The sequence below is a fragment of the Vidua macroura genome, chromosome 34, assembly GCF_024509145.1.
Source record: "Vidua macroura isolate BioBank_ID:100142 chromosome 34, ASM2450914v1, whole genome shotgun sequence".
In the NCBI taxonomy this organism is placed as follows: Eukaryota; Metazoa; Chordata; class Aves; order Passeriformes; family Viduidae; genus Vidua; species Vidua macroura.
In genome coordinates this window covers 157,654-279,549 of record NC_071604.1, presented here as the reverse complement: position 1 = coordinate 279,549, position 121,896 = coordinate 157,654, and the positions used below count along the sequence as shown (strand labels likewise).

The 121,896-nt window shown below is 54.6% G+C and overlaps 9 protein-coding genes across 23 annotated transcripts in view; 6 read left to right on the top strand and 3 right to left on the bottom strand.

Moving 5' to 3' along the window:
- The first annotated feature begins 1,255 nt into the window (after nucleotides 1–1,255).
- LIMA1 (LIM domain and actin binding 1) lies at nucleotides 1,256–24,961 on the top strand. 6 transcript variants are annotated; one of them, XM_054001999.1, is made up of 11 exons: nucleotides 1,256–1,327; nucleotides 4,472–4,607; nucleotides 6,536–6,581; nucleotides 8,501–8,899; nucleotides 13,203–13,311; nucleotides 14,132–14,292; nucleotides 16,599–16,703; nucleotides 18,492–18,549; nucleotides 18,827–18,939; nucleotides 22,246–22,379; nucleotides 22,757–24,961. In XM_054001999.1, the coding sequence occupies exons 2-11, from the start codon at nucleotides 4,489–4,491 to the stop codon at nucleotides 23,760–23,762; spliced, it is 2,250 nt and encodes a 749-aa protein (XP_053857974.1). In that variant the 5' UTR covers nucleotides 1,256–1,327; nucleotides 4,472–4,488; the 3' UTR covers nucleotides 23,763–24,961. The 6 variants fall into 6 exon arrangements, with proteins under 6 accessions (XP_053857974.1, XP_053857972.1, XP_053857975.1 ...); XM_054001997.1 differs by having other exon boundaries at nucleotides 13,200–13,311; XM_054002001.1 differs by having other exon boundaries at nucleotides 1,258–1,327; nucleotides 8,501–8,623; nucleotides 13,200–13,311.
- Nucleotides 24,962–26,969: 2,008 nt separating this feature from the next.
- Nucleotides 26,970–31,481, bottom strand: LOC128821129 (zinc finger protein 787-like). 2 transcript variants are annotated; one of them, XM_054002045.1, is made up of 3 exons: nucleotides 30,935–31,481; nucleotides 28,950–29,042; nucleotides 26,970–28,232 (listed from the first exon to the last, which is right to left on the bottom strand). In XM_054002045.1, the coding sequence occupies exons 1-3, from the start codon at nucleotides 31,092–31,094 to the stop codon at nucleotides 27,517–27,519; spliced, it is 969 nt and encodes a 322-aa protein (XP_053858020.1). In that variant the 5' UTR covers nucleotides 31,095–31,481; the 3' UTR covers nucleotides 26,970–27,516. The 2 variants fall into 2 exon arrangements, with proteins under 2 accessions (XP_053858020.1, XP_053858021.1); XM_054002046.1 differs by having other exon boundaries at nucleotides 28,950–29,033; nucleotides 30,935–31,479.
- Nucleotides 31,482–31,491: 10 nt separating this feature from the next.
- On the top strand, nucleotides 31,492–36,206 carry RNF212B (ring finger protein 212B). Its single transcript, XM_054002044.1, has 12 exons — nucleotides 31,492–31,887; nucleotides 33,258–33,401; nucleotides 33,783–33,838; nucleotides 33,940–34,014; nucleotides 34,109–34,224; nucleotides 34,522–34,570; nucleotides 34,667–34,730; nucleotides 34,839–34,881; nucleotides 34,975–35,026; nucleotides 35,100–35,148; nucleotides 35,429–35,460; nucleotides 36,022–36,206. The coding sequence occupies exons 1-12, from the start codon at nucleotides 31,593–31,595 to the stop codon at nucleotides 36,082–36,084; spliced, it is 1,038 nt and encodes a 345-aa protein (XP_053858019.1). The 5' UTR covers nucleotides 31,492–31,592; the 3' UTR covers nucleotides 36,085–36,206.
- Nucleotides 36,207–36,572: 366 nt separating this feature from the next.
- On the top strand, nucleotides 36,573–39,456 carry ASB8 (ankyrin repeat and SOCS box containing 8). 2 transcript variants are annotated; one of them, XM_054002035.1, is made up of 3 exons: nucleotides 36,573–36,943; nucleotides 37,732–37,836; nucleotides 38,505–39,456. In XM_054002035.1, exons 1-3 carry the CDS (start codon nucleotides 36,827–36,829, stop codon nucleotides 39,135–39,137), a joined length of 855 nt encoding a protein of 284 aa, XP_053858010.1. In that variant the 5' UTR covers nucleotides 36,573–36,826; the 3' UTR covers nucleotides 39,138–39,456. The 2 variants fall into 2 exon arrangements, with proteins under 2 accessions (XP_053858010.1, XP_053858011.1); XM_054002036.1 differs by having other exon boundaries at nucleotides 37,682–37,836.
- A 615-nt stretch (nucleotides 39,457–40,071) lies between these two features.
- Nucleotides 40,072–50,428, bottom strand: PFKM (phosphofructokinase, muscle). Of its 4 annotated transcripts, none has more exons than XM_054002030.1 (23): nucleotides 50,202–50,428; nucleotides 48,917–49,015; nucleotides 48,057–48,130; nucleotides 47,886–47,963; nucleotides 47,364–47,553; nucleotides 46,543–46,708; nucleotides 46,418–46,462; nucleotides 46,222–46,330; nucleotides 45,740–45,835; nucleotides 45,558–45,650; nucleotides 45,338–45,463; nucleotides 44,962–45,026; nucleotides 44,814–44,877; nucleotides 44,548–44,694; nucleotides 43,466–43,536; nucleotides 43,290–43,377; nucleotides 42,935–43,087; nucleotides 41,966–42,130; nucleotides 41,804–41,865; nucleotides 41,491–41,602; nucleotides 41,300–41,399; nucleotides 40,534–40,639; nucleotides 40,072–40,431 (listed from the first exon to the last, which is right to left on the bottom strand). In XM_054002030.1, the coding sequence occupies exons 1-23, from the start codon at nucleotides 50,341–50,343 to the stop codon at nucleotides 40,284–40,286; spliced, it is 2,499 nt and encodes an 832-aa protein (XP_053858005.1). In that variant the 5' UTR covers nucleotides 50,344–50,428; the 3' UTR covers nucleotides 40,072–40,283. The 4 variants fall into 4 exon arrangements, with proteins under 4 accessions (XP_053858005.1, XP_053858008.1, XP_053858007.1 ...); XM_054002033.1 differs by lacking the exon at nucleotides 50,202–50,428 and adding an exon at nucleotides 49,999–50,171; XM_054002032.1 differs by lacking the exon at nucleotides 50,202–50,428 and adding an exon at nucleotides 49,833–49,973.
- A 1,897-nt stretch (nucleotides 50,429–52,325) lies between these two features.
- On the top strand, nucleotides 52,326–67,490 carry SENP1 (SUMO specific peptidase 1). Its single transcript, XM_054002042.1, is given in 18 exon segments — nucleotides 52,326–52,380; nucleotides 52,811–53,294; nucleotides 54,313–54,385; nucleotides 54,505–54,601; nucleotides 56,233–56,326; nucleotides 56,328–56,369; nucleotides 57,470–57,575; nucleotides 58,350–58,583; nucleotides 58,909–58,963; nucleotides 59,117–59,155; nucleotides 59,273–59,357; nucleotides 60,778–60,921; nucleotides 62,765–62,896; nucleotides 63,587–63,790; nucleotides 65,036–65,115; nucleotides 66,211–66,295; nucleotides 66,584–66,679; nucleotides 67,286–67,490. Coding segments are annotated over 18 exon segments (2,145 nt in total). The 5' UTR covers nucleotides 52,326–52,348; the 3' UTR covers nucleotides 67,349–67,490.
- Nucleotides 67,491–80,987: 13,497 nt separating this feature from the next.
- On the top strand, nucleotides 80,988–98,376 carry LOC128821123 (collagen alpha-1(II) chain-like). Its single transcript, XM_054002029.1, is given in 47 exon segments — nucleotides 80,988–81,041; nucleotides 81,242–81,344; nucleotides 81,716–81,793; nucleotides 82,082–82,114; nucleotides 82,669–82,725; nucleotides 83,035–83,088; nucleotides 83,236–83,280; nucleotides 83,380–83,433; nucleotides 83,540–83,584; nucleotides 83,704–83,757; nucleotides 83,841–83,939; nucleotides 84,089–84,133; nucleotides 84,508–84,606; nucleotides 84,998–85,051; nucleotides 86,277–86,301; nucleotides 86,304–86,383; nucleotides 86,535–86,588; nucleotides 86,680–86,778; nucleotides 87,432–87,485; nucleotides 87,876–87,974; nucleotides 88,057–88,110; nucleotides 88,259–88,312; nucleotides 88,519–88,572; nucleotides 88,714–88,767; nucleotides 88,856–88,900; nucleotides 89,194–89,292; nucleotides 89,375–89,482; nucleotides 89,571–89,624; nucleotides 89,951–90,004; nucleotides 90,509–90,562; nucleotides 90,645–90,698; nucleotides 90,769–90,876; nucleotides 90,995–91,048; nucleotides 91,137–91,190; nucleotides 91,596–91,757; nucleotides 91,838–91,945; nucleotides 92,320–92,427; nucleotides 92,607–92,660; nucleotides 92,771–92,878; nucleotides 93,188–93,241; nucleotides 93,348–93,455; nucleotides 93,887–93,940; nucleotides 94,060–94,167; nucleotides 94,518–94,806; nucleotides 96,082–96,269; nucleotides 97,014–97,256; nucleotides 98,122–98,376. Coding segments are annotated over 46 exon segments (3,837 nt in total). The 5' UTR covers nucleotides 80,988–81,041; nucleotides 81,242–81,266; the 3' UTR covers nucleotides 98,269–98,376.
- A 137-nt stretch (nucleotides 98,377–98,513) lies between these two features.
- On the bottom strand, nucleotides 98,514–104,064 carry TMEM106C (transmembrane protein 106C). Of its 5 annotated transcripts, none has more exons than XM_054002039.1 (9): nucleotides 103,983–104,064; nucleotides 103,292–103,514; nucleotides 103,099–103,162; nucleotides 102,575–102,734; nucleotides 102,352–102,492; nucleotides 102,166–102,215; nucleotides 101,870–101,923; nucleotides 101,409–101,535; nucleotides 98,514–98,609 (listed from the first exon to the last, which is right to left on the bottom strand). In XM_054002039.1, exons 2-8 carry the CDS (start codon nucleotides 103,482–103,484, stop codon nucleotides 101,442–101,444), a joined length of 756 nt encoding a protein of 251 aa, XP_053858014.1. In that variant the 5' UTR covers nucleotides 103,485–103,514; nucleotides 103,983–104,064; the 3' UTR covers nucleotides 98,514–98,609; nucleotides 101,409–101,441. The 5 variants fall into 5 exon arrangements, with proteins under 5 accessions (XP_053858014.1, XP_053858016.1, XP_053858015.1 ...); XM_054002041.1 differs by lacking the exon at nucleotides 98,514–98,609 and adding an exon at nucleotides 99,320–99,338; XM_054002040.1 differs by lacking the exon at nucleotides 98,514–98,609 and adding an exon at nucleotides 100,594–101,152.
- A 5,865-nt stretch (nucleotides 104,065–109,929) lies between these two features.
- The window catches only part of VDR (vitamin D receptor), a 16,243-nt gene continuing 4,276 nt past the window's right edge, over nucleotides 109,930–121,896 (top strand). Inside the window, exons 1-4 of the mRNA XM_054001994.1 lie at nucleotides 109,930–109,980; nucleotides 114,745–114,895; nucleotides 117,770–117,900; nucleotides 121,836–121,896. The exon at nucleotides 121,836–121,896 is cut by the window's right edge and continues 124 nt beyond it. Coding sequence (XP_053857969.1) covers nucleotides 114,747–114,895; nucleotides 117,770–117,900; nucleotides 121,836–121,896 — 341 coding nt within the window. The 5' untranslated portion in view covers nucleotides 109,930–109,980; nucleotides 114,745–114,746. The remainder of the gene's footprint in view (nucleotides 109,981–114,744; nucleotides 114,896–117,769; nucleotides 117,901–121,835) is intronic.

Sequence of the window (121,896 nt, the reverse complement as noted above, 5' to 3'; positions counted from 1 at the left end):
GAAGACTAATAAGGAAAGAAACACCTAAAGAAACACAATGAATTGTTCAGACAAATCCCTCGAGGAACTGCAGGACGGGCCAGGAGCAGCACTGGTGTCCTGCTAAGGAGCACAGGGATGTTCTAAATCTCAGGAATGCCGGGTGACTCATTTGGCTGCTGAAGCCAATTTCTCTTGTTTCCAAACAAATGAAGGCTGCAGGAGACCCAAACACCAGGCACGGGCACAGCTTCCCCCAGCACAGCCCCTCCTGAGCCCTCGGGAGCCACGGCGGGGTCGAACCCCAGCTCTGAGACCCCTCATTCCACTGAGACCCCTCATTCCTCTGAGACCCCTCATTCCACTGAGACCCCTCATTCCTCTGAGACCCCTCATTCCTCTGAGACCCCTCAATCTACTGAGACCCCTCATTCCACTGAGACCCCTCATTCCTCTGAGACCCCTCAATCTACTGAGACCCCTCATTCCACTGAGACCCCTCATTCCACTCCCACTTTACCACGTTTGGGGAGCACCTGCGGCCAAAGGCGAGCGGGGGGACAAAGCCAAGCCAGGGGGACAGAGCCAGGTGAGGGGGACAGAACCAAACCCGAGGGGATAGAACCAAACCCGGGGGGATAGAACCAAGCCAGGGGGAGACAGAACCAAGCCAGGGGGACAGAACCAGGTGAGGGGGACAGAACTAGGCAAAGGGGACAGAACCAAACCAGGGGGACAGAACCAGACGAGGGGGATAGAACCAAACCAGGGGGAAACAGAACCAAGCCCGGGGGATGGAACCAAACCAGGGAGAAACAGAACCAAGCCCAGGGGGAAACAGAACCAAGCCTGGGGGATGGAACCAAGCCGGGGGAGACAGAACCAAGCCCGGGGGACAGAGCCAAGCCCAGGGGAGACAGAACCAAGCCAGGGGAACAGAGCCAGGCGAGGGGGACAGAACCAAACCCAGGGGGAACAGAGCCAAGCCAGGGGGACAGAACCAGGTGAGGGGGACAGAACCAGGTGAGGGGGACAGAACCAAACCCGGGGGGAACAGAACCAAGCCTGGGGGACGGAACCAAGCCCGGGGGGAACAGAACCAAGCCCGAGGGACAGAACCAAACCAGGGGCGTGTCCCGAGGGCCCGGGGCGTGGCCGGGGGCGTGGCCGCGCGGTCGGGGCCAGGGCCAGTGGGGCCGGGGGCGTGGCCGGGGCGTGGCCGGAGCCGCTGCCCGTTGTGCGGCGGGCGCGGAGGTGCAGTCGCCGCCTCGGCCGGGACAGGTGTGTTGGGACCCGTTGTTTCTGCTGCGACAGGTGCGGCGGGATCTCCCTGGTTGCGGCGGGACAGGTACGTGGGGCGCGGCGGGAACACGACACGCAGGTGCGCTAGGATCTGCCGGCTGGGCCGGGACAGGTGTGCCGGGACCCGCCGGCTGGGCCGGGACAGGTGCGGTGGGACTTCCTTCCCCCCGGTTCGACCGGGATAAAAGCGCGGGGAGGGGTCAGGACCCCCGGGACCTCCCTCCCGACAGCAGAACCGCCCGGGGCTGGCCCCACCGCGGGGCTGGGCCGGGCCGCGGGTGAGTTCGGGCCCCGCTCCGGTCATCCCTCCCCGTGCCCGGCAGGGGCACCGGGGCTCGGCCTCAGCGGCAGAGCTGACCGGGGGCTCGAGGGGCCGCAGCCTCCGGCTCCCGGCGGGTTCGTGCCCGGGGCTGCAGCGGTGCCCGCGGGTGGCGCGTTCCTGTGGCCACTTGTAATGAATAGGCCACTTCCACTTTGGGCGAGTGCTAGTCAGTTTTCCTTTCGGGATCTTTCCACATCGAGGGATTTATAGTCTGCTGTTAGACTCGTGGGTAAAGCTATTAGAGATAGATTTGATGAGCTGTGCTAGATTGTGGCTCAGTCACAGTCCTTCCCTTCCCTAACATCTGGCACACCTCTGGCATCCCTGTCCCCATCTCCTCTGGACTCTGTGCCACCTTCCACAGACCCTGCTTCCATTGCAGCAGGCAGAACATTCATAGTCTTGTTTAAATCTTAATATGTGTTTTCTGAAACTTCTCTGAATAAACCATTCAGGAGGAGCAGTAAAGAAAGCCCAGAGATACTTGAACATGCCAAAACTGTAAATGAATGAGAAAGTGCTAAGAATGTGGAATGGCATAAAAATGTGGGAGCACGAGTTTCAAGGAATGTCAGAGTTCTGTTTCATGTCATTTATAGCAACTGAGATTCCAGATAGGCTGCTTCTCTTTCCAGCTGAATGTCCCAGCAGCAGGTGCTGACTTTATAAAGAGATTTTTGCTTAAACAGGCCAGATTAACTCAATGTGGCTTTGCTGGAGAATGACAGGGAAGCTGAAGACTGCAACAGGGAGAAGATGCAGCCCTGGACAGGGCTGGTTGGAGATGCAGTGGGATGCTCAGGCATCCAAACCAGGGTTATTTTCTGAACAATTAGATTCAGTTTTGTTTCTCAGTGTTTTACTGAACTGTTCCTCCGTGTGTCAATGAGCACCTGTTCCTTGTGCCAGGGGAGCTCTGATGAATGCCCCGCTCCTGTTTCCTGGGCACAGCTGACTCTGCTCTGTGAAAGGCCATTTAAACTGCAGCGGGGCCTCAGGTGAGCTCCCTTTGGCTCAGGATTAGTCATAAAACAAAGTTCAAACTGTGGCATGACACGGCTCATTCAGCGTTGCTCTTTAACACGGACAGAATTCTTTCTGTGGGATTTTCCAGCAGTAAATTCTATCTGTGATCTCTCTGTGTGTATTCTCAGGCTCCTGGGCATTGAGACTGGGGGCTGCATTCTGCATCACAGAAATACTGGGTTTATTTGTGTATGCAGTATGATTTTTAAAAAGGGAGAAAGTGGAAATGAGATCCTTTGTCTTTGTGGATGGTGATTTGTGCTGTTGTCAAATGCAGAGCACTCTCAGTGCAGCCTGGATGGAGGTTTGCAGGGGACTTGGTGATGCAGAAAGTGTTCAAAAAGGCAGAAATTTCAGAAAGTGACCCCAGTTTGGGTTTCTCTTGCTGGTTGGAAGGAGCTCTGTGTGCCTTTCAGAGGCTGAGGCTGCAGGTAGCTGCACCTGGAAAGGCAACACTGATAAGTGGTTTCAGTGTGTTTCAACATCCCCTCAAAACCAGCGTCACTTGTTTGCAGCGATAGTTCAACCTGCGTGCCTGAAAACTCCACCAAAATCTCTGTTCTGATAAAACCTGTCCTGTCACGGCGTGCTGTTCTCTCCGGGACATCAGAGGAATTATGGAATGTGAGAGAAAGGCCCATTCTTCCTGACTGCATCTCCCAGGATGGAGATGTGTTCACCTGCCACCTGTTCCAGGCAGGGAACAGCACTGGAGAGGCTTTTCTGTTCCCAGGGCTCCCATTCCAGCACTGGGAGCTGCCAGACTCTGCCTGTGCCCCTGGATTCTCCTGGACTGAGGTGTTGCAGAATCCCACACCTCTCATTTCTGAGCAGGTGCATTCTGTACCTGTGAGGATTTCAGAAACGTCATCTTTCCTCCCTTTGACTGGCTGTTTATGCCACCTTGTCTGAAGGTGTTTCTGTTTGTGTGTGGCCAGTTTGCAGGCAGACCTGGACTCGCACTGGATCCAGAGTTCCGTGACTGTGCAAATCCGTTAAAGGAATTAATGGAAAATGCAAGGAAGAGCTCAGCCTGCCTGGAGCTGGCATTGCAGGGTCAGTTCACGCCCTTGCCACAGGCATTGTGTGACATGGGGCTAGGGATAAAATAAAAAAGGAAAGGCGTTGCCCTACAGGCTTTATTTTTGTCTTATCAGAGAACTCTTTAAATTAATCTCCCCTCCTTTCCTCCTCCACGAAAGAAAACTATGTAAAAAATAAATCTGATATAGTCTTGTTGGCTTCTGTGGTGAAAAGCTGGACAAAATCTCTTCCCATTTCCAGGAGGATGGGATGGTTGGAGCTGTTTTTTAGGTAATTAATACTGTTTAAGAGATATTATGGTAACTGCTGCGACAGGAGGGGCACAGCTGCCTCCATGAACACGAGACTTGTTTGAGCTCACAGAGGAAACGCTGCTGTGCTGAGAGTGAACACAAGAGTGAATGAAAAATGTTTGTATAGTAATTACATCCTCTTAGTTTCGTAACTCAAGCCCTCTTACATAAATGCCAGCACATTTGGTTTGAAACCGGAACAAGCGAGGGCACTTTGGGGCTTCCTGGAGCTCCTCTGTGTGTGTGACACAGGACTGTCACTCTGGCATCCTCTGGCCACAGCTCTGTGTCCACAGCTCCCCATTGTGCCTATGGCTTTATCAGGGCACCATCTCAGTGGCATCTGCAGAGGAAATTATAACTGTTATCTGCTGCCTTTTTAAAGTCACTTGATGGATGAGATCCTGAGGGGTCGGGATTGGTGGCGCTGGGGGCAAATCACTCGGTGGAACTTCTTTTCTGCCCACAGTTCCTATTGCTGACACTGTTCCTTCCTCCTGAGCAGGGATTTGGGGAGATAAGATGGAGCCTTCCCCGTTCAATAGGAGGCAATGGACCTCCCAGTCCCTGAAAATCACTGCAAAAGAGCTTTCCCTGGTCAACAAGAACAAGTCCTCGGCCCTCGCAGAGAGGTTCTCCAAGTAAGTGCAGTGGGGCTGGGGAGCACCAGCTGTGTGTGTAGGTGACAGCTGGCACCTTGAGCAGGGACTGCTGCTCTCACAGTTGCTGCACAGACACCCCAACGATCCCCCCCTGTGCCTGAGAGTGTTGCCCAAATGCTCCTGGAGCTCTGGCAGCCTTGGGACCGTGACCATTCCCTGAGGAGCCTTTTCAGGGCCTGAGCACTCTCTGGGGGAAGAACCTTTTCCTGATACCCAGTTTAAACCTGTCCTGACTTAGGTAGAAAAGGAATATTAAGCTTCCCTTTTCTCTGAGAGATGGCTAAAAGGTTAAACTCAAACCATAAATATTGTACACCCCGAAAACGCTGAGTGGTAGTAACCAATGCATTCCCTGGAAAAGCTTTTATTTCCTTAAGGAATTATATAGGCTTTAGCTGGGGTTTTCAGTGTGATTTGGGGAACTGAGTCTCTGAGGCTCTTGCTTTAATAATGTAACAAAGTTTTGGAGTATTTGGATCTTGAGTGGGGCAAACTTTATGGACTCTGCAGGAGAGGGATAGTTACACCCCCACAGCTCCAGAGTTCCTCTGTGGATCTCTGGCCCGGGGAGAAGCTGTTTGCTGTCACCACCTTGTTAAGGTAATTTATTCACTCGCTGAAGCTTGATTACAGGACCTGGTCATCTTGCTAAATGTTGATAATCCCTTGAAAAAGGCTTACTGGAAGTAATCCAAACTGCTATTCCTTAATCAAGTAGTGTCCCTCTACATAGGTGGGGTCATTGCCTTGGAAAAACACAGTCCTGCTCTCTGGCTCTGCCACCCTGATGCCCACAGGGAGGAGTGTGACGTTTAAGTGCTGTTAATTAAATATTTGTATGTGAAAACGTTTTTCTCCATCCCACATAATCAGTGTTGTCAGGTCAGAGGCACAAAAGGCAACAGCAGAGATTAAAAAAGTGCCCCTTGCTGGGCTGACTCACAGATTGAGGGCTGGGACTCCTCAGTCATCCTCTTGTTTTCCAGGTGCTACTTGACTTTCATCTGTGTTCCTCTTTGTTTCTTCTTCCAGTATTGATCCCTCTTCCTCCAGCATCACTTTCTCAGCACGTTGTGTTCAAATTTGGACCCTTTATAGTGCAGAGATGTGGGTTAGTGTGTTTGCACAGATTAAAGAGGAGCAACAGCCTGTGACACACTCACTGCTGTGTCACAAGCAGAATTCCACAGATAAGGGAAACAGAAACACCCTTTGCCCAGGCAGACGCTGGGTTCCTTCTCCCAGAAAGGCAGAACTCTCCTTGAAACGGCAAAATTTGTCATTTTCACTAATTTTCATATTTCAAAGGCCAAGTGCAATCACCTTGTGCAGCGTGATAACCAGCGAGGACTGTGCAGGGACTTGCCCCCAGAGGGGTGCAGATTGCTGGGAGTTTCCTACAGCTCCTTAAAGGACTTTGATTCATGATCCAGGGTGGCTTATCTCCAGAGGGCTCTGATGGCTCAGCTGCCCAGGAGGCAAATGCTGAATGGGGGCAGTTCCCAGCCCACAGAGTAAAATCCTCTGGCACTTAGGGAGATTTTCGGCATGTGCCAAGCTGGAATTTGTTCTGGTTCAGCAGCTGCTGTATAAAGAGCTGAATTATTCCTGCGAGGGGGCACAGCAGACAGCTGGGTGGCGGAAACAATACAGCTATTCCAAGGTAAACGGTCTCTATTTGGGAATCGGAGTGCTTAGGGAATGAAAAGTATTAATGGGTGTTATTATTGTAAACTGGATGACTGAAAATGTGTCTGTCACTTGGCTTTGTGTTATCTGCTGCTGTTTGTCCAGCCTCTAGTTTTAGTTGATCCAGGAGGTGGGGAAGAAAAATCTCAGCTGTCTTCAGGAGCATTCAGTATTCTGGTTAAAACTTGGGTTTTGTTTGTTTTTTCACTCTCTCAAAGGTATCAGAAAGCTGCAGAAGAAGCCGCTGCTGAGAAGAAGAGAAGTGTAAGTGTTTTGTACAAGTGTTTGTTTCCTTGGGAATAAGCACAGCCTGCAGTCAGGATGGATCACCTGCACAAATGTTGCTGTGACAGTTGATTTTTGGAATATCAAAATTGCTGCTGTGTATCCTACAGAAAACCTGGCTTAGACATAGGCTTTGCTTTTGCTCCATGCTTTTTCCCAGTGTGGTGGAAAGGAAAGGAAATGAAGTTTCTTGCCCAGAGCTGTGTTGAATCACCAATTCTCTCCTAAGCAAAAGGTAAAATGAGTTAACCACAAGCCAGGAATACCCACCTCCTGTTCTTAGCTCTTCCTTTCTTAACTAAATTTAAAAGTGCTTAAAAGGAGCCTCCAAGCCACCCCAAAATCCAACATGTGTCTTTGAGAGCTGTAGGATCTTCTCTGAAATGACTTCCAGGGCTGCAAATGCCCCTGGATGAGGCAGCACCAACCTTTTTGGCTCTGTTACAGCCCCACGTTCCCTCCTGTAACCTCCACTGCACTCAGGTGTTCAGGGGTCAGGGAACCTTGGATGAAAAGGGTTGCAGGGCTTTGTCCTGGTCCTCAGGGTAATTTGTATTTTAAAGCACTGCCAGTATTTTCAGGATCTATGGGAAAGTTGCTGCCTTGATTTCCCTAATGCTTGGGGAGCCTCTGTTTGGGATATAAGTGGGATAAGATAAGTATTCTAAAAATTACTTTCCAGTCTTAAATTTTCTTCATTGCTGTGCTTGTCAGTCAGTCTTCCTGTGATCAGGGAGCAGGCAAGTCTCAAGCAGGAGGGACTTGTGTTAGGAAGCATGCTGGGACTCCGGAGGTGTTCCTGCAGAAACCTGCCACACATTTATCAATATTTCTGTTCCATTACAATTTTAATACTTTCTTTTCAATACAGTCAGCAAACAAACTGATGGTTTGGGGGTTTTTTTGTTTTTTTTTTTTTTTTTTTGACGTGTAAGTGGATTCAAGTCAATTTGCAAAGCAGCGTTCAAAATGTGACCAGAAGAGTAATAGGGTGAGAGACTTAAATCCCAATATAGCTGCTAATGCTGGTTAATTCCTGTAAGCCCGGCAGCCCTGCTCCACTTGCAATGAGTTTGGAGTGGTCTCTGTGAGGGAGAGGCAGGAAACATGCAGTGGTGGCAGGTATTGGGTTGGAATGGCTCAAACATGGGCTGGGCTGTTGCTCTGGGGACAGGGAACTGCTCGGGGCAGGAGTGGGCTGGGAAGCAGCTGGATGGGAGGTGATGCTGCTCCAGGTGTTCCCTTGGGGTGAGGCAGTGCCAGTGACTCCTGTGTGTGTCCCCAGCAGTGCTGAGTGAAATACAACAAAAATTCTGGCAAGTTGCTGGTTATTTTTAAACTGGGGCAGAAGGATGTTTGTTGTGGGTGCTTGGTTTAAGCTTTGGCTGTGTGGTGTAAAATCCTGGGCAGGTCTCTGGGAACTGAAGCGTTGCACAAACAGGTAACTCCAAGGATTTTTGTGGTTTCTGAGAGCTAGTTTGAAGCTTTTGGAAGGCCTGATAGCTGCTGTCTTCTGAAGACACTGCAGCGTTTGGCACACCAGGCATCTCCTGTGGCCGCTTGTGCTCCTGTTTCCTTGATCTGGGACTGGAGACCCTCCTAGTGAGGATTTGAGTCCCATTTCCTTCATATGTGGATTCAGGTCTTTTGTGTGGCATTTAACTCCTGGGGTTTGGCTCCCTTTTGCCTTATAAGGCCATTCCTGTTTGCTCACTTCCTGCCTTACTCCTGACTTTTCTCTTCTCCCCCCTCCTTCCTTCCCTGTCCTGGATGCTTTCTCCATGTGGCACAGCTGTAACTATTCACAGCTGGCCGGGAGCGGGGATCGGTGCTGAGCTTCCTCCTGCATGGAAAGGAAGTGCTTCGGAGAGCTGCAATTAACTCCTCGCTCTTTGCAGAACACAGAAAACCTGCCCGCTCACTTCACGAGGGGGAATCTGAGCGTGCTGAAGAAGAAGTGGGAGAATCCGGCGCTGGGAGCGGAGTCTGGCAAGGACACGGTCCGGAGCAGCTGCGCTGAGGTGAGGCACAAGGTCGGGAGCGGCCGCGCCCCTTCGCCATCCCCGGGGGCTGGAGCTGCCCCTGGCCAGCCGCAGGGTCCCGCTGGTGACAGCGCAGAGCCCCGCAGCCGCTCCCGGGAGGGTGGCGGCATGGAGAACTGCGTGAGAGAGCCGCGCCAAATGGAAAAGCCCGAAGCCAGCGAGAGGTCGGAGTCTCCGGGCAGGATCGAGAAGTACAACGTGCCCCTGAGCAAGCTCAAGATGATGTTCGAGAAGGGTGAAGCCCCTCAGCCCAAGGTAAGGATCTGTCCCTCCCAGTCTCGGAGGAATTAAAGCTGCTGCCTCCGCGGCATCAGGAAAATCCCGGGAGAGGGAGTGGCTCCAGCTATTGACTCTGCAAATATTGTGTTCATTGTTTCAGTGGAAACAACATCGTGGTGTTAGTAACTTACTCGGGCCACGCAAGTATGTGTGGGGTGCTCGAAGTTGTGGCAGCTCGTGATTGCTCGTTGGAGTAAAGTGAATTTGCTTTTGGTAGGGTTCAGTGGAAGAGGGGAAAATAAGCGTGGAACTTACTAAGTTTTGTAAAGTAAGTTGGGATTGTTTGTGTCTCCTGTGAAGATTACAATGAGGTATGCAAATGTGAATTGTATAAAATTAATGTGTAGGTGTTTATGTATTTTCTAATATACGAAAAGTAAGGAAGTTTTGTGTGAGCTCAGCAATCAGGACTGTTGCAGTCGAGATGAAGCACTAAGAAGTGAGAGTTTTTGATATCTGTATCACTATGAGTCGCACAAACTCACACACACACATACAGTGAAATACTCCAATCCTTTCCTTGCTCTTCCCTCATCTTTGTGTCTTACAAAATGTTTCGTATCGGAAAAAAAAAAAAAAACCTCACTGAGGGGAAACGAAGCCGAGATGGCCGGAGCAGCTCCTGCCCTCACTAGTTTTGACTTGCAAATGCTCAGGGCTCGCATTTTTCTTCCAACTGCTCATGAAATCTGATCCCGCATGTGGACTGCAGCCGGCGTGTCCCGGGGGGAATTGCTTAACTCCGAAATGAGTTGCATATGCTGGGGGCTTGCAACACAGTCCCGAGGCCTCGATGCTGGTGGATTTTCCAGTTTTCTCATAGTTTCCTCTCCTCCTGGCTTTGTTTTACTGCGACTGGTTTTCTTGAAGTATTGACTAAAACAAACACATTTTGGAGAAGAGTTGTTTCAATATGTAATAATTTAGGGCTCAGAGGAGCAACTCGGTGTTAAAGGGAATCTTGGGTGTGTGTGAAGTCATTTCACAACTTGAATTTTTGGAGGCTTTTGTCATGATCTGAGAGCTGCCCATGACAGACCTTCCCTGAACTCTTGCTGTAGGATTAATCACTCAGAATTCCCCAGGAATTCTGCAGATGGGCTTCGAGTAACTTTATCTCAGCCTGGGGAATAAATTGTTTTGGAGCTGAGTGAATCTGAAACTGATCGTTTGTCAAGTTTAGCAATTCAAACACCGTTGAAAACCAACTAGACCCAGTAAACACCATCCAGGAGGCACAAAACTGGTCGGATTTGGTTCAAAATCCCTACTCCAGGTTACTCTGGTACGGTAGAAGGGAAGAGGAGTGATCTGAAGTTCAGATGGGTGGGGAGAGGGGGCGTGTTTGGAATTCCATTCCTCATTCTGGGAATTGATCTGTGATGGGAGGATTGGGTCGGTCGGGGCACAGAAGGGAGCTGTGGTGACCCAGGTGTGGCTCAGTGAGGTGGGAGCCACGACAGCACTGCAGCTCTGCAGTTGCCTCTCCCATTTATTTCCTGTGCTTTTTCCTGAGCGAGGCTTCATGGAACCGTTTCGGTGGAAAATTCCTTTCTGTCATTGAGTCCAACTGTAAATTCAGCTGAGAGATGGCAGTTTTCCTTGGACTTCACTGAAGACTTGATGCGTTGGTGTTGTCAGAGCTTTGCTGGCAAAACCTGTGTGTGAACTGAGCAGCACCACGGCTGGAGGCTCGTGGCAGTGCTGATAAATCAACTTCCATGGTTGCTGGGGCAGGGATCCAGGTCAGAGCCTGGACTTCCTGATTCCATCTCCCCCTTTAAACAAACCTACTCTCATTTTCAGGATTATAAGTTAAACCTCGTCATTTATTCGCTCAGTCTCCTGCAATGGATAGGAGGCAGATCTTTTATTGCATTTTCATGGAAACAAACTGCTCTAATCCCATCAGGGGCAGGCACGGCAGCCTGGATTGGTTCAGCACTAAGCAAAGACTGGGACTGATAAAAGACCTGATGTTCAAAGGATTCTTCCTGTAAGTGATAGTGAAAGCACACCCAGGGAGAGAAGGATCAGATCTGCAACATTTCTGAAAAAGTTGTCTCGGGGCTGGTTTGTGTTTTTCCTTTAAGGCAAAACCTGGCTGTGGTGTGAGGTGACCTCGTGGCAGGGTCGTGTCTGACACAGGTGGTTTGTAATGAAATAGGTGTAACCTTGATTTGGGTTTTTGCCCAACTCTGTGCCCCAGGCGAAGCTTTACCTGTGCTCACGGTGCTTCTGCACTTGCCCACGTCGGAGAACTTGGGGCTTTCCACACACCAGGAATATTTTGTCTGCTTTCCAAAGCAGCAGCAGCATCTGTGCCCTGGGAATTGTGGCCCAGCCAGAGTGACAAATGCCTAAGGGGGCTTTCTCCATGTGAGAGGAGTTACCTTCCATGAGCCATGATCCTGCTGATTCCCTGCATTGGTCAGTCCAGCAGTTGTGATGTGGAAAGTCCCTCATCTTCTGTTAAACGCTTTTCCTTTTACTTTCTTTTTTTTTTTTTTTTTTTTTTTTTTTTTTTCCCCAAGATAAAGCTGTTGATAGAAAACCTACACGTATTTGTAGGATATTTGTAGCTCTACTGAATATTTGTAGGTTTACTGAAATCTCCCTGACCTCTAAAGCTTTTGCATTCTGGTTCTTGGGATTCCTACTCTTTGTAGATCTATTGAATATTTGTAGGTTTTCTGAAATATCCCTGACCTCTAAAGCTTTTGCATTCTGGTTCTTGGGATTTCTACTCTGTGTTCTGCAGCTCACCCACAGAAAAGCTCTTCAGGTGAAGTTGTAACACCTGCAGATGGCAAAGGTGAGGTGGCAAAGGGCAGGAGGAGGAGCTGGCAGGGCTCTGCTGGTGCCTTGGAGCACTCTGGCTGCTTCTGCTGATTGAACTTTTCCTGATGGACCCTTTGGACCCCAAATTTCTGAGCTGCAAGAACCCCAGACTCGTGGGCTCGGGGTGATGTTGAAGGGGACGTTGATTGAATAATCATCTAAGAATAGTTTTCATGCAATGAGGGACCTGCAAGTCTTTACAAGTGTGCAGGCACTCCCAGACCTGAGCCTATTGGTCAGCACAGGACTTGTCAGAGTTAAAGCTCTTTTCCAGTAAGAAAAGTTACCAAAGTCTTAAACCACAGAAATAGAAACTATTTCCCGTGCTAATGGAAAATGAGGTTTTCCAGCTGCATTTTCCTTTCCTGGTAAAGTTGCTGTTTGTATGGAAAGCAGCCTGATTTTTCACAGTGATTATCTTACACTGCAGTTCTGCAAAAATAAAACTTTGGAATTTCCTTCAGTTTGGTGACCAGCAAATAAAGTCTTTGGAACTGAGGGAGACTGTGTGGTTGGAGCATCTTGCCAAACCTGCCTTTTTCTCTACAATAGCCTCAATCTGAATTCCCAAATGTGATTTAACTCTTCCTAGAGAGAGAACAGAGGGTCCAGCACCTTCTAGGATTTTATAGGCTGACTTTCAGCCCTGAATACATCCTACCTTGGTCGAGTCCAGTTTAACTCTGTGCTCAACAACTTTTATCAAAGCTGCAGAAATTTATTTTTGTGCTTTCTTTTGTTGAGATTCAGATTCTGGGGAGTTGGTCTCAACAAATAAGAATAAAATCTGATTGAGGCAGCCAGAGCATCTGTGTGGTGCTACCAGGACACCCTGTCCAGCTCTGCAGCAGAGAGTGATTATCCTGGAGATCTGAGAATATTTATCTCTAACACTCCTGCTTAAGCTTCAGCCTTATCAGATCTAATTAGGGAATTATTTGGTACCAAATGCATGAACTATCCAAATCAAAACAAATAACTCTAGATAACTTTTATTACAACACTATTAATTCCTTTTTCCGTGGCTGAAAATGAATGCAGATTTTGGATAAGTGGTTCCTTGCATCCTTTTTCTGATTTTAAATTTTCACACAACGACCGTGACTATTGGCTTCAACAGAAATTGCATGAAATGCAAAAATCTAGACTGAAGTTTTGTATATGTAATGGGAACGACCTAAAAATCTGATCTTTGTGGTCCTTTTAAACCAAGAGAACTTCCAAAGGGCACCCACTGACCTCTTCAAGAAAGTGTCTCCCAGGTGACAGAGGGTCAGGTACTCTGTGATCAAACTTTATATTGGTTAAATAAGATGTTACCTGCTAGACTTGTTTATTCCAGTAAAGCAGATTTGCTAGTGACACCTGTGCCTCTTAAGGGATTACCCAGAGCAATCCCTGTGGCCAGGCAGCTGATGGGAGGGTCTGTCCCCAGCAGGGCCCCCGGGAGCCGCGGAGGGCGGCCGTGGGCAGGAGGATTTCGGAGAACAGCCTCTCCTTGGAGGACTTCGATGCTGCCCAGGGAGAGAGGAGCCACAGCACAGCAGGTCAGGAAACCTCCGGGCTGGGGTTTGGGTGGGTTGGTTTGGGTTTTGTTTAACAGATAAATCTGTACAATACATGAGGAGGTGTCCAGGGAATGGCTGGACGTGGTGCTCAGTGCTCTGCTCTGGGTGACAAGGTGGGGATCAGTCAGAGGCTGGACTTGCTGGTCTTGGAGGGCTTTTCCAATCTCAAGGATTCTGTGAAATAACTTTTGCCTTTCCAAAGTGGAAGGAAGTCCATCAGCATCCCATTTAATTAGTGAAACCTTGCTGGGAGTTTTAAATCATTCCACTTCTCAGCATGGGAAAAAACCAAGGCACAGGGAATAACCAACAAGATAAGGAACACAGCCCATTCTTTCCTGTGTCTCAATCCTAGAACTAGTTTTAATAGTCAAGGTAACTTAGGAAGCAGTGAACACACAGTCAATGTTCCTTCTGCCTCCTTGCTTCAAATTCAGTCTTCATCCCTCCTGTCCTGGCCAGACACAGGGAGCTCCTGTGAGCTTTGACTTAAACCAAACGATGTGTTTTTATCTGTTTGGAGACCTTTTTCTAGCAAACCATTTGCAATCTTTTGGGGTTTCCACCAATGGCTGGCACAGCTGCAGCTGTTCCCTCGGGTCTCCCTCCTCAGTGAAACACATTGCGTCCTCGCTGGCGTGATCCTGGAGGGAAGGGCAATGTGTTTATTCTCCCCAAAAAGGATCTTAGTGAGTGTTCTGAGAGTTATCTGTTATTCATGTTTGGTTTTGTTTTGGTTTTTTGTTTTGTTTGGGTTTTTTTATTTTTGTTTTTTTTTTGTGTGTTTTTTTTTTACCAGGGTATCTTGTAGAGAGCAGTGCAGGACTCAGCCCAGACAAGGCAGAGAGCAGGAAGAACCTGGACATGCCCCGTTTATCAGAGACATCAATAAAGGACAGGCTGGCCAAGTACCAGGCAGCTGTGTCCAAGCAGGGCAGTTCCTCAGGCATCATTCCCATGGTAAGTCTTGGTTTGTGTGGAAGTGAATTTCTGTCCCAGCCTGAGACTGGAAAGGAGATCTTATGGAAACCAGGCTGCTTGAGGGTAATGCCATTCTCTTTGGAAAAGAACTCTCTGCCCATAGGAGTAATTTCTGATGAAGAGTTGCCTTTACACACTGCAGGAAGAAATAAGTATATTTGCATCTTCCTGGAATAATGTTGAAAATTTTCCAAGGAATTAATTACTGGCACCCTGACCGAGGTCCTTCTGAAGCATAGTTGACATTCTTTTTCTTTCTGAGTGTCTGTAGCTCTCTACATGTTTGTTGTTTTTATTTAAAAAAGAAAACTCAATTCCGTGTTGTCCAGCAGCTCTAAGCTGTGGGAAACTGAGGCACAGTGAGATGAAGTGACTTGGTGTCACACAGTGCTCAGAACCTGGATCTCTTGGCCTGCAGCTTTGGGATCTCCAGTCAATTTTCCTTACTTTTGCTGTTCACCTCCTTTCAGGATTTCTCAGCACTCTCTGAATCCAATTAGACTCTTGCAGTGAATGAACTTCTGCCTGTTTTGCAAATATTTGACCAGGAGCTGAACAATTAATGAAGTGTTAACAGCTGCAGAGGTTTCAGGAATCTCAGCTTTTGTTAAAAACTGCTTAGGTACATTTGCTGGAAGTTTCTGATACTTTTGCTGAATGATGGGAACTTACATTGCTCAAGTATTACTTTTATTAACCAGAGTAATAGATTTGAAGAGAAAAGACCCTTTTAAGTTGGGAAACCTGCCCTGGAAATGAGAGCCCGAAGTGCTGGTTCTCCCTCAGAGGAGAGCCTGCTTTCCAGGAGTCTCTGTGCAGAGCCAAGGGCTTCTTCTGAGCTCAAAAGATTCCTGAATTTCATCTGCACGTGGGTCCAATTCCCCAGCTGTGGGAGAAGGGTCAGTAAAGCCTTCCCTGCCTGAATGGAAAGTCCTTGCAGCCACTGCAACAAATCTGATTAACCTAATTGCCCATTTCTGCCTCCTGTGCCTCGCCCGGTCTTGTTTCCTGATGCCTTTTCCAGTTTGGGGCTCAGAGTGGTGGCTGAGTAACCAAATTCTGTCCTGATGGTAAGAAATTTGCCATTTCTCCAGAGGCTCCTGTTAGCAGCCCCCCAGTGCTCCTGGTTTAGTGTCAGTCCAGCCTGATGCCCTCAGGATGCCCCATTTGGGCACAGTCTCTTCCCATTTTGACCTGGCACGTGGATGAGGGCAGTGTGAGGTGGAGCAGACAGGGGTTCCTGAGGCCAGTGTTTGCAGTGCCACTGTCCCAACAGCAGCCCTAACCTTGGGACCTTCTCCTTCCCTGCTGGCAAAGCAGCCAGGGCTTTTTTGCTGTGGAAATGCAGGGTTTGTGCTGCCCTTCTCACACCTGGGCTACAAAGGAAAGCCAGAATCTCTCTTGGGAAGAACAATTTTAGGGCATTGTGGTGTAATAAGGCCTGGATTAAACCTGATGGACACTTGGTTCCAGTAGGGATGAGGAACAATCAGTTCTGTGTGTTGGAAGGGGAGGGAAAGGTGCTGGACAGCAGATCCAGAGATCTAAGCATTAAAATTCCAACATTTGGTACAAACCCCTTGGATGTGGTTGGTTTTGTGGAGATTTGTTTCCAAGTGCAGGAAGATGCTGGTGCTGGCATGTGGCTCTTTCTCTTTCATGTCACAGAAGATGCCTTGTGAAAAGCATGAGGCTTCCAATGATCTTGTGTCCTGTGGCAATGAAAGAAACACGAGGTTTCACTGGATTTTATTGGTTTTAAAGTCTGAAAGATCCTTCTGTGCAAGTCTTCAGTCAAGCAGTCTTCAGTTCTATCAAGAACAAAAATCTCAGGAAAATAGAGTCAGGGTTTGGACTAGAATTGAAGCAAAAGTGGGATTTGCTTTTATGTCATATTGTATTTAGCAATTACACTGTCCTTTAGGCAGTGCTTGTCTGGAAATACTTGTCATTCCAAGTGAAAAGTTAACTTTTCTCAAAAAGGAAGATGTGGATTGAGCAGGGAATACTTAGGAGTTGATTTTAAACAGGAATTTGGAAGAAAAGGGTTGCTCAGGAAAACACTGGCATTACCACCTTAGACCACAGTAAAATTCTACAGCCCAATCCTGTTCCCTCACTAGAATATGTCACTTAACAAGTGGCTGTGCATTCTTATGGCCCTTCCTTCAATTATCACTCCACGTACTAGAAAAACAGTTTTTAAAACATTTCAAGAAAAATCGAAAGCAAGTGTTTTCTTAGGGGAAAAGAACCTGTCACCTTTCCAGTGCTTTGTCCTATAGAGTGAGATTCAAGCCAGTGAGAGTGAACTCAAGAATTACAAATCTGGGCAGAAGGAGAATATGGCACCAATTGAGGACTCCAGTTCCTGTCAGGATGGGGAGAAGGTAAGATGTCTGTGCTGGTGGAGATCAAGGGCTTCATTTTAAGTGGAACTGGCTGTGGAAGCACAGCTGACACACTGGCTCCATGTTCCACATGCCATCTGGGAGCTGAACGTGAGCAGCTGATGCAGATTAGTTACATGCTGCAAAGTTCCTGGTTTTTAAAAATTGTTCTTTTTAGAACAATTTAAATTGTCTCTGAATTATAAAGACAGCAAATGTCTGTGGAAGAGAATGTCTACAGAGATAAGTTTTCTGAGAGAGTTTTTCTGTCTTGGTAGGTTTTTTTTATGGTGGGCTTTTATATACAAAAAATCCACACCAATTTAAAAAACCCCATGAGCAGCTTTGTATGACCCAAGTCAAAGGAGTTTGTCACTGTTTCTTCTGCATTTAGTGGCTAAATTTTAGGGTAACTGAGAATGGCACTTTGGGTTTGTTCCTGGTTTTGAGCTCCAGCTATAAATTGAGACTCTGTAAACTGGACTCGAGCATTTGTTCCCTGAACTGGGGACGGCAGACGGGATAAAAGTAGCTGAATAATAATTGGGGTACTGTGTATTCCATCCAGGCTGAACACGTGGCAGCTTAATGCCAGGAGGGCTTTTAGAGCTTTTCAGCCTTCCTTGGGCAAGGGGCCAAATCTTTGCTTTCAGCTGTTCCTCAGAGACAGCTGAGCAGCTTCATGTCTGACTGGTGGAGGCTGCTTCCTGCTCCAAGGTGAGTTAATTAAAAGAGCACCTGTTAAATCAGAATGTCTCCCTGTCCTGAATGGAAGATTTGAATAAAATTTCTTGTGTTCAGCTGTAATTGCAGAGTTACTTGTTGAGGTGTGCAGGTGCAATGAGAACCTGAATAGAGCATTGTTTGGGAGCCAGGATTGTCCTTTGGAAGGGACGTGGTGAACTTGGAAATGAGCCTAATTAAAACTGCTTGTCGTTAGTGTCAGAAATGGGAATCCTCTGGCAAAAAGGAAACAAAAGACACTTCACTCTGTCATTTTTCACACTGCACCCGTGGCACATTCAGTAGCCAGGCATGTGTGACTTCAGCAGCCTCAGAACACGTTCGTGCTCTGCCCAGGACGCTGGGGTCCAGTTCTGGTTTCAGCAGAGCACAGGATGTTAATACATGTGACTTGCCTCCTCATTACCTCATTAATTTACAAATTTCAGTTGCTTGCAATGGACTTCTCAATCACTGAGGTGAATTAGTGATGATTTGCAGTTAATCTTGTTACAGTACTTTAGTTCCTGAGTGTAGCTACTTAAAACTATTTGATTTAATAGCAATAGTGCCAAGTGTAATAAAGAGTTATACATCAAAGGCTTTATCCTGTAGCAGGTTTTGTTATTTTGTTCTTTTTTTTTTTTTTTTCCCCAAGAGCAGAGTCTCTGCTGAAATGTGTGAATGTCAGAGATTGGTCAAATGTTGGAGGGAGCCACGAGATTTCCAGTAAATGTGCTGCTTGGGGTCAGGGGATTTGTCAGTGAGAAAACCTGGGAGGAACCTCAGCAAATCAACAAGAATTTCTGAGGGTTAATAAAGGTGTCCAAGGAAACAGAAATCTGATGTTTGTATGTGTGAAGCCTGTGAGGGTGTCTGCCTTGTAGCAAGGACTCTCTTGACACTCAGCTGGACCCTTTTGTGCCTCAAAAACAGCTCCTTTCCTGAGCCACCCAGGTCTCTCCCTGTCTCCCTGCTCAAACTGCCTGGTGCCTTCCTGGAGCTGTGACTGTTCAGATCTCAGAAGGTCAGAGGTTCTCATGGTCTCATTTTTTTCTCTTGCAGGTTTCTGTAGGTGAGAACAGCTTGTCTTTGCACTCTGGTCTGCTGGAGGATGGCCATGGTGAGCCCTATCAAATGATTAATTAATTAATGAAAACTGTCTTGTACTAAAAATCTGTCCTGTGCCTAACACACACTTGTTAAGAATTTCTTTCATGTTTAGAAGTTCATTTGCAGCTGTAATTTTAAGGCATTTGTAACTCCTTTTGCCCTGCTTGAACACTTTTAAGTGTAGCTCCTTCACCATTGAACTGAGATTCTGATGGGACTGGTGAGCATAAGCTGCCCACAGTTTAAAGCCATTGTAATTGCCTTTTCTCCCTCCCCTGCTCCCTCAGCTGGACAGTCGGAGAGCGAGGCAGAAGCTCAGAAACCTGTCAGCTCCAAGCAGCAGAACCTTGGTGCTAAAGCAGCTGGGCAGACAGAGGCCTCCCCACCGAAAGCCGTGAAGGTAACGCAGCTCTTTAGTCTCAAACCCTGGTTGTGGCAAGCACATTTCTCTCTCTCTCAGGATTTTTTATTGAGGTGCACAGAGAGAAATGAAAGAGAAAACAATTTCTATTTCTACTCCTTGTTTTTCTCTTGTGGAATGTATTTAGAGAATTGTTTACCCAGAGTGAGTGCTTGGTTGGATCATGGTGGATTGTTTGGTCCTGACAGCCAGTCGGATCCACCTGTGTCTGGGCTCTGGAGAACAGAGTCACGAGTTGTGAGTTAGTTAGATATGATAGTTAGAGAAAGTAGCATGTAGTATTTAGTATCCTCTTTTATATAGCATATTAATGTATTATAACATAATTATAATAAAGAAATCATTCAGCCTTCTAAAATAGAGCTAAACATCATCATTCTTCCCATTGGGTTCACCAACATCTACAACACCTGGTGAAGGTTAAAACCAACTGGTTAATACTGAAACCCTAAATGTGCTTAAGCATAAAAGTCTGGGCAGTAACTGCATCAATACCTGCTCCGTCCTCATCAGAGTGTGATTGTGAGGGCACTTTAATTCAGGGTGGAGAAGCACTTCCAAGCAGCCAGTTTTTTTCCCGAGACTGGCTGGGAGTTGCTTGTCTCTGTTACACCCCTGTGACAGAGGCTGCTTCCCTTCAGTGTGGCAGAGGGGCTCGAGCAGGGGATGGTCTCAGGGCTTGTCTGTGCTCCTGGAGATGGGCCCTGAGGTCCTGGCACTGATCTTCAGAGCCTTAGCAAGCTGGGATTTGGCTTTGCACCTCTTCCAGCTGCTCCCAAGGTAACTGCAACTGGTAGTAACTTCATAGTGAGGACACCGTGGTGCCTGACTCTATAAAAATCAGGTTTGGCTTTCTGAGTATTGAGTCTTTGATGTTACAGTTTCTTTAGGGAGCGATAAAGCAGATGGAGAACTTTGGGACAAGGATGTATTTGCTAATCTGATTAGATAAGAAATGGCAGCACTGGACATTTTGGTCAGGCTGTACTTGCTCGTCACATGTGTTGTCTGGGGTCGGGATGCTGATTCCCTAGGCTGCCACACACTTCCTGGCTCACTCCTAAGGAAACAACTGGGCTTTTGTTGTTTTCCCCATCTTTGGGAGGAACAGCCCTGGGCTCAGAGACTGGGGAGATCTGGCTTCCCAATGTGCAAGGGAGAAATGCCAGGATGGGAAATCTGAGCTGCCAGTGAGAGTTGTGAGATCCTGGTCTGTGACACAAAACCTGCATGTCCTGGTGCTCTCTCTTGATATTATCAAAACCATTTTAGCCTTTTGCCCAGTTACTGCTTTGGATGCTGCACTGTGTGAGATGGAAGCTTCTGTTTATTCATGCAAGGTTCCTATTTGTCTCTTCCAGCTTCTGTCTCCTGTTCTTGGTTCCTAACCTCTCCTCCTGCCTTCTGCTTCCCTCCTAACGTGAGCTCAACTCTCAGCTTTCTCTCGAGTCCTTTTTGTCATTATTGGGCCTCATCTTCCTCCTGTAGCTCCTATTTGTAGTACCCTGGAAAGGAATTTCTGTCTCTTCACAGCCCAAAACGCCTCTCCACAGACATAGGGCTCATTGTGTACAAGTAAGTCCCTCTCCTTGGATGGGGATGTGATTGCAGAAGCACGTGCCAGCGCTGTTGTGTCACCGTGCAAAACCAATGTCCTTGTGCAAAACTGAGCTCTCAGGGAGAAAACTTCTCGATGGGCAAGCAAATTCTTGCTGCCTTGCTCTGTGTGGCAAGCAGGGGTGATTAGATTTTTGTTTGCATCAGTAAATCTCTTTTTTTTTGGTTTTTTTTTGAGGTTTCGTTTAGTGACTCAAGCCGCAGAGTTTTGGCAGCACCTAGAAACTGTGGATTCTTTTTCAAAAGAAATTCTGAATTTTGTTAGTGAAGCTATTATCACAGAACTTTAATCTACTGTAACTTCAAGCAATGCCTGGAAACCCTGAAATGCATATTAAAATGGAATTAAATTGGCAGCAAACTTTATGGTTGTGACAAAGTGACTTGAGCTGGCTCCATCTTCAGCAATCTGCCCTTCCATGCTGGAACTTTCATTCCTAACCATTGTTTCTAGACTGTTAGAAACAAATTTCTGTGATTATGTCTTCCTGTGCCCTTCCTGCTTTTTCTTTAGCCATCAGAGTTTTCCATAAAGCTTTTTGTAAGTTTGTAGCAGGTAATTCTTTGCCAAGGAAAAGCCACACTTATGTCTGAGCACACCCTGGAGTGGAGGCTGGGCTGATAAATCACTTGTAATCAACATGCAGCCTCCAAATGCCAATGCTGGGTTATTTAATTTATCCTGTAAAGTGTCCTCCCCATTGGCCAGTGTTAATAATTTCAAGAAGTAAATGGCACCCACTGACCTTTTCTCATGGACAATGTTCTTGCTTCCTCGATGCTGCCTGAAAACAAAGCTGTGCTCACTGCTGTGCAGCAGGGACACTCAGCTCCTCAGTGCTCAAGTTTGTCCTTGCTCTAAACCCTCAGGAAATTCAACAAGCACGTAAGAATTGTAGCTGTTTAACCTCAAAGCTCTGCTCACTTTGAATCTTGAGCAAGTCTGGGGGGCTATGAGTCCTGAAACCTGAGTGGAGTTTCTTTGGGATAGAGCTGGAATTGTTTACAAGTGAAGCCAGGAGTGTTTCCTGCTGTTGTATTGGTGCTGAGACCATTTCCTCCTCTTTGAGAGAAAAGATTTAACAAAAATGGAACATTTCAAACCATTGGGCAGCCTGTTTCCCTCCTTTCCTCTCCCACCCTGTATCTTTTGAGGCTATTTCAACTCTTCTGGTGGACAGTGTCCCTGACTGTGGCAGGGGATTGGAACTAGATGATTTTCAAGGTCCTTTCCAACCCAAACCATGTCAAGATTCTCTTTTTCTGCACTATTTTTATTATTTTGGTAAGTCTCACACTGATTGTAATCAACTGGAATGCTTCATCATTCTCCTATCAATAAAAACAGGTTGCAGGAAAGGATGAGACAGCTTTGGGGGGACAGGCTCAGTTTTAGTGCTCTCATTGTTCTTTCCCAACCATTGCTCAGCGTGTGATGATTCGAGCTGTGGGATTCACTGGGGTGAAATCTTGGCTCCCTGTCGAGCCACAGCAATCCCGTGGGCCTGTCATAGCTTCTAACTGCCCACCAGACCCCCCCTGCACCATAATTAGAGAAAATGAACTCTCTGCAGTTCTTGAGAGTTCAGGAAGCCGTGCATGAACCCACGCCAAGTCCCCAGCAGCTGATGCATTTTCCAGTTAACAAACTTTCTCTTCCCCCTGTAGAAATTCCAGTTGCCAATGAAGGAAACCTGTGTTGGGTGTCAGAAGACCGTGTACCCCATGGAAAGGCTCTTTGCCAACCAGCAGGTGTTTCACATCAGCTGCTTCCGCTGCTCCTATTGCAACAGCAAACTCAGGTATGTGCACTGCTCCCTTGGCTGCCCTCTGGGAAGTGAATTTTCCTGTCCCAGCTGAGGGAAGTCAGGCCTAGCTGAGCTGCAAGTCACCATAATCCAGCGATTTGTGTAGGAGAGGTAACACAGGCCTCCTTCTGCCAGTGCCTGGTGCACTTGATGCCATTTTTAAACTCTTAATGTGATTTTACGTGGGGAAAAATAGAATGTCCAGCTTTGTAAAGAATTCCTAGAAAGAGCCATACAAACCCTGAGGGCTGTAAGCTTGTTTTTCTGAACACGTGGAAGACTGAAGTTGAATTTCTTCTGTAGCACAACTGAAACAGACGCTGGTGTTGGTGGCCCTGAGCTCTAATGTTTGCTCTGTGTTTCCTGAACAGCCTCGGGACGTACGCGTCTCTGCGTGGGAACATCTACTGCAAGCCTCACTTCAATCAGCTCTTCAAGTCCAAAGGCAATTACGACGAGGGCTTTGGACACAAGCAGCATAAGGAATTGTGGGCAGGTAAAACTGAATGCGAAGAATCCCCGGAGAAAACCGTCCATGGTGTGAATTCACCAGAAACTCCACAGAGCCCAGGAGTAGAGGATGCTCCGATTGCAAAAGTGGGAGTTCTGGCAGCAAGTATGGAAGCAAAAGCTTCAGCTGTGCCTGAAAGGGAAGAAAGACCAGCAGAAACAAAAAAGCTCAGGATTGCCTGGCCACCTCCGTCTGACCAAAGCATCCAAGGAAGTGCCTTAGATGAGGGCATCAAAGTACTCAAACCCAAGTGGCCTCCAGAAGAAGAGATTTCCAAGCCCGATGTGCAAGAGGATGTGGATCTAGATCTCAAAAAGTTAAGAAGATCCTCCTCGCTGAAGGAGCGAAGTCGCCCCTTTACAGTCGCAGCCTCATTTAGAACAATATCTGTTAAAGGGCATAAAAGAGAGAATTCACCATCTCCTTCCAAGGAAGAGAGAGACACGTTGAAAAGGAGTGAGGAACTGGAGAGAGAGGTTGTCGTAGAGAAAAAGCAAAAGGAAAAGAAGGTTGAGCATAGGAACATCCAGAACGCCGGGGAGGAAAATGTGGAGGAAGAACGGGAATTGTCTGGTATCAAAACAGCAGAGCACAACGTTGTCGAGAATGGCCAGATGAATGCAGACACAGATGAGGAAGAACACGCTACAGAGGAGCCAGAAATTCCAAAGGAAGAACTCCTTGAACCAAATTCTCCTAAACATTCCAGCTTAGCCAATGTTGTGACCGCTAAGGAATCATCTCCAAACCAGAATCGCAAATCCCAAGACGTTGGTTTTTGGGAGGGTGAAGACATGGAAGATCTATCCGTGGAAGAACAGATCAAAAGGAATCGCTACTATGAAGATGATGATGATGATGAGTAAATTGGCCTTTTACTAGAAAACTTGCTGCAAGGTGCTGGGCCTTTTGAAATGGGTATTTTTAGCTTTAACAAACAGCTCTCCTGGATGAAGTGATGCTGCACTGCACATCAGCATTAAGGGAATCTACCTACAAATTATCTCAGCTAGAAAACTCTGGAAGCCTGCAAATTCTTTAGGTGCATGGAACAAGTGTCTGGCTGTGGGACGGCTTCAGCAGGTAGTGTCTGTCCCCAGCATGAGAACAGAGCTGTTCTCTGTCTTACCCCTTGGAGCTTCAATAGGTATTTCACTAACAATTTATGGAATTCCATTGTACTTGCCGTGCTGGTGTGGGACAGGGCCTCTGGAACACACCACCCGTACCACTACAAATGCTACTGCAGTGCTTAGGGACCAACTTCAAAGGGACTTTCTGGCCTGCTTTAAAATGGTCACTTAATGCACTTTAATACATGGAAAGGGCATAACTGGGCTTTTTTTTTTTTTTTTTTAATAATGAAAGCCTTTCTGTGTGTAGTGTCCAACAACTGAAGCATCCTAAATTGAGTGCAATGTGAATTTTTGTCTCAAACCTGCCTGTGATCAGTTGAGGAGTCCCTGCACAACTGGAATGGTGCCCGTTGCTGGACCAGGTGTATTTCAGTGCTATCCCAGGAGCTGTGCTGGCTGCCAGGTCTCTGCAAAAGACAAGTGAACACTTTGGAGCAGCCTGCAGGGCATTACTTCTGCATTTCACACGCATTTGAAGTGGAGTTTTTTGTTTGTTTTGTTGTCTTTTTTTTTTTTTTTTTTTTTACTTGGGAGTTCTTTGTCATCATTTTAAACTGCAGATAAGATTTTTAAGGCCTTTTGACCACTTTGAAATCCTACTTATATCAAGCTGCCATAAATTTTTTCCTTACAGCTGTGAAATTGTGCTGCATTGCAAAAATCTCTGGAATCAGTGACACTTTCCGATTACCAGTGTTGAAGATCAGAACATTTTTTAACTTGACTTCATTTATTTTACAAATAATAAAATCTTGAATGGGGGGAGGAGGAGGCCCTTTTTTTTTTTTTTTTTTTTATTAGCTTTTATTTGTACTGTATTCTCAAGAGAATTAGATCTTAATGATTCTTGAGGTGTAAAATATTCTGCTTTCTTAACAGTTCTGCTAATGACAAAACCTTCAATAAAGTTTGGGTCATTTCCATTATAACTGAAGTCTGGATTCATCTTGTTTCACAAAGAGGCAGTGTTTAAAGGGTCATAGAACTGTCATGGAATCACGGTTGGGGTTGGAGGGGAACTTAAACCTCACCACATTGCACCCCCTGCCATGGCAGGGACAGCTCCCACTATCCCAGGTTGCTCTAAGCCCCGACCAACCTGGCCTTGGGCGCTTCCAGGGATGAGGCATCCTCTGGGAAATCCATTCCAGTGACCTACCACCTGTGGCCCTGAGTGTGCAGCCGCCTCCTGAAATTCCGAACGATCGAAGATGTGTCGCAGACCCAAGCTGCCCCCACCTCAAACCTGTGCTGCCCTGACAGTCCCAAGGGAACCCTACAAACTGACATCAGGAACCTGGGCTGGCCACTTTTCTTTCCCAGGGAAAAGGGCCGGTCTTTGTTTCCAGGGACCTGTGGCCCTGACTGGCCAGCCACCTCCAAAAATCTGAATGAACAAGGATGTCTCCCAGACCCAAGCTGCCCCCACCTCAAACCTGTGCTGCCCTGACAGTCCCAAGGGAACCCTACAAACTGACATCAGGAACCTGGGCTGGCCACTTTTCTTTCCCAGGGAAAAAGGCTGATTTTTGTCTCCAGGGGCCTGTGGCCCTGAGTGGCCGGACACCTCCAAAAATCCAAACGATCGAAGATGTGTCGCAGACCCAAGCTGCCCCCACCTCAAACCTCTGCTGCCCTGACAGTCCCAAGGGAACCCTACAAACTGACATCAGGAACCTGGGCTGGCCACTTTTCTTTCCCAGGGAAAAAGGCTGATCTTTGTCTCCAGGGGTCCAAGGCCCTGCATGGCCAGCCGCCTCCAAAAATCCAAACGATCGAAGATGTGTCCTTTTCCCTGTGAAACAAAACTCACCAGCCCAGGTTCCTGATGTCAGTTTGTAGGGTTCCCTTGGGACTGTCAGGGCAGCACAGGTTTGAGGTGGGGGCAGGTTGGGTCTGGGACACATCCTGCACCGTTCTGAATTCCTGGTGGCGCTGGCCCAGTCAGGACACCGGTGCCGGCCCTTGTCCGTGTGAACAAAACTCACCTCCCGCAGTGGCTTGATGTCAGTTCCGAGGAGGCGTCTGGCACTCCATGGGCAAACTGAGTCCAAGTTGCTGGCAGCTTTGGTCTGGGAGAAATCCTGCGCCATTCGCAATTTTAGGAGGGTCCCCTCTGAGTCCCCATCCATGTCCCCTCATGCTGCCCTCACTCCTCCCCACTTTGCAGCCCCCTTACCCCCCATGTTTCCCCCTAGCCACGATGGAGATGATGACACAGAAGCTGCAGCCACTGATGGCACCTCAGGGCTCCCAGGTTGTGCCAAGGCATAGCCCCCAACCCCAAAAACCTTGTTGGGGGATTGGGGGTGCAGCCCCCCGAAATCCCAACACTCCCTTCCCCGTTTTGTACCAGTCCCTGGAATAAAGGAGAGATGGCTCCGAGTGGGATCTGGGGGTTTTTGAGGGGTCTTGAGAGGAAGAACTTGGGGTATGGGGGGGGTCTGCCACAGCTGCACCCACAGAAATTGGTGTCCCCCAATCCCCCTCCCCACTTATATGGGAGCCCTTCCTGGTTTTGGGGTCTCCCCGACCTCCTTACAATTTGGGACCTCCTTGCAATCCCTTCCAAGTTTTGAGACCCCTTTTTTGACCCCCAAATTTCCTCTGTCACTCCCCCCATCCTTTAAGGCTTTGCAGGGACTGACCCGGGACCCTCCAAACCCCTGAGACCCCAAACTCCCCCCCACGGGGGCTTTTTGCCCTCCCCCAGGGGTTTCTAGTCTCTCTCCCGGGGTTGTCCCCACCCTCTGCTTGGAGAACTTCCCCCGCCCCCCATTTTTGTCACCCCCTAAAACCAACGCCCAGGTCCCCCAAAACACAACTTTATTCACAGCCCGGCCCCGTCCATGCCCCCACCCCCCCCCCCACGGGGGGTCCTGGTGTCACCTTCCCCCCGCCCCACCCCGAGGGTCCCACCCTCGTGTCCCTCCCCCCTTCCCCTATTTACAGCTCTGGGATGTGGCACCGACAGTGAACAGCGAGGGGCACCGAGGGTGACCCTGGGCACGGGGGTGGGCTTGGGGACATCAGTTCTGTGTCACTCTGTCCTGAGTGTCACCGTGCCCCGCACTGCCTCCCAGCCTGGTGTCACCATGTCCCCTCGCCTGCGGCATAACTCGTGTGATGCCAGCTCTGTCACCACGTCCTGCCCATGAAACACTCCCCGCGTCTCCTCGCATGGTGGCACCACGCCTCCTGCCTGTGGCACAGTCCCTGTGTCCTCCACCAGGGTGGCCCACTGTGTGTCCCCGCAGGTCACCAACAGCGGGCGCTGCCAGCACATTGTCCAACTGTCCTCGCGTCCCCACCGCGGTGTCCCCTCAGGGCACAAAGAGCGGGCGGTGCCGAACTATCGTGTCCCCACGTCCCGGTGCCACTGTCCTCCTGCCCCTCAGGGCACAAAGAGCGGGCGGTGCCCCCAGCGGGGCGAGGACAGCGCCCCGCTGTCCCTGCGCCCTCTCCGCCGCGTTCCCGGGTTCCCTCAGGGCACGAAGAGCGGGCGGTGGCCCCGGCGGTGCCTCCTGAGCGCGGCGCTCCGGGCGAAGCTCTCCCCGCACTCCACGCAGATCAGCGGCTCCTGCCCGCAGCCGCCCGAGGCCCCCGCGGGCCCCTCGCCCTCGCCCCCCGCCCGAGGCCCCTTCAGCGCCCTCGGGGCACCCGCGGGGTGGGCGCAGCGCCGCGGCCGCGCTGCCCCCGGCCCGGCGTGGGTGCGCTGGTGCTTGATGAGGTTCTTGCTCTGCGTGAAGCTCTTGCCGCACTCGGCGCAGCCGTACGGGCGCTCCCCGGTGTGAATGCGCTGGTGCTGGATGAGGTTGGAGCTCCAGGAGAAGCTCTTGCCGCAGTGGCCGCACCTGTACGGCTTCTCCCCGGTGTGGGTGCGGCGGTGCTGCACCAGGTGCGAGTTCTGCGAGAAGCTCTTGCCACACTCGCCGCAGGTGCTGGGCCGCTCGCCCGTGTGCGTGCGCTGGTGCCGCAGCAGCTTGGACCAGTGGCTGAAGCTCTTGCCGCACTCGTTGCAGATGAAGGGGCGCTGGCGGCCCCCGCCCCGCCGCCCCCCGCCCTCCTCGGAGCCCCCCGGGGCCGGGGCGGGGGTCCCGCGGGGCGGCGGGGGGCGCAGGGGGCTGTGCGGGATCACCGTGCGGATGATCTCGTGCGGCAGCACCTCGGCCTCACCGTCGCTCACGATGCCGTCATCGGCTGGGGGGGCACGGGGAGGGGGTGAGAGCACAGAAGGGGCTGGACCTCCGAACCAAATGTTTGCTGCGACCCTAAAAGGGGCTGGGACCCTGACACAAATGTTTATGGTATTCCTAAAACGGGCTGGGCCCTCTCCCCGAATGCTCATTGTGTGCTAAAAGGGTGCCTGGAGCCTCCCCAATTTGCCTGGAGCCTCCTCAAAATGTTTGTTGAGACCCAAAAAGGGGCTGGGCCTTCTCCTCAAATATTTCTTGAGCTCCTGACCCAAATGTTCATTGTGACCCAAAAAGGGACTGGATCCCCTCCCCAGATGCTGGCTGTGCCCCAAAAAGAGGCTGTGCCCGCTCCTGGAGTGTCTGGAGCCCCCCAAAAGTACCTGAAGGCCCCCAGATTTCCCCATACCCCCTTCTTGGGGGGTCTGGAACCCCCTCAACAGTGTTTTAAGGCCCCCTCAAATGCCTCTGCCCCCCTCCAATGGTGTCTGGAGACCCCCAGAAGTGCCTTGAACCCCATCCCAAACACCTCTACCCCCTTCTAGGTGCATCTGGAGCCCCCCAAATTTGCCTGCATCCCCTTCTTGGGGTGCCTGGAGCCCCCCAAATTTGCCTACAGCGCCCTCCAAAAGTGTCTGTATCCCCCCCAAAATTTCCTGTACTGCCTTTCTGGGTTACCTGGAGCCCCCCAACCCCCTCATCCACTTTTGGGGTCCCCCCTCACCTATGAAGACCCTCCGGACCACGTCCCCCTCGTCCGAGTCCTGCAGCTCCACCACGTCTGGCTCGTCCTGCTCCATGGAGGCTCCTGCGGGGACTGCAGCGTCAAGGGGGGCCCTGAGCACCCCAAAACGCCCCAGGACCCCTCTGTGCAGCAGAAACCCACAAGCTCCCCCTCCCCCCGCCCCCATTCCAAAGGATTGTTTGCATCTTGGCTCCTGCTGTACCCCCCAAATTGCTCAGTGTGACTCTAAAATCCTCCCTGCGACCCCCGTAATTTCCATGTACCCCGCCCAAATTCTTCTGTGTTACCCCCCAAAATCCTTCAGGGTGATCCCAAATCCCCTCATGACCTCCTAAGTCTCATCCCCCCGAAAACCTCTCTGCTCCCCAGCCCACCTGTTCCCCCCAAATCTCTCTGTGTCACCCCAAATCTCTTCATGTCCCCTCAAATCCCTCAGTGTAACCTCAAACTCCTCCATGTGATCCCAAATCCTTCTGTGCCCTCTCAAATATAACCCTGTTCCCCCCAAAAAATCCCTTTGTGTCCCCCCAAATCCCACAGTATAACCTTAAACTCTTCCATGTGATCCCAAATCCTTCTGTGCCCTCTCAAATATCCCTGTTCCCCCAAAAAATCCCTTTGTGTCCCCCCAAATCCTTCTGTGTGACCCCGAATCCCTCTGTGTCTCCCCAAACCACCCTGTACTCCCCAATTCCCCCCGATCTGTTCTTTGAGGGTCTCAGGGGATCCCGCAGCTGCTCCAGACTCAGCCCCCAAAATCTAGGGGGGGAGAATGGAGGGATGCAGACTGGGGGGGGGTCACCCAGTGCCCCCCAAAATCACCCGGGACCCCCCAAATCACCCAGGGTGCCTCCAAATTACTCCCAATCCCCCCAGGTTTGCTCCCCTCCCTTTAATTTTGGGAAGGGGGCACAAAAGAACAACGGAGCCCCAGGAACCTCCCCCAAAATTCACCCCCCACCCCAAATCAAATACTGGGGAGGGACTCCCAGGTTTTTTTTGAGGGGTCCCCACTCTCTTGCCCCTCCTTTCAAAATGGTTTATCCACAGTCTCCCCCCGCTTCAAATCCAACATGGAGGTAACCCAAATTTTTGGGGGGAGTCTCACAAAATTTTTGGAGGGAGTCCCCACTCTCATTCCTCCCCTTTCTGCCCCCCAAACCAGCGCCTAATCCCTCCTCCCAGGACCAAATCCATCTCCCCTCCCACCCCAAATCCAAGACGTTATCCACAACTGCAGGAGGGGTCTCCCAGATTTTTGTGGGGGGTCCCTACTCTCTTTTTCCCCTCTTTTCCAAACCTCAAAACAGCACCTCCCCCCTCCCCTTCCATTGTCCCCCCTTGCCATCGCCTCCCCCTTCCCAAATCCAAGACCGGGGCTATCCCCAATCGGGGAGGGATCTCCTAAATTGGGGGGGCAGGAGTGCTCCTCACTCTCCTTTTCCCATCTTTTCCAACCCTACAAACGGCGCCTCATTTCCACCGCCCCACCCCCCCGGCTCCAATCCATCGTTCTCCTCAATCCCCTGGAATTCCCAGTTGGACGGGGGGGCATCTCCCAGATTTTTTTTTTGGGGGGGGTCCCCGCTCTCTTCCCTCCCCTTTCCACCCCCGAAATCCGCCGTTCATCCACATCGCCCCCGCCCCAAATCTTTTGCCACCCCTCCACCACAGCCTCCCCATCCCAAATCCAAGCCTGGGTGTATCTCCAATTGGGGGGGACAGGGTTTTTTTTTTTTGTGGGAGGGTTCCCACTCTGCTTTTTCCCTCATTTCCAGCCCCCCAACGGCGCCCCTCCGCCATTGCCTCCCTCACCCCAAATCCAACATCGGGGTATCTCAAATTGGAGGGAGGCGATCTCCCAAATTTTTTTTTTTTTTTTTGGGGGGGGGGTGTCTCCGCTCTTTCCCCTCACCTCCCCCCCCAAAAACGGCGTTTCCCTCTCCCCGCGCCCCCCGACTCACCTCGGCGGCTCCGCGGCGGGGGAGGGGCCGGGGGCGTTCCGGAGGGCTCCGGGGGTGGCTCCGGGGGTCCCGTCGGGCTCGGGGGTGCGGGGGGGTCGTGGCGGGGGTGTCCCCCGGGCGCGAGGCGGGCGCGGGGCCGGGAACAGGAAGGTCCCGTCATCCCATTCCCCGCCGGATGCGCCACTGGGAAAAAAGCGGGGGAAAAAACGCTGGGAAAAGTGGGGGGGAAACCTTGGAAAAACGGGAATTTGGGCGAGGGGAACCTCTAGGGGGAGAAAAAAAAAAAGGGCGAGCCCCAGCAGGGACACCCCCGAACCGCCCGGTTTTGAGTGCGGGGGAATTGTGCGAATTGCCCGAATCGTTGGGGTTTTGTTATTTTTGGAAGGGGGGGTATTTTCCAAGCGGGAGATGGATCTGGGGGGGGGGGGGATGGACAGGGTGGGTTTGGGGGGGGACTAAGGACAGGACACCCCCCCAGACTTCTCCCTCCCCCCTTCCTGCTTTGTGTAACGGCAGCGACGCGTTTCCTGTCCCCCCGGGAATTAAAAATGGTTGGAATTACGCAACGAGGGCGGAGGGCTCGGCAGCGGCATCCAGGGATTCCGGGAACAGCGGGATCGGGGCTTTGGGGTGTCCCTTGCGCACCCCAAATCCCTGAATGACCCCCCTCTCCCCCCAGAGGGTTTTACTGGGGCGTTTCCTGCCCCCGACCCAGGAATCAAAAAATCGTTGGAATTACACAATGACGGATCACGGGATCCCGAGACAGCGGGACTGGGGGGTAGCGGGATCGGGGTTTTGGGGTGGCCCTTGTGTCCCCCAGATTCTCCCTCACGAGGGCCTGGGAATGCATTTCTGCCTGCCCCCCCCCGCATCCCTAGAATTAAAAATGGCTGGAATTGCACAGCGAGGCCAGAGGGTTCAACAGGGACATGGAGGAATTTTGGGATCAGGTAGTGGTAGGATTGCGGTTCTGGGGTGCCTCCTGCACCCTCCAAACCCCGAGGCCCTCCCCCGATATTCTGGGGGTGCTTTTCCTACCCCCCAGGTAAAAATTGTTGGAATTATGCAACACAGCCAAAGATTTAGCAGGATTTAGTGATTCTGCGAGCATGGAATAGTGAGATCAGGGTTTTGGGGTTCTCCCCCTGCACCACCTCAAATCTCTGATCCCGCCAATGTCTCCATCTTGGTGTCCTTATCCCCATCCCCATCTGCCCCCATAGGTCCAGATGTTGCTGTCCCCATCCTGATGTCCCAGTCCTGGTTTCCCTGTCCCCATCCAGATGGCCCTTTTCCCGCTCACATTTCCCACTTTTTTCATCTCTCCCCTTTCTTGGTATTTTTCTCTTCTTTTCCCCCATCATCCCCCCCCCCCCCCCCGCTCCCCCTCGGCCCTTTTCCCGGCCTTTTCCCCCTCACATTTCCCCCCCTTTTTTCTCTCATGTTTCCCACTCTTTTTCCCCTCCCTTTTCCCACCCTTTTCCCCCTCACCTTTCCTGCTGTTTTTTCCCCTCACTTTTCCCCTCACGTTTCCCGCCCTTTTTCTCTCTTTTACTGCCCTTCCCCCCACCTCAACTTTCCTGCCCTTTCATCCTTCACAGTTCCAGCCCTTTTTCACCTCACGCTTCCCAGCCCTTTTCCCCCTCACATTTCGACCCTTTCCCCCTCACATTTCCATCCCTTTTTTCTTTCACCTTTCCTGCTGTTTTTTCCCCTCACGTTTCCCGCCCTTTTTCTCTCTTTTACTGCCCTTGCCCCGCCTCAACTTTCCCGCCCTTTTTCACCTCACACTTCCCAGCCCTTTTTCCCTCACATTTCCAACCCTTTCCCCCTCACATTTTCAATCCTTTTCCCCTCACATTTCTGTCCCTTTTTTCTCTCACCTTTCCTGCTGTTTTTTCCCCTCACTTTTCCCCTCATATTTCCCGCCCTTTTTCTCTTACTGCCCTTCCCCCCACCTCAACTTTCCTGCCCTTTCATCCTTCACATTTCCAGCCCTTTTTCACCTCACGCTTCCCAGCCCTTTTTCCCCTCACATTTTGACCCTTTCCCCCTCACATTTCCATCCCTTTTTTCTCTCACCTTTCCTGCTGTTTTTCCCCCTCACTTTTCCCCTCACATTTCCCGCCCTTTTTCTCTCTTTTACTGCCCTTGCCCCCACCTCAACTTTCCCGCCCTTTTTCACCTCACGCTTCCCAGCCCTTTTCCCCTCACACTTCTGACCCTTTCCCCCCTCACATTTTCGATCCCTTTCTTCTCTCACCTTTTTTCCCACCCTTTCACCTTTTCCCTTCACTTTTCCCCCCTCATTCCCTCCCAGGCTCTGACGTGTGGAGGGCTCAGAGGCGGCTCCTCACCCCAGCCATGGACTGGTTCCACTGCAGCCGCTGCTTCCGCCAGGATGGCGCCCGGTTCGCCATCACCAACTGCGGCCACATCCTGTGTGAGGGCTGTGGGGGCACAGGTAAAATTGAGGAAAACCCTCAATTTAAACCCTTAAATTGCTGAGAAAGAGGGAGTATTCCTTCAATTTAGCCCCTTAAAATGAGATGGAAAGGAGGGGTCACCTCAACTCAAGCAAATAAATGAGGGCTCTGCCCTCAATTTAAACCCCTAAAATGTCGGGAAAAGATGATTTCCCCTCAGTTTCTATCTTTCAAATGATGGGAAAAGGACGATTTTCCCTCAATTTACACCCTTAGCATTGTGGAAATGGAGGATCCTGCCTCAATTTAAAACCCTAAAATGAGGGGAAACAGTCCATTTCCCTCAAGGAACAACATTTTGGAGACTTTTAGACATATTTTCCCCTCACTTTTCTCACTTTTTTCTCCCCCTCCTACAGGTCCCTGCCCAGTCTGTGGCACCGCCGCCTGCCGCTACCTGCCCCTGTCTGAACAGGCCAGTGTCTGCCATGTTGTGCCCCAGATCCCCTTCCCACCCTTTTCCCGTCCCGTTTCCCAGCCTTCTTCCCATCCTTTTGACGCCCCCATGCCCAACAGATGCGCCCACAGGAGAAGGTTTTCTTCAGGAACCCGGTGGACATCGCCCTCAAGCACCTTGCCCACATCACGCAGGTGAGGAGGACACAGGTGGCGGGGTATGAGGTTCCACCACTGTCCCCAACCCCACACGCTGAGGGGGCACAACGGGGTGACCCACGTCCCCCAGGTGTGGCGGTTCCAGACGTCACAGGCGCAGCTTCAGCTGGACTTGCACCGGGACAAAACTCGGCGGATGCAGGCAGAGCTGGAGAAGGCCAGAGATGAGCTGGGGGAGAGGACGAGGTGAGGGGGATGCCATGGTAGGGGGTTCACAGCTCCATCTTGGGCTCCTCTGGGCACGTGGCTGAGGCAGCACGCCTTGGTGAACATCTTGATGAGAGTCCTCATCCTTCTGGCCGCTTTCTTGGGAGAGTCTTACCTCCCCTTGGCTGCCACGCTGGTGACAGCATGTTCTGCCATTCGCTGCCATCTTGGTGAGCTTCCACCCCTTTACTCTGCCACCCTCAGCTGCCCTATGGAGGGACCCCCACCCCAAATGAGGGGAATTCCCACCCTCCATTAAATCCTCCCCCTTCTCAGGGAGCTGGAGTCACTTCGCCGGGAGAATGAGGAGCTGCGCCGCATGCAGGTGGCCCCCAAAGCCCCCCCTGCCCCTTCCCTGCCCCCCAAAACTGTTCCCCTAAACTTCCCCCCCACCAAAACTGCCCTCCAAATCTCCTCACAGCTCTCCCCAGCCTGGCGCTGGAGCAGCCGCAGCAGCACCCCCCGTCCCTCCCCCACACAGTCAGGTAAGTGCCCCCCAAATTTTTAAGGGGGTCTTCCACACCCTAAAACACCTCGCCATCCTCTTCTCCTTGCTCATTGGGGTCCTCCCAAATTTTTCATCTCCTTTCCAGTGACCCCCCAGCCCCGCTGGCAGTTCAGCAGTCGAGTGGTCAGGTAAGGGGAGGGGGGAGGGCATCCAAAATTGGGGTGGGGGGTCCCTCAGTTGTACAGGGGGGGTCCCCCAAGCCTCCCACCTCTCTTTTGCAGCCGCTTGGCCCCACTGGAGCCCCCTCAGTCCCGCAGCACCCTAGGATGGCAGGTGACACCTCACCCCAAAGGGGGGCCACCACAAAACAGGGGGGGTTGCCATAATGGTTGCTCTCCCCCCACAGGTTGGCACAGCCTACAGAAATTCTGGGACTCCTCTGGCCTCCAGCATGGGTGAGAGACCCCAGATCCTACAGGATTTACCCCAAAATAATGCCCCGAGCCCCGCCCTTCAGCTCCAAGCCCCACTCCCTTTCCTCATCCCCGAGGAGGGACCCTAAAAGCTCATATAGGGCCTCAAAGCCCCATGGTGTGACCCCAAACCCGCACGGAAGGAGCCCAGAGCTCCCCAAACCCCCTGCAGGACCCCAAGCCCTCCCAGAGAAGCCCCTCAGTGCTGACCCCGATCCATGGGGCGACCTCAAAAACCCCTAACGCCCCTTTCCCCTCTTAGGGGACACCCTGGCTGGGACAAGCGAGGGACAGGTACTGGGGGCACTGGGAGGAACTGGCAGGGGACTGGGATAAACCGGGAGACGCGGAGAGGGGAATCTGGGGGGACTGGGATAAACTGGGAGGGACTGGGAGGGGACTGGGATAAACCGGGAGACGCGGAGAGGGGAATCTGGGGGGACTGGGATAAACTGGGAGGGACTGGGAGGGGATATAGGGAGCCCCAGGAGGGACGTGGGGGCACTGGGAGGGGGTTACTGGGCAGGACTGGAAGGGGCTATTGGTTAGTGGGAGAGAATTTGGGTTCCGGGGAGCACTGGGAGGGGGTGTTTGGGTTACTGGGAGGGGGGCTTGGTGATACTGGGAGCACTGGGAGGACCCCAGCTCCATCCCCTCCTCCTTGCCCCTCCTTTATCCCATCCCTTTTCCTCCTAAATCGAAATAAAACCTCCAAATGCAGTAGCTATTCCCGAAATTCAGAGACCACCCCCCAACAAATTCTGTAACCACGCCCCCCCAGCATTCAGTAGCCACTCCCCAAAATGCGGTAGCCACCCCGAAATTCGGTAGCCAGGACCATTCTCCTTTACTTAGGGCTCTGCTCTGCGGCAGGCGAGGGGCGGGCGCTCCGACTGGGCTCTCAACCCGCGGCCATAAAGGACAAACAGGGACCTCCGACGGGATCCGAGGCTCCTGGACAGGAGCTCTGGCGCTTCCCTGGAGGTGGCCGCGGGCAGAAGTTGTTAAAAAGGAATTAAAAAATGCCAATTTTGGGGCCATTTTGGGTCCGTTTTTGTGGCTGGAGGGGAGGGGGAGGCGTGGCCTCCACCGCGCCGCCCCGCCCCCGTGTTGCCTGTGCTGCGTTCCTATTGGTTGGTGGTTTGGTGTGGGCGTGTCCTAAGGTGAAAGCGGGATATGGGGGAAATTGGGGGAAAAGCGGGGGGGGGTTACGAGGGCGCTAAGAAGGAGGGGGAGGGGCTTCGTGGGCTTAGGAAAGCGCGGATTGGTGGAAATCTCTAAGGGGGCGGGGCTTAAGGGCGGCCGGTGCTGAGGATTGGAGGAAAGACGCAGAGGGGGCGGGACCAGCGCGGACGCCGCAGCCGGATTTGTGGCGAGGAAGTCGGGGCGGGGCACTTGGTGTGACGTCACTTCTGGTTAGCGGCATTTCCGCGTCCTGCTGGGCCGGCCGTCGCCGCTGATCCCGGAGCGCTCCGGGAGCGGCTCGGGCCCCCCGGAACCGCCCCGCGACCGCTCCGGAGCCACTCCGGATTCCTCCGGAACAGCCGCGGCTCCACCTCCGGACTCTCCTGCGGCTCGGCCCGGCCCGGCCCGGGCCGCTCCCTCCCCGCCCCGGGTCCGGTGCGGGACCGGCCGGGGATGCCGCGGCGCGGCCCGCGCCATGTGGTACATCATGCAGAGCATTCAGAGCAAGTACTCGCTGTCCGAACGCCTTATCCGCACCATCGCCGCCATCCGCTCCTTCCCTCGGGACAACGTGGAGGATCTCATCGGCCGGGTGAGGCCCCGCGGCCGGCACATCCCACCCCCTCCGCGGCCGGGCCGGCCGGCTTGAGTCCCCCCGGGGCTCCGGGTCCCTCCGACGGGCACTGCCGAGCTGTCCCCGGCTTGAGTCCCCCCGGGGCTCCGGGTCCCTCCGACGGGCACTGCCGAGCTGTCCCCGGCTTGAGTCCCCCCGGGGCTCCGGGTCCCTCTGACGGGCACTGCCGAGCTGTCCCCGGCTTGAGTCCCCCCGGGGCTCCGGGTCCCTCTGACGGGCACTGCCGAGCTGTCCCCGGCTTGAGTCCCCCCGGGGCTCCGGGTCCCTCTGACGGGCACTGCCGAGCTGTCCCCGGCTTGAGTCCCCCCGGGGCTCCGGGTCCCTCCGACGGGCACTGCCGAGCTGTCCCCGGCTGTCCCGCTCCCTGCGGAGCCTCCGCGGGGACTCTGGAAGGGTTTTCGGGTCCCGAGAGGGGAAGATCAGGGCATCTCCGGTTGGTTTAGAGACTCGAGGCTTTTCCTTCCACCCTCTGGACCCCCGGGGCCGGGGGGGTCTCCGGGCGCCGTTCGGTGACAGTGAATTGGTGAAACACAAGCGGGAGCCGGGATTAAGACCGATTACAAACGAACCCACGGGATTTCTCTTAATTAAGCCTTCCTTGAAGGGATGGGAAGCGCAGGGAAAGGGTGGGATTTGCTGACCCTGAGGCGGTTCCTGCAAACCCCCGGGATTTGTGTGAATTAACCCTTTCTGAAGGGATGGAAAGGGGGGAGTTCCTGACCGGGGGGGGTTCCTGTGCTCCCCAGGGCGCCGATGTGAACTGCCTGCACGGCACCCTCAAACCCCTGCACTGTGCCTGCATGGTGGCTGATGCTGACTGCGTGGAGCTGCTGCTGCAAAAAGGAGCTGAGGTAAAGCTTTGGAAAAACTGGAAACGGGTGGAAAATAAGAGGCAGGGAAGACAGGAAGACAGCTGGGGTTAGAGCTGATGTGTTTGAGTTGGATTTTGGGAAAAAAATTCTTCCCCCAGAGGGTCATGGGGCAGAAACTCCAGGGACTGGGGTTTGGACAACACTCCCAGCATAGCGGGAGGATTTTTTTTTGAGTGTCCTGTGCAGGGCCAGGGCTTGGATTTGATGATCTTTGTAGGTCTTTTCCAGCTCAGGATATTCCATGGGCTCGTATCCCCTCACTAAGTGGCACCAGGGGGAGGTTCCGTGTCCCAACAGGGAGGGAATTCTTGGGCTGAGATTTTGGGAGAGGAGGAAGAATTGAAACCTAAATTTTTGTGTGAGCTGTTGGGGAGGGTGAGGAGGGAGAACTAAAACCTAAATGTTTGCACTGAGATTTTGGGAAGGAGAGGGGGTAGGATTGAAACCTAAATTTTCGCACTGCGATTTCAGGAGGCTGGGAAGGAAGAATTAAACCCTAAATTTGCTGGATTTTTACCCCCACTTTCCCCTGGCTACTGGGCTAAACCCTTCCTCATTTTTCCCTACATCTGGGATTTGGGACCTTTGGCTCTTCCCTTGCTGTGGGATCCAGCTGACCCCCAAACCGTTTTTTTTTTCTCCCCCAGGTGAACGCCCTGGACGGCTACAACCGGACAGCCCTTCACTACGCAGCAGAAAAAGATGAAACCTGCGTGGAGATTTTATTGGAGTACGGAGCCAACCCCAACGCCCTGGACGGCAACAAGGACACACCGCTGCACTGGGCGGCCTTCAAGAACAACGCCGAGTGCGTGCGGGCCCTGCTGGCCAACGGCGCCCTGGTCAACGCCTTGGACTACAACAACGACACCCCCCTGAGCTGGGCGGCCATGAAGGGCAACCTGGAGAGCGTCAGCGTCCTGCTGGACTTCGGCGCCGAGGTGCGCGTGGTCAACCTGAAGGGCCAGAGCCCCATCTCGCGCCTGGTGGCGCTGCTGGTGCGGGGCCTGGGCACGGAGCGGGAGGATTCCTGCCTGGATCTGCTGCACAGAGCCACGGGACACTTTGAGCTGCGCAAGAACGGGAGCCTGCCCTGGGAGGTGGCCCGGGACCCGCAGCTGTGCCAGCGGCTGACGCTGCTGTGCTCGGCGCCGGGCACGCTGCAGGCGCTGTCGCGCTACGCCGTGCGCCGCTCGCTCGGCCTGCGCTTCCTGCCCCAGGCCGTGCAGCAGCTGCCGCTGCCTGCCTGCCTCAAGGACTACCTGCTGCTGCTCACCTGAGGGAGGGACACCTGCCCTTCCCCTGCATCGCCCCCCCTGCCCCGGGGAGAGGCTCCCCGCTTGCTTTGTGACTTCACAGGTTCCTCTCCGTGGTTTTTGTTCCCCTCGGCCACCCCGGACCCTGCTGGCCGCTCACGCTGCCTCCCTTTTGTCCCCTTGTCCCTTCCATTTTGTCCCCTCTGTTTCTCCCCGTCCTCTCACACTCCCTCCATTTCCTCCTCTCTGTTCCCTCTGCTTCTCTCCCTGTCCCCCCCCTTTCACTCTCCTGCGATGAACAATATCCCTCTGATGGCAAATTATATCCCAGCTGTTGGATTAATCTGGTTTTCCCCCTTTTTTTTTGTTTTTTTTGCCTTGCGAAAGGAAGGTTTTAAAGGAAAAAGTCTCCTTTGAGGAAAGACCCAAGGCAGGAAATTGTGGGTTGGGATGCAGAGTAATCCTCTGGGATGTGTTGGCTGAAAGTCAAAGATCCAGGTGTTTCTCCAGCATGGAGAGTGAAGTTCTCCCTGTTTATCCATAATTTTTATGCTGCATCAAGAGTGAAACCACCTCAAAAACCAAAATTTTGCAGGGCTGGAATTCTTGTGGGCCAAAGAAATCTTCTCCAGAGAGCTCCATGTGGAGCTGAGGGCTTCCCTCCCATCTCTTCAATCTCTTCCTGAGGTTTCCCACCAGGAATTCACCCTTTGGTGTTGGTTTGGGGGTTTTTTTGGGATCTATTCCAGGATCCAATGGAAGAGCAGCTCTCCAAGGTGAAACCAAGCAGCTAAAAACTGCTATTGTTATTTTGTGGGATGAACCTGGGGGTGAAAGCTCAAATTCTACCTCTTTTATCCCTCTCTGTTATGCTGTGCAGGGAAATCCTGAGGATCAGGAGGGATTTGGTGTCAGTGGGATCTAGGTTTGCCTTTCCATGGATTCAGAGAGACCTGGAGCACTTGGACAAGCACTGAATTTATTGAAACATCTCCATTTTGTGACTTTTAACCCTAAAAACCTCAACCTCCACCATCCCTCCTCAATTTATCACAACATCGCTTGGGGACCACTTCCCAAAATCCCATAAAATCCCCAAAAAAGCCCCAGGACGCTGTGGGAAAAGGGGATTTTTGGGGTTCCTCAGGCTGGCAGTGGCCACCGTGGCTGTCACAGGGTGGCCTCGGGGACCAGGACCTTGCGGGTCAGGTGCTCCAGGTGCGCCGTCTCCGACGTGTCCAGCTCGATGTTGTACTTGGCCAGGATTTTGAGGATGGGCCGCAGCTTCAGCCACCACTGCTCCTTGGGGATGCGGTGCCTGAGGGGACAGGGACAGGCTGGGGACATCCCTGGGGAGGGATCCCCGGCTTTATCCCACTTTCCCAGGGTGGGGAAGGGAGGGACGGGGGGGGACACGCACTCGAAATCCGTCTGCTGGCGCAGCTCAGCGATGGGCTGGAACACCAGGCTGCGCTTGCGCATCCCCAGCAGGCACGCAGAGTCAGCCGTGTTGGCAAAGATCCGGCCTGGGGGGAACACGGGAATGGTTGGGAACCTCCTGGAGGCGAGTTGGGAATGTTTGGGATCCTCCAGGGACGTGGCAGGGAAGGGTGGGAATGTTTGGGAATCTTCAGGGGTGGGAGAACACCTGGGAGGGGAAGTTGGGAATGTTTGGGATGCTCCAGGAGGTGAAAACCTATGGGAGGGTAGGTTGGGAATATTTGGACCTTCCAGAAACATGGGAGGGGAGGTTAGGAATGTTTGGGATGCTCCAGGAGGTGAAAACCTGTGGGAGGGTAGGTTGGGAATATTTGGACCTTCCAGAAACATGGGAGGGAAGGTAAGGAATGTTTGGGATGCTCCAGGAGGTGAAAACCTGTGGGAGGGTAGGGTTGGGAATATTTGGACCTTCCAGAAACATGGGAGGGGAGGTTAGGAATGTTTGGGATGCTCATGGAGCAGGGGTTGGGAATGTTTGGGATGCTCCAGGAGGTGAAAACCTATGGGAGGGTACGTTGGGAATATTTGGACCTTCCAGAAAGATGGGAGGGGAGGTTAGGAATGTTTGGGATCATCCAGGAGTGGGGAACATCCCCCAGAATCCGCTGGAGGGCCTTTTGGGAATGGTTTGGGAATGTAGGGTGACTCTGGGGTCTCTTTGGGGTCCCCCATCCAGCAGCACCCACCATGCCGGGAGCACTCCTTGATCTTCCCGGTGATCCAGGCCACGGCCTTGGCGCCCATCTTGGTGCCGAAATTACGGTCAAAGGGGGTGGGGCTGCCTCCCTGCCCCAGGAGAATCCAGGATGAGCCAGTGAAATCCCCCAAATCCCGATCCCATTCCCGGGGAAATCCCAAACCCTCACCCCGGTCCCACCTGCTGCATGTGCCCCAGGACGTTTTTCCGGCAGTCAAAAACCCCTTTGCCCTCCTCGGAGTAGAGGTTGTAGATGAAATCTGTGGTGTAGTTCTCATTGCAGCGCTCGTTCCTACAGCAGGGACAGGATCAGGCCCAAATCCCACAGTTCACCCCATCCCAAACAACTCCACTGATCCCAAACAGCAGCACCATGGTGAGACCCCAAATCTTCCACTCCTAACCCATCACCACAGTGAGAGCCCAGTTCCCCTGATCCCAAACCCAGTCCCCACGGCGGTCACGTGAGGTCCCTCCCAAAGCCGGGGCCCACCTGAGCACAAGCCCCCTCTTCACCGTGGTCTTCATCTTCTCCGTCAGGTGGTCCACGTTGGCCTGCGGGGTCGGGAATGGGGGTGGGAGCGGGGTCAGGAGCGGAAACCTCATTCCACACCACCCTGGTGACGCCGGGCACAGGGGACAGGGCTGTCCCCACCTGCAGGTCACGGCTGCTGAAGGGCTCCTCGAAGATGTAGGCGGCGTCGGCGCCGGCCGCCAGCCCAGCCATGGTGGCCAGGTAGCCACAGAAGCCGCCCATGGTCTCGATGATGAACACGCGGCGCTTGGTGCCTGCGGCCGACTGCTTGATCAGGTCACACGTCTGCAGCGGGGACAGGATTTGGGGTCAGGAAAAGGGATTTAGGACCAGGGGATTTGAGGTTGTCATTTAGGGTCAGGGGATTTGGGGCGCCCGCTGCAGACTGCTTGATCAGGTCACACGTCTGCAGCGGGGACAGGATTTGGGGTCAGGAGAAGGGATTTAGGGCCAGGTTGTCATTTAGGGTCAGGGGATTTGGGGCGCCCGTTGCAAACTGCTTGATCAGGTCACATGAAATGGGGGATTTGGGGTCAGGAAAAGTGGTTTAAAGTCAGGGGAGTTGGGGGATTTTCCATCAGCGTCTCAGAGTGGTGATAGTGGTGGGAGAAGTGCTTTGGGATCAGGGGAATTTGGGACTTCCACTGGGATCTCACTGTGGTGATGGTGTTTGGGATCAGAGGCTACAGGATTGGGGACTGTGGTGATGGTGTTGGGGATTTGGGGTCTGACTGTGGTGATGGTGTTGGGGATTTGGGGTCTGACCGTGGTGATGGTGTTTGGGACGAGGGGGATTTTGGGGGGTATCTGGGGTCTCACGGTGGTGATGGTGTTTGGGACGAGGGGGATTTTGGGGAGGTATCTGGGGTCTCACGGTGGTGATGGTGTTTGGGACGAGGGGGATTTTGGGGGTATCTGGGGTCTCACGGTGGTGATGGTGTTTGGGACGAGGGGGATTTTGGGGGGTATCTGGGGTCTCACGGTGGTGATGGTGTTTGGGACGAGGGGGATTTTGGGGGGTATCTGGGGTCTCACGGTGGTGATGGTGTTTGGGACGAGGGGGATTTTGGGGGGTATCTGGGGTCTCACGGTGGTGATGGTGTTGAGGGCGGTGTCGGCGCCGATGCTGAAGTCGGAGCCGGGGACGTTGTTGGAGACGGTGGCGGGCACGATGCACAGGGGGATGCAGAGCTCATCGAAGCGCCCCCGGCCCTCCACCATCTCCAGGCCACCCGTGAACGCCTGAGGGACAATGGGGACATCAGAGAGGAGAGGAGCAGTGGGAACACTGACCACACCCTGACCAGACCTGGCCTCCACCAGCTCCAGGCTGCCTGCTGGCTGGGGGATAGCAGGGGGACACTGACCCCACCCTGACCACGCCCCTCTGACCACACCCTGCTGACCACGCCCCACTGACCACACCTGCCCACACCCCACTGACCTCAAAGCCGCCGATGATGATAAGACCATGAATCCCAAATTTGCTGATGTTGGCGCTGATCTCCTCAAAATATTTCTTGGGCAGAGTCCTGGGAAGGGGAAACTCCTCTGGATGAGCCTGACCAGAGGGGGACCCCAGAGAGACCCCAAATGACCCCACACGGAGGGGGGAGTCACCTCTTGGTGCCCAGTTTGGATCCTCCCAGCCCTGTCCAGCTGCCCACGGTATTCCAGCCGATCTCCTCCACCTGGGGGGGGTGAAACAGGGGTTTAATGGGGTGGGAGAAGGATCTGGGGTCACACTGGCCCCCCTCGGCCCTATCAGAGTGACACTGGGGTCACACGATGTCCCCTGGCTCGGGGACAGCAGCAGATCAGACTCACAGCAGGGCTGGGGTTTGGACAGGGGTTAAACACCCCCATCCTGAGGAATTCCTGAGGAATCTCCATCCCTGCAGTGCCACAACTGCCCCTTCCCAGGCCCTTTTCTTGCACCCTTTTCCCACAGGGATCTCCCCATCCCAAAACCCAACCCCTCAAATCCATCCTGCACTTCCCAAACTCTTTTCCCAGACTCTTTTTCCACTGAGATCTCCCCATTCCAAAACCCAACCCTTTAAAACCGTCTCCAGTCCCTCAAACCCATCCCACACTTCTCACTCCCTTTTTCCACCCCCTTTTTCCTCTGGGATCTCCCCCTCCCAAAATCCAACCCTTCAAACCCATGCTGCACTTCCCACCCCTTTTCCCTGTAGGAATCTCACCATTTCAAAAATGCAGCCCTTCAAATCCATCATGCCCTTTATCCCATAGGGATCTCCCCATCCCAACTCCTTTCCCCCATAGGACCCTCACCATCCCAGCCCCTCAAATCCATCCCAAACCCCATTCCCTGTAGGAATCCCACCATCCCAAACCCCATTCCCTGTAGGAATCCCACCATCCCAAGCCCCATTCCCTGTAGGAATCCCTCCATCCCAAACCCCATTCCCCGTAGGAATCCCACCATCCCAAGCCCCATTCCCTGTAGGAATCCCACCATCCCAAACCCCATTCCTTGTAGGAATCACACCATCCCAAGCCCCATTCCCTGTAGGAATCCCTCCATCCCAAACCCCATTCCCTGTAGGAATCCCACCATCCCAAACCCCATTCCCTATAGGAATCCCACCATCCCAAACCCTTTCCCCTCTGGAATCTCCGCATCCCAGACCCTTTCCTCAACCCTTTCCCCACGCCATTCCCCCCTGGACCCTCACCATCCCAAAGGCCAGCCCCTCGAAGCCGTCGTGCACTGCGAGCATCCGGTGGCCGTGGATGAGGCCGATCCTCACGGTCGCCCGCACGGCCGCGTTCATCCCGGCGGCCGGAGCGCCCACGTTCATCACGGCCACCGTGTACCCGCTCTGGGGACAGGGACGTGGGGACTGGGGTAACCTGGGGTGGCTTTGGGGCATCCTAGGTGGGATGGGGGTGGTACCCTGTTGGGGTGTCCCCTCCCCGTGCCCTCCCCAGTGCCCCCTACCTTGGTGGCAGGCGGGCGGATGTGAGCCAGCAGCTTGTAGACATTCCAGTTGTTCTGAAAGCTCCTAAAGGTTGGGGAAGTTGAGGTTTTTGAGACATTTTGAGGACGTTGAGGTTGCAGGGACAGGGACAATGGAGGTGCCACCCACCGGCCCCGCAGCTTCACCGCGTCCTCGAAGCGTCCCTCGTTCATGGCTGTGGTGACGTCCTTGGTCTGGGGGCACAGAGGGGGATTGGGGTGGGATCTGTCCCTGGGGTGGGATTGAGGTGTCCTGGGGTGGGACTGGGGGGGGGATTGGGGTGTCCTGGGTGGGATCAAGGTGTCCTGGAATGGGATCGGGGTGTCCTGGGTAGGACTGGAGTGTTTTGGATGGGATTAGGGTGGAATGGGGTGTCCTGGGGTGGGATCCATCCCTGGGGCAGGCTTGGGGACACTCCCTGGAGGGTTTGGGGACATCTCAGGTGTGGGAACCATCCCTGGACTGGGTCTGGGGCCACTCCCAGTGTCCCCCCATCCCCACTCACCACCTGGACACACTCCATGAGGGGCAGGCGCACGGCCTGGTTGCCGGACAGACTGACCACGCAGGCCGGTGTGTCCGGCGTCCCCTCCAGCAGCGCCATCACGGCCTCCACGCCCATCCTGCTGGCCTGAGGGGACACAGGGGTGTCACCTCCCACGGGGGGCTGTCAGTCACCTCCAGGTCCCCTCGTTTGGGACTGGGGTGAGGGAGGAGGTGCCCACCAGGATGCGGTCGAAGGCTGAGGGAGTCCCCCCACGCTGGACGTGGCCCAGGATGGTCACCCTGGTGTCGTACCCCAGACGTTTCACCACCAGCTGCGGGGACACGGGAGAGTTCTGGGACTGGCCCCAAAAAGGGAGGGGGCAAAGGGGGTTGTCCCCAGTGTCCCCCTGTCCCCACTCACGGCTTTGATGTCATCTGAGGTGATGGCTTTGCCATGCTTGTCGATGGCGCCCTCGGCCACGATGATGATGTTGAGCCTGGAGCCGCCGTCACGGGTCTGGGGGGATCACGGGGTGGCAACAGAGATGGGGGGAGATCATCCCCATCCATCCATCCATCCATCCATCCATCCATCCATCCATCCATCCCTGTGTCCATCCATCCATCCATCCATCCATCCATCCATCCATCCATCATCCATCCATCCATCCATCCATCCATCCATCCATCCATCCATCCATCCCTGTGTCCCTCCATCCGTCATCCATCATCCATCCATCCATCCATTCATCCATCCATCCATCCATCCCTGTATCCATCCATCCATCCATCCATCCATCCATCCATCATCCATCCATCCATCCATCCCTCCATCCCTGTGTCCATCCATCCCTCCCTCCCTCCCTGTCTGTGTCCACCCCCGTGTCCATCCCTCCCTCCCACCTCAGCCAGCCTCCTGCACAGGTGCTCCTCCCAGTCATCCTCAGGAGGTGACTCGGGGATGAAAACCCAATCGGCGCCGCAGGCCAGGGCCGTGATCAGCGCCAGGTACCTGAAATGGGGCCAAAACCTGCTTTTGAGCCACTTCCCCCAATTTTTGGGGCGACAAGAACCCCTGCCAGGTGCCACCAGGACGTACCCGCAGTGCCGCCCCATCACCTCCAGCACAAAGGTCCTCTGGTGGCTGCGGGGACAAGAAAGCGTCACCCACCCGAAACGGGAACACCGGGGGGGGTTGGGAACAACAAAGGGTGTCCTTGTCACCTCTGCGCCGTGGTGGTGATGGCGTCCACGATCTCCATGATGCGGTGCAGCGCCGAGTCGGTGCCGATGGTCATGTCGGTGCCGCAGAAGTCGTTGTCGATGGAGCCCACCATGCCCACGATGTTCAGGTGGCTCGAGCGCTGCGCCTCCTCTGCCGTGATGCCACCTGGGGAGGGGGTGGGCAGGAGGGGGACGTCATCCTCGGGGGGTAGAGGTGTCAAAGGGAATGTTTGGGGGGGAAAACGCTCAGCTTTGGGTGACAAACCCCCGTGTTTTTTGTGTAGGACACCTTGATTTTGGAAAAAAAACTCTTTTGGAATCACAAACCTTCCCACGCCCTCCTTTCCTGATGTGGGACCCCCCCCCTCCCCCAAAATGTCCCCTTAGGGGAAAGCAGTGCCGCAAATATCTGTTTTGGGAGAAATTCCCAAATTTTTGAGTGCTGCACCCTGATTTTTTTAACCACACCCTCTTTTCCCTCTGTGTCCCGCCTTAAAGCATCTTCAACAGTGCCCCAAACCTCCATAATCAGGGAAAAAAACCCCAATTTTTGAGTTTCACATCCTGATTCAAAACCAAACCTTTGCACACCCCCTGTTCTCTCTGTCTCCCCCCTCCAAAATGTCCCCTTGCGGAGCAAAGGTGTCCTAAACCCCCACAATTAGGGAAGAACCCCACATTTCTGTGTGCGAAAACCCAAACTTTTGTGTGCTTTTGAATCCCAACCCTTTCTCTTTTGACCCCAACCCTTTCCCTCCGCCCCTCTCCCTCGCCCCAGGGTGGTTTCGGGGTTCCCCCGGTGTCCCCCCCCCGCCCGGTACCGGTTTTGAGCAGCTCTGCCAGGAGCCCGCCCCACTCGGCGCGGAAGGTGTTGGCGCCGGTGAGGCTGCCGTCGCCGCCGATCACGCACAGGTTGGTGATGCCACGCTTGACCAAGTTCCGCGCGGCGCGCAGCCGCCCCTCGCGCGTGCGGAAATCCTGGCAGCGCGCGCTGCCGATCACCGTGCCACCCTGGGGACAGCGGGGCGTGGGTGGCCTTGGGGCTGCCTGTCCGTCCCTCTGTCCGTCCGCCCGTCCCATCCCCACGTCCATCCCCATGTCCACCCCTCGCTCCATTCCCCCCATCTCAGCTCTGGTTTTGGGTCATTTTCTGCTGAGCCCAGGCTCAGACTGGAACCAGTGAGGGACAAACTGGGAGCGGTGAGGACCGCACCCAGTGCTCCCCCAGCTCAGGAGGGGATCCCCCCTGTCCGTGTCCCCCTGTCCCTGTCCGTGTCCCCCTGTCCCTGTCCGTATCCCCCTGTCCCTGTCCGTGTCCCCCTGTCCCCGTCCGTGTCCCTCACCAGCTGCAACATCATGGACACGCTCTCCCACGTGGCCTCCCTGATGTGGTCGCCACCGTCCACCAGCCCCTGGTAGCCCTGGAGGGGACAGGGTGGGCAGTGGTTAAATGACACCTTTTCCCAAATTTTGGACTGGGGCTGTGGGATTTTGGGACTGGGGCTGACACTGACCTCACACACGAAGAACACCCTGGCCCCGGTGTAGATCCCCACGCGCACCACGGCACGCACGGCCGCGTTCATCCCTGCGGGACACCGCGGTCATCCTGTCACCCCCCCCCCCGGTGACATCCCCAAAGCCAGGCCCCTGTCACCTCCCTGCGGCTGCCACCCACCAGCGGACACCCCCAATCCGTCCCCCCCGTGCCCCCCCGTCTCCCCCCCCCCCCCACAGCTGCCACCGCCTGGGTTATTTTTGCCCCGGTGACCTTTGGTGGCAGCGCCTGACACGGGTGACAAACACGGGGGAGGGGGGAGGGGACACTCCGGGGGGGCCCCCGTGGCCTAGCACCCCCCCCCCCCATGTCTGTCCGCCCCCCCCCCATCCTTGAGACCCCCGGAAAAATCCCAAATTTGGGGATGAATCCTTGGGAATTTTGGGCAAGCCCGATTATTTTGGCTCGATACCAAAGTGCCACCGGTGTCCGCTTGGAGTCCCCTGCCCGAATTTTGTCACCAGTGTTCCCCCCCCCCCGCCATTGCAAAACTCCCCCCGAGCTCCACCCCACCCCAAAATCCAAGGTCATTCCCAGAACCTCAATCCAGGGAAAACCCCGACTGTTGTGGGATCAAAATCCTGATTTTTACCTCAACAGGAGCAGTTTTGGGGACTTGGGGGGGATTTTTAGGGATTTGGTGGGAATTTCAGGAGGGATTTGGGGCGGAGGTTTTGGGATCCCAGGGATTTCGGGATCCCAGGGGATTTGGGGAGTTTTGGGGGGACAGGAGGAAAATTCAGGGGGATTTGGGGGGGGGATTTCTAGGGATTTCAGGCGGGGTTTTGGATCCCGGGGGCTTTGGGGTCCTCTTACCCTGCGCGTCCCCCCCGGAGGTGAGGACGGCGATGGCTTTGCCGGCCCCCAGGGTCTCGGCGTGCTGGGCTCCCGCGGGGCTCGGGGACATTTTCCTGCCTGGAAAAAATCGGGAAATTCGGGCAAACCCCAAGGCGGGAAGGGCGGCTCTGTCCCTCCGGGTGGCGCTGCCAGCGCAGAGTGGCACCGCTGGGGGAGGAACACGGGGACGGGGACACTGGGACAGCCCCGCTGCCACCGCCGGGACACTCCCGCCCGGGGGGGCGCTGGGGGACTCCTTACTGGGAGCCCTCCTTACTGGTCCCAGTCTCTATTCCCTGCTGGCGCCACGCTGTCCTTAGTGGTCCCGGTCTCTCCTTACTGGTCCCAGTTTGTCTTTACTGGACCCAGTACATATTCTCTCTGGTAGCTGCTCCGTCCTTCTTACTGGTCCCAGTCTCTGTTCCTTACTGGTGGCAGTCTGTCCTTAGTGGTCCCAGTCTGTCCTCACTGGTCCCAGTCTCTGTTCCCAGTGGGAGCTGCTGTGTCCTCCTTACTGGTTCCAGTTTGTCTTTACTGGTCCCAGTCTGCATTCCCTGTGGTTACTGAGCAGCCCTCCTTACTGGTGCCAGTTTATCCTCCTTACTGGTGCCAGTCTGTCCTTACCAGTCCCTGTCTGTGTTCCCTGTGGGATTTGCTCTGCACTCCTCACTGGTTCCAGACTGCTTTCCTTACTGGTCCCAGTCCCCATTCCCTGCCTCTCCCAGTTCTGGCTAACTGGTGGCCCCAGTGCGGGGGCGTTACTGGTGCCAGTCCGGGGCTGTTACCGGTGCCAGTCCCGGTTCCCTGCCGGTGCCTCTCCCGGTTCCAATTCCCTGCTGATCCCAGTCTGGGGGCGTTACTGGTGCCAGTTCCCATTCCCTGCTGATTCCAGTACCTCCCCCTGACCGGTTCCAGTTCATCGCCGGTCCCGGTGCGGGGCCGTCACTGGTCCCGGTGCGGGGCCGTTACTGGTCCCGGTGTGGGGCCGTTACTGGTCCCAGTGCGGGGCCGTTACTGGTCTGGGTCGCTGTTCCCGGTGGGATCTGCCCTGCTTTCCTTACTGGTCCCAGTCCCCGTTCCCTGCCGCTGCCTCTCCCGGCTCCAGTTCAGCGCCGGTCCCGGTCCGCGGGCGTTACTGGTGCCGGTCCGCGGGCGTTACCGGTCCCCTCCCGGGGCCGTTACCGGCGCCGGTCCGCGGGCGTTACCGGTCCCCTCCCGGGGCCGTTACCGGCGCCGGTCCCCTCTGCCCACCGGGAGCACTGACCTGCGGAGCGCCGCCGGCTCGGGCCGGGCGGGAGGAAGGACAGCAGGAGGAGGAGGAGGAGCGCGCCCAAGGAGAGCGCGGCCGGGGCCAGGAACCGGCCCAGCCCCGGGGACGGCCCCGGGGCCACCGGGACCGCCACCATGGCCCGGGGACAGCGCGGGGACACGGGCTGGGACCTGGGATTGGCCGCGAGGAGCGGTGAAACGGGATCGGGGTAACGGGATCGGGGTAACGGGATCGGCTGCAATGGGATCTGCTCTAATGGGATCAGCTGTGACGGGATCGGCCGTAATGGGATCGGGGTAACGGGATCGGCCGTAATGGGATCGGCTGCAATGGGACCTGCTGTAACGGGATCAGCTGTGACGGGATCGGCTGTAATGGGATCGGGGTAACGGGATCGGCTGTGACGGGATTGGCTGTAACGGGATCGGGGTAACGGGATCGGCCGTAATGGGATCGGGGTAACGGATCAGCTGTAATGGGATCTGCTCTAACGGGATCAGCTGTGACGGGATCGGCCGTAATGGGATCGGGGTAATGGGATCGGCTGTAATGGGATCTGCTATTATAGGATCGGGGTAACGGGATCGGCCATAATGGGATCGGCTGTGACGGGATCAGCTGTAACGGGATCAGGGTAACGGGATCGGGGTAACGGGATCGGCTGTGACAGGATTGGCCGTAACGGGATCGGGATAACGGGATCGGCCATAATGGGATTGGAGTAACGGGATCGGGGTAATGGGATCGGGGTAATGGGATCGGCTGTGACGGGATTGGGGTAACGGATCAGCTGTAATGGGATCGGGGTAATGGGATCGGGGTAATGGGATCGGGGTAATGGGATCGGCTGTAATGGGATCTGCTATTATAGGATCGGGGTAACGGGATCGGCTGTGAGGGGATCGGCTGTGACGGGATCAGCTGTTATGGGATCAGCTGCAGGGACTGGCTATTATGGGATGGACTGGAGTGACTTGAGCTGTAATGGGATCAGCTGCAATGGGATCTGCTGTTATAGGATCAGGGTAATGGGATCTGCTGTGACGGGGTTGGGGTAGCGGGATCGGCTGTGATGGGATCAGCTGTTATGGGATCAGCTGCAGGGACTGGCTATTATGGGATGGACTGGAGTGACTTGAGCTGTAATGGGATCAGCTGCAATGGGATCTGCTGTTATAGGATCAGGGTAATGGGATCTGCTGTGACGGGGTTGGGGTAGCGGGATCACCTGTGATGGGATCGGCTGTGATGGGATCAGCGGTAATGGGATTGGTTGTAGGGTCCAGCTCTGTGGGATTGGCTGTGATGGGCTCAGTTCTAATGGGATCGGCTGTTATGGGATCAGGGTAATGGGATCGGCTGTTGTGGGATCGGCTGTAGATTTTGGATGTAGGGACGAGCTGTGGCAGGACTGACCACAGGGAGAAACTGGAATGGGATGGGCTCTGGGGACCGGCTGTAATGGGATACACACAGAGTGACCCCCCATAGCGTGACACCCTCACGGGGTGATGCCCTATGGGGTACCCCCCCCCTCGCAGGGGTGACCCCCTGTAGGGTCACACCCCCCCAGAGTGACCACCCACCACAGAGTGACCCCCTATAGGGTCACAGTCCCACAGAGTGACCCCCCTATAGGGTCACACCCATCACAGAGTGACGCCCTATAGGGTCACAGCCCCACAGAATTACCACCCACCACAGAGTGACCCCCTATAGGGCCACAGCCCCACAGAGTGGCCCCCTGTAGGGTCACAGCCCCACAGAGTGACCCTCTATAGGGCCACAGCCCCCACCGAGTGACCCCCCATAGGGTCATATCCCCCACAGAGTGACCCCCCATAGGGTCACATCCCCCACAGAGTGACCTCCTATAGGGTCACAGTCCCACAGAATGACCACCCCCCCACCGAGTGACTCCCCTATAGGGTCACAGCCCCACAGAGTGACCCCCTGTAGGGTCACACCCATCACAGAATGACCCCCCATAGGGTCACCCCCCCACAGAATGACCACCCCCTCACAGGGGTACCCCCCTATAGGGTCACCCCCCCCACAGAGTGGCCCCCTGTAGGGTCACAGCCCCACAGAATGACCACCCCCCCACAGAATGACCCCCCATAGGGTCACAGCCCCACAGAATGACCACCCACCACAGAGTGACCCCCCATAGGTTCACAGCTCCACAGAGTGACCCCCTATAGGGTCACCCCCCCCACAGAGTGACCCCCTGTAGGGTCACACCCCCCCAGAGTGACCACCCCCCACAGAGTGACCCCCTATAGGGGCACAGCCCCCACCGAGTGCCCCCCTATAGGGCCACAGCCCCACAGAGTGATCCCCTATAGGGCCACAGCCCCACAGAATGACCACCCCCCCACCGAGTGACCCCCCATAGGTTCACAGCTCCACAGAGTGACCCCCAATAGGGTCACAGCCCCACAGAGTGACCCCCTATAGGGTCACAGCCCCACAGAGTGACCCCCTATAGGGTCACAGCCCCACAGAGTGACCCCCTGTAGGGTCACAGCCCCACAGAATGACCACCCCCCCACAGAATGACCCCCCATAGGGTCACAGCCCCACAGAGTGACCCCCCATAGGGTCCCCCCCCCCCTCCCCGTCCAGGGGGTCCCGTCCTCCCTGCGTTGCCGCCCTGGACCTCCGAGCCGCCAGGGGGCGCTCTCTTCTGCCAGCAAGGCAGAAGAGCCCTGCTCTTGCGCCACTTCCGGCGGCGGCTCACTTCCGGCGTTCGCTTCCGCTTCCGCCACCTCCTCCTCGCTGCCGCCGCGGAGCCCGGGAGAGCCGCGCGCGCTCGGGCCGCTTCCGGTTCCATTTCCGCTTCCGGCCGGGCCGGCTGAGGGGAGCGGAGCGGCGGCGGCCGCGGGCCCTGCTCGGCTCCCGGAGCCCGCTCCTCTGGCGCTGCCCTCACACCGCATCCCGCCGCCGCCGGGCCTCTTCCCGCGCCCGCTTCTGCCGCTGCCCGGGGCCGAGGCGGCGGCGCTGCCCCCCATGAGGATGGAGGCCCGGGAGGCGGCGCGGGCCCGGCCCGGCCCGGCCTTCAAAGGCTTCGGCCCCGAGAGCAAGGTGAGGAGCGGGGGCCGCGGCGTTCCCGGGCCCCTTTTCCATCGGGCCGGAGCCGCCCCGGCTCCTTCCCTCACGGAATTCCCGCGGGGTTTGGGAATTTCGGGATTTTCGGGAATATCTGGGACGATTCCCCCGTGCCAGGGCGCTCCTAGGACACTTCCGCGGTTTCTCTGGGAAAACTCAGCCTGGAAACCCCAAAAATCAAACCTGGAAACCCCAAAAATCGAACCTGGAAACCCCAAAAATCGAACTTGGAAATCCCAAAACTCAAACCTGGAAATCCCAAAACTCAAACGTGGAAACCCCAAAACTCAGCCTGGAAACCCCAAAACTCAAACCTGGAAACCCCAAAAATCAAACTTGGAAATCCCAAAACTCAAACCTGGAAATCCCAAAACTCAAACGTGGAAACCCCAAAACTCAGCCTGGAAACCCCAAAACTCAAACCTGGAAACCCCAAAAATCGAACCTGGAAACCCCAAAACTCAAACCTGGAAAACCCAAAAATCAAACCTGGAAACCCCAAAAATCAAACCTGGAAACCCCAAAAATCAAACCCCAAGCCGGTTTTTGGGGTTTTTTTTGGGTTTTCCCCGGTTCCCGAGGTGGGAATTCCGCCTGGAATCTGCCGGGAATGCGGAGCCCGAGTTGGGACCCAGAGCTGCGAAATTCAGGATTTTTCCAGCGGATTTTGGGTTCTTCCCGCTCCGTAAATTCTCCCCATAAAATCGGGGAGTTGTGACCTTTGGAAACCGGGAATTTTGGGAGTTTTTTTGGTTTTTTTGGGGGGAGTTTTGAGAGCTGGAATCGTGAATTTGGGGAATTGCTGCTTTTAGGAATTGCGGATTTTGGGACTCGTGAACTTTGGGAGCTGTGAAATCCTTCCCCCATTCCCAACCAACGCCTTTCCCTTTTCCCTCTCATTTTTCCTGGGCTCTCCCCTGACATTTTCCCACCTCCAAGCAAAACACTGGAATTTTTCCCTTTTTTTTTTTTTTTTTGTCTTTCTCCCCTTTAGTTTTTCCTCCCCAAACTCAGCAACTTCTCCTGCCCTGCTGGGAACTCCTCCTGCTCCCTCAGCTACGCCCCAGGTGAGTTTTCCCTTTGAAATTTGGGATTTTGGGGGTGTTGTTCCCTAAAAACAACCCCCGGAGAAGACGAAGTTGGGTTTTTTTTTTTGGGAATTCCCATTTTTTTTTTTTTCTTTTAGAAATTCCAGAAAGATTCCCGGGAGCCAACGGGCAGTGGAGGAGCTCCAAGCCCCGGGGCAGCCGAGGCTCCTTCCTGGAGACGCGGAAAAATTCCAGGTGGGAGCAGCAGACCCTGGATGGTCAGGGTTGAACTGGAATTTTTGGGTTTTATTGGGGATTTTGGAGTTTTGGGACTTGATTTTTCTGCGGGGGGTTTTATTTTAAAGGGTTTTTTTTGGAGGGTTTTTTTCTTTTTTAGGGGGATTTTATTTTTAGGATTTTTTGGAATGTAGGGGTTTTGGGGGATTTTAATTTCTTTTTTAGGGGGATTTTATTTTTAAGATTTTTTGGAATGTTGGGGATTTTGGGGGATTTTAATTTCTTTTTTAGGGGGATTTTATTTTTAAGATTTTTTGGAATGTTGGGGTTTTGGGGGATTTTAATTTCTTTTTTTTAGGGGGATTTTATTTTTAGGATTTTTTGGATTGTTGGGGTTTTGGGGGATTTTAATTTCTTTTTTAGGGGGATTTTATTTTTAGGCTTTTAATTTCTTTTTTAGGGGGATTTTATTTTTAAGATTTTTTGGAATGTTGGGGTTTTGGGGGCTTTTCTTTTTGGGGGGCATTTTATTTTTAGGATATTTTGGAGAGTCTTGGGATTTTGGAGGGTTTTAATTTCTTCTTTTTTAGGGGGATTTTATTTTTAAGATTTTTTGGATTGTTGGGGTTTTGGGGGATTTTAATTTCTTTTTTTTAGGGGGATTTTATTTTTAGGATTTTCTGGAATGTCGGGGATTTTGGGGGGTTTTAATTTCTTTTTTTAGGGGGATTTTATTTTTAGGCTTTTAATTTCTTTTTTAGGGGGATTTTTATTTTTAGGATTTTTTTTGTAGAGTCTTGGCATTTTTGGAGGGTTTTAATTTCTTTTTTTTGGGGGGATTTTATTTTTAGGATTTTTTGGAAAGTTGGGATTTTGGGGGGGTTTTAATTTGTTTTTTTAGGGGGATTTTATTTCTAGGCTTTTAATTTCTTTTTTAGGGGGATTTTATTTTTAGGATTTTCTGGAATGTAGGGGATTTTGGGGGGTTTAATTTCTTTTTTAGGGGGATTTTATTTTTAAGATTTTTTGGAATGTTGGGATTTTGGGGGGTTTTAATTTGTTTTTTAGGGGGATTTTATTTTTAGGCTTTTAATTTCTTTTTTAGGGGGATTTTAATTTTAGGCTTTTTTAATTTCTTTTTTAGGGGGATTTTAATTTTAAGATTTTTTGGAATGTTGGGGATTTGGGGGGGTTTAATTTCTTTTTTAAGGGGGATTTTGTTTTTAGGATTTTTTTGGAGAGTCTTGGGATTTTTGGAGGGTTTTAATTTGGGGGGGTTTAATTTCTTTTTTGGAGGGATTTTATTTTTAGGATTTTTTTTGGAGAGTCTTGGGATTTGGGGGGGTTTAATTTCTTTTTTTGGGGGGGAATTTTTTTGGTGGCTTTAACTTGGGATTTTGATTATTCGGGGCGAGTTTTTGAAGATTTTTCAGCGGGGTTTGGGATTCTTGCTGGGTTCTTTTAAATTTTATTTGGGATTTTTGAAGGGGGGGGTTGGGGGTTATTTTTTTGGGAGAGGTTGGATTTTTTTTTTAGCGTTTTATTTGGAATCTGATGCGTTTCATGTTCTCTTTCTGCGGTTTTATTTGGGGTTTTGAGCCAATTTGCAGGACTCAGGGCAAACCTGGGGTGTTTTTCCTTCCTTCCAGTGGCAATTCCAGCACTTTTGGGGGAAAGGCCGCCCTCCACGGAGCCTCTTTCCCCCTGAAGCCGGCCCCGAGCCCCTCCTGGAGCCGCCGCAGCCCCCAAGAAAGCCCCGCGGCGCTTCCTGAGCGCGGCCGAGGAGGTGACGGGGCTGGGAATGAATCCCGGGAATGCTGGGGAATAAATCCCGGGAATGCTGGGGAATAAATCCCAGGAATGCTGGGGAATGAATCCCGGGAATGCTGGGGAATAAATCCCGGGAATGCTGGGGAATGAATCCCGGGAATGCTGGGGAATAAATCCCGGGAATGCTGGGGAATAAATGCTGGGGAATAAATGCTGGGAATGCTGGGGAATAAATCCCGGGAATGCTGGGGAATAAATGCTGGGAATGCTGGGGAATAAATGCTGGGAAATGCTGGGAACTGCTGGGGAATAAATGCTGGGGAATAAATGCTGGGGAATAAATGCTGGGAAATGCTGGGAATGCTGGGGAATAAATGCTGGGGAATAAATGCTGGGAATGCTGGGGAATAAATGCTGGGGAATGCTGGGAAATCCTGAGAGATCCTGGGAACTGCTGGGAAATAAATGCTGGGAACTGCTGGGAGATCGTGGGGAATGCTGAGAGATCCTGGGAAATGCTGGGAAATGCTGGGAACTGGATCCTGGGAAATGCTGGGAGATCCTGGGAAATGCTGGGAGATCCTGGGAAATAATGGGGAATCCTGGGAAATGCTGGGAACTCCTGGGAAATGCTGGGAACTGCTGGGAAATCCTGAGAAATCTTGGGAAATGCTGGGAAATCGTGGGAAATCCTGAGAAATCATAGGAAATCCTGAGAAATCTTGGGAAATCCCAGGAAATGCTGGGAAATCCTGAGAAATTGTGGGAAATCCTGGCAAATCTTGGGAAATCCTGGGAAATGCTGAGAAATGCTGGGAAATCCTGAGAAATCCCAGTAAATCTTGAGAAATCGTGAGAAATCTTGGGAAATCCCAGTAAATCTTGAGAAATCCTGAGAAATCCCGGGGGTTTTGTGGGGGTTTTGTGGGATCGGGACATTCGGGCACAGCTGGGAGGGCTCAAACGCGAAACTGCCGTGGTTTTCCAGCCCTAAATCCCAATTTTTCAGGGCTTTTTCTTGGTGGGATTCCAGCAGAGGCCTGAGTTTGGGGGGAATCCCTCGGGATCAGTGGATTCCGGGGTTTTGATGGGATTTTTTTCCTGCTCTCCCCACAGACGGTGCGGGAGGAGGAGCGGGAGATTTACCGGCAGCTGCTGCAGATGGTGACCGGGAAGAGATTCTCCAGCTGCAAACCCTCCCCGCTGCTCCCCTTCCACCTGTGAGTCCCAAAATCCCTGCTCGGATCCCAAAGAACCCCAAAATCCCTGCTTGGATCCCAAAGAACCTAAAAAAAAACCTGCCCCAAATCCCAAAGAAACCCAAAATCCCTGCTCAAATCCCAAAGAACCCCAAAATCCCTGCTCAGATCCCAAAGAACCCCAAAAAACCTGCCCCAAATCCCAAAGAACCCCAAAATCCCTGCTCGGATCTCAAAGAAACCCAAAATTCCTGCTTGAATCCCAAAGAACCCCAAAATCCTTGCTCAAATCCCAAAGAACCCCAAAAAAACTCCTGACAAATCCCAAAGAACCCCAAAAAACCTGCCCCAAATCCCAAAGAACCCCAAAAAACTCTTTCCAAATCCCAAAGAACCCCAAAATCCCTGCTTGGATCCCAAAGAACCCCAAAAAACTCTTTCCAAATCCCAAAGAACCCCAAAATCCCTGCTCGGATCCCAAAGAAACCCAAAATCCCTGCCCTGAATCCCAGAGAACCCCAAAATCCCTGCTCGGATCCCAAAGAACCCCAAAAAACTCTTTCCAAATCCCAAAGAACCCCAAAATCCCTGCTTGGATCCCAAAGACCCCCAAAAAAACCCTCTCCAAATCCCTGACAAACCACCAAAGACCCTGCCCAAATCCCAAACCTCTCCAAAAACTCTTTCCTAATCCCAAAAAAAAATCCCAAAACCTCTCCCCATATCCCAGATTTCCAATCTTTTCCCAGAAATTTCCCTAATTGTTGTTTTTTTGGTTTTTTTTTTTTTTGCAGCTCCCACTGTCCCCCGTTCCGGCCCCTCCCTGCCCCAGGAGGCTCCCAGGGATGATCCCGAGGCACTGGAAATTCACAAAATTCCGGGTCCTGTTCCACATTCCCCGGAGCTGCCCCAGAATTCCCAAAATCCCCCCCTGGGCTCCTCCCCGGGGTTTCCTGGGGGGTTCCAGCCCCGGAATTCCGCGGCCCCGCAGCAGCGGGAGGAGGAGCCGGGAGCTGAGGCGCAGAGCGAAGGTGAAGATTCCTGAGAATCCCAGGAAAATAACCCCCAAAATGGCAAAAAAAACCCCCAAAAAATACCAACATTTCAAAGAAAACCAAACAGCAAATAAAACCCACCCCCCAAAAAAAAAAAAAAATCTGAAATTAATAAAAAAAAAAAAAATCCCAAAGAAAAAAACCCCAAAAAATCCCAAACAAACCAAAATCCCATAGAATCCCAAACCCTGGGAAAGGGATTTAAATTCTGTGGCCAGTCCAGGGTTTTTATTTGGGATTGGGAATTATTTGGGGTAGGAACGGAAGGGAACAGAAATCCAGGAATTTTCCCCATTTTTAGGGTCAGATTCCGTCATTTTGCTCAAGGTCAAGGATTCCAGGACTCCGGCTCCGAGGTGAGGGCTGGGAAATGAGGGAATTTTGGGGATTTTTAGGGACACGGGGAGGTGACAGTGAAGAGGGACAATGAGAATTTGGGAAATGAGGGAATTCTGGGGAAATTCTGGGATTTTTGGTCACTTCCAACCCTCCTTTCTCCCTCTTTGCAGCCCCCCCTTTTTCCATGCCGAGCTATGGATCAAAGAGCTGTGAGTTAATATTCCCTGCTGGCTTTTCCTGGGATTTTTGGGGTGGAAAATTGAAAAAACCCTGGCTTTTTTTTTTGTTTTTAATCCATTTCTCCATTAAAATTCTGTTTTTTCTAGGACCAGTGTCTATGATTCCCGAGCCAGAGAGAGGTGGAGGCAAATAGAGGAGCAGAAAGCTCTGGCCCTGCAGCTCCAGAGCCAGGTGAGAATTACATGGAAAAACACCCTGGACTGGGAAAATCAGGGGAAAAAAAAGTTGAAAAAGAGGAGAAATCAACTTTTTTTTTAGGCTTTTGTTCTTCCCATAAAGATAAACAGCAAGGAAAAGAAGGAATGTTGTCCCAGATTGGAAATTACAGGAAGCACCGGGAGGGCGCTCAGGGCTTGGAAAATGAGTCAGAATCCATGGAAATGGGGGAAAAACGTGGCATTGGGGACAGGGTGGCTTTGGAAGGGTTAAATTCCACGACCCCAAAAGGTTTTTTTCCCAGTTTTACTGGTCCTGAATCCTCTTTTTTTTTTCCCCAATGGGTGGCTTTGGAAGGGTTAAATTCCACGACCCCAAAAGGTTTTTTTCCCAGTTTTACTGGTCCTGAATCCTCTTTTTTTTTTCCCCAATGGGTGGCTTTGGAAGGGTTAAATTCCACGACCCCAAAAGGTTTTTTTCCCAGTTTTACTGGTCCTGAATCCTCTTTTTTTTTTCCCCAATGGGTGGCTTTGGAAGGGTTAAATTCCACGACCCCAAAAGGTTTTTTTCCCAGTTTTACTGGTCCTGAATCCTCTTTTTTTTTCCCCAATGGGTGGCTTTGGAAGGGTTAAATTCCACGACCCCAAAAGGTTTTTTTCCCAGTTTTACTGGTCCTGAATCCTCTTTTTTTTTCCCCAATGGGTGGCTTTGGAAGGGTTAAATTCCACGACCCCAAAAGGATTTTTTCCCAGTTTTACTGGTCCTGAATCCTCTTTTTTTTTCCCCAATGGGTGGCTTTGGAAGGGTTAAATTCCACGACCCCAAAAGGTTTTTTTTCCCAGTTTTACTGGTCCTGAATCCTCTTTTTTTTTCCCCAATGGGTGGCTTTGGAAGGGTTAAATTCCACGACCCCAAAAGGTTTTTTTCCCAGTTTTACTGGTCCTGAATCCTCTTTTTTTTTCCCCAATGGGTGGCTTTGGAAGGGTTAAATTCCACGACCCCAAAAGGTTTTTTTCCCAGTTTTACTGGTCCTGAATCCTCTTTTTTTTTCCCCCAATGGGTGGCTTTGGAAGGGTTAAATTCCACGACCCCAAAAGGTTTTTTTCCCAGTTTTACTGGTCCTGAATCCTCTTTTTCCCCAATGGGTGGCTTTGGAAGGGTTAAATTCCACGACCCCAAAAGGTTTTTTTCCCAGTTTTACTGGTCCTGAATCCTCTTTTTTTTTCCCCAATGGGTGGCTTTGGAAGGGTTAAATTCCACGACCCCAAAAGGTTTTTTTCCCAGTTTTACTGGTCCTGAATCCTCTTTTTTTTTTCCCCAATGGGTGGCTTTGGAAGGGTTAAATTCCACGACCCCAAAAGGTTTTTTTCCCAGTTTTACTGGTCCTGAATCCTCTTTTTTTTTTCCCCCAATCCCTGATCCCCGAATGCCGCAGCGGCTCCAGGAGCGCGAGCGCTCCGGGCAGGAGCTGGTGGATCTGCACCTGCGCGTGCCCCTGGAGAAGGAGATCCCGGTGGCCCTGGGGCCGCAGGGCCCGGAGCGCGCCCGGCACGACGAGGAATTCCCGGAGATCACCGAGGTGGGGATGGATTGCTGGGGTTTGGGATTCCAGAGTTGGCGGGATTCCTGGGAAATGCTGGGAAACCCCGGGAGATGCTGGGAAATGCTGAGAGATCTTGGGAAATGCTGGGAAATTCTGAGAGATCCTGGGAAATCTTGGGAAATTCTGAGAAATTTTGGGAAATGCTGGGAAATTCTGAGAAATCCTGGGAAATGCTGAGAAATCTTGGGAAATCCTGGGAAATGCTGAGAAATCTTGGGAAATGCTGAGAAATCTTGGGACATCCTGGGAAATGCTGAGAAATCCTGGGAAATCTTGGGAAATCCTGAGAAATCTTGGGAAATCCCAAGAAATCCTGAGAAATCCCAGGAAATCCTTAGAAATCTTGGGAAATCCTGGGAAATGCTGGGAAATCTTGGGAAATGCTGGGAAATCTTGGGAAATCCTGGGAAATGCTGGGAAATCCTGGCAAATCCTGAGAAATCCTGAGAAATCTTGGGAAATCCTGGGAAATACTGAGAGATCTTGGGAAATCCTGAGAAATCCTGGGAAATGCTGGGAAATGCTGAGAGATCTTAGGAAATCCTGAGAAATCTTGGGAAATGCTGGGAAATCCTGAGAAATCCTGGGAAATCCTGAGAAATCCTGGGAAATCTTGGGAAATCCTGAGAGATCTTGGGAAATCTTGGGAAATCTTTGGAAATGCTGGGAAATCCTGAGAAATCCTGGGAAATCTTGGGAAATCATAGGGAAATCCTGAGAAATTTTGGGAAATCCTGGGAAATTCTGAGAAATACTGGGAAATCTTGGGAAATGCTGAGAAATCTTGGGAAATCTTGGGAAATCCTGGGAAATCCTGAGAAATCTTGGGAAATCCTGAGAAATCTTGGGAAATCCTGGGAAATGCTGGGAAATACTGAGAAATGCTGGGAAATCTTGGGAAATCCTGAGAAATCTTGGGAAATCCTGGGAAATGCTGGGAAATCTTGGGAAATCCTGGGAAATGCTGGGAAATCCTGAGAAATCTTGGGAAATTCTGAGAAATCCTGGGAAATCCTGAGAAATCTTGGGAAATCCTGAGAAATCTTGGGAAATCCTGGGAAATCTTGGGAAATCCTGAGACATTTTGGGAAATACTGAGAAATCTTGGGAAATCTTGGGAAATTCTGAGAAATCTTGGGAAATCTTGGGAAATTCTGAGAAATCTTGGGAAATCCCAAGAAATCCTGAGAAATCTTGGGAAATCCTGGGAAATCTTGGGAAATCCTGAGACATTTTGGGAAATACTGAGAAATCTTGGGAAATCCTGGGAAATTCTGAGAAATCCTGAGAAATCTTGGGAAATCCTGGGAAATTCTGAGAAATCCTGAGAAATCTTGGGAAATCCTGAGAAATCTTGGGAAATCTTGGGAAATGCTGAGAAATCTTGGGAAATCATAGGGAAATCCTGAGAAATTTTGGGAAATCCTGGGAAATTCTGAGAAATACTGGGAAATCTTGGGAAATCCTGAGAAATCTTGGGAAATCCCAAGAAATCCTGAGAAATCTTGGGAAATCCTGGGAAATCTTGGGAAATCCTGAGACATTTTTGGAAATACTGAGAAATCTTGGGAAATCCTGGGAAATTCTGAGAAATCTTGGGAAATCCTGGGAAATCCTGGGAAATTCTGAGAAATCCTGGGAAATGCTGGAAAATCCCGGGAAATGCTGGGAAATGCTGGGCAATGCTGGGAAATGCTGGGATATCATCCCCGTGCCCTCCTCCCGTGGGGTCTGCGGCGTGGGGCCGATCCGTGTGGGGTGGAATCCCGGGGGATTTGGGGCTGGGAAAAGCAGGAGCTGTGCCTCTCCCTCGGCCCAGGAAATGGAGAAGGAAATCAAGAGCCTGTTCCGAGGAGGGAACCAGGACGAGGTGCTGAGCGAGGCTTTCCGCCTCACCATCACCAGGAAGGACATCCAGACCCTCAACAACCTCAACTGGCTCAACGACGAGGTGAAAACCCAACCACTGCCAAAAAAAAACCCAAAAAAAACTGCCCCAAATCCCCAAAAACCACCAGAGACCCCTGCCCAAATCCCAAACCTCGCTCCAAAAACTCCTCGGCAAAAAATGAGAGAGGGGAAAAATGGACGGGTTGGGTGCTGGGAGGGGATTTGTGGGTTGGGATTGCACCCTGGAGTAAAAAATCCATGGGGGAAACTCAGTTATAAATATAAATTATATATCATATAAATTCTAAAAAGGATTTAATTGGTGTGGGGAATGATTTAATTTGGGGAATAATTTAATTTGTGTGGGGAATAATTTAATTTCTGTGGGGAATAATTTAATTTCTGTGGGGAATAATTTAATTTGGGAAATAATTTAATTTGTGTGGGGAATTAATGGCAGCAGGAGGATGGGATTGATGTGAACAGGGGAAACGAGTAAATCTTAAATACAGACTTAAATAAAGGCAAATTCCTAAAAATCCTTGGGGTTTTTTTTTTTTTTTTTTCTGGAATGTTTTACTACTGTGGAGCTACTGCAAACCCCACCTTGGGTTTTTTTAAAGGTTTTAATACAAATCCTCCTTTTGGGGGGTTTATTCCCTAACTTTACACAGGGGACATAAATCCAAATGCCACAATAAATTAAAATCTATTTTAAAAAATCCTGTTTGCTCTCCCTTTCTTTTCCCAGATCATCAATTTCTACATGAATTTGCTGATGGAGAGGAGCAAGGACAAGGATTTGCCCGCAGTCCACGCCTTCAACACCTTTTTCTTCACCAAATTAAAGACTGCAGGGTACCAAGCTGTGAAAAGGTGGACAAAAAAAGTGGATATTTTCTCTGTGGATCTGCTCCTGGTGCCCATCCACCTGGGAGTGCACTGGTGCCTGGCTGTGAGTGCCTCAATTATCCCAAAAAATCCTCACCTTGGCATTTAGGGCCCGGATTTCCTTTGCTTTTGGGTGATGCTGATGGGGAAAAAATTTGTCTTTGTGATTCAGATCCGAGTTTAAAGGGGAACACAAAGGCAGGAGCAGCTTTTTGTGGGGTTTTTAGTCCTCAAATTCAGCCTGGAGGTCATTTTAGGGAATTTATTCCCTTGGGAAGATCTGATTTCCCCGTTCCCAGCAGCTCCTGGTGCCACAGGTTCTGCTTAAAGAGATTTAGGCCACTGATATTTCACTTTTCCCCTCCTTTGTCCCATCCCCTCCCCTGGGATCCTGCAGGGATTTTCAGCTCCCTTTTAGCAAAAACCTCCTCAATTTATTAATTCCTGCTTGAATTGTTCATCAATTCCATGGTAAAGAGAGAATTTCCAGCACAAATGGGGAGGGAATGGGGCAAAGTTATTGTGAGCCCAATATTATTATTATTATCATTATTATTATTATTATTATTATTATTATTATTATTATTATTATTATTATTATTATTATTATTATTGTTGTTGTTGTTGTTATTATTATTATAAATATTAATGTCAATGTTAATATTAATATCAATATTAATATTATAATGTCAATGTTAATATTAATATTATAATATAATTATTATTAATTATCCTATATATAATTATATATAATATTTATATATTATTTCTATATTGATATTATATATAATAGTATATAATATACATAATATATTATATATAATTGTTATAATGGTTAATAATTATATATAATTATTAATAATTAATTAATATAAAATTAATATACAAGTATATAATTACATATAATATTTATATATTATTTATATATTAATATTATACTATATATAATAGTATATAATATACATAATATATAATATATAATTATTATAATGGCTAATAATTATATATAATTATTAATAATTAATATAGAAATTAATATATAAATATATAATTATATAAAATATATAATTATATAAAATATATGCTCTATTAATAGTTAATATATATAAAATACATGATAATAATAATAATAATAATATTAATAATAATAATAATAATAATAGAGGCTAATTTAGACATTCAGGGATTAAAAACACAGCAGGAAATGGGGATTCTTGGGGGGGGAAATCCTTCTCTGGTGTGAAATATCCTGGATTTTTTTGGTTTTTTTTTTTTTTTGGCCCATTTTAAGGAATTTTTCTCTGTGCAGGTTGTGGATTTCAGGAAAAAAACCATCACCTACTACGACTCCATGGGGGGGATCAACAGTGAGGCCTGCAGGATCCTGCTGTGAGTAAAATCCCTTCCCTGGGAGAATCCCAGCCTTGGAAACGCCAACTTTGCCCATCTGGGGTCATTTTGGGCTCTTTTGGGGTCATTTTGGGCTCTTTTGGGGTCATTTTGGGCTCTTTTGGGGTCATTTTTGGGCTCTTTTGGGGTCATTTCTGGGCTCTTTTGGGGTCATTTCTGGGCTCTTTTGGGGTCATTTTGGGCTCTTTTCGGTCATTTTTGGGCTCTTTTGGGGTCATTTTTGGGCTCTTTTGGGGTCATTTCTGGGCTCTTTTGGGGTCATTTTGGGCTCTTTTGGGGTCATTTTGGGCTCTTTCAGGGTCATTTTGGGCTCTTTTGGGGTCATTTTTGGGGTCATTTTGGGCTCTTTTGGGGTCATTTTTGGGGTCATTTTGGGCTCTTCTGGGGTCATTTCTGGGCTCTTTTGGGGTCATTTCTGGGCTCTTTTGGGGTCATTTTGGGCTCTTTTGGGGTCATTTTTGGGCTCTTCTGGGGTCATTTCTGGGCTCTTTTGGGGTCATTTTTTGGCTCTTTTGGGGTCATTTTGGGTTCTTTTGGGGTCAGTTTTGGGGTCATTTTGGGGTCATTTTGGGCTCTTTTGGGGTCATTTCTGGGCTCTTTTGGGGTCATTTTTGGGCTCTTTTGGGGTCATTTTTGGGCTCTTTTGGGGTCATTTTGGGCTCTTTTGGGGTCATTTTTGGGCTCTTTTGGGGTCATTTTTGGGCTGTTTTGGGGTCATTTCTGGGCTCTTTCAGGGTCATTTTTGGGCCTTTTTAGGATCATTCTTAGGTCCCTTTAGGGTCATTTTTTGTGCTCCTTTAGGGTCATTTTTTGCTCCCTTTTCAGGCTCATTCTCCCCTTCCAGGATGTGAAAAATTCCTTTTTTTTCCCTGGAATTCCCTCCCTGTTTTTTCCCCCATGAGATTCGGCCTCTCCTAATCCAATTTCAGATTTTTTTTGGGGGGGGGGTGGGGGATTGATTTGTAATTCCCAACCCTTGAATCCCTTTGGGAACATCCAGACAGAGAAAAAAACTCAGAATTACCATTTTTTTTCCCCCATGAATTCCAGCTTTTCCCACTCCTTTTCCCACAGGCAGTACCTGAAACAGGAAAGTTTGGACAAGAAAAGGAAGGAATTCGACACCAACGGATGGACCCTGCTGAGCAAGAAGAGCCAGGTTTGGACACCCCAGAATTCCCAAAGAATTCAGGATTTCCTTGGATTCCCAGCCCTTTTGGGGCATTTTTCCCCCCCTCAGGGATTCCTGGGAAGAAAAGGAAGGAACAAATCCCAAATTTGAGGAAATTTTCCCACAGGGATGAGGTCAAGGAAGGGTTTCGGTGGGAACGCAAGAAATTCTGGAATTTTGGTTTTTTTTCCAAACCTCCCCCAAGATTTCAGTGGGGTTTTTCCTGGGGATTTGGGGGGGTTTGGGAATGCTGATTCCTGGTTTTTTTTTTCCCAGGAGATCCCGCAGCAGATGAACGGCAGCGACTGCGGGATGTTCGCCTGCCGCTACGCCGAGTGCATCTCCAAGGACAAACCCATCAACTTCACCCAGGTACCCATTCCAGAGGCAGGAAAAACCCCCCAAAATCCCATGGAATCTGGGGGAAATCCCCGTGTTTCTCACCCAATCCCAAGGAATTCCCACCTTGTTTCCCACTCCCAGCCCCACCACGGGGAATTGTCCCCAAATCCGTCTCACGAGTCTCTGGGAAAAGCTCCCAAGCCCCCAGTGCCAGGGAAAATCCCAAATATTTCCCCCTCAAAATGTGGGAGAAATTCCCCCATTCCTCCCCAAAATCCCAAGGAATTCCCCATTCCCAACCTCCAGGGATATCCCACTTCCCTCCTCCAGCATTTCCAGATCCCAACACGCCCAAATTGCCCCAGACCCCCAGGGGAAAACCCCAAATTCCCCAAAATCCCAGCATGGGATAAATCCCACCATTTTTTGCCTGAATCCCAAGAAATTCCCATTTTTTTCCTCCCATTCCCACAACCCCAAAGCCCCAAATTTCCCCCTTTTCCATTATTTTCCATGGAGAAAAAAAAAAAAAAATTGTGAATCTGTCCCCGGACAAGCAAACCCTGACCAAAATTCCCATTTTTTTTTTTTTTTTTTTCCCCTTTTCTCCCCCCAAATTTCCCAAAATTCCCAAAGCAACACATGCCCTATTTCCGGAAGAGGATGGCCTGGGAAATCCTGCACAGGAAGCTCCTCTGATGCCAGAAAAATCCTGAAATTCCACGGATTTGGATCAGAAGAATCCCAGGATTCTCCTGGGGACGCAGCCAAGGAACTCCGGGTCCTGCTCTTCCCAAAAACCCCCCCAGATTTGGGGGGAATAGAAAAGTTTGGAAGCACAGTTGGGATTTTTTGGAGTTTCTTTCCCTCTTTTTTGAGATTCCAGGATGGATTTTCCTGCTTTTCCATCTGCTGGGATGGGGAAATTTGGGAATTTTGGGCTTTTTGGAGCTGGGTTTTCGGGAAAAGGGAGGAGCCTCCGTGGATTTGGGTTGGAGAAATCCGGATTTGGGAAAAGCAGGGGAAGGGTTTGGTTCTGGAGGGAATTTTTTGGGGATCATTCCCATTTTTTTCCACCTCATTCCCAAAATTTGGGGATTTTATCCGTGGGGGAAACCTGGATTGGGATCCCTGGGAATAATTCCTGCTTAAATCCCTTTTCTTCTCCCCAAATTCCCACTTTTGGGCGGATTTCCCAGGATTAAGCTCTGGAATGCCAGAATTCCTCTGGATTTATACCCAAACTTTGCTTTTCTGAGGGATAAATCCCAAAAATCTGAGCAAAATCTGGGATTTCTTGAGAATTTTTAGGAATTTTCCCCTCCCTTTCAGGCTGCTTCATCCCAGCAGCTCCTGTTGCTTTTCCCAGTTGCTTTTCCCACTTTTTTTCCAGGAAAAAAAAAATCCTCCCAAATCCCAGGAGCTGCAGAACCACGGGAAAAGCCCCAAAATCCTGGAATTCCTTCAATTTTTCCCAAAAAAGGCCAGGATTTATTTGGAGAGCTTTGCCAACCCCTTTCCCTGGATTAATTTATTCCCAATTTTTTTTTTTTTTTTTGAGCTTCCCAAGCCTCTGGATTTGCTCTTCCTGGTGGAAAAGAAGATTTTTAAGAAGAAAAGTGTAGGGGGGGAAATCCCAACTTTTTGTATTTTCCCTCTCCTGCAGGAGCTGGGAATTTTTTCTATTTTTCCCAAGCTGGGAGCTGAAGTTTTGTACCAAATTCCTGAATTTTTGGAGCCCTTTTTCCTGTTTTTCCCCAGCCCTTTGTGTCCCTTTGGATCCCAAATTCCCTCCCCTGTTTTATACCAGATTAATTTCCTACTTTTTTTATCTTTTATTGAAATAAAAGATCTGAAAAAAAAAAAAAAAACCAACCAAACCTGGAATTGTGGAATTTTCCTGCTTTTTGTGCTAGATAAGAATGTGCTTTAATTATGAACAGGTTATAAATGTGCAGGAGATTTAAATTTGGTTTTACCAACTCTTCACATTCTATGGAAAATTGTTCAGGTTCTGTGGGAATCCCAGGAAAAGGATTTGGGGTTGTTCATCCTCAGCTGAAGAAATCAGGGAAAGTGCCCCAAAAATCTGGGAAAAATGCCCCAAAATCCAGGGAAAGTCACTCAAAACCCAGGGAAAATGCCCCAAAATCCAGGGAAAATGCCCCAAAATCTGGGAAAATGCCCCAAAATCCGGGGAAAATCACTCAAAATCTGGGAAAATGCCCCAAAATCTGGGAAAATGCCCCAAAACTCCAGGGAAAATCACTCAAAATCTGGGAAAATGCCCCAAAATCTGGGAAAAACCACTCAAAACCCAGGGAAAATGCAACAAAATCTGGGGGAATGCCCCAAAATCCAAGGAAAATCACTCAAAATCTGGGAAAAATGCCCCAAAATCCAAGGAAAATCACTCAAAATCTGGGAAAAATGCCCCAAAATCCAGGGACAATCACACAAAACCCAGGGAAAATGCCCCAAAATCTGGGGAAAATGCCCCAAAATCCAGGGAATATGCCTCAAAATCCGGGAGGATGCCCCAAAATGTGGGAAAAATGCCCCAAAATCCAGGGAAAGTCACTCAAAACCCAGGGAAAATGCCCCAAAATCTGGGAAAAAAGCCCCAAAATCCAGGGATAGTCACTCAAAACCCAGGGAAAATGCCCCAAAATTTGGGAAAAGTGCCCCAAAATCTGGGGAAAATGCCCCAAAATCCAGGGAAAATGCCCCAAAATCTGGGGAAAACCACTCAAAACCCAAGGAAAATGCCCCAAAATCTGGGAAAAATGCCCCAAAATCCAGGGAAAATCATTCAAAACCCAGGGGAAATGCCCCAAAATCTGGGAAAAATCACTCAAAACCCAGGGAAAATCACTCAAAACCCAGGGAAAATGCCCCAAAATCCAGGGAAAATAATTCAAAATTCGGGGGAATGCCCCAAAATCCGGGGAAAATGCTACAAAATCCGGGAGGATGCCCCAAAATCTGGGAAAAATGCCCCAAAATCCAGGGACAATCACTCAAAACCCAGGGGAAACGCCCCAAAATCTGGGAAAAATCACTCAAAACCCAGGGAAAATGCCCCAAAATCTGGGAAAAAAGCCCCAAAATCCAAGGAAGATGCCTCAAAATCCGGGAGGATGCCCCAAAATCTGGGAAAAATGCCCCAAAATCCAGGGAAAATCATTCAAAACCCAGGGGAAATGCCCCAAAATCTGGGAAAAATCACTCAAAACCCAGGGAAAATCACTCAAAACCCAGGGAAAATGCCCCAAAATCTGGGAAAAAAGCCCCAAAATCCAGGGAAGATGCCTCAAAATCCGGGAGGATGCCCCAAAATGTGGGAAAATGCCCCAAAATCCAGGGAAAATCACACAAAACCCAGGGAAAATGCCCCAAAATCCAGGGACAATCACTCAAAACCCAGGGAAAATGCCCCAAAATCTGGGAAAAAAGCCCCAAAATCCAGGGAAGATGCCTCAAAATCCGGGAGGATGCCCCAAATCTGAGGCAGCTGCCCAGAAATCCATCAGAAAATGACCCCAAATTCCCCGGGATCCCCCTCAAATCCCACCAGGAATTCCCTCCCCCCCTCCAGGTGACAAAGGTCCCTTCACGCCCCTCCCCCCCCGTTGGATCCGTCGCTATTTTTACAAAAATTCCCAGAAAAAGCCGGGATTTGGGATAAAAGCGCCCTTTGTGGGGCCGCGGTTGGGGCTGGCAGCGGCGGGGCCGGGCAGGGCTCGGCTCTCCCGGGGATCCCGGGATTCCAAAATCCCAAAAAAACTCCGGGACACGGAGCCCCCTGTGCTGCCCGGGGGAGGCGGCGGCGCCCTGAAAACCGGGAAATGCCCCAAAATCCCGAGAAAATGCCCCAAAATCTCGGGATAATGCCCCAAAATCCTGAGAAAATGCCCCAAAATCCCGAGAAAATGTCCCAAAATCTCGGGAAAATGCCCCAAAATCCTGAGAAAATGCCCCAAAATCCTGAGAAAATGCCCCAAAATCTCGGGAAAATACCCCAATATCCTGAGAAAATGCCCCAGAATTCGGAGAAAATGCCCCAAAATCTCGGCAAAATGCCCCAAAATCTTGGAAAACGCCCCAATATCCCGGAAAATGCCCCAAAATCTCGGGAAAATACCCAATATCCTGAGAAATTGCCCAAAATCAAAAAAAAAATGCCCCAAAATCTCGGGAAAATGCCCCAAAATCCCGGAAAATGCCCTAAAATCCTCAGAAAATGCCCCAAAATCTCGGGAAAATGCCCCAAAATCCCGGAAAATGCCCTAAAATCCTCAGAAAATGCCCCAAAATCTCGGGAAAATGCCCCAAAATCCCGGAAAATGCCCCAAAATCCTCAGAAAATGCCCCAAAATCTCGGGAAAATGCCCCAAAATGCTGGAAAACGCACCAAAATATCAGAAAATGCCCCAAAATCTCGGCAAAATGCCCCAAAATCCCAAGAAAATGCCCCAGAATCTCGGCAAAATGCCCCAAAATCTTGGAAAACGCCCCAATATCCCGGAAAATGCCCCAAAATCCCGAGAAAATGCCCCAAAATCTCGAGAAAATACCCAATATCCTGAGAAATTGCCCAAAATCCAAAAAAATTGCCCCAAAATCTCGGGAAAATGCCCCAAAATCTTGGAAAACGCCCCAATATCCCTGAAAATGCCCCAATATCCTGAGAAAATGCCCCAAAATCTCGGGAAAATGCCCCAAAATCCCAGAAAAACGCCTCAAAGCACAAGTGCCCCCAAAACAGGGATGCCAGTCCCAAAATCCGACACAAATGCCCCAAATGCAGGAAAAATGCCCCAAAATCCGGGAAAGATTCCCCAGGATTCAGGGTCGGGACCCCAAATTCTGACCCCAGAGTTCAGAGCTGCCCCTCCAAGGCCCCGATTTTGGGGCATTTTGGGGCATTTTGGGTCATTTTGGGTCATTTTTAACCCCAAATCCAGCCAGGTCTGAGCTACCCCCCCCTCAAACCCCAATTTGGGTCATTTTGGGGTCATTTTTGGGTCATTTTGGGGCATTTTAACCCTTCAAACCCCAATTTTGGGGTCATTTTTGGGGCATTTTGGGGCATTTTAACCCTCCAAACCCCAATTTTGGGGTCATTTTTGGGTCATTTTGGGGCATTTTTGGGTCATTTTGGGGCATTTTAACCCTTCAAACCCCAATTTTGGGGTCATTTTTGGGGCATTTTGGGGCATTTTAACCCTCCAAACCCCAATTTTGGGGTCATTTTTGGGTCATTTTGGGGCATCTTTGGGTCATTTTGGGGCATTTTAACCCTCCAAACCCCAATTTTGGGGTCATTTTTGGGTCATTTTGGGGCATTTTAACCCTCCAAACCCCAATTTTGGGGTCATTTTCGAGTAATTTTGGGGGGAATTTCGGGGTAATTTGGGGTAATTTTTCACCCCAAAGCCTCCAGGTCAGCGCTGCTCCCCCAAAACCCCAATTTTGGGACGATTTGGGGGAATTTTGGGCCATTTTTAACCCCAAGCAGGAGCAGGGTCCTCACACTCCAGGAGCCTCCTGATCCTAATTGCTCCTAACGACCCCGACCCCATTAATCCCCCACAGGCCTGAGCCCTCATTAATTAATTAATTAACCCACAGCCCCGCTGGGCTTTTTTTCTGCTTTTGCCCAAAAGCAACAACAACAAAAAAAATCCAAAAAAACCCCAAAAAATCCCCGAACCCGATCTCCCTTCAAACCTTGGGACCCTCAGCCCAGCCCCCATCAAAAAATCTCTTTTAGGGTCGGGTTTTTTTTTGGGATTTTGGGTGTTTTTGGTGGTTTTTTCTTAATTTTTTTTTTTTTTCCCTGGATTTATTTATTTTTTGGGATTTTTTCCGGTTCTGGGCCACAGGGGCGGCTTTGTCCCCGTGGCTTTTGGGGCTCTGGCACGGTGCCACCCCAAATAGGGTTTTTTTTTTTTGGGGGGATGGGGGGATGGGAGAATTCACCATCAAAGCATCCAAAATCCCGGTTTTTTTTTTTTTTTTTTTCGCCTCTTCCTCGCTCCAGACTGGGGAAAAAAAAAAAAAAAAAAAAAAAAAAGGAAACTTTTAAGGTTTGGAGTTGGATAAAAATCCTGAATTTCAAGCATTTAGGGGGTAAAAAAAAATCCCAAGTTTTGGGGTGGGGATCATAAAAATTTAAAGGGTGAAGTGACTCCCCCGTGACCCCGAGGGGGAAAAATCTGGGAATTCCAGGGGAAAAATCAGCTTTGGGAATGGGAAAAATCCCTTAAGAGACATCCAAAAAAATCCCAAAGTGTCCCTCAAACCCGTTCATTCAATTGCCAGCGTTTCACCCCAAAATACCCCAAAAGATAAAAACCGCACTGAAAATACCCCCAAAATAGTTGAAAAATATTTTTTAAAATGCACAAAAATATTTTTAAATGCACCAAATTTTTTAAAAAAATTTAAACCCCCAAAAATATAAAAAATACACAAAAAATACCCCAAAAATATACAAATATTCACAAAAATACCCCAAAATATATAAATATTCACAAAAATACCCCCAAAATATATAAATATTCACAAAAATATAAAAAAAATCCAAACAATACTTGAAAAATATGCAAGCAATATAAAAAAAATATTCAATAAATACAAACTACAAACTACAAAAGCCTCAAGAAAAAATAAAAACAATACACAATAATACCCTAAAAATGTACAGCAAATAAACCCCCCCAAAAAAAATAATCTAAAAAAATATTAAAAAGCTGCAAAAAAAAAAAACAAAAAAAAACACAACAACAAAGAAAAACCATTTAAAAAAATATAAAAAAATAAAATCAAAATAAACCGAAATAAATCAAAATAGCCCCCAAAAAAATCCCCGGTGGGGCTCTGAGCCCTCCCCCCCCTGCTCCCTGAAAGGATCCCTTTGTACCTTTCCCAAAAAATCGCCTTTTCATCCCAAAAAAGGGGGAGGAGGGAAAGGAGAAGGAGGAGGAGGAGGAGGAGGAAGAGGCCGCGTGAGGGGGGGAAGGCTTTGACCTCATCCCACAAAAATTCCCGGATTTTTCCCCCATTTCGGGCCCCTTCCCACCTTTCCAGGGGGAAAAGGGACAAAGGGGCTCTGTGTGACAAAACCCCCCAAAAATGGGAGGAAAAAGGAAATTTGGGGGATTTTTCCCACCCAGAAAAGGAGGGGAAGACCCTGAGTGGGAAAAAAAAAAGAATTTGGGATTTTTGGGGTTTTTTTTAGGGTTGAAAAGCAAATTTTGTGTCCTTACAATTCGTTTTTTAGGGGGTAAATTCGCCCCAAAATTGAGTTTTCTGTGAGGCTTGGGGTCTTTGAAATTGCTTTTTTTTTATCGCACAAATCCGCCGCAAAATTGGGGATTTTGGGGGTTTTGAGTCCCCCTAAAAAAATCAATTAGAGGCTCCAAAAATTATATCGTTTTTCTATTATTAGATATTAATTTTTTAAATAGGAAATGTTATGGGATAATTAAAAATATGGAGTGAAATGGCTGCGAAATGAGGAGGAAAAAGTAAAAATTGAGGGTTTTAGGGGGGACAAAGATCGTTTTTCTGCTCCTCAATCCCAAAAGGATCCAAGGAAATATTTGGGACCAGATCTGAGGTAATTGCAAGGTGCCAGAGGGGAAAAAAAAATGGAATTTGGGGAGTTTTTGTGTTGAAAAAAAAAGCCCTTTTAGAAGGGAAAAATAAATTCCTGGCTCACACCCCCCCTGTGAAAGAAATCCCTCTCTGTTTTTGGGGTTTCCATGGGATTGGGGGGTTTGGGAAAGTGGGAAAAATCGGGAGGGCAGGGAGGAAATGGGGGGGAAAAGTGGGGGGGAATTTGGGGGAAAATGGGGCAGAAATTGGGGAGAAACGGGGGAAAATGAGGCAGAAATGGGGGAAATTTGGGTAAAAATGGGAGGGAAAAGGAGCAGAAATGAGGGGAAATGGGGGAAAATGGGATTAAAATAGGGCAAAATGGGGTAAAAATGGGGTAGAAATGAGGTTTAAATGAGGTGAAAACGGGGGGAAATTTGGGTTAAAATGGGACCAAAATGGAGCAAAACGGGGCAGAAATGGAGGAAAAATTGAGCCAAAATAAGAAAAAAAAAAAAAAAAAGAGGGCAAAATTGGAGTAAAAATGGGGGAAATTCGGGGTAAAAATGGGGAGAAATGGGATAAAAATGGGGGGAAATGGTAAAACCTGAATTCCCCCTCCGCTCCCAGAGCAATTTTGAGCCTGAACTGGGGGATTTGGGGCGTTTGGGGAATTTGGGGTGGGAAAATTTCCTCCCAGATCCACCGGGACGGGGCCGGGCGGTGGCACCGGGGTGGGGACAGCCAGGATCCCTTGGGGACAATGGGGCGGTGCCACCCCCGGCTCCCAAACCACGCCCCCGCCACCCCCAGCGAGTGTCCCCTCGTGTCCCCTCGTGTCCCTTCCTGTCCCCTCGTGTCCCCTCGTGTCCCCAGGCCCTGGAGAGGCCAGCAGGGACCGGGGCCAAGGGACAGCACCGGGGGAGGGGGAGAACCGGGGGGGGACGGCCTTACCTGTGCCACCGCCACTGTCACCCGTGCCAGCAGTGCCACCGCTGTGTGTCACCTCTGTCACCAGTGTCTGTCACCTCTGTCACCGGTGTCACCTCTGTCATCGGTGCCAGCAGTGCCGCCAGTGCCACCGCTGTGTGTCACCTCTGTTACCGGTGTCACCGCCACTGTCACCCGTGCCAGCAGTGCCACCAGTGCCACTGGTGTGTGTCACCTCTGTCACCGGTGCTACCTGTGCCAGTGGTGCCACCAGTGTCTGTCACCTCTGTCATCGGTGTCTGTCACCTCTGTCATCGGTGCCAGCAGTGCCACCAGTGTCACCGGTGTCTGTCACCTCTGTCATTGGTGCCAGCGGTGCCAGCGGTGTCAGCAGTGCCACCAGTGTCTGTCACCTCTGTCACCGGTGCTACCTGTGCCAGCAGTGCCACCGGTGTCTGTCACCTCTGTCACCAGTGTCTGTCACCTCTGTCATCGGTTCCAGCAGTGCCACCAGTGCCACCGGTGTCTGTCACCTCTGTCACCAGTGTCTGTCACCTCTGTCATCGGTTCCAGCAGTGCCACCAGTGCCACCGGTGTCTGTCACCTCTGTCATTGGTGTCAGCGGTGTCAGCAGTGCCACCGGTGTCTGTCACCTCTGTCATTGGTGTCAGCGGTGTCAGCAGTGCCACCGGTGTCTGTCACCTCTGTCATTGGTGCCAGCGGTGTCAGCAGTGCCACCAGTGTCTGTCACCTCTGTCACCGGTGCTACCTGTGCCAGCAGTGCCACCGGTGTCTGTCACCTCTGTCACCTCTGTCACCGGTGCCAGCAGTGCCACCGGTGTCTGTCACCTCTGTCACCGGTGCCACCTGCGTGTCCGCGCTCCGGGAACGGGCAGCGATGTCCCCCCCCCACGTGCGGCTGTGCCCACCCGCGGTCCCCGCCCCGGTTTTGAGGCAGTTTTTTTGGGGGGGGGGGGGGGCAGGGGGGATTTGAGCCGCCCCCGGCCCCGTCCCGGCTCTGTCACCCTGGGGAAACTGAGGCAATTGTCACCGTCCCCGAAGCTGGGGAGGGGTCGGGCAGCGCCTCCCTGCCCGTTTGATTTATTCCCAAATTTTCTGTTCCATCGGAAAGCGGCGGCCGGAGCCAAGGCCTGGCCCCGGGCCCGGCCAGATCCGGCCACGCCGAGCGCTCTTCCACCTGCCGGGGCTGGGATCTCTGAAATCCCCCAAATCGCCCCCAAGCCCCCCCAAAACTCCTCCCAAACCCCTCAAAATCCCGCCAAACAAATCCCCCCAACCTCCCCCAAATCTCCCCCAAAACCCCTTTAAATTCCCCTCAAAAGCCCCTCAAATCCTCCCCAGATCCCCCTCAAATCCAGCCCTAACTCCCAAAAAATTTCGGGGAGTTTTATGGAGGGGTTTTGGGGGAGGGGATGGTCCCGGGCCCTGATCCAGGCGGGGCAGTTTTGGGGGAGGACTGCGCTGGGTTTGGGGTCGGGGGGGTTTTCCCCGTGCCCCCCGCGTTGATCCCACAGTTGCTGCCGGGAATTCCGCCGGGAATGGGGACAAGGAAAAGGGGGAGGGGTCGGGCCCGAGGGGGCCGCAGGGGGGGGCGGGGATTCGGGGACACCTCCAGGGAGGTGGGGGGAGGACGGGGTTGGGGGGGGGGTCCCATCCCGGGGCGGGGTCGGGGGTATCCCGATTTTCCCAGGACCCGGGTACGGGATGGGGATGGGGATGGGGTAGGATGGGGTGGGATGGAGTAAAAATGGGATGGGAAAAATGGGATGGGAAAAATGGGATGGGATGGGATGGGATGGGATGGGATGGGATGGGATGGGATGGGATGGGCTGCACCACCTCACCCCCCGCATCCCCCCAAAGCCCACATCCCCCCCAAACCCCACATCCCCCAAACCCCACATCCCCCCCAAACCCCTCATCCCCCAAACCCCTCATCCCCCAAACCCCACATCCCCCAAACCCGGGTCCCTCCGCCCGCTCTGGCCCCGGTGGTGGCCGGGGGAGGGCCCGGGGGGCCCGAGGAGGGCTCGGGAGGGCCGGCCCTGCTCGGGGGCCGGGGGAGGGTCCGGGGCCACCGGGGGAAGGTCCGGGGGGCCCGGCGGGGCCGTCCCGGCTCGGGTTACAGCTCCGGGGGGCGGCGGGGCCGGGACTTAAACGGGGCCGCGGGGCCGAGCGGGCACTGCCGGCCCCGGGCGCGGATCGGGCGCAGCCGCCTCGCCATGCCCGGACACCGCCCGGCCCCCGGCGGCCACCGCCCGGCCCGCAGCGGCCACCGCACGGAGCCCGCGGCCACCGGCGCGGCCCCCGGAGCCGCCCCCCGGCCCGGGCTCCTGCTCCTCCTCCTCCTCTGCCTCGCCGCCGCCGCCGCCGCGCAGGACCGAGACCTCCGTGAGTGGCGGGGATGGGGACGGAGAGGGGACACAGAGGGGACACAGAGGGGACACGCGGGGCTGAGGGACGGGAAAGGTTTGGGGCATCGCCGGGGGGGGTGAGGGGGACACGTTGAGGGAAAGTTGGAGAAGGGGAGGGGGGGACAGCGCGGGGACCGCGGGGAACAATGGGGACAGAGGGGACACGGAGCCGAAAGAGGATGGGGGACAGCAGGAGACGGCGCGAGAGCGAGGGACGGCGAGGGGACATCGGGGGACACTTAGGGGACGTTTTGGGATGGACAGGGAAAGTCTCAGAGTGGCGGGGCGGGGGGGGACGGCTCGGACACTGGGGGCAGCACGGGGACATCGGGGGACAGCGGGACACGGACGGGGAAAGTTTCAATGCGGCGGGGAGGGGGCAGAGCGGGGTGTGGGGACACCGGGGGCTGCGTGGGGACACTGCCTGGAGGCACGGGGCACGGGACAAAGGGGGACAGTTTCGAGGCAGTCCTGGGGACAGCAGCGCGAGGAGCGGGGGGGACACCGGGGGACAGCGGGGAAAGTGTCAGGGAAATGTGGGACAACCTTGGTGGCGCGGAGGGGCAGTGGGGGACAGGGAGGGAGACGGGGGGACCGCACAAGGGGACTTGGGGACATCGGGGGACAGTGGGAAAGGAAGTGGAACAGGGAGGGACAGCGTGGGGGACACCCGGGGCAGCCTGGGGGACAGCGCGGGGACGAGGTGGGGCAGGGAGCGACAGCGTGGGAAACTGGAGGATGGCACAAGGTGTGCGGAGGACACGGTGGGGACACTGGGGGACAGGCTGGGATCCAGGTGTGTGGCGTGGACGGAGTTTAGGGACAGTAGAGGGACGGACAGGGACAGCCTGGGACAGGAAGGGGACAGTTTGAGATGGCCGGAGGAGGCACAGGTGGGACATGGGGGCAGCAGGTGACAGTGAGGGGGCACAGGGACAGCCGGGGGCGTGGGCGGTGGGCTGGAGCAGGGGCGTGCTGGGGACAGGCTGGGGACAGCGAGGTCCGGCTGGGGTCACAGGGTCCGGCTGGGGACAGGGGCTCCACTGAGGGCCAGCCCTGGGCTGTGCCCTGGGGACATCCCTGGGGACCCTGGGGACATTCCAGGGACCCTGGGGACACCTGGGAGCCCCGGTGTGCAGCCTGGGGGACCCCGAGGCTCTTCCTGGGGACCCCGAGGAACCTTCTGGGGACCCTGGGGGACCCCCGGGACCCTCCAGGAGCACCCGGGTACCTCTGGGTCACCCGTGAGTTCAGCCTGGGGACATCAACGCCCCTTCTCCGCTGTCCCCCTTCTCTGGGGACATCAATCGCCCCGTGGGGACACTGGTGCCACCGGAGCTGCGGGGACACTCGGGGGGGCCGGGGGAGGGGCGGGGGGATGTCGCTACTCGGGGCTGTGTCCCCTTCGGGGGCTCAGAGGGGGGCTGGCAGTGCCACCTCCCCCCTGCTGGCTGTCCCCGCGCTGTCCCATCGCTCCCCCCTCACTGAGGGGTGCCGGGCCCCTTTGGCGTCGCCTTCCTCCTCCTCCTCCTCCTCCTCGCGCTCGGGACGAGGCTGGCAGTGCCATCCCCCTTTACCCGCGTGTCCCCTCGCTGTCCCCTCGCTGTCCCCTCGCTGTCCCCGCAGCCGAGGCTGGCAGCTGCCTGCAGGACGGGGCTGGCGGTGCCGCCACCCCCCTCCTGGCTGTCCCCGCGCTGTCCCCGCGCTGTCCCCGAGCTGTCCCCCCTCACTGGGAGCTGCGGGGCCCCTTTGGCGTCCCCCTCCTCCTCCTCCTCCTCCTCCTCCTCGTCCCCGCCGCGCTCTGAGCGAGGCTGGCAGTGCCACCACCTCCCCCCGCGCTGTCCCCGCGCTGTCCCCGCGCTGTCCCCACGCTGTCCCCGCGCTGTCCCCGCAGCCGAGGCTGGCAGCTGCCTGCAGGACGGGCACCGCTACAGCGACAAGGACGTGTGGAAGCCGGAGCCGTGCCGGATCTGCGTGTGCGACACGGGGACGGTGCTGTGCGACGAGATCATGTGCGAGGAGCTGCGGGACTGCCCCAGCCCCGAGATCCCCTTCGGAGAGTGCTGCCCCATTTGCCCCACCGAGCAGCCCAGCGGTTGTAATTTATTTATTTCCCTCAATTAGCGAATTAATAAATAAATTACCCGGCCATGGATGGCGCCATCCATGCGGCAGCGCGGGGAAAAGGCAACTTCACCCCGGAACAACGGGGGGAAAATCGGCCCCAGGGGAAAAAAAAATCATCCAGTTTTTTTAGCCCTGGTTGAAAATTTGGAGGTTTTGGGGAGTTTTAGGCAGAAAAAATGAGGGAAAGGGTGGTGGGAGGGGATTTTGCACCCGAGCAGAAGGGCTTTGGTGGAAATCCCCCGAAATTGTGGGAATGCACCCCAAAATGAATGGAAACCCCCACAGGAAACCCCAATCAGGGTTCCCAGTTGTGGAATTTCACCCCAAAAAGAAGGAAAACCCCACACCCGCTTCCCCCAAACCTCCAAAACCCAAAAAGTTGCCTTTTTTTAACCCTTCCCTGCCCCATCTGGGGGGGGATTAAAGGGTTGAGCACCCCCAAAAAGCCTCCAAACCCCCATGAAAAGCCCCCTCGACCCCCTTGCTGCTGGCCCCGCTTTGGGGGAGCCCCCAGTGCCCCCCAGTTTGGCCCAACAGCCCAAGCAGGACAGAGCCACCTCGTGTTGCCCCCACCCCAAATTCGTCTGTCCCCCCCACTAATTTCTCTTTATTTTTCTTTCTTTTGGGTTTTCCTACAGGGCAGCCTGGCCCCAAGGTGAGCGAATCTGGGGGGGCAATCGTCCCGAATTTTGGGGTGGTTTTTGGGATTTTGGGTGGGCTTTTGGAGGGAATTTTGGGGCAGTTTCGGGGTCTCTGTGTTCATCCTTGGGGGGCTTTTTGGGCGATTTTGCGCTCATCCCTGGGGGGGGGGGGTCAGAGAGAGGAATTTTGGGGCAGTTTTGGGCCCTTGTGGGGGCAGAGAGAGGAATTTTGGGGCATTTTTGGGGTCTCACCCTTTGCTTCTCTTTGCAGGGACAAAAAGGTGAACCCGGTGACATCAAAGATGTGAGTGGGGGCGAGACCCCAAAAAGGGGCTGAGGTGGGAGGGGCGGGGTTGGGCGATCCCAAAAAGGGGCTGGGACCCCCCCCCCCCCCAAGCCCTGATGTGCCCCCCCCCTTTTGTGTCCCCGCAGGTCGTAGGACCCCGAGGACCCCCGGGCCCACAGGTGGGAGCAGCTCCAGGCCGGGAAATCTCTGGAATTTTTGGGGGAGGGGGGGTTTGGGGGAGCGGGGGAGGGGCGGGAAGGGGGGGGAGGGGACTCCTGACCCCCCCCTCCCCCATCCTGTTCCTCCCCCCGCAGGGCCCCGCAGGTGAGCAGGGACAGCGAGGGGACCGCGGCGAGAAGGGCGAGAAGGTGAGAGGGACCCCTAAAAAATCCCTAAAAAATCCGCTTGGAACCCCCTCAAATACCCCAAATCCACTGTGACCCTCCCAAAATCCTCTGTGAAAACCTAAAATCCTCTTTGACCTCCCCAAAAAAAACCCCAAAAATCAACTGTGAACCACCCACTCAAAATCCCTTTTTTTTTTTTTTTGTCCCCCCCCCCATCCCAGGGCGCCCCCGGCCCCCGGGGCAGGGATGGGGAGCCCGGAACTCCAGGAAATCCCGGCCCCCCCGGGCCCCCCCGGACCCCCGGGACCCCCCGGCCTGGGTGGGGTGAGTATTTGGGGGGAGGGTAGATGGGATTTGGGGGCTTTGGGGAGAAACTGAGGAGATTTGGGGGAGGTTGAGGGGAATTTGGGAGGGTTTCATGGAACTCTGGTGGGAATTGAGGGGGATTTGGAGGAGATTTTGGGGGAGTTTGAGGTGATTGGGGGGGTTGAAGAGATTTGGGGAAGTTTTGAGGAGGGGTTTGGGGGATTTGAGGGATTTTGGGTGGGTTTTGAGGGAATTTGAGTGGGTTTTGAGTGCAGAAGCAGGGATTTTGATGGGAACTGGGGGGGGTTTGATGGGAACTGGGTTTTTCTGAGGGGAATTCGGGGTTTTTTTGGGGGTCTCCGGGGTGCTGAGCCCCCTTTCCCCGGCAGAACTTCGCGGCTCAGATGGCCGGGGGCTTCGACGAGAAGGCTGGAGGGGCTCAGATGGGCGTCATGCAGGGACCCATGGTAATGTCACCCCCAAATCCCCCTCACTTCCCCCCAGATTTCCATGAAACCCCCCCAGATCCCCTCAATCCCCCCCAAATCCCATCAACCCCCCCCGAATTTCCTCAATTCCCCCCAAATCTGCCTCACCCCCCTCCCCACACCCCCAAACCCCTCCACAGCCCTGTGCAGACTGATCCCATTTGGGACCCCACTCCAGGACCCCCAGTTTTGGGTGGTCTTTGGTGGCCTCGGGGATGTCCCCAGCCGGTGTCCCCCCCCTCATGTGACATCGCTGTGTCCCCCCAGGGCCCCATGGGACCCCGCGGCCCCCCCGGCCCCTCCGGCTCCCCCGTAAGTATCGCCCCCCTCCTGAAATTTCGGGGTGTCCGGGCCGGCTGGTGCCACCCCCGCTGATGTCACCTTGTCCCTGCAGGGTCCCCAAGGATTCCAAGGCAACCCCGGTGAACCCGGCGAGCCAGGCGCTGCTGTGAGTGTCCCCAAAGGTCCCCAAACCCCCCCAGACCCCCCCAAAGCGGGGCACTGCCAGCCCCCAGCGCCACTCATCGCTGCCTCTCTGTCCCCTTCAGGGTCCGATGGGTCCCCGGGGACCTCCGGGACCTCCTGGCAAACCCGGTGACGACGTGAGTGACATTCGTGACACTCAGCCGCAGCGCCAGCTGCCGAAGCCGGGCTGAGAAGGGACAAAAAGTGACATTTTTGTGTCCCCCAACCCCTCAAAAATCCCGTTTTCCCCGCAGGGCGAGACCGGCAAACCCGGGAAATCCGGCGAGCGCGGCCCCCCCCGGCCCCCAGGTGAGCGTGGCACCGGTGGCGCCGCGACAAAGCCACCGCTGTCCCCTCCCTGTCCCCAACCCTCCTTTCTCCGCTGCCCGCAGGGCGCTCGTGGCTTCCCTGGGACCCCCGGACTGCCTGGAGTCAAAGGCCACCGGGTGAGTGCGTGTCCCCTCCCTGTCCCCGTGTCCCCCGTGTCCCCGTGCCCCCCGTGTTCCCCGGAGCGGCTCCGTCATTGTCACACGCCCTCCCCGTCCCCCGTGTCCCCCGTGCCCCCCGTGTCCCCCGGAGCCGCTCCGTCATTGTCACACGCCCTCCCCGTCCCCGTGTCCCCCGTGTCCCCCGTGTCCCCCGTGTCCCCCGGAGCGGCTCCGTCACTGTCACACGCCCTCCCCGTCCCCCGTGTCCCCCGTGTCCCCCGGAGCCGCTCCGTCATTGTCACACGCCCTCCCTGTCCCTGTCCCCAGGGCTACCCCGGCCTGGACGGCGCCAAGGGAGAGGCGGGAGCACCTGGAGCCAAGGTGAGAGGGGGTGGCGGTCCCTGGGGCTGGGGACAATTCCCGGCGTGTCGTGGCCATGCCCGTGCTGGGGTGACTGTCCCCTGGCTCTGTCCCTGTGACGCCAGGGCACCGTCCCCGCCCCGCGCTCACCTCTGCCCCTCCCCGCAGGGCGAGTCCGGCTCCCCGGGCGAGAACGGCTCCCCCGGCCCCATGGTGAGTGCGCGCTGCGAGAGGGAAACTGAGGCACGGCCGGGTGGGCTCGGCAAGGGCCAGCACCCGCCGGGCCTCACCTGCCACCGTGTGTCCCCACAGGGTCCCCGCGGGCTGCCCGGAGAGCGAGGACGCCCGGGCCCCTCGGGCGCTGCGGTGAGTGCGGTGTCACCTGCGGCGCCGGTGGCACCTGGGGGTGGCGGGGGGGACCTGTCCCCCGCCCCGGGGACCCCCCGTGACCCCCGGCACCGTCTCCCCGCAGGGCGCTCGTGGCAACGACGGCCTCCCGGGCCCGGCCGGACCCCCCGTAAGTCCAGGGGGGGTTGGCGCGTCCCCGTCCCTTGTGTCACCCCCTCCGAGGGGACAGCGGGGTCCCCCAAGGCCCCCCAGGGCCCGGGGGGACCCTCACGCTCCTCTCGCCCCCAGGGCCCCGTCGGCCCCGCAGGAGCCCCCGGCTTCCCCGGCGCCCCCGGCTCCAAGGTGAGGGGACAGGGATGGTCCCGGTGGGGACAGGAGGGTCCCGATGTCACCCCTGACTCTCTTTGTCACCTCCCCCCGCCCAGGGTGAAGCGGGTCCCACCGGAGCGCGAGGACCCGAGGGTGCCCAGGGGCCCCGCGGGGAATCCGGGACCCCCGGCTCGCCCGGTCCCGCCGGCGCACCCGTAAGTCCCTGTGTCCCCTCGCCCTGGTGGCTTTGTCCCCTCGCCCTGGTGGCTTTGTCCCCCCGCGCTGTCCCCTGAGCTGGGAGCGGCGGGGACGGGGCCGGATCCGGGGAAACTGAGGCACGGAGCTGAGCGAGGTCTGCTTGTAGGGGAACCCAGGGACCGATGGCATCCCCGGAGCGAAGGGATCGGCGGTGAGTGAGGACGGGGACGGGGACAGGGACAGGGATGGGGACAGAGCCAGGGACGGGCTGTCCCCGTGAGCCCCTGGGATGGGGACAGGGACTGGCCCAGGCTGAGGAGCAGGTGCGAGGCCTGCGCTGGGATTTTGGGACATTTGGGTCCCCCCTGAGGGTGGTGGAGCACTCGGGGATGGGGGACACTGGGGACACGGGGACAGAGAGATGTGTGGGGACACTGGGGGGGTATTGGGGGACACTGGGGCGTCAGGGACAGGGTGGGATTTGAGCTGCTGGGGGCCAGGAACTGGCGGCAGGGGGGGGACACTGGGGACACTGGGGACACTGAGGGCCATTGTGGGGACCCTGACGTCCCCCGGTGTCCGCAGGGCGCTCCAGGCATCGCCGGCGCTCCAGGATTCCCCGGCCCCCGCGGCCCACCCGGACCCCAGGGAGCCACCGGCCCGCTGGGCCCCAAGGGACAGACGGTGAGAGACCCCCGATGTCCCCCCGGGACCCGGCCACGCCCCAGCGACCGCGCCCCGGACACTGACCACGCCCTGGCCGCTGACCGTGCCACGCCCATTGCCCACGCCCATCTAACAGCGGCTGACCACGCCCCTTCTGACCCAGGCCACGCCCCCCTTTGGGAGTCCCCTCCCCAAAATCACCCCCGGGTCACCCCCCGGGTCACTCCTGGGTCACTCCTGGGTCACCCGGCCCTGACCCCTGAGGGGACACTGGGGGTGGAAATGGGATGGGATGGGATGGGATGGGATGGGATGGGATGGGATGGGATGGGGACAAGGACCTGGAGAGCAGGCCAGGGATGGGTGGGGACAGCTGTGGGGACGCTGTAACGTTGTCCCCCCTCCTCAGGGCGAGCCCGGCATCGCGGGATTCAAAGGCGAGCAGGGACCCAAGGGAGAGACGGTGAGTTGGGCTGGGGGACAGCAGAGCCCCTGGCCGGGGGTCCAGCCCCGGCCCCCCTCTGTCCATGGAGTGCCCAGCCCCGGCCCCTCATTGCTCATCCCAATGTCCATCCCACCGCAGTGTCCATCCCACCGCAGTGTCCATCCCAGTGTCCATCCCACCGCAGTGTCCATCCCAGTGTCCATCCCACCCCAGTGTCCATCCCAGTGCCCATCCCATCCCAGTGTCCATCCCAGTGTCCATCCCATCCCAGTGTCCATTCCAGTGTCCATCCCAGTGTCCATCCCAGTGTCCATCCCATCCCAGTGTCCATCCCAGTGTCCATCCCAGTGTCCATCCCATCCCAGTGTCCATCCCAGTGTCCATCCCACCACAGTGCCCATCCCAGTGTCCATCCCATCCCAATGTCCATTCCAGTGTCCATCCCAGTGTCCATCCCAATGTCCATCCCACCCCAGTGTCCATCCCAGTGTCCATCCCAGTGTCCATCCAGGGTCCACCCCAATGTCCATCCCACCCCAGTGTCCATCCCAGTGTCCACCCCAGTGTCCATTCCAGTGTCCATCGCACCCCAGTGTCCATCCCACCCCAGTGTCCACCCCAGTGTCCATCCCAGTGTCCATCCCCATCCCAGTGTCCATCCCAGTGTCCATCCCATCCCAGTGTCCATCCCAGTTTTCACCCCAGTGTCCACCCCAGTGTCCATCCCAATGTCCATCCCACCCCAGTGTCCATCCCCATGTCCATCCCAGTTTTCACCCCAGTGTCCATCCCAGTGTCCATCCCAATGTCCACCCCAGTGTCCATCCCAGTGTCCACCCCAGTGTCCATCCCAATGTCCATCCCACCCCCAGTGTCCACCCCAGTGTCCACCCCAGTGTCCCACCCCGACCCCTCTCTCCCCTCCGGCGCCTCCTGGGCCCTAACGAGCCGTTCCCCTAACGAGGCCCCTGGCAGGGCAGCGTCCCCCTCCCGCCGGGGGACAGCGGCCGGGGACAGCGGGACAATGGCCGCAGTGTTCGCTGTCCCCCGTGGGGCCGATCCCCCCCCTTGGGGACATTCCCCCCTCGCCTCATTAACCACCATCAATGGGGCCCCGCCGAGCCCGGCGCCAGCGGGGACACGGGGGGGGCACGACGGGGCTCGGATTTATGGGTTTTGTCCCCGGGGGGGTCGGGGAGGGGATGAAGGCTCCTTGTGACCCCCTTTTCCTCCTCGCCCTCAGGGCCCCGCAGGACCCCAGGGTGCCCCCGACCGGCCGGGGAGGAAGGGAAGAGAGGAGCCCGCGGAGAACCCGGAGCTGCCGGACCTTTGGGGCCGCCTGGAGAGAGGGTCTGTGGTGCCCTCCACCCCAAAAAATGACCCTGACCCCCCAAAAAAATGACCCCGACCCAAAAAAAAACAGCCTGATCCCAAAGAACTGACCTCAATGCCAAAAATCCTTCCCTCCCCTGACCCCACAAATCCTCCTCTTCCCCCACAGGGAGCTCCTGGCAACCGCGGCTTCCCCGGGCAGGACGGGCTGGCCGGCCCCAAGGTGGGACTTTGGGGGACACCGGGGGTGTCCCGGGGGTGACAACCCCAAACTGAGCCCAAATCCCCCAAACTGACCCCAAATCCCCCCACAGGGGGCCCCGGGCGAGCGCGGCCCCGCTGGCCTGGCCGGCCCCAAAGGAGCCACCGGCGACCCCGGACGCCCCGGAGAGCCCGGCCTGCCTGGAGCCAGGGTGAGGGACAGCGGTGGACCCCAAAAATGGGGACAGGGCGGGCCACCTGTGGCGTCTGGGGGGGTTTGGGGTTGGTCAAAGCACTTTTCGGGTCATTAGCTGATTTTGGGGGTGGGTTAAGGTGGTTTTGGGGTCACTAACGTGCTTTTAGGATTGGTAAGGGTGCTGTTGGGGGTGTGGTCAAGGTGTTTTTGGGGTCAATGAGGTGATTTTGGGGTTGGTTTAAGGAGATTTTGGGGGTGGCTAAAGTGCTTTTGGGGTCGATAAGGTGATTTTGGGGGTGGTTAAGGAGATTTTTGGGAGTTGATAAAGTGCTTTTGGGGGTTTGATAATGTGCTCAGGGTCATTCAAGGTGCTTTTGGGGTTGTTTAAGGAGCTTTTGGGGTCACTAAGGTCCTTTTGGGGTTAGCCAAGACACCCTTTGGCACTAAGACCTTTTTTGGTCTCTTGGTACTCTTGGGTGCTAATTAAGAAACTTTGAGGTTAATTAGGATGCTCTCTGCTAATTCAGATGCTCTCTGGGATCCCCAAGGTGCATTTGGGATTCCCAAAAATCCTCCTTGGGGATCTTTGCTCTTTGTGGTGCCCTTTGGGGTCACCCCATGGCCATGGGGTCATGCCCCCCAAACCTCAAACCCTTTTTGTCCCCACAGGGTCTCACAGGTCGCCCCGGGGACGCTGGGCCCCAAGGCAAAGTCGGCCCCACAGTGAGTGACACCCATTAGGGGCTTGGGGCTGGGGGTGCTTTGGGGTTTGGGGTGGTTTGGGGTTGGGGGTGCATTGGGGTTTGGGGTGGTTTTGGGGTTTGGGGTTGGGGGTGCTTGGGGGTTTGGTGTGTTTGGGGTTGTGGGTGGTGTGGGGTTTTGGGTGGTTTGAGGGTTGGGGTTTTGGGTGGTTTGAGGTTTGGGGTTTGGTGTTGTTTGGGGTTGCAGACGGTTTGGGGTTTGGGTGGTTTGAGGTTTGGGGTTGGGGGTGGTTTGAGGTTTGAGGTTGGGGGGGGTTGGGGTTTGGCGTTAGGGGTGGTTTGGGGTTGGGGGAGGTTTGGGTTTTGGGTGTGGGGTGGGCTCCTGTCCCCTCTGACCCCGCTGTCCCCACAGGGTGCCCCCGGCGAGGACGGACGCCCCGGACCCCCCGGCCCCCAGGGGGCTCGGGGCCAACCTGGCGTTATGGGGTTCCCTGGTCCCAAAGGTGCCAATGTGAGTAAGGACCCTTTTTCCTCTAAAAACACCCGGGAATTCTCCCTGGGGCTGGAACCCCAAATCCTCCATCCTTTTTTAGGGCGAGCCTGGAAAAGCCGGTGAAAAAGGACTTCCTGGAGCACCGGGGCTGAGGGTGAGGTTTTCTGTCACACAAACCCCAAAAAATCACCTTTTGGTGCCACTCCACCCTAAAAGCCCTGAAAGGGGGAAACTGAGGCATGGGAAGGGGGGAAATAGGATTTATGGGATTTAGGGCTCAGTAGGGTTTCCCATCTCCACAGGGACTTCCTGGCAAGGACGGAGAGACCGGAGCCGCCGGACCCCCAGGGCCTGCTGTGAGTGCAACGGGGCGAGCTCGGGACTGGGGCTAAAAACCCCAAATTTTGGCTAAAGCCCCCCTGGATCTGCTGGGGGATCCCCAAACCCACAAATCCCCAGCCCTTGTGGTGCTGGGGCTTGTGGGATCCCCAAAATCTTGGGGTGGGGGAAGTCTGAAATCCCAAAGATGTTTTGGGGTCCTTGAGCAGCATCCATCCCACAGGGCCCGGCAGGGGAGAGGGGAGAGCAAGGAGCCCCCGGCCCCTCTGGCTTCCAGGTGAGCACTTGGATTTGGGGTTTGGGGTTTGGGATTTGGGGTTTGGGGTTTGGGGTTTGGGGTTTGGGGTTTGGGGTGATGCCGCCCCAGCCCCCAGGGTCTCGCTGTCACTGTTCTCACATGGCTCCTGTCCCCTCCCAGGGGCTGCCAGGGCCACCAGGTCCCCCCGGTGAGAGCGGCAAACCCGGAGATCAGGTGAGACCCCCCAGTCCCCCCCAGGTGGGATCGGGATCCCCCAAATCCCTCAGGTCTGACCCCAAACCTGTTTGTCCCCTTCCCACAGGGCGTTCCTGGAGAAGCCGGAGCCCCCGGGCTTGTGGGTCCCAGGGTAAGTGTCACCTGTCACCTGGGGGGGGGTCACAGAGTGTCCCCTGTGGGGGGCTTTGAGGGGTCCCGGTGTCACCTGTCCTCCCAGCCTGGGGACGTGTTCATCCCATGGGGACTTCGGGGGATCCCAGGGCCTCGTTGTCCCCACCCAGGGCCACCAGATCCGTGCTGGTTCCGCCCCTATCCCAGTCCCTGCCAGTCCCTGCCAGTCCCTGCAGTGGGGACTGCACCACCCCAAGTGCCACCCATGCGGGTGTCCCCGTGTCCCCGCTGAGCCGTCCCCGCTGTCCGCAGGGCGAGCGCGGCTTCCCCGGCGAGCGCGGCTCTCCCGGCGCCCAGGGCCTGCAGGGGCCCCGCGGCCTCCCCGGCACCCCCGGCACCGACGGACCCAAGGTGGGTGACACGCGGGGACAGCGCCGATGGCGGTGCCACCACGGGGGGGTGACACCCCAATAATGTCCCTTTGCTGTTTTAGGGTGCCACCGGCCCCGCCGGCCCCAACGGCGCCCAGGGACCCCCGGGGCTGCAGGGGATGCCCGGGGAGAGAGGAGCCGCCGGCATCGCCGGTCCCAAGGGGGACAGGGTGAGTGACGGTGACATGGGGGTCACGGGGTGCCACCAGTGCCACCAGGGCTCAGCTGGGCTCACGCTGGCCCTGTCCCACCCCGCAGGGAGACGTTGGAGAGAAGGGACCCGAGGGAGCCCCCGGAAAGGACGGAGCTCGCGTGAGTGGGACGGGGACGGGGTGGGACGGGGCCAATCGAGGACACTCATGGTGGCCAGCCAGGGATGCCCTCGGTGGCCGGCCAGGGACACTCATGGTGGCCAGCCAGGGATGCCCTCGGTGGCCGGCCAGGGACACTCATGGTGGCCAGCCAAGGGTGCCCATTGTGGCCAGCCTGGGACATTCATCGTGACCAACCAGAGGTGCCCATGGTGGCCAGCCAGGGACACTTTGGCGTCCTCCTCCTCATGGTGGTCGGTGAGGGATGTCCATGGTGGCTACCCAGGGCCCCCCACAGTGGCCTCACTGTCCCCTCTGTCCCTACAGGGTCTGACCGGTCCCATCGGCCCCCCTGGCCCCGCTGGCCCCAACGGCGAGAAGGTGAGACCGGGGTGACCCCGCCAATGCCCCCAGGGGGACAGAGCCCACCCGATCCCTGGGGACAGAGCCCACCCGATCTCCAGGGCTTAGCCTGCTTGATCCCCGGGGACAGATCCCACCCGATCCCCGGGGCAGATCCCACCGATCCCCGGGGACAGATCCCACCCGATCCCCGGGGACTGACCCCACCCGATCCCCGGGGCTTAGCCTGCCCGATCCCCGGGGACTGACCCCACCCGATCCCCGGGGACAGATCCCACCCGATCCCCGGGGCAGAGCCCACCCGATCCCCGGGGACAGACCCAACCCGATCCCCGGGTACAGACCCCACCCGATGCCCGGGGACAGATCCCACCCGATCCCCGGGGCAGATCCCACCCGATCCCCGGGGCTTAGCCTGCCCGATGCCCGGGGACAGATCCCTCCCGATCCCCGGGGCGGCCCCGCGCTGCCCCCGCCCGGACAGACCCCATCCATCCCCCACAACTCCCCCTTCCTTTCCAGGGCGAGTCTGGCCCCCCCGGCCCGTCCGGAGCCGCCGGTGCCCGCGGTGCCCCGGTAAGTGCCAGCTGTCCCCCGCCGGTGCCGGCAGTGCCGCATTTGCCCCATTCCCTTGATTTTCGCCCCGTTTCTCCCACAGGGAGAGCGCGGAGAGCCCGGAGCCCCCGGCCCTGCCGGATTCGCCGGACCCCCGGTGAGTTCTGTCCCCAGTCCCTGCCAGGGTCCCCAGTGGCCGCTGACCACTGACCGCGGCTCTTTCCCAGGGCGCCGATGGCCAGCCCGGAGCCAAGGGCGAGCAGGGGGAGCCCGGCCAGAAGGGTGACGCCGGAGCCCCCGGACCTCAGGGTCCCTCCGGGGCTCCTGGACCGCAGGTGGGTCCAGCCGAGACCCCCAGAATTGGGGCTGAGCCCTTGCGGGGTTCCCTCATCCCGGGAATTCCGGGAATCTCCAGGTCCGGACTCTCCTGATCGGTTTTCTGCCTCTTCCCAGGGTCCCACAGGTGTCACCGGTCCCAAAGGAGCCCGGGGCGCTCAGGGACCCCCGGTGAGTGGGGGGTGGGGGCGGGGATGGGGGAGGGAGGAGGGGAGTGGGGGAGGGGCGGGGTCTGAGCCCCTCTCGCCTCCATCCCCAGGGAGCCACCGGATTCCCCGGAGCCGCCGGACGCGTCGGACCCCCCGGCCCCAACGTGAGTTGGGGGCAACTGGGGTCACTGGGGGCGAACTGGGGTCACTGGGGGCGAACTGGGGTCACTGGGGTGAGCTGGGGTCACTGGGGCGAGCTGGGGTCGCTCGGAGCAGCCAGGATCGCTCGGGAAGATCTGGGATCGCTCAGGACAGTTGGGATCAGCCAGGATCGCTGACCCCCAGCTTCGGGGGCGGGCCAGCTCCCTTCGGTGTCCCCGAGCCAAAGCCACCCCCGGGTGCCACCACCCACCCCTTCCAAAGGGACATTCCCGGTGCTCCCCAGTCCCCGAGCAGTGCCAGGACTGGGATCGGGAATGGATCGGGAATGGGATCAGGCACGGATCAGGGACGGATCAGGAATACAGAAACACCTGCTGAGTTCCCTCTAACCCCGATCTCTCCTGCAGGGTAACCCCGGCCCGCCCGGACCCCCCGGCTCCGCGGGCAAGGACGGCCCCAAGGGCGCCCGGGGCGACGCGGGACCCCCGGGCCGAGCGGGGGACCCGGGGCTGCAGGGCCCCGCCGGCCCCCCCGGCGAGAAGGGCGAGCCCGGCGAGGACGGCCCCGCGGTATTTGGGATTTGGGGACACCACCCCCGGACCCTCCGCCAGCCCCCCGAGTGGCGCTGACCCCCTTTGTGTCCCCGCAGGGTCCGGACGGTCCCCCCGGTCCCCAGGGGCTGGCAGGACAGCGCGGCATCGTGGGGCTGCCGGGGCAGCGCGGCGAGCGCGGATTCCCGGGGCTGCCCGGACCTTCGGTGAGCGAAACCCTAAAAAAAAACCACAAAAACCAAAAAAATCCCGAAGTCCGGGAAGAAATGGGAGCTCATCAGAGGCAGTTTCGTGGCGCGGAGGGATTTCGGGAGGGTGGGGAGTGGTGGAAGCTGCTCATCCCCATCCCGGTGCTTTTGGGATCTCAGCCCTTTCCATGCCAAAGAAATGCCCCAAAATCTCCCAGGGCTTTTCCCCACTGACACGGCCGTGATGCATTTTCCATACAGGTTTTTACCTTTTTTCCACCGGGAATTTGTGCCCCCCGAGCTCTGGGGAAAGTCTGTGACCCAGGAGGGTTTGTTCGAATTCCCTCCCTCTCTCCTGATTTCCTGCTGCTTTTCTGCCCGTTTTTTTTTAGGGAGAGCCTGGAAAACAGGGAGCACCTGGATCTGCCGGTGACCGGGGACCCCCCGGGCCCGTGGGACCCCCCGGGCTGACGGGGCCGGCCGGAGAGCCCGGAAGGGAGGTAGGAAACTTAGGAATGTCAGGAATATCCAGGATGGATCCCTGGCTGATCCTGGGCAGAGAAAGCCTTAAGGTTGATCCCGGAAAATCCCGGCACGTTTTCGCTGTAGGATTTTGCCAGGAAAAATGAGTTTTCTCCCCATCCCAAAGGCAAAAGCTGAATTCCTCCTCTTTTCCCAGGGAAATCCCGGCTCTGATGGACCCCCAGGCAGGGATGGGGCAGCCGGAGTGAAGGTGAGCTCATCCCGGATTTCTCAAGCGCCGGAATTCCCAGGAATTCCTGTTATGCCTGCGCTTGCCCCCATCCCAGAGCTGGAATTCCTGACCCCATTCCCTGTTCCCAGGGCGATCGTGGCGAGACCGGCCCCGTGGGTGCTCCCGGCGCTCCCGGCGCTCCCGGCGCTCCTGGCCCTGTGGGACCCACTGGAAAACAGGGAGACAGAGGAGAGACGGTGAGCGGGACACACCGGGATGGGGGGAGACGGGAATTACCGGAATCACCCCAAGTCCGAGGCATGGAGCTGTTTGGGATCATCTGAGAATGGCACCGGGAGCAGCTCCGAGCGTCTTCCTGAGGATTCCTGGGAACCTGGTTTGGGATCTGCCTGGGAGCTCCAGGAGCAGGACATGGGGACCCCAGGAGATAAAACTGGGAATATCTGCAGTGCCCTGGGCAGCTGGGAACACTAAATCCCACATCCCATATCTCAAATCCCAAATCCCATTCCCGTTGTTTTTGACTCCCCTCCTTTCTCCCGCAGGGTGCTCAGGGTCCCATGGGTCCCTCCGGCCCCGCTGGCGCCCGGGGGATGCCGGTGAGTGAGTCCCGCCCGGAATTCCTAGGATCCCGGGTTGGGATCGCAGTTTGGCATCCTGCTTTGGGACCACCCCCACTCCTGACGCGCTGTGTCCCCCTCGCAGGGTCCCCAGGGGCCGCGCGGTGACAAAGGCGAGGCGGGCGAGGCTGGCGAGCGCGGCCTGAAGGGGCACCGGGGCTTCACCGGGCTCCAGGGGCTGCCCGGGCCCCCCGTAAGTGCTGGGATTTGGGACCACAGCCCCCCCATAGGTCCCAAATCCCACATCCCACACCTCAAATCCCATATCTCAAATCCTACATCCCATACCCCAAATCCCACACCCCAAATCCCAAATCCGACACCTCAAATCCCATATTCCACATCCCGCACCCCAAATCCCACACTCCAAATCGCACATCCCATATCCCACACCCAAATCGCACATCCCATACCTCAAATCCCATATCCCAAATCCCACATTCCAAATCCCACATCCCACACTCCAAATCCCACATCCCACACCTTAAATCCCACATCCCAAATCCCACACCCTAAATCCCACATCCCACACCTCAAATCCCACATCCCACATTCCAAATCCCAGACCCCAAATCCCATATCTCCCGTGGGATCCCAAATCCTCCATCCTCCCGTCCTTGCCAGGGTCCTTCTGGAGACCAGGGCGCTGCCGGGCCTGCGGGTCCCTCCGGGCCAAGGGTAAGTCCTGGAATTTTGGGGGGAAAAATGTGGAAAGGAGGCACCCCTGGACTGGTGCCATGCCTGGAGGTGGCAGCCCCATCGCTGCTGTGTCCTGAGCCCGTTTTGGGGTTTTTCAGGGTCCCCCCGGCCCCGTGGGCCCCTCGGGCAAGGACGGCTCCAATGGGATGCCCGGACCCATCGGCCCCCCTGGGCCCCGCGGGAGGAGCGGCGAGCCCGGCCCGGCGGTGAGCGGGGACAGCGGGGCAGGGGATCCGGGAGGGGAGGGATCCTGCGGGGGAGAAGGGATCCGGGAGGGGAGGGATCCTGCGGGGGAGAAGAGATCCGGGAGGGGAGGGATCCTGCGGGGGAGAAGAGATCCAGGAGGGGAGGGATCCTGCGGCACAGAGGGGATCAGGAGGGGAGGGATGCTGCAGGGGAGAAGGGATCCAGGAGGGGAGGGATCCTGCGGCACAGAGGGGATCAGGACGGGAGGGATGCTGCGGGGGAGGGATCCTGCGGGGAACAGAGGGATTCAGTGGGGCAGCGGGATCCAACCCCCGGCCGATCACCCCATGACCGCTCCTCCCTCCCGCAGGGCCCCCCCGGGAACCCCGGCCCGCCCGGTCCCCCCGGGCCCCCCGGCACCGGCATCGACATGTCGGCGTTCGCGGGGCTGGGGCAGCCCGAGAAGGGCCCCGACCCCGGGCGCTACATGCGGGCAGACGAGGCGGCGCCGGGGCTGCGGCCGCACGACGCCGAGGTGGACGCCACCCTCAAGGCCCTCAACAACCAGATCGAGAGCATCCGCAGCCCCGAGGGCTCCCGCAAGAACCCGGCCAGGACCTGCCGAGACATCAAACTCTGCCACCCCGACTGGAAGAGCGGTGAGAGAGAGGCTCCGGCCCTGTGTCCGTCTGTGTCCGTCTGTGTCCATCCCTGTGTCCATCCCTGTGTCCATCCCTGTCCATCCCTGTGTCCATCCCTGTCCATCCCTGTGTCCATCCCTGTCCATCCCTGTCCATCCCTGTGTCCATCCCTGTCCATCTGTGTCCATCCCTGTGTCCATCCCTGTGTCCATCCCTGTCCATCTGTGTCCGTGTCCATCCCTGTCCATTCCTGTCCATCCCTGTGTCCATCCCTGCCCATCTGTGTCCATCCCTGTGTCCGTCCCTGTGTCCATCCCTGTGTCCATCCCTGTCCCTCTGTGTCCATCTGTGTCCATCCCTGTGTCCATCTGTGTCCATCCCTGTGTCCATCCCTGTCCATCCCTGTCCATCCCTGTCCATCCCTGTACATCTGTGTCCTTCCCTGTGTCCATCCCTGTCCATCTGTGTCCGTGTCCATCCCTGTCCATCCCTGTCCATCCCTGTGTCCATCCCTGCCCATCTGTGTCCATCCCTGTGTCCGTCCCTGTGTCCATCCCTGTGTCCATCCCTGTGTCCATCCCTGTCCATCCTTGTCCATCCCTGCCCATCTGTGTCCATCCCTGTCCGTCCCTGTGTCCATCCCTGTCCATCCCTGTGTCCATCCCTGTGTCCATCTGTGTCCATCCTTGTCCATCCCTGCCCATCTGTGTCCATCCCTGTCCATCTGTGTCCATCCCTGTGTCCATCCCTGCCCATCTGTGTCCATCCCTGTGTCCATCTGTGTCCATCCCTGTCCATCCCTACATCCATCCCTGTCCATCTGTGTCCGTCCCTGTGTCCATCCCTGTCCATCCCTGTGTCCATCCCTATGTCCATCCCTGTCCATCCTTGTCCATCCCTGTACATCTGTGTCCATCCCTGTCCATCCCTATGTCCATCCCTGTCCATCTGTGTCCATCTGTGTCCATTCCTGTGTCCATCCCTCTGTCCATCTGTGTCCATCCCTGTGTCCATCCCTGTCCATCCCTGTCCATCCCTACGTCCATCACTGTGTCCATCCCTGTCCATCCCTGTGTCCGTGTACATCCCTGTCCATCTGTGTCCATCTGTGTCCATTCCTGTGTCCATCCCTCTGTCCATCTGTGTCCATCCCTGTGTCCATCCCTGCATCCATCCCCGTGTCCCCCTCTTCCTCCTTGTCCCCTCCACCACCCACCGGGCACCAAGGACCGCGCTGACCTCCTCGCTGACCCCACCACCGGGCGGTCACTCACTCCGTGCCCTCGTCCGCAGGCGATTACTGGATCGACCCCAACCAGGGCTGCACGCTGGACGCCATCAAGGTCTTCTGCAACATGGCCACGGGGGAGACGTGCGTGTACCCCAGCCCCGGCAGCATCCCCAGGAAGAACTGGTGGAGCAGCAAAGCCAAGGAGAAGAAGCACGTCTGGTTCGCCGAGACCATCAACGGCGGCTTCCACGTGGGTGTCCGGCCGGGATAGGCACGGAGAACAAACAGGGAAAAGGGGTGGGGGTGGAGTTTCACAGAAAAGTTGGAGCTGATGTCCTTCCCGGGGGTGAAATTTTTGGTGGTTCTATCAGATATCGGGTGATTTGAGGATTATATGGAAGTCTTGGAGCTGATGTCCATCCTGGGGGTGGAATCGGTGGTCGTTGGATCAGAAATGGTTAATTCAGGGGATTTTATCGAAAGTTTGGAGCTGATGTCCCTCCTGGGGGTGAAATTGATGGGGTTTGGATCAGATATTGGTGGATTTTAGGGATTTTAAGGAAATCTTGGAGCTGATGTCCATCCTGGGGGTGGAATCGGTGGTCGTTGGATCAGAAATGGTTAATTCAGGGGATTTTATCGAAAGTTTGGAGCTGATGTCCCTGCTCGGGGTGAAACAGGTGGTGTTTGGATCAGAACTGGTTGATCCAGAGGACTTTGTGGAAATCCTGGAGCGTTGTCCTTCTTTGGGGTGGAAGTGATGGAGTTTGGATCAGATTTTAGGGACTTTATGGAAAACTTGGAGCGATGTCCTTCCTTGAGGTGAAATTGTTGGGTTTTGTACCAGAACTGGTCGATTTAGAGACTTCCACGGCAATCTCGGCATCAGGCCGTGACAGCTGCACCCCTCTGGGAAAGGCAGACCCCGGAAATCCCCCTGAAAACCCCCCCCCAAAAAAAAAAAGGCGGCTTCGAGCCTCCCTCCTCCCCGCAGTTCAGCTACGGCGCTGAGGACCTGGCGCCCAACACGGCCAACATCCAGATGACCTTCCTGAGGCTGCTGTCCACCGAGGGCTCCCAGAACGTCACCTACCACTGCCGCAACAGCGTGGCCTACCTGGACGAGGAGTCGGGCAGCCTGAGGAAGGCGCTGCTCATCCAGGGCTCCAACGACGTCGAGATCCGCGCCGAGGGCAACAGCAGGTTCACCTACAGCGTGCTGGAGGACGGCTGCACGGTGGGCGCTGGGGAAATCGAGGCAGGGTCCGCAAATCGAGGGGTCAGCGAGGTTGGGAGGGAGGCTGGGAGCTCAGCGAGAGCTGATGCTAATGAAAAATCTGGGCTCAAATTGAGATTTGGAAGGTCCTAGAAGGTTCAATAACCCCATTTTTCCGATGCTAATCTCAGTTTCCAATGCAAACTGAGATTGGGAAGGTCCTAGAAGGTTCAATAACCCCATTTTTCCAATGCTAATGATAAATTTGGGTTCAAACTGAGATTTGGAAGGTTCCAGAAGGTTCAATAACCCCAATTTTTCTGATGCTAATGAAAAATCTGGGCTCAGACTGAGATTGGGAAGGTCCTAGAAGGTTCAATAACCCTATTTTTACGATGCTAATGAAAAATCTGGGCTCAAATTGAGATTGGGAAGGTCCTAGAAGGTTCAATAACCCCAATTTTCCGATGCTAATGAAAAATTTGGGTTCAAACTGAGATTTGGAAGGTTCCAGAAGGTTCAATAACCCCATTTTTCTGATGCTAATGATAAATCTGGGCTCAAACTGAGATTGGAAAGGTCCTAGAAGGTTCAATAACCCCATTTTTCCAATGCTAATCTCAGTTTCCGATGCAAACTGAGGTTGGGAAGGTCCTAGAAGATTCAATAACCCCATTTTTCCAATGCTAATGATAAATCTGGGCTCAAACTGAGATTGGAAAGGTCCTAGAAGGTTAAACAACCCCATTTTTACCCATTTTTTTTCCCTTAGAAACACACCAAGAAGAGGGGCCTGATGATAAATTTGGGCTCAGACTGGGGTTTGAAAGGTTTGGCGGGGACGTGGTAGATTAAATAACCCCATTTTTGCCCGTTTTTCCCTCAGAAACACACTGGGAAGTGGGGCAGGACTGTCATCGAGTACCGCTCGCAGAAGACCTCGCGCCTGCCCATCGTGGACATTGCACCTATGGACATTGGGGGACCCGAGCAGGAGTTTGGGGTCGACCTCGGCCCCGTCTGCTTCTTGTAAAAAAAAAAAAAAAAGGATTTTTTTTTTTTGGTGTGGTTGTTTGGTTTTGGTTGTCGTGGTTTTTGTTTGTCGGTTTGGTTTTTTTGGTTGTTTTTTTTTTTTTTTTAAGCCCGGCCCGATTCCTTAAAAAAAGGAAAAAAAAAATCCACAAAAAGCGGGATCCACCCCAAAAAGGAGCTGAGAAGTTCTGCACTGAAAGGGCTCACCCCGAATCAGGGAGCAACCACCTCATCCCAACACCAGAATCAAAGGAAAAACCCGTTAATATTTATTTATTCTCTTCCTGGAAGACCTGTTTTTGAGGTCAGGTGGAGGTGGGAATGTCAGTGATCCCTTTTGCCCTGAAAAAAAAAATGGGATTTCACCAATCCAGGTATCAAAAATCCCCTCCTCACCCCTAATTTTCCCCTTTCCCCCCCCACCCCAAGCAGGAGTGTTCATGTATAATATGAGTTTTAAAACACACAAAAAAAATCAAAAAATGGTGCTATTCTTGTAAAACAAGTCTGTATTTTTTAACATCTGTTGGTATAAAATGAAAAAAAATCTAAAAAAAAAAAACTTTTGGTCAAAAGTAAAAGTGGAGTTGAGTCTCTTTTTTTTTTTTTGGGTGCATTTGCAGTAATTCAAATATTTCCTCCCCATTTCAACCACTATAAAGTTCTTTAGGTTGGGAAAAAAATCCCATTGAAATCCTCATTTCGGTTTAAAACTGCACATTTTTTGGGTTGGGATATTTCAAACTAAGGGGGAAGAGGGGGGCGAAATTCCCCAAAAAAAGCCAAAAAAAAAAAAAAAAAAAAAGAAAGTGAAAAATTTTGAAGTAGAAACTCTTGGAAAAGCAGGAGGAATTGTGGAATTCTTGTCCCATAATTAGGACTGGGACAATCCTGGTGTCACCAGGGCAATGGTCTGTCCCCTCCTCCCCACAAATTTTTATTCTGATTTTTACCTGCAAAAAAAAAAAACAAAACCTCCATTTTGGGCTGTCTTGCAGCACTGGAAGTAGGAGACTCCCCTCTTGCTGTGACACAAAAAAATCCCACATGGAAATTCCTCTCCTCACCAGGCTGGTCATTACAGGCAAAAAAAAAAAAAAAAAAAAAAAGTCAGAAATGGGATTTTTTAAATGATCTTGACAAAAATCAGCCCAGTGACCCCGAAGAGCCCCAAACCTGCTCAGATCTCTCCTGCAAGAGGCCCCAGGCAGCTCCTGGGTGAGGAATTCCACAGTTTCATCCCAATTCTTTTGGGTCAAAACTCCTCTTTTTGCCTCCGTGGATGGCAAAGCTTCACTTGGAGAAATTATAACTTGAAAAGATTTTTTTTTAAAAAAAACCCAGCTTTTTAAAAAAAGCCATTTTGGGGCAGGATTTGAGTTTTAAACCCTCCCAGCTTCAAGTAGAGCAGCTGCCAGTTGTGGCCAAGCACCAAAACATTGGCAGGGGAAATTCATTAAGAGGGATTGGGGGATTAAAGAGGATTTTCCACCCAAAATTGCACTTTAAGACGTTCTCCTAATGATGGGGGCTCTGCACCAAGGGTTTGGGGTCAAATCTTTCCCCTCCTGGAGCAGCCAAGCAGCAAATTCGGGGGTCCCTCCTGGGGGCAGCGCCCTCAAAAACCCTCCAGGATCCTTGGAAAAGTGGGAATGGGGCTGGGAGTAAAGAGGGGGAAAGGGAATGTGGGGAGACCCCCAGAAAATCAGGATTAAACCCAGGAGGGGAAGAAAATGGAAAAAAAGCAAAGTTTGGGATTTCTTCCTTTTCCTCAAAAAAAAAAAAAAAAAAAAATAAAAAGAAGGAAAACTCAGTGGGAATTGGTCACCAGGGAAGGAGGTTGGGATTGGGATTCTGGGCACTGGGCCCAGCTGGGAATGGGCATCTGGTCGAGTTTTCCCCCCTCATTTTCCCCCAAAAAATCCTGGGAAGGGCTGGGAAAAATGGGATTTTCCAGTCTGGAGAAGGGAAGGCTCCAGGGTGACCTTTCAGGAGAGCTGGGGACAGATTTGGGATAAAGGACAGGAGGGACAGGACATGGGGAGTGGCTTCCCACTGGGATCTGGAGGTTTGGGTGGGATTTTGGGAAGGAATTCCTCCCTGTGAGGGCAGGGAGGCCCCGGGATGGAATTCCCACAGGATTCCCCATCCCTGAGGATGAGTTTTAGCATCCTCTCAACCCATTCTGGGATTCTATGGAAATCCATCAGCAAAACAGGGGTTTTTGGGCAAAAAAAAAACCACAGGAGCAATCCCAGCAGAGCACTGGATTTAGGACAAATCCAGAGCTTTTCTTTAGGAAAAAAAAAATAAAGGACAGTGCATGGAAAGATCCAAATCAGGTTTAATGAAGAATTCAGCCCTACACACGCTGCAGGGGCAGGAATGTCCTGCTGGAAAAGGGAGCAAAGTGTGGATTTTGTGCCACTGTCACCCAAAAATCCAGTAATTTTTCCACTGAGGAAGGATCCTCTCACATGTAGCTGTGTCTGGCTCCCGAATCCCACGGGAAATGAGGGCTGAAATTCCAGAAAAAAAACTCCCAAAAAGGGGCAAAATGCCAAAGGGCTGCGGGGGCCGAGCTGGCAGCTGGATTTTGCTCGGGATAGCGGCTGGCAGGAATGTCCAGCTCCCGGCAGGGAGGCCTTGGAATCCCAGCCTCCCACAGAACCCCCTCCAATCCCTGCTGCTTTGGGAAGTGGAGCACAAAAAGCAGCAAATTCCCGGATTTCAAACCCCAGGGAAGAGCCTCTGCATGCCAAAGGGGTCGGAGCCACAGGGGAAAAATGAGGAAGAAGTTCATTCCAAAGATTTGGGTTCCTTTGCCTCCTTCCAGGGTGTTACAGAGGCTCATTTGGGGTGGGAACTGTCCCTCTTTTGAGGTCCTGAGGTGCAGAAAAATAAACTCATTTCCCGTGGGGAAAAAAATAAATACATTTACTCTCAGAAATTAAATCCATTTGCCCCGAAACGCCCGACGGCGCCAAGCTTCCAGAACAGGTGTGAACCACCGAAAACCTCTGGGATTTCAGCCCTTAATTCAGGAGGGAAAGTTCCAGATTCCTCCACAAAAAAAAAGAAGGGAAGGAGCACCCCAAAGGGCCCCGGAGCTGCCAGGGTTGTCCCTGCAGAGCCACTCACTCCTCTGCTGCTGGTTCAGGTGCCTCAGTGGCCTCAGGCCGTGGAGTTGGAGCTGCAGTCCAGGTAGTGGAAGGTCTCCAGGGCGCTCTGGGCGCTGTGCCCGATGTAGGACAGCTTCACCGAGGTCCTGGCAGGGCAAAGGGACAAGGCAGCAGGGTTGGATTCATCACATCCTCTTTTCCTCAAAAAACCAAACCCAAGTTCCTGCGGGTTTTGGTGAAATGTGGGAATTGCAGCCTCTGGAGGGAGCTGCGTGCTCCACCCCGTATTGACCCCCCTGGGCTGGATTAAAACCTGACCCTGAGGTGGATTTTGGGGGAATCTGGGGAAAAATCCGAGCAGGATTTTCTCCCTGGAGCCCAAATCCGTGGCTGGAATCCCCTTGGGATTCAGGAACCACAGAACAGAATCTTTAAGGTGGGCAAAGAGCTCCAAGAACCCAAAGCAGGGGCAGCACCCACCTCATGAGGATCACGATGTTGTGGACCTTCACCTTGGGCAAAGTGCAGAAAAAGCTGGAAAAGATCAAGGAAATTGGTCAGCAAGTGAGAAACTTGAGGAATTTCGGGGTTTTTGGCAGCTCCTGCTGGTATTTTTCACTTTGGTGTTAACAAAACCATCTCACAGCACCTTGAGAAAATTCCTGGCCAAGGAACTGAGCAGGAAAAGGGAGTGATTTCCAGATTAATTTCCCAAATTTTAATCAAAGCAGCTCCAACCCTCTCCCAGGTATCTCCAAGGAGCAGTAAATCCTTACTACACATAGGACAGGGATCCACCCAGCTCTGCCTTCACGGTGAAATTCACCTGCAACAGAGCGGAAAAATCAGATTTCAGTGCAGCTCCATCACCCTTCAACCCCATTTTTGAGGGAGTGGACAGAGCAAAAGCAGCTGTGGCCCCTGGATACTGCAGGTGCAGTCACAGAACTCCCCATCAGTACCAGTTTGTCCCTCAGGGGCTGGATGCTGGAGACGTTGGTGAGCTGCTGGCTGCCCACCACGGTGTTCATGTACTGCACCTGGCTGCTCAGGCTGCTCACTGCCACCGAGTAGAAGTTGGAATTCCTGATCCTCAGGGTGGCCTGGAGGGGGACAAAAAACAACCTTGACCTCGCTGGCTCGTTCCCCTGGTGATTTCTTTTCCCAAATCCACGGGACCTTTACCGTGATGGCCAGGAGGACAGCGGAGTTTTTCCTGTCAAACCACACCTGGACCACTTTGATGCCATCATCGTCCACCAGCACCGAGTGGGGGAACAGGAAGAAAACCCCCAGGCCAGACAGCAGCAGGCAGAGCAGCACTGAGAGCAGCACATAGAGTTTCCTGGGGAAAAAAAAAAAAAAAAGGCAAAAAAATTAAATTCTTCCCCTCCTCTGCTAGATTCAGATCCTAAAAAACCCCACCCCCTGTTTGGTTTCCTTGGAAGAGGCACCCAAGAGCTGCTGTCACATTTTTAATATCAAAATGGCTCAAAATCCTCCCTTTCCACATTTGGGGTTGGGTACTGAGCAACCAAAGCAGCATTTTGGGGTCTTTTTGCAGTTGCTCCCAAAACTCCAGTGAGGGGATGGAAGGTGGGAATGGGATCAGGGTGCCCATGGTAGAAATATTTTAAATCACACTTTAAATCCTATTTTTTGGGGGGGTAAAAACAGCCCCTAAAGCGATAAAAGAACATCTCCCTTACGTTCTCTGAGGACGAAGCCTTTGGTCGCTGTAGGGGATCAGAGCCACCAACTCGTTCACCTGCTCTGGGAAGCAAAATGGGAATAACACATTAAAAAGTGGCTTTTTTTGTTTGTTTGGTTGGTTGGTTGGTTGGTTTTTTTTGCTGTTCAGAGCTGGGTTTTGGGGTGTTTACGCCGCAGAGGAGCAGCCACCTGTGGGGATGCAGCCGGTGCCTTGGCAGGTGGGACAGGTGACGCTGTCCTGGCCCGTGAATTCCATGTAGGGAATCTTGGCCACGTCCTCCACGGGCTCCTGCCTGACCAACAAACCCTCATCCTCCTCATCCTCGGCCTTCCTCCGGCTCGGGGCAGCGCTGGCGGCGGACAGGGAACGCACAGAGCCCATGGTGGCGGCCGATGGGGACGGCGGCGTCACCTGCGAGAGGCGGCAGCAGCAGCTCAGGGCTCCTGAAGGGGTTCTAAAGCCATTTCTAAGCTACAGTGCCCCTCGCAGGGGTCCCAAAGCCACCAGAAATTGTCCCCGACTACAAGGGGCTTCCTTGGAGAAAGGGACCACCTTGATGGGCTGCACTTCCAGCCGCCCAAAACCCAGCCCGCCCCAGGGCACCCCCTCCTCCCCTGAGAGAGCATCTCCTCAGGCAGCCCCCAGCCCAAGAAACAGGCCCGGGGCTCGTCCACGTCCCCTCAGGAGCACCCCGGAGCCCCTGAGACCCCACCAGAGGGACAGCCCCGCTATGGACTCCCTCTATCCTCAAGGTCCCCCTCCCTCAAGAACCCCCCCTTTGAAGACCCCCCTCTCTCAGAGAGCCCCTCCCGCGGGAAGTTCCCCTCCACAGGCTCCCACCCTCGGGAGCCGCTCCCTCACACGCGCCCCCTCACAGACCCCTTCCCTCAGCGCTCTCCGCCAGGGGGCGCCCCGCTCCCGCCGCGGCCGCGGCCCCGCCCCCGCTCCCGCGCGCAGCCGCCGTCGCTATGGCAACTGCGCGAGCCGGCGGTGGGCGGGGCCCCGCCGTGACCCCGCCCGTTCCTCATCATGTGGGATGGGCGGGGTTACTCAGACCACGCCCATAGGGTGGGGTATACATCACAAGGGAGGGCGGAGTTTAGCGAGCCACGCCCCGTTGTTTCACCCAAAGCGCACGCGCCAATTGTCAGGGGTGGGGTGCAGTTGCCACACCCTTAATTTGCATGTGAAGGGCGTGGTCGAGTCGCGCACGCGCAGAAGCAACGCGTGTTTCCGGTTGGGTGGGGCGGGGCGGGGCGTGGTATAATTCGCGCGTGCGCGCAGCGGGTGAGTCCCGTCCGGAGCGCGCATGCGCGGTGGTGGTGGGGGGCTGGAACCAGTATGGAGCTCACAAACCCCAGTTTGGGCATCCCTGTCCCAGTATGAGCCCCATCACACCAGTACAGACCCGTGCCACACCAGTGTGGGAGCCCGGAGCGGGCCCACACCGGTACGGAGCGGTCCCGAGCAGCCCGAGCCCACTTGTCCCGGGAACAGCCTGAGCCCACCTGTCCCGGGAACAGCCTGAGCTCACCTGTCCGGGGAACAGCCCGAGCCCACCTGTCCCGGGAACAGCCTGAGCTCACCTGTCCGGGGAACAGCCCGAGCCCACCTGTCCCGGTACGGAGCGGTCCTGAACAGCCTGAGCCCACCTGTCCCAGGAACAGCCCGAGCCCACCTGTCCCTGTCCTGAACAGTCTGAGCTCACCTGTCCCGGGAACAGCCCGAGCCCACCTGCCCCGGTTCAGTCTGAGCTCACCTGTCCCGGTCCCGAGCAGCCCGAGCCCACTTGTCCCGGGAACAGTCTGAGCCCACCTGTCCTGGGAACAGCCTGAGCCCACCTGTCCCGGTACGGAGCGGTCCCGAGCAGCCCGAGCCCACCTGTCCCAGCCCAGCATCACCTGCAGCACCTCTCAGCTTCTGGGGAAATGCCCCCCGGCCATTCCCTCCCACCTCCCCCCCGGGTCCGTTTTCCTTCCATAAATTCCCTCCCGTGGGACTTTTTCCCACCACACCCGAGAGAAAACCGACGGAAAACGAAATCCCTCCCTCTCCCAACCACCCAGACTATCAAAATAAAATTCACGGCAAAATTAAAATGTTTTGTGAGCTGCAGAGGCCGCGGGAGACGTATCCCATGGAAATTTTATGGATCATTTCTTCTGTCCTTCCCAGGAGCGAAATTTCAGGCGGGGGGAGAATTCCCGGCTCTCCTGCCTTCCCCCGGCTCCTTCCTGCGCTTTCCCGGGGGCTGTGGCATGAAGGGCTGGAAAAGGAGAAGGGAGAGAGATTGGGAAAGGAGAAATCCCTGCCAGTCCCTTGGGATGCGCTGCGGGATCAGCTGGACCCCGCAGAGAATCCCCAGAGCAGGGAAAGAACCGCAAATTCCCCCCGCAGCCTCCCCTCGGCTCCTGTCGCGTCCTGGGTGGGATCCCGGGTTTTTTACCAAGTTTTTTCTGCCCCCAAACCCAGCGGGAATGGGAGGAAGGGGGAAAAGCCCCTTTTCCAGCCGCCGGGCGGGATTGTGGAAGCGCTTCCCGGGAAATCTCTGCTCTCCCGGGATGGGGCGAGTCCGGACCCATCCCCGGAGGAGCCCTGGGATGAGGGAGCGCTGCTCCAAGGACAGGGAAATATCCGACCGGGGCTTTCCCCCTCTTTTCCGTGTGTCCCTCAGGGATTTCTGAGCCCTGGAATGGGATCGTGGAATCGCAGGATTTTTTGGGAGGGTCCTTCGAGCTCATCCAGCCCCGTTTATCCCACACGTGCCGCCCTCCCAGGTGGCTCCAAGCCCCGTGCAGGGACAATTTCGGGGGTGGCGATGACGATCCTTAAGGTCCCTTCCAAGCCCAAACCATTCCATGAAGATCTGGGGATCCCAGTTCCTGCCACTCCACATCCCCGGCCCATCCTCCTCCTCTCCCAGCCCCGCCGATCCCTTTTTCCAGGCTGGAGCAGCACAAAAAGCGCGGCTCCCGCTCACAGCTCTTGGAATTTCCAGGCAGGGATGAAATTCCGTGCAGGAATTAAATCCTCCCGAATCCTGCACATGCCGGGATGCGGAGCAGAGCCAGGATTTGGCCCCCAAGCCCTCGTGCCGGGTGGATCGAGGGCAGAAAAGCAGCAGGAAATCAGGAGAGAGGGAGGGAATTCGAACAAACCCTCCTGGGCCACAGATTTTCCCCAGAGCTCGGGGGGCACAAATTCCCGGTGGGAAAAAGGTAAAAACCTGTATGGAAAATGCGTCACGGCCGTGTCAGTGGGGAAAAGCCATGGGAGATTTTGGGGCATTTCTTTGGCATGGAAAGGGCTGAGATCCCAAAAGCACCGGGATGGGGATGAGCAGCTTCCACCACTCCCCACCCTCCTGAAATCCCTCCGCGCCACGAAATTGCCTCTGATGAGCTCCCATTTCTTCCCAGACGTTGTTTTCCCATCCTCGGCCTCATTAAATCAATTTAAAGGCGATTTCGAAGCGTTTTCCCCACGCAAACCGCGGCGGCTGAACCCGGTGCCCGCGGCTGCGGGGGCTCTGCTGCGCCGGGGGCTCGTTTGCTCCCGGGATTTTGGGTTTAGGGGACCCCCGATAAACCCTGGGAGCAGCTGCAGGGGTTTTCTGGGAGCGCCTCTCGCTGCTTTATTCCGTGTTGCGGGTGGCTGCATCCCGGGTGGGGATTTGAGGTTGGAAAGGAGAAAATTGCCGAATATCCCCGTTTTTTAGACCGGGGGTGCAGCGCGCCCAGGCAACGGGGCATCTTTGGGTTGGGTTGGGCTGAGCTGGCTCTGCCCCAAATCCCCCATTCCAAGTCACCAATAACAGGATTTTGCACGGTCAAGGTCGGTTCTTGCTCTGTCCCAAATACTCTCGGATCCTTCAGGAGCAAACAGATCCAGGTGTCCTGCGGGTCCCCAGGCTCGGATCACCCTCGGGGCTCTGTGGGGACAACGGGAGGAGCTGGAGCCTGCAAGGGGCCAGGAGCGCTGGGGGTGGCACTCTGGTGCTGGTGGCGTTTGTTCTGTCCCGGTACAGCGCTGGGCGCTCACCGGGAGCTGCCCGAGCTCACCGGACTTCTGGGAGGGGGTGGCAGCCCCCAGAGCGCCGGGCGCTGGCACCCCAAGGGTCCCCTGCCCAGCTGGGCGCTCTCGGGTGTGCGAGAGGGGTCGGGTGGGCAGCGGCATCGAGTGGGCAGCAAGGACAGGGTGGGCAGCGGGGTCGAGTGGGCAGCAGAGCCCGCGCGGGCGGCAGGAGCCCGGTGGGCAGCGGGGGCCGGGTGGTCAGCAGGAAGCCGGGTGGGCACTGGGTGGTCAGCGGGATCCGGGGGGCAGCGGGTGGTCAGCGGGGTCTGGGGGGCAAGCGAGTGGTCAGCGGAAAACCGGGTGGGCACCGAGTGGTCAGCAGGAAGCCGGATGGTCAGTGGGAAGTTGGGTGGGCACGGGGTGGTCAGCGGGATCCGGGGGGCAGCGGGTGGTCAGCGGGAAACCCGGTGGTCAGCAGAAAACCGGGTGGGCACCGGGTGGTCAGCGGGGTCTGGGGGGCAAGCGAGTGGTCAGCAGGAAGTCGGGTGGACACCGGGTGGTCAGCGGGGTCCGGAGGCCAGCGGGTGGTCAGCGGAAAACCGGGTGGGCACCGAGTGGTCAGTAGGAAGCCAGATGGTCAGTGGGAAGTTGGGTGGGCACGGGGTGGTCAGCGGGGTCCGGGGGCATTGGGCGGGCAGCGGGGTCCGGGGGGCAGCGGGTGGTCAGTGGGGTCCGGGGGGCAGCGGGGTCCGGGGGCAGCGGGTGGTCAGTGGGGTCCGGGGGGCAGCGGGGTCCGGGGGCAGCGGGGTGGTCAGTGGGGTCCGGGGGGCAGCGGGGTCCGGGGGCAGCGGGTGGTCAGTGGGGTCCGGGGGGCAGCGGGGTCCGGGGGCAGCGGGTGGTCAGTGGGGTCCGGGGGTCAGTGGAGTCCGGGGGGCATTGGGTGGTCAGTGGGGTTCGGGGGTCAGTGGGGTCCGGGGGCAGCGGGTGGTCAGTGGGGTCCGGGGGTCAGTGGGGTCCGGGTGGTCAGTGGGGTCCGGGGGCAGCGGGTGGTCAGTGGGGTCCGGGGGGCAGCGGGGTCCGGGGGCAGCGGGTGGTCAGTGGGGTCCGGGGGCATTGGGTGGTCAGTGGGGTCCGGGGGTCAGTGGGGTCCGGGTGGTCAGTGGGGTCCGGGGGTCAGTGGGGTCCGGGTGGTCAGTGGGGTCCGGGTGGTCAGTGGGGTCCGGGGGTCAGTGGGGTCCGGGTGGTCAGTGGGGTCCGGGGGTCAGTGGGGTCCGGGTGGTCAGTGGGGTCCGGGGGCAGTGGGGTCCGGGTGGTCAGTGGGGTCCGGGTGGTCAGTGGGGTCCGGGTGGTCAGTGGGGTCCGGGGGCAGTGGGGTCCGGGGTCAGTGGGGTCCGGTGGTCAGTGGGGTCCGGTGGTCAGTGGGGTCCGGGGTCAGTGGGGTCCGGGGGCAGCGGCCCCTCCGGGAAAGCCCCGCGCAACCGGGGGCCACGTGCAACCCCTCGCCACGCCCCCTTCGCCGTGACCCCGCCCATCTCTGGCCTTATTTGGCGTGGGCGGGCGGGGCCAAGCGGTGCCGCGCAGGCATTGGCGGGGCGGGGCGCGGAGGGGGCGGGGCCGGTGGCGCCGGTTCCCGTCAAAAGGCGGCAGCGGGCGGGGCGGGGGCGACACCGGGACCGGGGCTCGGGAACCGGGCAGGGGACACCGGGACGGGGCTCAGGTACCGGGCAGGGGACACCGGGACGGGGCTCAGGTACCGGGTAGGGGACACCGGGACCGGGGCTCGGGTACTGGGCAGGGGGCACCGGGATCGGGGCTCAGGTACTGGGCAGGGGATACCGGGGCTGGGGCTCAAGTACCGGGTAGGGGACAGCGGGTACCGGGGACACCGGGGCCGGGGCTCGGGTACCGGGAAGGGGACACCGGGACCGGAAACACCGGGACCGGGGCTCAGGTACCGGGCAGGCGACTCCGGGGCCGGCCAAGCCCAGCCCTTCTCAGCGCCCGCCGCCCGTGCCGTGACTCCGGCGCTCCCCGGGACACGGGGGTGGCCGCTGCGGGCGCACCGGGGGCGGCTGTTGGCGGGGGATCCGGGGTGCGGGGGTTCTGGGGGGGGGGTCCTGGGGGTGAGGGGACACTTCCCAGCACGGGCTGCTCCCGGTACTCCCGGGGTGTCCCCGCGGGCAGGAGCGACACGGGGCGGGCGTTGAGGCTCCCCGGTGCTTCCTGGTTTGCGCTCGCCGTGCTCCCGCGCTGGTCCCGCGGTCCCGTGTGCGTCTGAGCCGTCCCGGTGCCCTGGGAGGGGTCGGGGGTCCCCCGTGAGACCCCCTGACTCCCCGTGACCCCCTTCGGCTGGGGGATCTCGGGGCTTTCCCTGCCAAAATTAGGATCCCGCTCAGGGCTGGGGGCGGCTCCTGGTTTTAGGGGGGCTTTGGGGCTGTCCAGTCCCAGCCCCGAGCACCCCCAGAAATCCGGGGGGTTTTGGGGTGCTCCGGGGCGTCCCCACATCCCGGAAAGGCACCGCTCTCCTCCCCTCCCCCCCCCCCCCCCACGCTGGGGCTCCCCCTTTTTGGGGGGCCTGGGAAACTGGGAAATTCCTGGCTGCCGTGGGGGTGTTAATGCGACTTCAGGGTTTCCTGTAAGGTGATTTTAGCGTTTCCTGTAAGGTGATTTTGGGGTTTCTTGCTGCTCTCATGATTAAGCGCCCCATTTAAACCCACGTTCAAAGTCTCAATTCGGGTTTTTGGGGGGGGTTTTGGGGGAGCTGAGCCCCCCGGCACGGCATTAATCACCCTATGTCTTAATTCCCCAGTGCCTTCCCATATTTTGGAGGATCCCGAGCCGTTCCAGCCCCAGGAAAATCAAGGTACGGGGGGATTTTTATCCACCAGGAATTGAGGGATCCCCAAAAGCGTTTTTGGGGCGGTTTGGGGTCGGCAGAGGCGGCTGAGCCGCTCCTTCCTCTCCTTTTCGAGGCTGGAGCTTGGAGAAAAGTTGAGTGCTTTTTCTCGGAAAGAGGTTTTCGGGAGAAGCGACGTTTTTGCGGCGTCTCCTCCTCCCCCGGAGCCGCCCGTGACTCATCTTCCTCCGGCTCGGGGAAGGAGCCGCGGCCGCGGCGGGACGCGAAAATCCCGGGAAATTGCGGTTAAAGCCAGGCAAGAGCCGGAGAAATCCGGGGAAACCAAGGGGAGCAAAAATCCAGGGAGATAATGGGGGAAAGCAAGGTGTGAGCGGAGGAAAAAATCCGGGAAATTGGGGTTTAAACCCAGGGAAGAGGGAGGAAAAATCCAGGGAAGTGATGGGGAAATCGAGGGCTGCAAGAATCCCAGGACATTAAGATTAAATCCAGGGAAATTGGGAAGTAAGGGGGGAAAAATCCAGAGAAATTAAGATTAAACCCGAGGGTGAATGGAGAGAAATCCAGGGAAATAAGGGGAAAACCAAGGGGAGCAAAAATGGTGTAAATAAAGTTAAATAAAGTTTAAAAAGCCCCGGTGATGGGCTGGACCTGGTGGAAATGGGGTGAAATAAAAGGGAAAAAATGCCAGGGTGAGATTGGGTTCCCTCTGGAGTCCCGGAGCAAGGAAAATCTGGGAGATGATGATGCAGATGATGATGAGGATGATGGGAGATGTCTGCCCCAGATCTCCAGGGCGTGACCAGATCAGGACTGAGATGTCCTAGCAATAACCAAAATCCCAAAAATCAGATTTTTCCCAGGTAAAAACACGCCCCGGGTCATAGCTGGGGTTTGTTTCCCTGAGTCCCGCTGTGTTTAGGGAGGAATAAATGGAAAATCCAGGAGTTTTTTTCCCTGTTTAATGGCTAATCCTGCTCCAGAGAATAATTTTTAACTTCTTGTGGCCGAGTCAAAGCAGAGCCAGCCTGGCCCGAGCTCCCTGAGGGGAAATTCTGGAATTGTCAGGGATTGGGAGAGGGAAAATCCCGATTGGAGGTGGGCTGGGATGGAAATAGGAGCCTAAAAAGGAGAGGAATGGGAATGGAAACGGTTGTGGGAATTAAAAATAAAATAAATAAATTCAGGGAGATGACGGGGAAAGTGAAGGGTGAGAGGAGCAAAAATCCAGGGAAAACGTGAGGAAAGCAAGGGGAACAAAAATCCAGGGGGATGAAGATTAAACCGAGGTGCGAATGGAACAAAACCCTGCCGAGGGTGGCACTGCCAGGATGTCGCCGGTGCCACCCCCGGCGCTGCCACTTCATCTCCAGCCTCTGCTGACTCAGCTCCTCCTCGGGCCCATTTCTCTTATCTCGGCCCTTATCAGCTCAACCCTCGCCCTTTTTCCCCCCCCCCCTCCCCGCTAATAAACGGAAAAGGGTGGAAAACAACACCTGGAATTTTCAGCCGGGCACCCAAAGGCGTTTCCTCATTCCCAGGAATCCCAGGAGCTGCTCCGGGTTCCCCCTGGGGAGGGATTCTCCTTTCCTGGAGCCATTCCTGCTTCCCAGAGCCAAACTGGGTGGAAAGGGGGATTTTTGGCACATGAGGCCTTCCTAATGTTTCTCTGGAAAAGTCTGAGCCGCTTCCTGAGGGTTTTCCCACCTTCTCCGTGCCCCAGGCGTGGCTGCTGCTCCAATTTCCCAATTCCAGGCTGCAACAGCTCCGGCTGCTGCATCATTCCCACTCCTCCTCCTCCTCCTCCTCCTTTCTTGGGCAAGTCGAGGTTCTGGGGAATGAGAATTCCCTTTTCCAGCAGGGCCATCCCAGGGAAGGGAATGGACAGGGATTTGGGGCTCCTTTTCCAGCTCCAAGCGGGGACCTGCTGTGAAAATTCCCTTTTCCTCCAGGCACATCCCAGGGAAGGGACGGGGATTTGGGCTCCCTGCTGCCCCAGAGAGCTCCCTAAAATCGGTTCCTCCTCCCAAATATCCCTCCCATCTCCATAAATCCCCTGCTCGCGAGCCTGACAAGGCCCAGCTCTATTTTTAGACCAGGACGTGTCCCCTGGCCTTGGGCTCACCTGGATGGCCCCAGGAGGGGACAGCAAATCCCAGATTTCCTGGGAATTGCCGCAGCTGGGAATCACTTGTGTGGCTCCACACCTTCCCAGGGCTCTTCCGGGGCTGTTTCCAGCACAAAAAGAGGATTTTATTCCACAGCGTGGGGCTGGTGCTGCCCTTCCACCTCTCCTCTGGAATTTTTCTATATGGAGAGCCTTTCCCAGTGCAGTTTTTCTGGAATTTTGTGGTCTTTTCCCATTTCCTCCTGGCATCCCGGTGCAATTCCTGTGCCTGAGGGAGTCCTGGGCTCTGCAATCCCTTCCTGAGGGGCTGGGACACTCCAAGAATTCCATGGGGAAAACCTGGATTTGTGTCCTGCTGCTGCCCAGGGTGGCCCCCGTCCTACCCTGCCCTCCCCCGGGGACACTGCCTGGGACAGGGTGCAAAAAATGGGATTTTGGGGCCGTTTTATTCCTGAGAAATTCTCTTCCTGCTGCTCCCAGGGGCGGCATTTCCAACCAGGGAGGTTGGGGACAAAATGTCTGGGAATGGTTGTGTCCATGGAAAAGGGTGAAGAGGGATCTGGTTCCTGAATCCGAGGGGGATTTGGGATCCCTGAAGGAGTGGGGGCAGCTCCGGGGCAGGGCTTTGCTCACAGCACCAAAAAAAAAAAAAGTCATTTTTTTGGGTCTTTCTGCAGCCCAGGAACAGCTGGGAAGAGCAATTCCTGCTCCAGCTGGACTGGGAATGCTGCAGCTCCTCTCGGGAAGGGGAGAAGCAGAATTCCCCCCAATTTCTGAGCAGCTCCAGCAGCAGGAGAATTGCCAGGGAAGGAGCAGGGCAGGGCCAGGCCCCGTCACGTGCTGGGATCAGTTGGAATTTTCCTCCTGGCTTGTCCGGACAGGTGGGAAAAGCCAGGATTTGGGATCCAGCTCATCCTTGTCACCCTCCCCATTGCCTGGTTTGGTGTCTGGAGCCCTTTGTGGGGTCTCTGAGCAGCACAGGGCGCTGTCATCCCACCCACCCAAAATTCCTTCTCCTCTCCCCAGTCCCTGTTTTTGGGGCAGATTTCAGGAGCGTTTCACTGGAATTTTCCTCCCTCTGGAGCAAAAAAAAAAAAAAAAAGCCCCAAGGGAGGCTGGAGATGGTAAAAAAAAAAATAATCCGTGTTGAAAATTCCTGGGAATTGCATTTTCCTGGCGCGGTTTTCTCTCTCTGGAGGGTGACAGAGCAAGAACCTGTTTGGGAATATTTCGAAATCCAGGGAGAAGCTCCGGAGGAGTTCTGGAATTTCCCACAAGCAGGGGCAGCTTCTGCCTGTTGGCCTTCCCTGGATTTTGTCTGGGATAGAATTAGGGATTAGGAAATAAAGGAGCACAGGGAAGGATTTGGGGTAGGAGGAGGAAATCCAGGAAGGGTTCAGGGAACTCCAGGGAAGATTCTGTGGGAAAAATTCCCATTCCTGGATTTTTTTGAGTTTTTCCTTGGAAAAAGGGGAGAGCTTCTCCATGGAATGACCACAGTGGTGCTGGAGGGATCTTTTTTCTTTTTTTTTTTTTTGGGAAAATCCCAGGAAAAGCTCAGCTCAGTTGGATTTTCCCATTTAGAAGGAGCAGTGTTTGGAACCCAGGGAATGGCAATCCAAGGGTTTAACCCGGAATATTCCCAATTTTTTATGGCACAGAGAGAAAACGGGGATCTGTGGATCCCAAATTCCTCATCCCAGAGTTCCCTCCTGTGCCAGGGCTGGGAGCTCTGGAGTTGCCAGGCTCGTTTTTCCCAGCTGGAATTCCCGGGGCGTTGGATCCGTCCCTGCTCTTTGCTCTGATTCCGTTGGGAAACTTTCACCCCTTCCCTCTCCCGGTTTTCCATGGATTTTTATTTATCTGGAAAGTCCCAGTGCAGCAGCTCCTGTGGGGTTTTGGGAATTCTTGGTTTGGGGACGCAATTCCATGGGATCTTCACCAAATGTGGGAAGGGATCCTCCAGCCCCAAGGCCCGGCTGGGAAAATCCAAAAGAAAACAAAATTCCAAAGGAATTCAAGGAATGAAGGTGAAAATCCAGGCCTTGGTTGGGAATGGTGGGAGAGGAGAGCTGGGAATGCTGTCCCAGGGAATTCCAGGGAAAGCCCCAAAATCCCCCTCAGGAATCCCTGGAAAACAGCCCCAAAGCAGAGGGAATCATTTAATTGGGAGTTTAATTAAATTGGGATTTAATGGATTTAAAGGCACAGCTGGAATTAGGGAATGGGCAGGTTTGGAATGGGAAAAAAGCACTTTTTTCCCCCCTTTTTTACAGGAAAACATTCCAGAGGCACCGGGAATTTTTAAGGAGCTTTGGGGTTGTTTTGCCTCATTAGCGAGGCGTTGATTGAGCCTCTTCCAATCCCAGAGCTTTCCCAGCATTCCAGAATCCCAAAATTTGGAATTTTTTTGGGTGATTTTAATGCGCAGAGCCAATGGGGATAAAAATTCCTTGCCCAAATCGGGGGGAATCCAAGGGGAAAAAAAACCTGAATTTTCGGGATAATTTTAGTCCTAAAATTAAAATTTTAGTCCTAAAATTAAATTCTACTCCTAAAAGTTGCCGATTTTGCCTCAAATCTGGTGGAATTAAAAGAAAAGTCATGAACTTTGGTGACCAATCCCAGTTTTTCCCCCCTCCCAGCCATGGATCCGGGCGCTTCCAGCACCTCGCTGGCCGATCCCGCCGGGGATCCCGAGCGGAACGTGCCCCGGATCTGCGGGGTCTGCGGGGACCGAGCCACCGGCTTCCACTTCAACGCCATGACCTGCGAGGGCTGCAAGGGCTTCTTCAGGTGTGCCAGGACCTCGGGGAATTCCCCATCCCAAAAAAAAAAAATCCCCAAAAAAATAGGGAGTCCCAGTGGGAAACCAACAGGATCCTGAAAGAGGAATTCTGGAATTCCGGGCGGTGCCGCGTTCCCGTGGTTTGAAGTGGGGAAAATCGCTGATTTTGGGGTTTTTTTTTTGGGTTTTTTTTTAGTTTTTTATTTTTTTGGGGGATGGTTTTTTTCCCCACCCCGTTTTTCCATGGTTTTTAATGGATCTGGGAGCCTTGCAGCGCTCCAGGAAAAAAGGGGGATTGTTGTGGGAACACTCCTCATGGGTCACAAATTGGGGTTGTTCCCAGAGTCAAAAAAACCCTAAAATCTCAAAAAAAAAAAAAACCCAAAAAACTCTGGGATTGAGGGATGAGGAAGGGCAGGGGATCCCCCTGGAGCAGCTCTTCCCAAAATCCAGTATTTCCAGGGAATTCTGCTGTCCCCCCTGGGAATCCTGTGCCAACCTGGGAATTCTGCCCCCATCCCCACCCTCCCCTGGAGCCCTCTCCGGCTCCCAGCACACAAATCCCTCATCCCAGGCCGGGAATGAGGCTTGGAATTCTCTATTTTTAGCCCCTGGGATCCCAAATCCGCCTGGGAATGGGTGGCTCAGGAAGGTTTCCGTGGAATTCCAACCCAGCCTGGCTCCCAAGCTGCAATTTTCATCCCAAACCTGGAATTTTGGCCTGTCCCGAGCCCCGGGAATGTTTTTTCCCTGCTCCAAGGCCTCGTTGTTTGTGCATTCCCGGCCTTTTTCCTTGGGTTTTTGTGGAAAAAAGAAGCTTTTTGTGCACCAAAATTGGGAATTTTGGGGTGTCCAGGGCTGAATTCCAAGTGCTGGGATTGTGTTTCCCCATTGGGAGCAGCAAAATTCCAAAGGTTTTGGAGGAACAGGGAAAACCAGGGCCCTGCCACCCATTTTTCTGGGATGAATTCCCAAAGAATCCCAAATTCCCAGCAGGAAAAGGCAGAGTGCAGCCACTTTGATTCCCTTTCTAAAAGCAGCTTTCAATTCCTGGGGCTGCAGCCAGAGGAAATCTTGAAGATTTTTACCCAGATTTGATTCTTTTTCCCCGTTTTTAAATATTTAACTTTATATTTTCCTAAATATTTTATTCTATTACCCATATTTGATATTTTAACCCATATTTGACATATTTTACCCCTATTTAACTTTTTTTTTTTAACTCATTTTTTATCTATTTACCTTGGGCACTTCCAGGGATTGGGGCAGCCACAGCTTTTCTGGGAATTCTCTTCCAGGCCCTCACAGGGAGGAATTTCTTCCCAATATTCCATCTACCACCTTTTTTCCTGGGAAATTCTGGCTCTGACCCTTTGTCCTGGGAAGACTCTGATCACTTTTCTTTGGAAATTTCTGGCCTTGCCCTTTTGTCCTTGGAAGATTTTGGCTCTGACCCTTTATCCCAGGAAGATTTTGGCTCTGACCTTTTGTCCTGGAAGGTTCTGACCCTTTTTCCTTGGAAATTCTGGCTCTAGCCATTATTCCTTGGAAGGTTTTGGCTCTGACCCTTTATCCCGGGAAGATTTTGGCTCTGACCCTTTATCCCAGGAAGATTTTGGCTCTGACCTTTTGTCCTGGAAGGTTCTGACCCTTTTTCCATGGAAATTCTGGCTCTGGCCGTTATTCCTTGGAAGGTTTTGGCTCTGGCCCTTTGTCCTGGCAGGCTCTGACCCTTTTCCCCTGGACTGTTTTGGCTCTGACCTTTTGTCCTGGAAGGTTCTGACCCTTTTTCCTTGGAAATTCTGGCTCTAGCCATTATCCCAGGAAGGTTTTGGCTCTGACCCTTTATCCCAGGAAGGTTTTGGCTCTGACCTTTTGTCCTGGAAGGTTCTGACCCTTTTTCCTTGGAAATTCTGGCTCTAGCCATTATTCCTTGGAAGGTTTTGGCTCTGACCCTTTATCCCGGGAAGATTTTGGCTCTGACCCTTTATCCCAGGAAGATTTTGGCCCTGACCCTTTATCCCAGGAAGGTTTTGGCTCTGACCTTTTGTCCTGGAAGGTTCTGACCCTTTTTCCATGGAAATTCTGGCTCTGGCCGTTATTCCTTGGAAGGTTTTGGCTCTGACCCTTTGTCCTGGCAGGCTCTGACCTTTTTCCCCTGGACTGTTTTGGCTCTGACCCTTTGTCCTGGCAGGCTCTGACCCTTTTCCCCTGGACTGTTTTGGCTCTGGCCCTTTGTCCTGGTGGCTCTGACCCTTTTCCCCTGGACTGTTTTGGCTCTGGCCCTTTGTCCTGGCAGGCTCTGACCCTTTTCCCCTGGACTGTTTTGGCTCTGGCCCTTTGTCCTGGTGGCTCCACGTTCCCGTTCCGCCCGGGCCGCGCTGTGGTTTCGCTGCAGCTCAGGGTTGTCATTTTCGGGCTCCTTTCTCTGTGTCCTGCAGCGAGAATTCCTCTCCCTGCACACCCAAAATGTGCTCGGGCCAGTTCTGCCAGCAAAGCCGGGCTTAGGGCGGCTCAGTTTAAACCACGCGGCCTCAGCTCGGGTTTATTTTGCTGCCGGGGGGGGTTTCTCTGCAATCCTGCAATCCTTCCACCCTCCCGGCCTCAAAAATCCCTGTTTAGACCCAAAAACCTTCTTAAACCCAGCAGGCTGGGCTGGGCTTAGAGCAGCCTGGTTTAGTGGAAGGGGATCAAGCTGGGTTTAAGGTCACTTCCCCCAAAGCATTTTAGGATAAAGCCATGGCTGAACCCCTTGGATGTTTCCCTGGGGGAAATTTTCCTTTCCCAGCAGCGCTTGAAGCTCCCAACTCCGCTGATGTTTGGAGCATTCGGCCAAAACAGCGGGGATTGAGCCCAAAAAAGGGGTTTTGTCCCTTTTCCAGGAGGAGCATGAAGAGGAAGGCCATGTTCACCTGTCCCTTCAGCGGGGACTGCCACATCACCAAGGACAACCGGCGGCACTGCCAGGCCTGCCGGCTCAAGCGCTGCCTGGACATCGGCATGATGAAGGAGTGTGAGTGTCGGGCTCCTGGGAACGCTCCTGGGGCCGTGTCTGTGTTCCTGGGGTGGTGTCTGTGCCCCTGCCACCTCCCTGGCACAGTGTCCGTGCCCCTGCCACCTCCCTGGGGCCATGTCTGTGTTCCTGGTACCTCCCTGGCACGATGTCCGTGCTCCTGCCACCTCCCCGGGGCCATGTCCGTGCTCCTGGCACAGTGTCCATGCCCCTGCCACCTCCCTGGCACAGTGTCCGTGCCCCTGCCACCTCCCTGGGGCCGTGTCCGTTCTCCTGGCATGGTGTCCGTGCCCCTGCCACCTCCCTGGGGCCACGTTCGTGCTCCCAGGGCCATGTCCGTACCCCTGCCACCTCCCTGGCATGGTGTCTGTGCCCCTGGCACCTCCCTGGGGCCGTGTCCGTTCTCCTGGCACAGTGTCCGTGCCCCTGCCACCTCCCTGGGGCCATGTTCATGCTCCCAGGGCCATGTCCGTGCTCCTGGCACCTCCCTGGGGCCATGTTCATGCTCCCAGGGCCATGTCCGTGCTCCTGGCACCTCCCCGGGGCCATGTCCGTGCTCCTGGGGCCATGTCTGTGCCCCTGGCACCTCCCTGGCACGACGTCCATGCTCCTGCCACCTCTCTGGGGCCATGTCCGTGCTCCCGGGGTGGTGTCCGTACCCCTGACACCTCCCTGGCACAGTGTCCGTGCCCCTGGCACCTCCCTGGGGCCGTGTCCGTGCTCCTGGCACGATGTCCGTGCCCCTGCCACCTCCCTGGCACGATGTCCGTGCCCCTGCCACCTCCCTGGTACAGTGTCCGTGCTCCTGGCACCTCCCTGGCATGATGTCCGTGTTCCTGGCACCTCCCTGGGGCCGTGTCCGTGCTCCCAGGGCCATGTCTGTACCCCTGCCACCTCCCTGGCACGATGTCTGTGCCCCTGGCACCTCCCTGGGGCCATGTCCGTGCTCCTGGGGCCGTGTCTGTGCCCCTTCCACTTCTCCAGGGCCATGTCCATGCTCCTGGCACAGTGTCCGTGCCCCTGCCACCTCCCTGGCATGGTGTCTGCGCCCCTGGCACCTCCCTGGCACGATGTCCGTGCCCCTGCCACCTCCCCGGGGCCAGGGCTGCCACTCCTGGGGATGCAAAGGGCAGAGGAAGCAGCGGGTAATGATTGAGAGGAGCTGGTTTAATGATTCCTTCCCACCCAGGGGTTGTGTTCTCATGGATTCTCCTAGGTTTGTTTTTTGTTTGTTTGTTTGTTTTTGGGTGTTTTTTTGTTTGTTTGGTTTTTTTTTTTTGTTTTGTTTTGTTTTGGTTTTTTTTTTTTTTTTTGTTTTTTTTTTTTTGGTTGTTTTTTTTGTTTTTGTTTTTTTTTTTTTTTTTTTTTTGTTTTTTTTGAGGAAAATCAGCTCCATGGCTCCCAATGGCTCTGAAAATCCTCTTTTCCAGCATTGTCCACGCTCCATGGGGAGAGCTGGATGAGCTTCCCCATCCCCACGGAGCCTGGTTTGGTTTTCCTCTGCTCCCTCTGTTTTTTGGTTGTTTTTTTTTTTTTTTCCCTGACCCTTTTTTCCATGTGGGACAAAGCAGGGACTTAAGTCAACAGCAGAGGGAATTAAAGCGGTTTTTAAGCCCAGTCCAAACACACAAATGTGGCCCAAATGTTTGTTTTCTCCGGGTGTATTTAGAGATAAGTGGCTTTTAAAAATAAAACGTGTTTGAGGTGCTGGGGAGGAGCTGGGTGCTCCTGGAGAGCTCCAACCAAACATTTTCTGCTGGGAGATTGTGGCCAGGGTGTCCATGGAGCTGGAAACTGGGGCTGTGGAAGCAGGGCCCTTTCCCTGCTGTGCTAAACAGGGCACAAACAGAGCCTGATGTCACCCCAGGGCCTCCAGAAAATCAGAATTTGGAGCGTTTGCGGGGGAAAAAAAACTGCTTACATCTTCAATGACCCTGGTGGGAATCCCTGGATTTTATTCTTTGGGATTGGCAGGTTGATGAGGGAGGAAAAGGCCACTCCCCAGATTTTGGGGAGCTGTCCCTGGTTTTTGAGGAGCCCCTAATGAGGGAAGCGCTTTAATTACTACCAGCAGCCAATTAATTACCCAGGAAGGGCTGGCAAGTTCCTGGGCAGCAATTCCAGGGGTTTTTCTCCAGGTTTTCTCCAGGTTTTCTCCAGGTTTTCCCCACAGGAGTTAACGTGTAAACAGCCCCGTTAGCAAATCCTGCCTGCATTAACCAAAACTGACCCAGACGGGCTAAAAATAGCTAAAAATGGACTTTGCCGCTGGAAAAACGAGGCAGGACGAAGGGTTGGGGTTATTTTTAGGTGGAAGGAGGGAATCAGGAAGGTTTTGAGGCCTTGTTTTCCACAGGGCGTTGGGATTCAGGGGCTGGCAATGTGGGCTAGGGAGGAAGAAGAGGAAGAGGAGCAGGGCAGACCCTCGTGCCGGGGTTAATTCGGGCTCTGAGGCAGGCAGACCCTTCCCCACCTGTGGAATTTGGGGTTCGGGTTCCCTCCCTGGCTGCCAGTCATGGTTTTGGGGCCAGGAGGAGCCGGGTTTGGCCAGCCCGGGGCTCCTGTGACCCCGGACTCGCCCGGCCCTGTGGCAGCCGAGGTCACCACGTGGCGTTTCCAGCCCCCAGCCGCCAGCTCGGGCAAATATTTGTGGTTTTTCTGCCCGTCTGGGGACAAACAGGGCAGAGAAAAGCCCCTGCAGGCCCTGGGGTTTGGGAATTCTGCCGCTGTCGCTCCTGGGGTGGCTCTGAGGAGCGCAGGGCTCGCTCGGCCAGGGCTGTCCCCTCCTCGCTGCCTGGGAAATCCGGCCTTTCCCACCTCCTGGGTGGCCAGAAAATGTGGGATTACCCCTTCCCTGCCCTTTTCCAGCTGTCCATCCCTCAGGGATGTTGGGGCTCCCTCGGATCCTTCCCTAAGAACCCTTAAAATTCCTTCTCCGCGGATTTTTTCACAGCTCCTGCTCCTCGTGCAGCACCGGGGATGGGCGGCCCAGAGCAGGCGGTGCCCGTGTGGACCCGATGCTTTTTTTGTGATTAAAAACTGGGGTGGGGAAGGGGCAAAACCCTGATTTTCCTCCCCGGGCAGGCGGTGGTGGAGGTGGGAGCGCCCTTTCGGCCCCTCCTGAGGTTGTGCAAGGCCGGAGAACGGAAAAAACGGAGAACGGAAAATCGCCCTCGGCCCGAGGAGAGGCTTCCTTGCCTCGAGCTCCTCCCGCCCTGAATTCCACCTTGACTCTCCCAGAGCTCCATCCCTGCACCCAGGGAATTCAGGAGCAGCCCCCGGGGGTGTCCAGTGCCCGGAGAAAGGGCTGAGGAAAGGGAGCTCCTGCTCCCAGGGGGCTCTCGGGACTTGTGACCCCAGAGATCCCCACAGCTTTTCTCCCTCCCGGCCCCTCTGAGGCTGCTCGGGGCTCGGAGCCGTTGATAAAAAAGTGAAGATTTGAGCCCAAATTGCCCCCGGCTGCTCCTTTTCCCTGAACAAACAGGCCCAGCCTTGCGTGGAGCCCAACCTTTGGCCGCTGCCGAGCGCCGCCACCCCAATAAAAGCCATAAATCCCCAACCCTGAGGGCGGGGGAGGTTTGGCTGTGCCTTGACCTTAAAAATCAGATTAAAAACTGCCCTGGAGCAGCGCTGGACACCCCTGGTGGCAGCTGGGAGCCGAGAGGAGCCGGAGCTGGGTGAACCCAGCGGCCCCGAGGCTTTCGGGATTTGAGAGTGCCGAGCAAACAGGGAGGGAGCAGAGCGGGCACGGCCTCGGTGCCCCCAAAGCCTCGCCTAAAAGCACCAGAAACCTCCTGGGCACAGCAGGAAACCGGGGCCAAGGTGCTGCAGGGGGGAAAAGGGATTTTGCAGGTGGCAAAAGGGATTTTGCAGGGGCTGGGCGCGGCATCCAGGGGCCGTTCCAATCCCTAATTCCGCCCCTTTTTCTTTCCCAGTCATCCTCACGGACGAGGAGGTGCAGAGGAAGCGGGAGATGATCCTGAAGAGGAAGGAGGA

What these genes read in the sequence shown, in the direction of transcription:
- ASB8 (XM_054002036.1), top strand. Translation starts at nt 36,805, where the DNA reads ATGCCGCGGCGCGGCCCGCGCCATGTGGTACATCATGCAGAGCATTCA. An exon ending in TGGAGGATCTCATCGGCCGG is followed by an intron (nt 36,944 to 37,681) that starts GTGAGGCCCCGC and finishes CCCTTTCTGAAG; the next exon opens with GGATGGAAAGGGGGGAGTTC. An exon ending in TGCTGCAAAAAGGAGCTGAG is followed by an intron (nt 37,837 to 38,504) that starts GTAAAGCTTTGG and finishes TTTCTCCCCCAG; the next exon opens with GTGAACGCCCTGGACGGCTA.
- LOC128821129 (XM_054002045.1), bottom strand. Translation starts at nt 31,094, where the DNA reads ATGACGGGACCTTCCTGTTCCCGGCCCCGCGCCCGCCTCGCGCCCGGG. An exon ending in CCCGCCGCGGAGCCGCCGAG is followed by an intron (nt 29,043 to 30,934) that starts GTGAGTCGGGGG and finishes TTGACGCTGCAG; the next exon opens with TCCCCGCAGGAGCCTCCATG. An exon ending in GGTCCGGAGGGTCTTCATAG is followed by an intron (nt 28,233 to 28,949) that starts GTGAGGGGGGAC and finishes GTGCCCCCCCAG; the next exon opens with CCGATGACGGCATCGTGAGC.
- RNF212B (XM_054002044.1), top strand. Translation starts at nt 31,593, where the DNA reads ATGACCCCCCTCTCCCCCCAGAGGGTTTTACTGGGGCGTTTCCTGCCC. An exon ending in TGGAGGAATTTTGGGATCAG is followed by an intron (nt 31,888 to 33,257) that starts GTAGTGGTAGGA and finishes ATTCCCTCCCAG; the next exon opens with GCTCTGACGTGTGGAGGGCT. An exon ending in TTCAGCAGTCGAGTGGTCAG is followed by an intron (nt 34,882 to 34,974) that starts GTAAGGGGAGGG and finishes TCTCTTTTGCAG; the next exon opens with CCGCTTGGCCCCACTGGAGC.
- LIMA1 (XM_054001997.1), top strand. Translation starts at nt 4,489, where the DNA reads ATGGAGCCTTCCCCGTTCAATAGGAGGCAATGGACCTCCCAGTCCCTG. An exon ending in CTGCTGAGAAGAAGAGAAGT is followed by an intron (nt 6,582 to 8,500) that starts GTAAGTGTTTTG and finishes CGCTCTTTGCAG; the next exon opens with AACACAGAAAACCTGCCCGC. An exon ending in TATTGCAACAGCAAACTCAG is followed by an intron (nt 22,380 to 22,756) that starts GTATGTGCACTG and finishes TTTCCTGAACAG; the next exon opens with CCTCGGGACGTACGCGTCTC.
- TMEM106C (XM_054002039.1), bottom strand. Translation starts at nt 103,484, where the DNA reads ATGGGCTCTGTGCGTTCCCTGTCCGCCGCCAGCGCTGCCCCGAGCCGG. An exon ending in CTGTCCTCCTGGCCATCACG is followed by an intron (nt 102,493 to 102,574) that starts GTAAAGGTCCCG and finishes GTCCCCCTCCAG; the next exon opens with GCCACCCTGAGGATCAGGAA. An exon ending in AACATCGTGATCCTCATGAG is followed by an intron (nt 101,536 to 101,869) that starts GTGGGTGCTGCC and finishes TTGCCCTGCCAG; the next exon opens with GACCTCGGTGAAGCTGTCCT.
- PFKM (XM_054002030.1), bottom strand. Translation starts at nt 50,343, where the DNA reads ATGGTGGCGGTCCCGGTGGCCCCGGGGCCGTCCCCGGGGCTGGGCCGG. An exon ending in TGTCCATGATGTTGCAGCTG is followed by an intron (nt 47,554 to 47,885) that starts GTGAGGGACACG and finishes CGCTGTCCCCAG; the next exon opens with GGTGGCACGGTGATCGGCAG. An exon ending in CCTCAGATGACATCAAAGCC is followed by an intron (nt 45,651 to 45,739) that starts GTGAGTGGGGAC and finishes GTGTCCCCGCAG; the next exon opens with CTGGTGGTGAAACGTCTGGG.